Consider the following 140,566-nt stretch of genomic DNA (forward strand, 5'->3'; position numbering starts at 1 on the left):
GGGTATTTGAGAACTGTGACCAGCTCTCCTCAATGGAGTCGGGTTCGGTAAGCGCTGACAACCTGTTGGGGACCTGGACTGCATAGTGTTGGGAATAGATTGGAGAACTGAGTTTGTCATTGTCTGGAGGGTGGGCAGAGTTGACTGAAGGTGTGGAGCAACGGAGCTGCAGGCGTAGGGTTGCGGCAAGGAGACGATGGTCAGTGCGTCCAAGCTCGGCGCTCCTAAACACACGGCAGTCCCATATGATGTTCCAGCGGCCGGAGACCAAGATATGGTCGATGTTTTTTGCCGCTGTACCGGTGTTGGAATACCAGGTGGTGCGATGGAGCTGGCAATGTTCAAACCAGGTGCCGGAGACCCTCAGGTTGTGGGTGGTGCAGAACTCCAGCATCCGTTCGCCGTTGTCATCGGTGATGCCAGAGGAGTGGGGGCCGATGATATGTTCATTTTCGGCCCTCTCCGCGCCGACAGTGGCGTTCATGTCGCCCAGAACCAGGATAACATCATGGCGGGAGACTCGGTACAGGAGGAAGGGAATTCAGAGATCGGTTTCTACATGCTTGAATATAAAACATGTGCAATTAATGACTATGTTGTACTCAACTGTGGAGAAACAGCATTAAACTATTTGTCACCATTTCAGTTATCTGAATTTTTTATGGAGTGGGGCTAAAAGGGACCCTAGTGACAACTTTGTTATTCTGCATGAGTAGCCTCGCCCCCATCATACAAGGACTTAAGCGCCTCTGTTACAATCAGCAGTTATCCGGTTGCAGGTATGCAGTTAGCTAGCTATGCCTACACACCAAAAATGCATTTTTCCTTTGGATAGTCCGCTAGCAAGGTGAGCACTTCACACAGTCAGGTCACAATTAAATACGTAACAGACTGGTGTGGGCCACTTTAGAGTGCCTCGTTATTGTGGCATGAAAAAAATATACTTTTTTCACGGCTTAAACGTATGTTTATGTGTAAGCATAAGAAAGATTCTAGACTAAGTAGGATACATTTTTCTGGCTTTTTTTTTCTCACAAATTTAACGCCTTATTTTATTTACCTGGCAATATTTTTTAATTATTGTCATTTGGCAGGGTTGTTTTATGACATTTATTATCACTTTACAGGGACTTTAACAAAAATATATGCGATGAAAGAAGTAAGTTTGTCAACCAGAGGCAAATTAAAGCACTTGGCTTTACATCTAAACTATGCCGCAAAAATCAGGTCAAGGACAACATAAAAATATACTTAGTATGTTTGCTCTTCTCCGAGCAATCCATCTTATTTGCGATGGGTGTGTTTGCTCAATGAGATAATCTGTACCCATTGACCTGCGCCTGAACTCCAATTCTATTCATACAATACAGGCTTTATAACACACTGAAGCTGTAAACTGTATGAAAAGTGAAGCCGATAACAAAAAAACGAAAAGTGTGTTAAGTGTGTGGAACTGTGCGGTACAATGACTTACAAAAGGTATAAAAGAAAGACCTAATAAAACAGAGGCGTGGTGAATGATGGGTGGCAGGAGGGAATTCACACACTGACCGAGTGACGCAGCAAAGACCACAGCCGCAGTTGAACCAACCATGGCTGTAGGCAGGGGGGGGGGGGGGGGGTTGAGAGGAGAAAACAAGCAGATTTGGCTAATGACAAAAATCTGGATTAAAGCACAGGGGTAGGGCGGACTCTGACATAATCTGACACAGTTTGGTTCCTGTTTAGCGTTTACATACATGTGTAAGCTTTCGTGAATGTGAGCTCCACGCAAATAAAGGACTAATCATAGCAGTGAATTGTGTCTTCATGAGATACACTTTTAATTACCTCAGCACATCCATGCATGTGAAAGCTTTGCAGTGCAGCGTGGGAGAAGCGAGACAGGAATGTACAATGATGACGCGACGAAGGCAAAGAGACCGGCCATCATGGGGCCCCAATCTGAAATCATGTGCAGCCAATCAGTTACAGTCCAAGCGTCATCCCCACAAAGATGCTTTGATGTGAGCAAGACTTTCAAATTTGCCTCCGCAGGGTCACAAGGCTGCGGCAGCTTTGATCTGAGGCAAGAGACAGCTACAGCAAAAAAACAAGATAATTAAACTGCTTGTCACAGTAATCTTCACTTCATTTCTTAGCATTTCTCTTGGCTGCGCTGCTTCAGGCACATGTATGAGGATGTTCGATTGTTTTTGGCCAATCAGATGACAGCCTCTGTGTGGTGCATGTCAATCTATCTGCCCAGGGCCTTTACAATCATTATCAGCCGGGTTTGCATGGAGTCACGTACCATTCGGAATCACAGGGATGAGTATATTCCTTTTGCAAATCCAAACAAACGTCATGTAAATAGTTCAGTCGGAATAGCCATACTCTGTCTGGATGTAAATCCATAGTGACATCATCATTTACACACTTGAAAATGGCAGCATCCTATCTGAGCTCGTCGGCTTGTTTTAAATTACTTGAGCTGTTGCTTTAGTAAAAAGGTCAAAACAATTGCTACTGCTGTGCGAAAGAGATCAATGAACTCCATCTTGTCAATCACATGATGTTGCCATTGAGCTGTAAAATGGTTCTGATTAATGTACCGTAGTGGCACACGTAAATGGAAGATCGGAATACATCACGTCACATGTAAACAGTTGACCAGAGATCTTCAGTCAGAATGATTTCAATCGGAATGACAAAAAAATAAAAAAAATCTACACGTAAACCCGGCTAATGATTCTGTTAAAGTATCTTTTGAGTATCCAGGGAAGAGCTATATAAATTTGACTCATTAATTAGTAGTAGTAGTAGTAGAAGTAACAATTTCACTTATACAATACAACAGTGGGACTGTTTCTTTAACCAATCATACAGTGGAACCTCGGAATTTGAACGTCTCAGAACTCGTACAAATCAGACTTCAACCCTAAAATCTGAGTTTAAAAAAATGCCTCGTAGTTTCAACTCATTTTCGGAGTTCGAACACCACTCGGTAGCCGAGTGAAGCCGAGCAAAGTCGAGCAATGCCGAATGCTCACGTTGCGGCTGCTCATTTGCAGTCGGATCGTGAATACTCCCGGTCCATACTCCATACTCGCGAGTGCATTTGGATTTTTCCACAACAATTTTCTCCGCCATGGGCCCAAAGAAAGACAACAGTGCTACGAACCACAGTGGAATTAGGAAAGAGATTATCGCGTCATTGTAACTACCGTGACTACTTCTGTAAATACTAGCACGAGGACCCCACTTAGCTGTGCAACAACGTGCCTGACGTTAAACAACGCACGCAAGGACCGCTTAGTAGTCTAACAATATGCCCAATGTAAAATACACAAACTCAGCACTGAACTAAAGCAAGCATTAACATTGAATTTATCATCGAACGAAAAAGGTATGGTTTTATTGTTTAAATACTGTACAGCAGGAGTGGCCAAGTTTGGTCCTCGAGAGCCACTACCCAGCCTGTTTTCCATGTTTCTCTCCACTAACACACCTAATTCATGATCAGGATCGTTATCAGGCTTCTGCAAAGCTTGCTGGTGAGCTGATCATTAGATTCAGCTGCGCTGAAGGAGGGAGACATGGAAAACTTGTTACCGCAAACATTGACTAGCAAAACACATCTGTAGTTATCTGAACACATTAATCGTCATCTCTGGTGAGTATGACGTATTTTATTTATTTTTGTCATATTCCTGTCAGGTTATTAGATAAATATTGCTACTGACCACTCCGGATGATGTACGTGGCTTAGTAAAGTATTAATGACTTCTATGCAACCCAAATAATCGCTACAATTGCAACGTGATCACTTGGCTATCCCTTGAGTCAAGGATGGTCTCCAGTTAATTCCAAGTATCTCTTTGGAGACCCCTGTGTATGACTTTGATTAATGTGGGGCTCTTGTTGCACACCATCTTGACAGCCCTTTAATCGGATCCAATGACTGGAGAGGCCAGATCATTAGGATTGAAGAATTTGCCTGACTCCACAGTCATTGGGTCGCTTCCATCAGATTCTCCGTTGACGCCTTCTTTGATGGCAGTCTGTGGCACTATTTTGAGTCAGTTCTGTGCGGTGCCCATCCAACACTACACAAGAGATAAACCTCAAGACTGGAGCCGCTTTTTTCTATGGTGAGTCATCCCTAAACTGAGAGTTAAGGGTTTACACGGTTTGATTTATGGAGTCATCCCAGATCCAGATAGTGCAACACGATAGTGGTGCTATTAATAGGTTGATTAAGTCACTGAAAGCGTAGGTACAAAATGCAAGCCCTGCCACTGCTACAACACAAATTGCACTGAGTTTTGGCCTGTAGATCTGATTTGCCTGTAATCCTGATAACAATATTAATATTAGGATAACATGACTCCTGCAGTGGGCCCAAGTGTTGGGTGGGGTTGGGGGGGGGGGGGATTCTTGCTCTCCTGGGGATGGGAGCACTTCAGCGGAGCTGGACGACCACTCTGAGTCTGAGTATAGGTCGTTTCCTCCTGGCCAGGCGACCCCAGGATGGGCATGTGGGCCCACACGTTCCTCTTGGATGGATGGGACAATGTCATTGTGCCTGCACTGCAACTCTGCACATTGACTAAAATGCATGTGTGACAGTTTCGTTCACTAGTAAATCTTCATAGAAGCATGCCTATGGGATTAAGTTACTTGGGAGATTGTGTGGGGTGGAGAACTGTCTTCTCATTTGCACTTGTCCTATTCCATTCGGCCCCGTCCTATTTCCTCCTCATTGTGTTCCTTCCTTGCAGTGTGTAGCATTGCTTTCTCAGTCCATGTATAGATAAAATCCAACTCTTATGTAACATTTTTGTTTTCATTGTTATACTGTTAGAGTTATGTGTATTTTTTTGGGTCTGTGTGTTTTCTTTTTCTCTCTGTCTGTCCCCTTCTCAAACATTGTTTGGTCTGGCAGCTTTTTCAATATATTCCTTCACAACGCAAATAATCACAAAGGGAGTAGCAAAATTCAAGCACCTGAACATGATAGGTTTAAAATAAAAAAAACATGATGAGGGTTACTTTTCAACTCACGCACTGGCCATAACATAACTTACCACAAATATAATAGTGCTCGGTTTTTATTGACATAGTCGCACATGAACAGTAGGGGAGTGCCCAAAAAATTGATTCTCATAAGAATCGTGAGTCTCATTTAGTACAATTCAGAATCGATTTTAAATGCCCCAAAATCGATTTTATTTAAATTATTTTATACTGTCTTCCCTTTGTTTGTGTGTGCCTTTATTAGGAGAGCTGTTCATGTTGTACCCGATTTGGCCACTTAGGGGCAGTGTGGTTCCACGCGGTCTGATACACTGTTAAGTTGTAGCCAAATTAGAGAGTAGAAGGAAAAAGTCACGATCAAGTTATTCTAATAAAAGTTTGTTTGTTTTCAGCGTGGAGACGTTCTTTTGAGGGATCTGGGACCGCTCCAATGTGATCTTATCGTTAAAGGCGGGACATTCAGTACAATACTTCAAGCTGATTGGACAAAGCGCAACTTGTGCACGTCTACCAAACTTTTGTTTTGAGCAATCACTGCAACGGATGAAATTGTTGTTGTCGTCGTCATAAAAGCACGAACAACAAGCACGAACAACACCTATGCACAAAGCATCTCTCGGTGTTCTTCATTCAACTAGGCAACTTTAAGTAATTCTTTTCATCACAGCCGCATATCCCGCCCCCAAACACTTTGTGATTGGCCCATTGGTGAAAATCAGTGGGCTTGGATCATATCATATCAAATCAAAACAGCCGGAGCAAGGATTTGAACCGCCTGGTATCGGTATCGGGCCGATGCCAGGCACATTCCATGGTATCGGTACTCGTGACGGGTATCGATACTGGTATTGGCCACCGCTTCGACCATGTTAGGTATATTTGTTTCTTACGGCTTTAGCGCTTCTTATTTATCCCGCCCCCAAACACAATACCACTTTGTGATTGGTGCATTGGTGAAAATCAGCGGGCTTGGATCATAACATATCAAATCAAAACAGCCAGAGCAAGGATTTGAACCCAGAACCTCTCAACTTTTAGGCCCACTCCAAATGTCTACTGTGTATTGGATCACAATGGATTAGGGATGGGCGACTACAGATACCAGGTATCAGTATTGGGACGATACCAGGCACATTCCATGGTATCGGTACTCGTGAAGGGTATCGATACTGGTATTGGCCCCCGCTCTTGTGGCCATTTTTCGGTCAGGAACTGTCAGAAAGACTGAACGAAAGTTTTGTTCCGTCTCGTTCGTTTCCTGTGTCTCCTTATGAGGCAACACTTGTTCATTTCATTACTTCCGGCAGCGCCATTTCGGTGTGAGTTACTGAGAATAAGTAAGAACGTTTTTTGTGAGTAATATCACCTATATCTGTGGTTCAGTGAATACGTTTACATGCAGGCAAAAACCCTCGCTTAAATACATTGATTTCTCCGCAGCGTTTTCACGTTTTATTGTGCCTCTATGGCGAAAATGCCACAGTTTGTGACACGTTAACCTTTCATGCAAAACAGACGCGACATTACTCGTAATGCTTAAACAATGTTTATCTCCAGCTTGCAGTGTTCAACAATACACGTTCGTGTAGGAACATTAGATGACACACACATAGTTCCGCTTTATCCAAACGAAGTAAGTCCGTGCTTCCGGCGTGTACCGACAAGAACCGCACTTCTGGAGCGAGAAGGAAACCGACTACTTTATTTAGCGTGGTGAGTGACATGAATACAATGTATTTTATTGACCGTTTAAAGCTAGAAGCGGAAATGACGTCTATTTCTGCCAAGATGGTGTCCATCCTTCACCCCCTTACATTGACTTATACTAAACTAACTCTGTCAACTTGCACATGTAAACGTGTTATTCCAAGTGTTCCAGAAACTCGAATTCTGACAATATCCCGAACATTGCCTGCATGTAAACGTAGTCAGTGTGTGTTATATATGTTTGTAGCCCACCCTTACTTCGCCGTGTTTAATTGCCTCGTTTACGTTTGCCGCCCGCTTAATTGCCTCGTTAATGTCATCGCTCTGCAGTGCTAAAAATAGAATGCTGCCGTTTACGGCCCTTGTAAACGCTAATTATAGCTCTTATACATACTACATTCTATTTGTAAAGTGGCTTTTTCGTTTCCCTTTGGGTTTTATGCATACTAATTCCTGCATATTGATTCCTTCTGTTTCAAACCACACACAAGTGACACATTAAATTTGAAGGAAATTTGCTATAGTTGGGATATATATATGTCTTTTTTTTATAATTATTATCTGTCATTGTTTTGTGAGATTTTATGTATCAAAAGTACTAATGGCATCGGCACTTGGTATCGGTATTGGTGAGTACTGAAGATTTAAGTATCGATGTCGGTCTTCAAACGTGTTACTGAACATCCCTACATTAGATGTTTGTAGTTGATCTTTTTTAATGTAGATCTGTTTGTTGTTAGATGACTTATGATGTTAAAAACTCATTCATGTTTGTTTTTTTATGTATGTCACCATCCTCCCTCATCTGCTCTATCCCCTTGTTATGCAGCTGCTGGCCCCCTCCCAAAGCTATTCCAGCTCTAAGCTCTTCTTCTTCTTGTCTCCTGTTCAACCTTACTTGCTCATCGGGCAACAAAATATCTGCCTTGCTAAAGCCCCTCCACCCGCCCTCCTCCTTTTCTTTCTCTCTCTCTCTCTCTCTCTCTCCTCCCTTCCCCTGCTGTCGAACCAATCTGCACAGCGGTTACATAAGCGTTAAGGTCAAAGTGTCACTGCTGTTGTCAAGGGAGACGTAGAACAGAGGGGCTTTAGAGGAGGTGTGAGTGCAGGGCGAGAGGAAGGGGAACGCGGCGAATGGTTAAACGGAAAAAAACGGCAGCATGGGCTTGAGCAGCGGCGATTGGTAAAAATGTTGGAGGACAAAAATGTGACAAATTACATGAGGAGTGAAAGGATAAAAAGGATTACTAAATGTGTGTGCCTGCTGCCATGCATGTGTCACTATGTGTGTGTGAGAGGAAAGAGAGAGAGCAAGAGAGAGAGAAGCCATGACTGCCGCTGCTCTACTAACCTAGTTTGAGTAATCTCTGCCTTCATGCTGTTTTGTAACACTGCTGCCAGAACATTGCATCATAAACTCCCCTCCACACAGACACCACACCGGCCCCCCACTACATCGCCATCATTGCCCACCTCCTCATCACCACAGGGGACCGACTGTCTTACTTACGCACAAGTTTATAACAGCATAGCATTGGAATTCAATGTGCCTGATTGCAATAGAAAAAAACACAAAACAAAGAAATCCTCATTACAGCATGTGTTTTGGACGACTGCTATGCAAAATGCTACAGTGTACCATTAATTGAAAACATCATGGCGCATTCAGAAATGAAGCAAAACAGGAACCAAGTGGAATCGAACTGCACAAGGTCACTGGGTGTAAACTCTGAAACTTCTCCATAGAGAATACATAGACATTCTGTGAGCAATTATTGGGGAAAACCCACATTCTCTGACCTTCCTTTGCTGACAGATTTCATTTGTGTAAAATAGCTGCAATAAACATTGTTGAATTGTATATGTTACACATATTCGGAAGTTTGCCTTTGTTGCGGAAGTACCAACGGTAATACAGTGTCTGTTCAATATTCTCGACATTGTACCACCGCAGGCAGTCATCCCGCAGTTAGCAAAGTATAAAGTACTCTCCTAATCCAGAGCAGATGTAAATATACTCACTGGCTGTATTAAACATCCACTCTTCAATAATCTGCTACAAATATAATATTGTTCAGTTTTGATTGACAGTGTCAGGGAGGTGTATATACTCTTATGTTTATTGTTTTTATCAAGTTTTCACTGGCAGCACTACAACATCATAAAAGATTTGTTTAGACATTTTCTACTGCCTTTCTTTTACGTTATTAAATACGTTATACGGATCCCTCCGGGTCTGAAATAAAGAATACAGTACACGAGCGAGTTATTCCATCTGACTTTTGAGAAAGAGGCGGGGAAAACCTTGGACTGTTTGCCGCTAACAACTCGTCTACTGTGCCATCTTGAGAAAATATGAAAATGTTATTTTTGGTACAGTTACAGTATGTTTAATTGGCATTAGGATAATGAGAGGGTCCTGAGCCCACGTCAAATTGAAAACCCTTGCATTAGAATGTCAAATGTGGCCAAAGGTGGGTAGAAACAAGCTGCATTTGCTTAGTTTTATTTATTAATTTATTTTTTACTTTTGGGATAAACTGCATCAGTCAGAGTAGTCTTGGTTTCAGTTTAAGCTTGATTATATATTTTTTAATATTTTTTCTTCTTCTATTTTGACTAGTCAGAGAGACTTGTGTCAAATGACTGTTTCACAAACATTAGTACGAATAATGTTTGACTCCACTAAACAGTCAGTCAGTCTCTTGGCCTCATACAGTCTGCATGCTATCCCACACAGAACTACTTTGTGTTGTGTAAAGTGACAGAAATCAATATTATAGATAGACTCCAGCTCAACCATGAGCGAGTGAGTATAAACGCTGTAGGAAATTGATGGACTGTGAAAAAGAACAGCTATGCCATGTGCTGATTTGTGTCTGCCTAAAAATGCCAACATTTCAGCTTACAAGAGCTCCACTTCAAACTACAAAAACGTCCACGGGGATGTCTCGGTCTGCATATCGCGGCCGTCGGAAGTCAAGATTTTGGTAATTTTTTCAAAAAGTCTATACTATTGGTCATTCCACTTGCATTGGTATTATTTTTTATGAATTATTAACCAATCTTAAGTGTTGAAAATGGGTTACTCTCTTTGAGGATGTAATGTTAATGATTTAACAAACGTGCTATTTTGGGGGTCTCCTGAAAAGTGACTATTTTCGTGGTTGGTCCCATGCCAACAATATGCAAAATGTAAAGCTAACCAGCAGGTCAACTACAGCACCTAAATGCAAATTGCAGTCCGGCTCACCCACTCAGACCCGTTAGAGCTATATGTTTATTCCTTACTGGAGAAAAAGCATTTCAAAAGGACAGGAAGAAAAACAAAAGAAAAAGAAAGCCAATATATATATATATATATATATATATATATATATATATATATATATATATATATATATATATATTAGGGTTGTTAGAAAAAATTACAGCGCGCAATTCTCGAATCGATTTTTAAACATAAATTTTTTATGGGAATATTCAACAGAACGTCTTACTTAGGGTTAGGATTCACACATTAAGCATGGAAGAATGTTATATTAATGGAACATTAAGCCTTAATATTTTATTTCAGTGCTGTTCAAACATGAAACAGACTGCAACCTGTTAAATGCAGTGGCTCAGTTACAAGCCTGAATTTTCAGATAAATAAATAAATTTTCATACAAATCTTACAGTGTAAATGTACAAGTTTACTGATTTGTATTTTCTAAATTTTAGTGAAAAAAAAATCGCAATAATCAATTTATAGATTCGTATTGGGATTACTCGCTATCGAATCGAATCGTGACCTACGAATCGTGATACGAATCGAATCGCCAGGTACTAGGCAATTCACACCCCTAATCACCAGGCAGCAATTACTAGTAATTATATAGTAATATATAATTTTATTATATTGAACTTCAAAAGGTGACTTTTGAAGATATATATATATATATATATATATATATATATATATATATATATATATATATATTTATATATATATATATATATATATATATATTTATATATATATATATATATATATATATTAGGGGTTCCGTCTTCAATTCCGCTTATCCTGGGTCGGGTCGCGGGGGAAGCAGCTTTAGCAGGGAAGCCCAGACTTCCCTCTCCCCAGCCACTTCAGCCAGCTCCTCCGACGGGATCCTAAGGCATTCCCAGGCCAGTCGAGAGACGTAGTCTCTCCAGAGTGTCCTGGGTCGTCCCTGGGGCCTCCCGCCGGTAGGACATGCCCGGAACACCTCCCCAGGGAGGCGTCCAGGAGGCATCCGAACCAGATGCCCGAGCCACCGCAACTGGTTCCTCTCAACGCGGAGGAGAAGCGGCTCGACGCTGAGTCCCTCCCGGATGACCGAGCTTCTCACCCTATCTCTAAGGGAGAGCCCGGCCACCCTGCGGAGGAAACTCATTCGACCCACAGCTCGTGACCATAGGTGAGGGCAGGAACGTAGATCGACCGGTAAATCGAAAGCTTTGCCTTTTGGCTCAGCTCCTTCTTCACCACAATGGACCGATACAGTGTCCGCATCACTGCAGACGCTGCACCGATCCGCCTGTCGATCTCCCGCTCTAACCTACCCTCACTCGTGAACAAGACCCCAAGATACTTGAACTCCTCCACTTGGGGCAGGATCTCATCCCCAACCCGGAGAGGGCACTCCACCCTTTTCCGACTGAGGACCATGGTCTTGGATTTGGAGGTGCGGATCTTCATCCCAACCGCTTCACACTCGGCTACGAACCGCTCCAGTGAGAGCTGGAGATCACAGCTTGAAGAAGCCAACAGCACCTCATCATCTGCAAAAAGCAAAGATGCAATGTTGAGGCCACCAAACCGGACCCCCTCAACGCTTCGGCTACGCCTAGAAATTCTGTCCATAAAAGTTATGAACAGAATCGGTGACAAAGGGCAACCTTGGCGGAGTACAACTCTCACAGAAAACTAATTCGACTTACTGCCGGCAATGCGGACCAAACTCTGACATCGGTCGTACAGGGACCGAATAGCCCGTATAAGGGGGCTCGGTACCCTATACTCCCGAAGCACCCCCCACAGGACTCCCCGAGGGACACGGTCAAACGCCTTCTCCAAGTCCACAAAGCACATGTGGACTCGTTGGGCGAACCATCACGCACACTCGAGGACCCTGCTGAGGGTGTAGAGCTGGTCCACTGTTCCACGGCCGGGATGAAAACCACACTTCCCGACGGACCCTCCTCTCCAGCACCCCTGAATAGACCTTAACTGGGAGGCTGAGGAGTGTGATCCCTCTAAAGTTGGAACACACCCTCCGGTCCCCCTTCTTAAAAAGGGGAACCGCCACGCCGGTCTGCCAATTCAGAGGCACTGTCCCTGATGTCCACGCGATGTTGTAGAGACGTGTCAACCACGACAGCTCCACAACATCCAGAGCCTTTAGGAACTCCGGGCGGATCAACCACCCCCGAGGCCCCGCCACCGAGAAGCTTTCCAACCACCTCAGTGACTTCGATCCCAGAGATAGGGGAGCCCACCTCAGAGTCCCCAGACCCTGCTTCCTCAAAGGAAGGCGTGTCGGTGGAATTGAGGAGGTCTTCGAAGTATTCTCCCCACCGATTCACGACGTCCCGAGTCGAGGTCAACAGCACCCCATCTCCACTATAGACAGTGTTAATGGCGCACTGCTTTCCTACCCTGAGACGCCGGATGGTGGACCAGAATTTCCTCGAAGCCGTCCGGATGTCGTTTTCCATGGCCTCATCGAACTCCTCCCATGCCCGAGTTTTTGCCTCAGCGACCGCCGAAGCCGCATTCCGCTTGGCCAGCCGGTACCCGTCAGCAGCCTCCGGAGTCCCACAGGCCAAAATGGCCCAATAGGACTCCTTCTTCAGCTTGACGGCATCCCTTACCGCTGGTATCCACCAGCGGGTTCGAGGATTGTCGCCACGACAGGCACCAACCACCTTACAACCACAGCTCAGATCGGCCGCCTCAACAATGGAAGCGCGGAACATGGTCCACTCGGACTCAATGTCCCCCGCCTCCCCCGGGAAAAGGGAGAAGTTCTGCCGGAGGTTGGTGTTGAAACTCTTTCTGACAGGGGATTCTGCCAGACGTTCCCAGCAGGCCCTCACAATATGTTTGGGTCTGCCTGGTCGGACCAGCATCTTACCCCGCCTTCGGAGCCAACACACCACCAGGTGATGATCAGTTGACAGCTCCGCCCCTCTCTTAACCCGAGTGTCCAACACATACGGCCGCAAATCCGATGACACGACTACAAAGTCGATCATCGAACTGCGGCCTAGGGTGTCCTGGTGCCAAGTGCACATATGGACACCCTTGTGCTTGAACATAGTGTTCGTTATGGTCAGTCCGTGGCGAGCACAGAAGTCCAATAACAAAACACCGCTCGGGTTTTGATCGGGGGAGGGGGGCATTCCTCCCAATCACGCCCCTCCAGGTCTCACTGCCATTACCCACGTGAGCGTTGAAGTCCCCCAGCAGAACGAGGGAGTCCCCAGGGGGAGCGCTCTCCAGCACACCCTCCAAGGACTCCAGAAAGGGTGGGTACTCTGAGCTGCTGTTCGGTGCATAAGCACAAACAACAGTCAGGACCCGTCCTCCCACCCGAAGGTGGAGGGAGGCTACCCTCTCATTCACCGGGGTAAACCCCAACGTACAGGTGCCTAGCCGGGGGGCAATGAGTATGCCCACACCTGCTCTGCGCCTCTCCCCGCGGGCAACTCCAGAGTGGAAGAGGGTCCAGCCCCTCTCGAGAAGATTGGTACCAGAACACAAGCCATGTGTGGAGGCGAGTCCGACTATATCTAGTCTGAACTTCTCAGCCTCGCACACCAGCTCGGGCTCCTTCCCTGTCAGAGAGGTGACATTCCATGTCCCCAGAGCTAGCTTCAGTAGCTGGGGGTCGGACCGCCAAGGCACCCGCCTTTGGCTGCCACGCAACTCACTGCGCACCCGACCCCTTTGGCCCCTTCCACCGGTGGTGAGCCCATGGGAAGGGGGACCCACGTTGCCTTTTCGGGCTGTGCCCGGCCGGGCCCCATGGGTATAGGCCCGGCCACCAGACGCTCGCCTTCGAGCCCCACCTCCAGGCCTAGCTCCAGAGGGGGGCCCCGGTGACCCGCGCCCGGGCAAGGGAAACGAAGAGCCAAAGTTTGTGTTCATCATTGGGGTCATTTTAGCCATGCTTTGTCTGGTCCCTCACCTAGGACCTGTTTGCCATGGGTGGCCCTACCAGGATCATGAAGCCCCGGACAACATAGCTCCTAGGCTCATTGGGACACGCAAACCCCTCCACCACAATAAGGTGATGACTCACGGAGGGGTATTTTAGGGGTGTTAGAAAAAATCGATTCCGCAATAAATCCCGATATTACAGCGCGCAATTCTCGAATCGATTCGGCCGCATATCGAATCGATTCGAGAATTGCGCGCTGTAATATCGCTGTAATATAATGTTAATGATTTAACAAACGTGCTATTTTGGGGGTCTCCTGAAAAGTGACTATTTTCCAGGTTGGTCCCATGCCAACAATATGCAAAATGTAAAGCTAACCAGCAGGTAAACTACAGCACCTAAATGCAAATTGCAGTCCGGCTCACCCACTCAGACCCGTTAGAGCTATATGTTTATTCCTTACTGGAGAAAAAGCATTTCAAAAGGACAGGAAGAAAAACAAAAGAAAAAGAAAGCCAATATATATATATATATATAAATATATATATATATATATATATATATATATATATATATATATATATATATATATATATATATATTAGGGTTGTTAGAAAAAATTACAGCGCGCAATTCTCAAATCAATTTTTAAACATCAATTTTTTATGTTTATATTCAACAAAACGTCTTACTTAGGGTTAGGATTCACACATTAAGCATGGAAGAATATTATATTAATGGAACATTAAGCCTTAATATTTTATTTCAGTGCTGTTCAAACATGAAACAGACTGCAACCTGTTTGTTAAATGCAGTGGCTCAGTTGTAAGCCTGAATTTTCAGAGAAATAATTACATTTGCATACAAATCTTTTGTGTTGTGTCACGTGTTAAGGTTATTTATTATTATTATTATTATTACTACTTTAAAGTGAAATTGTTGGGCAATATTTAAATTTGCCATATTCCTATTTTAGACTTTTATCTACTTATAAATGTCGATTCTCTTTTTTCTTTTCTTTTCTTTTGAAATGAATCAGAGGTTAACTAATCAGTTGCTTATTTAAGTAGTGTAACTTCTTAAGTAATTATTAGAAGGACTACTTTTTTTCTACTTAAGTTTATATATTCCAAAGGGGCGGTACTTCACTTTGATTTGAATACTATTCGCACCAAGTTGACTTGATTATATTACAGCAATAGATGCAAATAAAAACATCATAACACAGCTATAAATAACGTTCAGCGACTCTTAAATAATAGTGCAGCACGCTTATCTAATCACGTCTTCTAACGTGGACGTGACGGGATGCCTTTTGCGCATCCCCCCACGCCTTCTCTAACTACCACTGCCACCTTAAGCTCGTTCCCGCACGCGCGCGCCCTCGCCGCTGCTGCTCGAGGAGCTTGTGGTGGTGAGATCATGTGAGAGAGTCCACGCTTGGCGAAAGTAGGTTAGCAGGATAGACTGAGAGGAAGGCGCTGACTGTTTGGACCACCGTGTGCACCGTGGGGACTATTCTCGCCAAACACCACGCCATTCGCAAGGGCGTTTAGGATGCAATCCAAAGCGACTTTCTTCGCTCTTTTCTTTCGCTCGGACTTCACCGAACGATAGAGGACACTTGGGGCGTTTTTTTCCCCCTCCCTTCCTTTTCGTCTTTCCTCGTTACGACATTATTATTTACATAGGCACTTCTTTCTGTCAGTCACCTGCAGCGCAGCCAAATGTAGCCGAGCTTCCTTCTCTTCGACCGGTTAAGAAGAAGAAGACGTCAAAATGAGAGGTAAGTGCATAAAAGTTAAAGTCGTATCGTGGCGTGTTTGCGGTAAACTTGGCGGCACGTTGTAACCGTCAAGGAAGGAGCGCATTGAATGGTTTGCCTGCTGCCACATGTGCGCGCACAGAGACCCTCGGAGTGCGCCTGTTTTGCTACCAAGTGCGCATTAAGTCCCCCCGTGACTGGATTATGGCTCAAGACTGCAGTGCTGACCTTACTTTTACATTTACTTGCAGTGGGGTTTGAACGGTTTATAATGAATGAAATGAGATTAATTAAAACCATAAAATATCTGACTTTTTAAATATTAAACTATACACTGATTGATTGATCAATTAAGTACATGTAATTTTTGACTGATAATAATAATGTCAAACCTGTATAAATTATAATTTATATGACATCTAACACTTGGGAGACCATCTGTGCACTTTGGTTTGGTATCCATGTTTGTGTTATGCAATAGGAAGAGAGGAGGGGCGTGAGACGAGCTTGTTGTTAACCAAAGCTCCAATTATGTAACCAAGATGTTTATATTTCTATACTTTAATTCTGCCAATTCCATAGAACACCGCACATTAGTTCATCCTCTATCGATTTTTTTAAAATGAGTATGTCACATGTATCTGCTTATGGTTACGTATATGAAAATGAAAACTGTTAAGACCATTATTATTAATAAAATAAAATAAAAATATGAGACTTGAGATTTATTATGCCATTTTATCTGGCTGACTGTGGTGTCGTCGAACTGGAATGGCCTTGCCAGCATGGCCTGCCGTTTGGCTGTACACTGACCCAGTTATGTCACCCAACGTTACACAGCATGTGCAGCAGAGGGAGGGGGGCGGCTGAGGGAAGCGCCTGCCTGACTGCCTGCAGGCCATGTGCAAAAAAGCACACCGACACTTGCCCTTGCACTTCAACTTGACTCCTCACAACCGCCACTGCGGAATGAATTTGAACTTGACCGGGCATAGGCCAGTCAGTGCAGCCTATGATTAACATCTGTACATTCCAGCTGTCAGTAACATCCACACAATGGCTTACAATGATAGATAGATACTTTATTTAGAAATGCGGTTAGTGAGTTTGAGTTAGTGTTGGTATGTATGCAATATTAGCATTTATTTTGGATAATGTAATTTGATAATCAAAATGATCTAATTGCCATACATTCACATCATCTTATGTCCGGTGCGAGAATGAGACATTCGACAGCACAGCAGAGTTCAGTGAAACCCTGCATATTCACCAAATCATGTATTTTGCCATCGGACCTATCCCCAGTTAGTCGCTAAAAGAAAACCTCCCCTATTTGTGTTTTTTTTTTGTGTGTGTGCATTTTCTGAAACACCCTAAAAAGCCACAACATGGGACAGCCGTGGCAAAGCGATTAAGTGGGGTTCAAGGCCATCCCTGGATACACAGCTGTGGTGTCTTTGAGCAAGACATTGATACCCCACTTGCGTAAAGAGGAGAAAGTCAACCCACAAGTTTTCTTTACATTAATATGTTGTATGCACCCCCACTTCTGATTATTATTGCATTTAGGTAATAGGAATAAAGCAGCAAAATCCACTCAATTATATGCAGCTCAGGAGGCGACCATTTTTCCACTGGCTGTTGACTGAAAATAACATCACAGTTGCTCGGGGCTCAGATAATGACAAGTCACAGCTCACCTGTTTTCTGCGTTTGGTCATGTGATGTTCACAAGCTGAGCCATGATTGGTTATTAGCTGAAACCTGAGTAACTGTGATGTCATGTTCATTCGAACGAATGTGGCAAAATGGCTGTCCCTGGAGATAAAACTTCCCCTTTAAGTAGCCCCCTGCTCCATGTGTACATGACAAAAAACAAAACAAGATTTCATTTAATTTTCAAGATGCCACCAAAGGCCTGTATAAATCAGAATTTGTGTCAAGGAAGTATGTTGAAGTGGTATTTCTCAACTGAAACATGCTTAATACGTATGCTGGGGAGGAGCTCAATTTAGACTGGATTGTTAATGGCAGTTATGGAGAGTCATTTCCGCATTTTTTTTTCCCAAAATCAAATAATCTGTAAGCCATTTATTTTAAAGTTGATGGAAAATAAGTTTGAAATATACTGAACTTATTTAGTCTGTGGTATAGTTATGGTTTATACTATTTCTATATGCAGTTATGAACATTATGGGGGTGGAGGGGCTCAATTACTCTTTTTTTTTTTTTGCTTTAGGTGGCAGAGCTCAGTCCTCCACAAATAGCAGGGGATTACAGTATACTTTACAGTAGTTGTTTTTTGTCAGGAGGCATGTGGAATACAGAAAATGAGGGCTGGGTTCTAGGGAGAAGCAGAGGGCCCCTGGTGGTGGGAAGTTCCCCATTTTGGTGCAGGATATGCAACTGTAAACAAACTGTAGCCCTTACTTAGAACATTGTGCTGAAAATGTAGGTTAGTCACTCAATCTGTTTGAACATGTACAGTACATGGCTGCTATATCACAATTATTTTAGTCTAAATTATTGAGGCCAGCGTTAGCATGCTAACATAAGATTGCAGGCTTTGCCAGATGGCACATTTGGTTTCTAGATGTATTTTAAAGTGCAGCATGTATTGATTACATGTGGAAAGGTACAGCATCATATCAGAGAAGGCCTTTAAAATTCTTTGCTCGGTTCTAACCCCTTTCAGCTTCAGTGCTATTTTTAAATGTACTTAAAAGCTCTATATTGCATGGAAAGGTCTAGTTAATTCAAAAATGAATATTCTGGGTTTTCTCAACAGAGATGCACACAACATGGCTTGATGTAATATAATTGTGACGGCTTGCAATACGACTGCATGTGCCTGCACCATCATTTTGCACCCTGCTGTGAGACATGATGCAATCAGCATTGCTGAACGCCATGGAATGAAACCCCATGCTGGCATCCCTTCCAATTAGCAAGTCACAGCAATGCATACTTGGCTCATTTGCTCTCAAAGTGTATGCATAAATAGACAGAGGGTTAACTTACAACACACCAAGCAATGGTATGAAGATTAGTGTTTCGTTAGTTAATTAATTAATTAACAAATTTAAAAAACGCAGAAGACTGGCTTCCACCAAGTGTTGCCGAAGGGCATCAAGCTGTGCTCATAATATTATGACGTGCTAACAAGAACAATTTGTGTCGAAATTGGCTGCGCAAGATTTGACATCATGTGACCGTACATGCAAGGGGGAGCATGTGGAGGGTCAGAATACATTTTTCATTCTCCGACATGTTACTGACACACTACCTGTTTGACACGCTGGCCTACGGGCACTTGTTGTGCAATTATTGGTAGTCTGTTCCACATTAGTTACCTAAAAGAAAATGTCGGAAGAATAAAGTCCCTTTTCTCTGCTTCACTCTTCACCATCCTAAAGTGAAATGGCCTTTTTAACAGATGATAACAAGGTCAGACATTTAACTGTCTGAGAAACACTTGAGCTGTTAAAATGTTTCTTCAGTTTTTTTTGTTTGTTTTTTAACCAGGCTTGTCTGTGAAAAAAAAAAAAAAGACAAGCCTTTATAGATTGGTTTGAATGTAGCAGTTCTCTTTACAACAAAAGGTCAGACAGGTCAACTATGATAATCAGATTGTATAGTAAATGTTGCCTTAACACAGGGGTTCTCAAATGGGGGTATGTGTACCCCTGGTGGTACGTGAAGGCACTCCAGGGGCTACGTGAGATTTTAAAATATATTTAAACAGTATATGTAAATATTTCTAAAAAAATATAAGTTCATAAAATGAATTTTATATTCAGTAGACTATTCAATTTCAGTGTCCTAAAAGCCCAGCATTTCCCCCATACCAGAATGGTTGTTGTCATATGCCACCAGAAATCACCTGTCAATCACTTGAAAACTTTATTTAACATTCAGTTAACTATTTTTGGGGGAGAACAGAGCTTTACTATGATCCCAAAAGACGCATTTTTTTTGTTGATAATAATTTGTATGTGCACAAATCTTTATTTATACTACATGTTTTATTTTATTTTTTCATTTTTTTTAGTTATATCATTTTATTTGAAAATGGTTCAAGAGACCCAATAAATACAAATAGAGTTCCAAAGTTTAATAAATCAAGCAATGATGGCACAGCACTCTAATTTATTTTTATTTTATTTATTTATTTATTTTTCTTCAATCAGAAATGCTTTGCGCTGGTTAGGCGGCACTTGGCTGAAAAAATATTTCACTAGGGCTACGTCACTGAAAAAAGGTTGAGAATCACTGCCGTAACACATGTCTAGTTTCCTGTGCCTTTGCAAAGTGATGGAAGAATGAATGTCAGCATTCCTTTTCATCTACATGCTCGCACTGGAGTTCTACAGTATAGACTGTGATACCATCTTTGGTCAAGAGATTAGAGACTTGCATTGCAACATTGAGAGTGGGTGACCGTATGGACATCTATACTGTATTTCTGGCTCTTAGCACTGGATAAGAATAGACGTGGCTGTAGCGAAGCTCACGATCAAAGACAAGCTGGCATTCAGGTTCCTACTTTATCCTTACTGTAGCTTGATCATATTAAATGGGTGTGTCAGTAATAAAACATGATATGCTTATGTGTGTATTTCAAGGAAAAACTGGTAGGTGCCGTTTTTCCCGTATCATTGTTATTACTTGTAGTGTTTAATTTGACTGTTATGCAACAGCATTTTTCTGACGCAAGCCTTACGGAAAGATTTTTAGAGAGCTCCACCTTAAAACTGGTCTGTGGAGCGCTGTGATGTGCCTGTTTCCCTCCTCCCTCTCCTTGCAGTGGGAAAGTGTGTCAGTGGGACAGAATGGGCTGACAGGCGAGAGCGGCCATGACAGTTGACTCGGCCAATAGCAAGCAGGTTGCCGTCAGTGCCCAGCCAGTGGGATAGCGAGAATCCGGCGGGGGCGGGCCGTCGAAATGTTGCTAGAGTGAGCCGGCTGAATGAGTGTTGCGAGGAATGCTCACAGACGAGGGTTATATAATCGAGAGATGGGGACGGCAGGGGGAGGAGAGCCTCAGAAAGAGGTGGAGGGTATTTTTTTTTTCCATTGCATGCCTGCAGCTGCCCTGATCAGTTGGAGTACAGTATTTTAGTCAACAGCTTTAGAGCTGAGCAGGCAACCAAGTGCGTATACGTGGTGGAAAATTTGTCTTTAAAAGGTAGTCTAAGAAGTGGTTACATGACATTACATTACTCAATAAATGTGGATCGGACAAACTTGAGAGTTGAAAAACAGATGGCAACATATTGTATGATATTGTTGTTTAGCCTCTGAAACAGAAAGACTCTTTGTTCATCTCCGTGTGCAACGGTCATGTGATCCCCTTATCTGTTTGTGCAATCTGTTCCTTCGTGGGGGCCTCATGCACAGTGCAGACAAACACAGTTGAAGGCAAGATGGCTTCTCTTGTCTTAGTATTTCTGCGTGCAAACTTGACGGCTCCTTTATTCACAAGAGCTTTAGATTTGTGTAGGACCAAAGGTAGGATTTTATAGATTGTTGAAAGCACTTTGCACTGTGTATCAGTTGGAGGTGAAATATATATGACCATTTAATAAGATAAGGCCACAGCTCGCCGTTTCTAGGTCAGCGGAAGACACAATGGATATTATTTTGGTCAAGATTTATCACTGAAGAGAACAAGGCAGCTCTGTACGGATGAAGTGAGCTAAAAGACAGGCAAAGTTCACAACCGCTATCATAAAGCAATAGAAAAGCTGCTTATCTGAGTGCATAAAAAACATTGCGTTGGAGCTAATCACAGAAGTGCGATTCAGAAAGGTTGATAAAACAAATAAGAGCAAGTGTCGTAAAGAAAGACCTTGTTTTTTGTTGAAATCTGATTAAAGTCTCTCACGAGCGTTGCAGTGTATCTATAAATTTAAATTATGAGGAAAAACACAACTTGGACAATCAATGCACTCTGAATCAGAAACACAGACACCAGGTTATAATGTGTACGTGTTGTAGGTTTGGCTAAAGAATTTCAGTATTGGCAGCAATTCTCCCAAAAAAAACGTCTGTTTTCTAAACACAAGACCATTTTGTTCTAACCTGCTCAATTTTGGTTTTGGTCCTGCAGCTCAAATCGAGGTCATCCCCTGCAAAATCTGTGGGGACAAGTCCTCGGGGATCCACTATGGGGTCATCACCTGTGAAGGCTGCAAGGTAAGAAGGAACACAAGAGATGCGTCAATGTACTTGTTTGATCTCAAATGTGCAGGTGTCAATCGGATCTCATCTCTTTTAGGGGTTCTTCCGTCGCAGCCAGCAAAACAACGCCATGTACTCTTGCTCGCGCCAGAGGAACTGTTTGATTGACCGAACGAACCGTAACCGCTGCCAGCACTGTCGTCTACAGAAGTGTCTGGCGTTGGGCATGAGCAGAGATGGTAAACGCAACAGAGCTCACGCTCCTTTCGCACATGTCCTATATTCTTTTCATGATTACCCACTGTGGCGCAATCAAACTGTATCACAACTGTGAGGCTTTTAGTGAGACTTAAATAACAAAGTTGAGCAGATGTGCCTCTGCTACGGAGCCAAGCCACACATTCCTCTAAATTGAAGGTGATACCATGAGAATCTTAAGCCCTCGGTGCTAATGATCCACTTCAGCTGTTGGTAGATGCGTCCTACTCTTTTTTTGAGATGCTATAGATTGTCATTGGGTAAACTCGATATCAAACCTGGAACATACAGTTCTACTTGGAGGTTAAGGTGGCAGATGGAGTCACGGTCAAAAGATGTAGAGAACCAAAATCACATTAACTAGACAGTCAATAAATACACTGATCTCCAAACTGTGTCCGCCTCTGTTACACTAAGACGGGGATCCCTTTTTAAATTGCTTCCCACTGAGACATTGCTGATTTATCTATTACATCACATCAACAAAAAAAAAGGTCCCTAGTACAAAACTGTTATCATGCAGATGCAGCAGACCAATAAAATGGATGACTTCACTGCAACAGATTATACAGTATGTGCTGTAACGCGTTTACTGGATGTCACATGTTGTCCTCCTCGAGGTATGATTCCACATTATTTACGGTTCTAAAGCTGAGTGGAGCTGGACTTTAAAAATAAAAATGTGCCAGCTTTACAAATTAGGTGACATGACTTGAACAAAAGTCTGTTTCTCATATGTTTGTTCATGTGTTTGTCTCCATATTTTTCCAGCTGTTTTAGAGCATTTTGACGAATCTTTCAAGATTGTATTCTGCAACAGTGTAAGCACTGAACTTACCAAAAGTTCTTTTTTGATTTTGTGATACCTCAAACTATAAAACAATGAAAATAAAATGACTGAGAAAGGGCTTTTTATGGCAAAATAATTTATTTACAGATATACAACTGTGAAATGCTTGAGTGGCATCAGTGGCTTTTTGTTACGTGCCGTTCATCATTCATTCCATGTGCTGCATCATCTATTCTCACGCACAGCACTTTGTATGTCAAAATTTGTAGTTTAATCATCATTAATAAACACAAAACTCACAATACTGTGCCAAGACAAAAGTAGTGTTGTGTCTGTTAGTCATCACAGTGGTTTACGAATAGGAATTTCACAAACAAGCTAGGAGATAACCTCTTCCACATTTACCAATAGAAAAACATCCATCCACCCATACTTGAAAAATATACAGTATGCTGGCAGTAAACTGTTGAATTCCAGTTGACAAATGTAAAGATAGTGGATGTGTTAAATCAAAGGGGAAGTCAACGTTAAATATTTCTTGACATATTTTATATGTGACCTGACTAGTCTAAACATGACATTCTGATTAATATTACATTTGTGGAATATGAGTTAGGCAGCAAAATCCAGCTGTTTGTATCCATCTCGGGGGGGCATTTTACCTCTTGCTGTCGACTGAAGATGACATCACAATGCTGGCTCAGGCAATGACCAATCACAGCTCACCTGTTTTCTGAAGCTGAGCTGTAATTAGTTGTTACCTGAGATCTGAGCAACTTTGATGTCATTTTCACTCAACAGCGAGTGGCAAAATGGTCGCCTTGTGATATTGATAACAACTGCTGGATTTGATTGCTTAACTCATGTTCCACTAACACAATATTAACCAGAATACCGTATTTAGACTCGTGGGGCTGCATAGAACATCCCCTTTAAATACATGAGGTTGCATGATCCAATGACTAAGATGACATTTCTCTCAACAGCGGTGAAGTTTGGTCGTATGTCCAAAAAGCAGCGTGATAGCCTGTACGCTGAAGTGCAGAAGCATCAGAAATCCCAGGAGTGTGTGGGCTCCGAAGATGGGGTCTCTACTACGCTATCCTTACCCAGGGAGGACGGTGCGTGCGGCGGTAGCGAAGAGGACGGCGAGGGAGGTTTGAGCCGTTCCTACAGCACCGGGGGCTCCAGCTCCACCCTCAGCGACCTCGATGACATTGCAGCACTTCCCGACCTATTTGACCTTCCGCTGACCCCCGAGGAGGCCAGCGAGTACTGCAGCCTGGAGCTAATGGGCGGAAGCGGAGGGACCAGCACAGGAAACACCTCCAACTCATCATCCGCTTCTTCCTCTTCATCATCCCTGTCCAATCAGAATTCTCCGCAGCAGTCAATGATGGATGGGTCAGACAGCAATGGCATTCAACTCCTGCACACTCATCCACTGCTTGGAGACACACATGCACTGCTGGACCAGTTGCCTGATGACTGCTCAATAACAGACCTTGGTGAGTTGTGGCCACACCAAAACACCACGATTCTCACTGAAATACCTTGATATTTAAAAATGTTAATTTTACTGAAAATTTACTAGGGGTGGACCAAGCCAAAGTGCTTTTAGTTGACTATTACTAACAAAATAACTAAAACTAAAATTCAAAAAACATTTTCATTAATGAAATAAAATGTTAAAAAAACGAAAATGCTTTAAAAAAATTTTTTAACTAACTGAAACTACATTTTCCATTTACAATACGAACTAAAATGAACTATAATTATAGTGAAAATGTCCTTAGTTTTCATCTTTGGTAATTAATTTAATACATGAGCCTGTGGGGTTGATTTTAAATGTGATTTAAGTATATTTATTTCAATATTTATTTATTTTTTACATCTTTATTTTTTAGATAAAACATTATTTAAATGAATTAATGATTTTGAAACAAAATGAATAATTTAATATTTAAAAAAAGAGTCAAATTTTTAAGTTGTCAGAAAGACACGATTGGTAGATGAAAAAGTCTATTAAAAAAAGGGCCTAAAAATGTCCAAAAGGATCAGGAAAAGCAGAAAATTATCAGAAAATTCTATGAAATTGCCAAAAATGTCAGAGATCTCAATTAAAAAAAAGTCAGAAAAGAAATGCCAAAAAAGTCAGAAAATGTTTTGTTGTTTTAAAGAAAATAAAATGTTAAAAATGTAACTACAAAATGTCCAAAAACAAAAGAAGAAAAATTACCAAAAATTTCCATAAAATTGTCAAAAGAAAAATCTGAAAATTGATTCCAAAAAAGGGAGAAAAAAAATCCAAAAGTAGAAAATGAAAGGTAGAAAATTTTAATCTCAAAGTATTGGATGCTGCATTTTTTTTTCTGTTATGGTGCAACTCTAATTAGCTTGTAGGCCCTTACACATTCGGCTAACACTAACAGTTCCTTCATCATAATGTTCAAATGTTTTGCGGCTCCAGACATATTTTTTGTTTTTTTATTTGGCCAAAAATGGCTCTTTTGATAGTAAAGGTTGCTGACCCCTGGTCTAAGTCAAACTTCTGCACCTGTCAACAGGTATTTTGTCCCACACACTCAGGTTTGAAGGCTGCTTCTGACTTTGTGTCAGCTCCTAAAAGGAAGGAATTTCTCAACTGAATTCCCTGATATTAAGTCTAGTGTTTGGACAAGTAGTTCACTTGAAAACAGTCAGAAGTTTTGTTCTAGCCATTCTTGGTTGTTTCTTCGGCTGTGACCAAGCTTTCTGACACTACGCAGCTCCAGAATGTTCTGATAGTCTTGACAGATATAGCAAAGCAGTGCCAGAACAGAACCGAGCATCCATGTTTCATAGTCGTGTCAGTGTTCTTTGTAAACGGAATGACTGCGACTGTAAACAGACCTGATGTGACTCAAGTTTTGGCTCATCTGCCTCAGGACATTCACCTTTGTGGCTTGTCAATATTCATTCTGGCTATTGTGGGTAGTTCTTTCTTTAACAGAGCACTTCTTTGTCACATGTTATCCTTGAGTAAAGCTCTTCTGCTTTTATTTTGAAGGCCTGGCATTACCAGCTACACAATGTTTTGTCATGTTGCCATAAGTTATGACTACAAGCTTGCTTTATGGATTATGCCTTAACCTCTGATTAAACCCCCAACACAATACGACAAAGTGCAAGCACCAAACTCTAGATACACTTAAGAACAACAGACGAGAACAAAAGCGGGTGTCAGGAAGACGTCGCAAATACATTTGACATGCACGCATTACAAGATTAAAAGTAAGTTGTTCACTGTACTGTATTTTTAAGGGTAAACATTTTTTTTGAAGATGTTTGTAAGTGTTTAAAATGACATTAAAGTGTTTTGGGCTCATAATTGGAGGTATACGTATATGGTTCTAAGTAAACTAAACTAATATAATAACTAATATGCTGCCCAGGCTCAGTCCTTACGTTGCGCAAATAGCTGGGGTCCACTATACTTTGGTCACTTTTTAGGTTATTTCAGTGACCATTGTGGGTTTTTTCTTTCTTTAGGGAGTTATGCCGGTAACCAAAGTAGTTTGAAGTACATTGTGGTTTAGTATCCAAATTGTTGGTCTGATGCCAAGCCAAGAAACAATCAAATATAATTTATTTCCCAGAGTACGCAGTGTACTATTGGATACATCTCAAAGATAATAATGCTCAGTTTTAATTGACAATGTCAGAAAGGTATTCAATTAATGTTGTATTTGTTTTATTCAGCCTTTATCGAGCCAGGTTAATTGCATTGAGTTCAAATACCTTTTTTAAAAGGGAGACGTGGCCAATAAAAACAGTAAACTATTGATAAAATTAACAATGAAGCCTTCACATTTAGGACACCAGGTAGACCGGAGTTTTGAACACCCCCAATGTAACAAGGGATTAAAAATGAATTTTAGATCTTTTTAATCCAATATAAAGTGCAAAAATAGCCAAATCAGTTTGTGCTTTGAAATTGCACAGCATCCATAGATGCAATTTTATGTTTTCTTATTAAAAAAAAAAAACGTACATTGGTCCGATCACCAACAACTAACTCCATCACTGGAAAACACAAACCCCTCATGGCTCACGTACTAGGAGTTGTCAAACACAAGTGTATGGCAATGTAATCAGCATAGAAATGAAAAGTTGTGTTTGTAAAATGTCAAGATTTTTCAGATTACTATGTAAATTAAAATTAACGATTATTTATGTAGTGAATAATGTTGGATATATACACCTTCAAAGAACAATGGCCTCGGTCCTGCTTGTGATATCATTTGCAAAACACCCAACTGCTTGTTGGGGAAAAATAATCATTAACTGAAAGACTAGGAAACCAGATAAAGTAGATTGGTAACCACCAGTGACGCGAGGTCACACTGCCATGACTTTTGGATAGGTAAACAGAATCATGTTGTCGACTTGTGAAAAGCTAAACTGGTGTTCAAATGTTTTGAGTGATGAATATGCTTCTATGCTTTTTATGTTTTTGTCATACAGAGCGAATCACTCAATGTATTGTGAAGTCTCACTTGGAGACGTGTCAGTACAGTGCTGAGGACATGAAGAGATTCACCTGGGTACAATACACACCTGAGGAAACGCGTGCTTTTCAGAACAAGGTACATATTATCGCCCTGTGTGCATTTTTTTTGATGTCATGTGAGAATACAATAACAGCTCAGGAGCAGACTTAACTGTTAATGAGGTGTCCGATAACTACATTTGAGTGATTTTTTTCCTTGTGTTTATCAGTCAGCTGAGTGGATGTGGCAACAGTGTGCACACCACATTACAAATGCCATCCAGTATGTGGTGGAGTTTGCCAAACGAATTGCTGGATTTATGGACCTTTGCCAGAATGACCAGATTATTTTGCTGAAAGCAGGTCAGTGTCCAGTCCACAATTGGTATATTTAGACATCATAGGTCACGGAGTTCTACCCGAGTAAACATGAGTCTTAAACTTGCTAACTTGAGTTCCTTCTTGTTCTTTCTCTCCAATCTTCTCTTCCTTCATTTCAACTCATTTTCTTCATATATATAAAAAAACATGTATCTGACAATGTATTTACTTTTTTGTAAATTGAACTCTTTAAAACATGCATTTGTTTAAATGGTTCAAATTGTCACATATATGATGTATATTAATCTGAATCCAAATTGACATTTGTCTCTGTGTTTATGTTGGAGCATTTTGGAACCCCCTCCTATCTCCCTCCTCGTGCATTTCTCCACATTTTTGCCCCTATGGCTACCCTTTCAGGATGCCTGGAGGTCCTGCTGATTCGTATGTGCCGGGCTTTCAACGTCAACAACAGCACCATTTTCTTCAACGGAAAATTTGCCTCGCCTCAGTTTTTCAAAGCGCTTGGTGAGCATCACATTGGAATGCCTTTATTCAAAAAGACAGCTAACCAATAGTAAATCCAAATGTTGTTTTCATTCTATGCTTTTATTAAACATTTTTATTCTAAATAGCTGATCATGTATCCATCAAGATACAACAGTAGCAAATGGAGTAACATACAGCAGATGGCATCATTCACACAGAAACAGGACGACGACCTTAAATATGTACCACAGGTTATAAATATAAAACAGGTGCATTTTTAAAAAGGAACACAATAATTAGCTCACATGTACCAATTAGGTCATGTACTATAGGTCAACAGGATTTCAGTCACAAATAAACCATCTCTAAATTGTTATTGTTCAAACAAGGCATCTATCTGGGCATAACTCCCTCATGTAGAACTGATCCACAAGTGACTCAACACTGCCTCCTCTGGTTAAAAATAAATAAATATGACTCTTGGCTTCCCTATACGTCATTGTTACCTCAAGAAGCAGTGATCCTTGTCTCTCATAATGTCTAAAATTATTGTACAGTGGTGCTTTTTTATTTAGATTACATGAACGCTATTACTATGATTATAAAGTGGAGGCCTTCTTCAAAACTTAAATGAGCCCTTTGACACATCATTAAGTAATGCAATGACTTTTATAATGTGTTTATTCAGGTTGTGATGACCTTATCAGTGCCGTATTTGAACTGGGCAAAGGACTCTGCCGCCTCCAGCTGTCTGATGAAGAGATGGCTTTGTTTAGCGCGGCCGTTCTTCTCTCCCCTGGTGACTATTTCTCCTCTACTTTATACATTTTCTGCCATTATTATTATTATCTTCAGACACAGAATTATAGCATTATATACTGTACTATCCCCTTGCACAGTCACGGTAACTAATCAAAATTTTATTCTTGGGGGGGGGGGGGGGTATTGTGGGACATATCACCAGAGAGTCGCTGAAAAACACACCTACAAATGTGTGTTTTTTGTGCTTTTTCTTAACTCATTCACAGCCATAAATCCATTAAAAAAAGGATTATAAAAAATTCGGGGCATCAGGCGATCGTATTAAATCGCATGACTTCACTAGTTAACTCACGATTAATCACAAATTTTATATCTGTTCTTAATGTACAATAAAAAAAATTATAGGTTTTCATACTCTTGTTAACAAAAGTGGAAAAAATTTTAAACTAATCAAATTAATCTTAGGTCATTTATTTTTTTGGGAGTAAATTTTAAGGTGAGTTTGGATGAAATTATATTTACTCATTCACTGCCATTGACGGCAAAAATTAATTTGAACTATTTCTATTAGTTTAACATGTTTTTCCACTTTTGTTAACAAGAGTATGAAAACCTAGAATTATTATTATTTTTTTATATATAGATATAAAATGTGTGATTAATCGTGAGTTAACTATTGAAATCATGCGATTAATTACAATTTAAAAAATGTAATCGCCTGACGCGACTTCAAGATTATTAAAAATTTGGGGCGTCAGGCAATTAATTTTTTTTAATCGTAATTAATCGCATGACTTCACTAGTTAACTCACAATTAATCACAAATTTTATATGTTCTAAATGTACAATTAAAAAATATAGGTTTTCATACTCTTGTTAACAAAAGTATAATGATACAGCGAAATAAATGACACAATTTCTGCTGTTTTGCCAGCTCAAGTCTGATTTAAATAATTTTCTTGAATTTTGCTTTTAAACATTTTTTTCAGCAAGTGACTTGCATCTTTTAAGGACATTATCAAAATTATTCCACAAATTGACACCTCTTCCAGAAACACACCTTTGCTTAATTTTTGTTCTTGTTTTGATTTTTTTGTAGACACTTGTTATAAGGACTCTCTCTAATTTCAAATTTAATTTCTCCAGTGAAATGAATGGAAATGCCATAAATCCATTTGAGCCACCCCCAAAAAATGCTATGTGTTTTTAATGAGAAAATATATTTTTTATATTATTCTTTATAAAAACAACACGATAACATGAAATATAATTAAAAAGAAGCAGTTTTTGTCACACTTTCTCTTGCAATACACATTGTGCTGCTCATTCTGGTGTGCGCGTCTTGGCCACTTGAGGGCAGTATAATGTAAAAATATGAGTTGCTGTACTGGAAGCTCAGATCCCCTCTGGGGTTCCAGTATGGCTGGATTGGTAGTCGTTCTTCCCAAGCGATAAAGATAACCGAAACCTCACAAGTCACAATTTGATACAATTCCATGTTTTCATAAATCTATACTATTCGTCAGTCCACATGTGTCGGTTGTTATTTTTACAAATTATCGACCAATCTTAAGAGTTGAAAATGATTTACTCTCCTTGGCGATGCAATTTTAATGGTTTAATGGGGGTACAAGGTTTCATTCCAAAGCCAGCGATATGATTGTGAGTCCTATTGTTCTTTATTTATCTCAAATCAGCCGATTGACAGCTCAAATCTTGAAAACTCATAAGTTGGGTTGGGTCACTCATATCTCAAGGCATCACTGTAAAGACAATGACTTTAAACATTTTGGGAGGGGAATCAATTTCTCGTACGTTACTGCTCACTCTATATTTCCGCGGGGGATTACTGTATTCAATAAACTGACTTGCTGGCTCAGCAAAAATTACATAATGACACTTTCACCTAATGTGCCATTACTGTGATTTTGCTAGATCGGCCCTGGCTGATGGATGGCCAAAAGGTTCAGAAGCTTCAGGAGAAAGTTTACCTGGCTCTGCAGCACAGTCTTCTCAAGAATGCTTCTGAGGAGAAACTGGACAAGGTAAAAATGAAGATGCTTCATGAGCAAATGCTTACATCAAGAGAAAAGGGGCTCACCGTATCTCTTTAATTCTCCACAGATGCTGTCCAAACTACCTATCATGAAATCTATTTGTAACCTCCACATTGACAAACTGGAGTTTTTCCGTTTAGTCCACCCAGAGACCGCTTACAGTTTCCCTCCGCTGTACCGCGAGGTGTTTGGAACCGACATGTCCCTGCCCGACTCCACCAACAGCTAGACAGATGGACAGACTGACAGAAAGACTGACTGACTGACCGAGAGATGGAGGGAGTATTTTTCGAGGAAGGGAAAAGGAGAGACAGAGCAGGAAAAATAATGTTGACGTTCAACAACCAGCAGTTCTAAGACAATCCAGGATTTAAAATACTCCGTCTCCCGTGATTCCAAAGTAGCCCTCCACTTTCCGAGCAGGCAAAGCACCTTACACTACAGACCATGCACGCTCATGCTCCTCTGCGTATCGTAGCAGCACCAACCAGCAGATGCATGAGGCAGATACAAAGTTTGTGTAACGTCTGATCCGCTGCGGATCGCCCAACCTGTAATGAATGTACCTCATCGACAAGCACCAGTGCACAAGCAAGGACTCAAAAAATGAATGTGTAACCCTGTCACGCTCAGACAGTTTTATACACGATCATAGAAATAAGATTGATCTTTCGTAATCAGTATGGTATGTGTGTGTGCATATTCATACACCACCCTATTCATGTACTGACACTTAGGGACCAAGATCACAAGTCGTTTTCTAGAAAACACACAACGTCACCTCCTCGAGCCGCTTCTCTCACAACATTTCGCCTGTGTTCGGTGCTGCCTTGAGTCGGCTCTTGAGAAACCTCAGCCCCACGCGTCCCTTTTCCTTGGAAATGCCACTTCGAGACAGGGCAAGATGAAATGATCTTTAATTTATATACACATTTATATACAAATATTTTAAATAAGAATGTAAATAGATGACTATGTGAGACTGCGGAGAGTGTTAAGAATGTGTGAGATTAGTTCAGAACGAAAGGAGAGAAAAGTGAGATGTACACAAAAGGAAGCTGATATTTGGACTCTGGACTATTTTCCTCTCTATATAGTACTCTCAGGTTTCCATGACAACCACCACCACCACACCTCCCCCCAATGACAGCAAACCCACTACGGTGGGTGAACAGATGAACAGACACTTGTTGTTGATGCAAACAGGGGCAGTCCATGCGACGGAGGAAACAAATTGCCTTTGTTTGGCATTTAACCTGAGCGCGGGCTGCTGAAGGCTCCGCCCTTGCCAGAAAAGAGAGAAGAGGACGACAAACGGGACTCGCAAGGAAAAGATCAAGCAAGGCAAACTTTTGGAACTTTCTAAGAGGGGATACACAAGTGTCGTCTCCCAGCTGTTTCTAACCAGCAGTCAAGTGTAGTATAATTCCATCACTTGTGTTGTCGCACTTGTTCAGGTCCCGATGGTCCACGATTTGTATCATAACCCCTTGCTTGCTGGTTGGAGCAACTGTATTATTTGTACAATTGTTGTTCCTCTTCCCCCTTTTAGTCCCAAAGCCAACACTTGTTTGAATAAAAAAAGCACTTACAGTCCCCAGTTTCTTACTGGACACTCGTCTAATGCCAGACAGAGCCTACCAGCTGCCCCCCTGAGATGGGCCTCAAAGCCAGTAAGACATTTTTTTTGACCTTTTTGTTTTTCTGTCCCTCAACGTTTCACTTGAACAAAAACTTGCACAAGTTGTTTTAGCATTGAGGTGAACATGTCTTACTTGGGGGCTGTGAAGTTGTTGGGCCTGCCGCCTGCCACTCAGGGAGCTCGCTGTGGTCTCTTGTCCCTTTTTATGACCAGCCTTGTACTCCTCACGCCTTTGCACCCCACAACCATAATCACTGTGGACGTAAGTTCTATTTTTGTGAATGTTGCTCACAAACTGTCCGGACCCCCTTCCCGTCCTAATATTGTAACTTTTAAATTTATGAACATTTACATAGGAATACAAACAAATTCGTTTAAAGACAGATTTCATTCTTGGGGTTTAATGTTTGTTTTTTTCCTTTTGCTGTGATCTTCACTTAGGTATTTGTCTCTTATCACTTGATTTACAGGTCTCCAATTTTGGTCTTTTAAAGTCAATAATCTTTTTATTATTTTTTTGGGCAAATGATTGGGAAAGTCCAAAAAAGAAAGACTTGTCTCCCTTTTCTTTCCTTGTAAGAAAAAAATGTGCAAGAGATATATTACTAGTTCAAGACTAAGTGAGTCACACAGCCTGATATATATTGTTGTCCATTGGGATACATTACATGTGGTTTTAAGAATGTAATAAATGGTTTCTTCTTTAAAAATGCCTGTCGAGTCATTTCAATTTTAAAGAGATCCGTGATTCCCGACCACTGCACTGAGAGATTATCAGGTGTAAATTGTGATTTATTGACTGCAAATAGTGTATCTTGTTTATCTTTAAATGCCAGCAACATATACATGACAATAGATGACAGATGGTAAACTGTTTACATCAGTGGTGTCCAACATATGGCCCGCGGGCCGGATCAGACCCGCAAAGGGGTTTAATGAGACAATTTTGTAAAGTAAAAAAATTAATAGATTTTTTTAATGTTGGACCAAATAATTAGCCGGCCACAATCAAAACATAAATTCGTAATTTCACAAGCAGTCCTCAGATAATAAATGCAACTTGTATATGGAATCGTCCTGGAGGTCATTATTTTACACACAACCTAAAGTCCCGGTTAGTTTAAATTGTTTGTTTTTGTTTTTTTAATCATAGACCGACATAAACGTGTTAAATACGACACAAATTCAATTACTGGTGACACAAATTCAATTACTGGTGACACAAATTCAATTACTGGTAACACAAATACATATGACAAGGATTAACGTCCTTATAACTTCATCAACTAACTGCGCCACACAATGCATTATTTTTTGGAACTATATGATTACAGTTGAGCACCATAATTTAGGGCTGGCCCACAAATAGTGAAAATCCGCGTATAATTGACAAAAATTGTTTTTAAGTTATATACCATTATTTTACCAATCCGGCCAACTTGGTAATATATTTTCCTCTATGCGGCCCCTGAGCTAATATGAGTTTTACACCCCTGGTGTACAGTATCCACTTGTCACCAATCGTACAAAATAAGTTAAAAGTTTCACTAAGCAGTATACTTAATCTAAAGTTACACTAAAATATATCGTCTTAAAGCATTTCTGTATCAATTTTTACAGAAATAAAATTTTACGTCAACGTGACCTCCCGTGGGGGAAAAAACAATAGCAACAACTTATTTTTATTGAAAAACTGCAGTTAGTTTGTTTTATACCGCCAGTTGGGACAGTTATGACATGCGGGCTATACGTTTTACAAATTGTGAGTAAATTGAGATGAGATCAATATTTCAGTATACTATACACTTTTTGACATTTTGGTTTAGTGGCTTGCTGTGATATTTTTATAAATACATTTCTCTCAAACAATGAGTGATATTAAGCTTTTGGGTGTAATTTGAAGATAAACCTAAAATTAGCTATTAACACCTTAACTTAATCTGACCTGATGACCAGTTTAAACTTCTGAATGCACATGTACAGTACAGTACAACTGTTCAATGTCACAACTTTCTGTTTCTTCTCTAAAGAACTAAACAGCAAACTAAAGAACAGAGGTTTGATCCATGAATGGACAAATACATTACATGGCATACACCAGGTTTAATTAGAAATGGCATTTAAACAGTCCTGTAATATTTTGACATCACGAGACCAGAGTAACACCACAGAACAGTGAAGGCAGCAAATGCAGCAAAGATAGGTTACTGAAAGAGTCATTGAAAGGCATAGACGTGGGCATCCTTGGAAATTTGCATGGATTTGTGAATTTTGTTATTTGGATTCATGTTAGAGCAAGTTTATTCAACATTAGGTCACATATATGCATTTTACAAAATTATAGGTCAAATTAAGTTAATCAATCAAGGTTAAAGTGCATTATATAGTTTCACCCGAAAGTCGAATACATAACTTTCAGTGAGCTGTCTAACTATAGATTCGGATTTAAAATATTTATTGTCATTGTCACAAAGGAACAACGAAACTTCGATTGGAGCATCCATACAGTTGGTAAAGTGCAAAATCCCAGAAAATGAATACCCATAAAATTAATTATTTATCCATAAGATAGGCACCAAGTTGATTATATGAATACACTAGCACTTTCTATTGCTACAGAAACTGTCCAAAACTATTACTGGTAGTGTAAATCAACATATCAATTGTTCATTTATTAGACTTACGGTAGGCCTACTCACACATTATCCTATTTTTATTTTATTTTTTTTACTATTTACAACCATATATGCACTTATTTTAACCACTTGGTTTATCGTCAAAAACATAAGGTTGTGATTTTGCGGGGAAAAAAACAAGTGTCTTTTGAGTAGTGAAAGAATGAAAGTCATTTTAGATGGTTGAAAAACGAACCTGGGAGCGCGTCAGCAGTTGACCCACTTCTTCGACGGCCCTGGAGCCTCCCACAACAAGCCGGAGCCAGGAAGCTGCGGTCGCCAAGGAACTGAAGGAAGTTTTTTAAGTTCCACATCTGCCATCCAAAATTTGAAGACGTGGTACTCGCTTGTCTGCTCGCTAGTGCTTGCTAGAGCGCTCACCACAACTTCTGCGTTTGCCGCTTCATAAACATTTTCTCCCTGTTGAGGTCCAGCGGACAAAAGAGACTTGCACGATGTCCGTCGCTGGGATTAAGAAGCAATTTTACAAAGCCAGCCAGGTAAGAGCGCGATGATTTTTCTAATTTAGCCGCTAGCTAGCTAGCTAGCTTGTTGGCACGTTTAAAAAAAAAAAAAGACAATTAAGTTTACGTTAGCCCCAAGCTAGCTGGTTGAGTAAATAGCGTCAAATATGTTACGACAAACTCGTGATAAAACGTGTTTACATGTGTATAGTCACAAACAGCATGTTGGCTAAAGGGCGTAAAGTGGTGTTGGAACGAAAACAAACTTTTAAGGTATTAAAGGTCATAAAAAAAACAACTCCAAGTTGACTTAGTGCTTACGTGCAATTTATTATTATTATTATTTTTTTTTTACTATTGTGCATTTCCAGTCATTTTTAACGTTTTCTGAAAACTAGAAACAATTTAACAAACATTAAGAGTCCAATTGACTCCATTCACCCTTGATTTTAGTTGAGTGAGAATCTTGACATTAATAACAAAAACACAACTTTTTGCAAGCACATGAGAATTTTTACAGATATTGTAAGAGTAAATGAAACAGGGTTTTAGGCAATTACTGTATGTTTTTGGCTAATGTTATGTGAAATTATGTTGTAGGCTGATAATATACAAAATAGAAATTAATGTCATTGTCTTTTAATCATAAATCATGATCAATTCTATCAGATTTGTGGTGATACAGGCTTAATCTGAGGACGTATGCTAAAGAGATTTAGCAGAATACTTAGCCATCTGGCCAACATTCTTCTAAAGTAGACCAGTGATAATTGGTATTTAGCATTTAGGAGGAAAAAAACTTAATGTGAACGATCACTATTTTATCTGCTTTTCACTGTGGAAAAAAATGCCTCACTAAATCATAACTCCTTTAAACTCATCACAACCGAATCAGAAAGATGACCAGATTTTAACCCGTTGTCAGGCAAATGCCTTTAACAAAATAAGATGGCTTTCTGTTTCCCCATAAGAAATACGAAGCGCAACTAAAAACAACATAACTGGCAAAACCGGTATGCTTTGAAGGCGCTTGTTTTGCAAGTCACTGCTACAGCCCAACATGTGATTGGCGGGCACGCTCAACTTGATGGGAGTGTCAATCCTGCATGACGACAACTGGAATCTTAGTTATGTCAATAACCCGCCCATACCAGTTTCACAGTCCAGTGGGCATAGACGTCATAAGCTTGACAACTCAGAAATAAAAGCAGGCTAAGGCCAAATGATTAGGGATGTCACCAATCCCCATCACATTTTCTGCTATTAGTTGTCATAAGAAGCTAACCACTTGTTTTGCTGTGATTAAAATTTTGTCACAATGTTGCAGATGTAACAGGCAATCAAAAATGCCATCTCCGATCAAGTGGGCTTTCACAACAAAAATAAAGATTCCCGGATAGAAAGCAGGATCCCGCCAGCTGCTGTCATGCCATACCAGTACAGTATATTGTGTTTAACAATAATACTTTACTGTATAGGTGTATATGTAACTGGGGATGAAAAAAACAAAGCAACAATGCAGTAAGTACTGTATTTGTAGCACCTAAGCTAATTAAGCTAGTCACTACGGCAATGAGAAAAATTAAGAAACTACCCTTGTTTCTTCAGTTTCCTGTTTATTTTAAATTCCTAGTGCAACTAAAGGTACATGTGTTTGACCCAATATGTTGACAACAAAAACATCTCATAAAAGTGTTGAATTTAAGAGCTTTCCAAAAGTTTTCTCAATAATCGCCAAAGGCCACTTCACAAATTCTTACATAAATACCTCAGGCATTGTACTGCCAAAAAACTGTGCTTTATAAGCATTCACTGTTTCATTTTGTCTCGTAGTCACTTATATACTTAAGTGGCACCAGACATTAAAAGGATACTTGAGTCATTGAGCCATTTTCAGCATTTTTACCTGTTTTCTAGGTTTGGTCTGAGAGCTGAGCCATAATTGGTCGTTACTTATTTCCTCAGCACAGATGATGTTATCTTCAGTCGACAGCAAGTGGCAAAATTAGTTTTAAAGTTTTTAATTGTTCATGAAAAATAATGAAGCACATTAAGTATAGACAAAATATTATCTTCTTACTGTTGAAAATGGCTCAATGAGTCAAGTATCCCTTTAAGATGAACAAGACATTGGCCTAACTGTACATCACTTGTAAAACAAAACAAACAAACAAAAAAGCTATTCACTGTTGATAATTAAATTAATAAATAAAATAAAGAAGTAAAACATTTGACTTAAAGGGATACTTTACTTTTTTTTTTTTTTTTACAGCATTGAAGAGTTTATATTTCTTATGTAATCATTTTGAAACGTGAATTTCCATGCACATTTATTGACTTCAAAATGATTTTAATAAATGTACTGTTCCATAATTATCAAACATATGACAGGACAACACACAACCAGAATTAGTATAGAGTTGCCTCTAGTGTTGATCCTGAAATGAATAGGCCGCATCGTTTGAAAGCAACGGGACCAAATAGGCCTTAAGAGCAATATGTTGAGCATGGTATGTTTTCAGGCACAAAAGGTAAAAAACAAGCCAGCTGTCACAACAATTGTTCACAACGTGCACTACGGCAACACGCCGCCAAACACTAAAGGCCTACTTTAAAATAACAAAGCCCAATCAATAATGACATGAACATCAAGGCTTTGTTAGGCTTTTATTTTGAAATTGGCCTTGCAGTGTTCCAGAAGTGTTCCACCACATTGCACAGGATGAACAGACATTGGGACGGCTAGCCTGACGTCCATCTTTTCGACTGAAATTACCAAATTAATTCAATCATCAATAAATAAGATACACGAACAGTAATTGTGACTGTGGTCCTCCCGTGTCTACCATGGACTTCTTAAAACATGCATCCGTGATAGAGCCTATCCCAGCTGGTTTCGGGCAGTAGGCGGGGGACACCCTGAACTGGTTGCCAGCCAATCACAGGGCTCACAGTGACGAACAACCATTTACACTCACAATCACACCTATGGACAATTTGGAGCATTCAATTTACCTGCCTGCATGTCTTTGGAAAGTGGGAGGAAACCGGAGTACCCGGAGAAAACCCACGCAAGCACGGGGAGAACATGCAAACTCCACCCAGGAAGGTCAAAGCCCGGACTCGATCTCACGTCCTCTGCACTGGGAGGCGGACGTACAAACCAGTCACCCACCGTGCCCCCCATTTGTATAATATAATTATTTGTATTTAAAATTTATATAACAATTTATTTATCTTATTTATTAGGAAGGGCATCCGACGTAAAACTTTAGCCAAAAATATGCAAATCAAATATATGACTTCCTTACCGGATCGGTCGAGTCCCGGGTTGACAACGACCGCCATCGGTGCTGTTGACCTATAGGGTGCCGGTGGAAACTGGATTACTGTTGGTCGAAGAAGGAGAGGAGGAAGGTGTGTTTGTAGGTAGAAAGAGAAGAGAACACCAAGAGTCTAGAGTAGGGACTTTGAATGTTGGAACGATGACAGGAAAAGGTAGAGAGCTGGTTGACGTGATGCAGAGGAGGAAGGTGGACATACTATGTGTTGACGAGACCAGGTGGAAAGGGAGCAAAGCTAGAAGTTTAGGAGCAGGGTACAAGTTGTTCTTGGTGTAGATAGGAAGATCAATGGAGTAGGCGTTATCGTGAAGGAGGAGTTTGTTAGGAACGTCTTGGAGGTAAAAAGAGTGTCAGATAGTGGTTAGCCTGAAGCTAGGAATCGAAGGTGTGCTGATCAAGGTTCATAGTGGGTATGCGCCACAGGTAGGATGTGAGCTGGAGGAGAAGGAAAACCTTTGGTTGGATCTTGATGAAATGATGGAGAGCATCCCTAGAAGTGAGAGAGTTGTCATTGGACACGTTAGTGCAGTAAACTGAGGTGATGAGGAGGTCATGGGCAAGTTTGGTATCCAGGAGAGGAACGCAGAAGGACAGATGGTGGTTGACTTTGCAAAAAGAATGAAAATGGCTGTCGTAAATACTTTCTCCCAGAAGAGGCAGGAACATAGGGTGACCTACAAGAGTGGAGGTAGGAGTACACAGGTAGACTACGTCTTGTGTAGACGGTGTAATCAGCAGGAGATCAGCAATTGCATAATAGGATAGGGATGGAAGTGTGTTGACAGATGCCAGTAGTGTGATGGGAAGATGGAAAGAGTACTTTGAAGAGTTGATGAATGAGGAAAATGAGAGAGGACGAAGTGTAGAAGAGGTGACTGTTGTGGACCAGGAAGTAGCAAAGATTAGTAAGGATGAAGTGAGAAGGGCATTGAAGAGGATGAAGTGTGGAAAGGCCCTTTGTCCTGATGATATAACTGTTGAGCTATGGAAGTGTCTAGGAGAAGTAGCAGTAGAATTTCTGACTTTCAACAGGATCTTAGATAGTGAGAAGATGCCTGAGGAATAGAGGAGAAGTGTTGGTGCCCATTTTTAAGAACAAGGGAGACGTGCAGATTTGTGGCAACTACAGAGGAATAAAGCTAATGAGCCACATAATGAAACTATGGGAAATAGTAGTTGAAGCTAGACTGAGGACAGAGGTGAACATTTGTGAGCAGCAGTATGGTTTCATGCCAAAAAAAGAGTCCCACAGATGCAGTATTTGCTTTGAGGATGTTGATAGAGAAGTACAGAGAAGGTCAGAAGGAGCTGCATTGTGTCTTTGTAGATCTGGAGAAAGCTTATGACATGGTGCCCAGAGAGTGGTGAGGTGTGCTGTAGGCGTGACGGAGGAGTTCAAAGTGGAGCTGGGACTACATTAGGGATCAGCTCTGAGCCCCTTCTTGTTCGCTATAGTAATGGACAGGATGGCAGACAAGGTTAGACAGGAATCTCCATGGACTATGATGTTTGCAGATGACATTGTGATCTGTAGTGAGAGCAGGGAACAAGTGGAGGAGAAGCTAGAGGCGTGGAGGTTTGCCCTGGAAAGGAGGGGAATGAAGGTTAGCCGTAGCAAGACGGAGTATCTGTGTGTGAATGGGAGGGACCCACGTGGAAGAGTAAGGTTACAGGGAGAAGAGATCAAGAAGGTGGAGGAGTTTAAGTATTTAGGGTCAACAGTCCAGAGCAATGGAGTGTGGAAAAGAAGTGAAGAAGCGTGTGCAGGCAGGCTGGAACAGGTGGAGAAAAGTGTCAGGAAAAGAAAGGAGGCAGAACTGGAGGTGGCAGAGATGAAAATGCTGAGGTTCTCTTTGGGAGTGACCAGGATGGATAGAATCAGGAATGAGTACATCTGAGGGACAGCACATGTTAGAGGCTTTGGAGATCAAGTCAGAGAGGCCAGACTGAGATGGTTTGGACATTTCCAGAGGAGAGATAGTGAGTATATTGGCAGAAGGATGCTGAGTTTCCAAATGCCAGACAGAAGGAGGAAGACCAAAGAGGAGGTTTATGGGTGTAGTTAAAGAGGACATGAAGGTAGAAGGATGCAGTGGACAGGGTTAGATTCGCTGTGGCGACCCTTGAAGGGAACAGCCGAAAGGAAAAGAAGAATGATTATTATTATTCTACATAATCTATATGTTATTATTTATTAGATGATAGATTTTTATTAATATAAACAAATGTGTAGAGGGAGGATAGTTGAGTGTTAGTCGCCTCATATGACACATTATCTGATTTTTGTAGTGAATGCTCCTTTCATCTTTTTATTTGTATTCCCTTCCTACATATTGTTGAGCCATATACTATTAAATGGCCAGGAGACAGATGTACTCCCGCTACATAGAAAGTTGCATTGTCTGTTCAACTGTTATTTTCATATTTCACACAAAAATATACCCCAAAAACTCTGTATTACTATTACTACCATTATTACTACTACTGATGATGATGATGATGGTATGGTAATAATAATCATATAATTTATGATATATTTATTTAAAAATAAGTCAAATTGCTACATCGATAAAAGAAAAAAATCGCCAATAAAAAAAGACAATCAGTTGGATGAATTTATGGATTCTTTTTTTTCCATATTTTGTCTCGTAAGATTTGCTGATGCTGTGCGTGAAGTGTTTTTGTGAAATTTAGAAGTGGATTTGTTGCTGTGAAATTGTTTGTTGAACTCTTAAGATGAAGAGCATATTTCAGAGTATGGGTACAGTTTTGTTCCTTTGTGTTTTCAGATGGTGAGTGAGAAGGTTGGCGGTGCAGAGGGAACTAAGCTGGATGAAGACTTCAAGGACCTTGAAAGGGTATCACAATCATTTCAAGATGAACGAGAACCTAGATTTTTGCACATGTGCATAATTAAGTGGCTATCCCTTCCAAACCTGTGCCTCCAGAGAGCAGATATTACCAGCAAAGCAGTGGTTGAAGTCCTCACCAAAACAACAGAGTACCTCCAGCCTAACCCGGCCTACAGAGCCAAACTGTCCATGCTCAACACGGTGTCCAAATTCCGTGGGCAGCTGAACAGTCCTGGCTACCCGCAGTGCGAAGGCCTGTTAGGAGAGTGCATGGTCAAATACGGAGGGGACATGGGCCACCAAAGCAACTTTGGTAAAGAAATAATAAAAATAAAAAGTTGATTATTTTGAATAGATTTTTTTTTATTACTTTTAGGAGAAAATGATTGATGATTTTGTATTGATAAAACCAGGTACTGTTTTTAGCACCTTGTCAATTAGGGTTCCAAACATGTCTGGCTTGATGATAGCACAAGGCGTCACTGTGACCCATACTTTACAAAGCTGCATTTGGTACTTGTTTCCTCCAGGGGGTGCTCTCGTGGTTATGGGAGAATCAATGAATAAATTGTCAGCCATCAAGGACAGTCTGGACATTGATGTAAAGCTGAATTTTATTGACCCGCTGCAAGGAGTCTTTGAGAAGGACATCAAAGATATTCAGGTACAAGCACAGTAACTATTTTAATAATCAATTAATCATTTAGAGACCTTGTTTAATATGAGTAGTCAGAATTTCAGCCTCTAAGGCTTAGAGGCTGAAACTGAGGCTGAGGTGGGCATCGAGGGCCGGAATCCTGCAAGTTTTGCATGTTGCCCTTCTCCAACACAGCTGATATATGATCAGCTCATCAGCAAGCTCCGCATAAGTCTGATAACGATCCTGTTGATTGGAATCAGCTTGTATTGGAAGTGAGAAACCTCCAAAACCTGCAGGACTCCGGCCCTCGAGGACCGAGATTGCCCACCTCTGCAGTCTAAGCAGTAAATACTGTTTGATTTCATTAGTCCTTCATGAATGCAGGCTGATTGTCTTTGTGTTTGATCAAAATAAGACATTTGCACACATCTGCTTTTACTTTGGGAGACGATTGACATTTTTGCCTGTTTTCTGGCAGATGTTATGAAATAGAACTGAATCATAATCAATTTGTACATTTTCTGCATTGTAAAATTGAAATAATGTCCTGTTTATGTATAAATTGATGGAAATTAAAACATGTTTTTCTCCATCTCAGAGATCAATTTATCGAAAAAGTAATAAATGGATTAAGCGATTATTAAAATAATTATTTGCCGCCCCAAAACACAGGAATAGGTAAGCCAGTGCATGTGAAAGCGACACATTGCAGTCTTGTATCTGTACAGGCATAAAAAATCAATTGATGACTACGCTTGTCACGATACCAAAATTCTGCCTTTAATACCATACCTGCACAACGTACCTTGATACCGATACAATGTCACAGAAACACCTCAAACATAGGTAAAAACAGTGATATCATAGATGACAAAACGTAGAAATTTAAATTTATTCAGACCAACTAATATAGGACGATGGATTATTTTTGTAACCATTTTTTTTTCATGCCCTTTTATTCTGTAGTATAGTCTGAAGCAGGCACACTTGGCCTATATTTTTCCAAACTGCACAGAAGTACTGGCTTTAAAATACAGCACATGGTGTTGTCTCATTTTTCTACCATTTTAATCCTTTTACTGTATCAGCACCATGTGAAGAAGATGGAGGGCCGCCGCCTGGACTACGACTATAAAAAGAAACGTCAGGGTAAAATTCCAGATGAGGAGATCAGGCAGGCCTTGGAGAAGTTCCATGAGTCCAAAAACTCTGCTGAGGGTTCCATGTACAACCTATTGGAGACTGACGTGAGTGGGCAGTTGACTAAATGATGGTTGTATATTTGTTTTACACAAAAAATGCTGTTATTTATAGTAGGTTGACTCTTGTTTATTTTAATCAGGTGAGGCTAACTGTTGCTTAAAGATGTATTAACATAGTTACAAAAAGTCCAGATGACCATTCAGATATCATTAATGTAAGTATTTTTTTGTGTACTGTACAGAAGAAATATATTTGATAAAGCTAAGTACCATTCAGTTAATACACTCACAAGACGCAACATTAGATACAGTACATCTGATTTCAGATCAAGAGCGATATCAAAAATTCTGCTTTTGCAAAGATAATTATGCTAAAAAATTTTGGGGGGGCGATAATGTGACTGAACTTCCTTGATCAATTATGGAGAAATTTAACTATCAAACAATTATTTATTCAAATAACATTTTGAATGGGATGAGAGAGTCTGAATGAGTTTTAATTATGTTTTGGTTCCAACATTGTGTAGAATAGATTTTGCTTCCTAGAGGAGTTCCCCCACAGCTGTCATGTACAGCGGAACCTCGGGTTTCGAGCGATCTGGTTTATGAGCAAATCGTGTAATGCGCAAAATTTAAAAACAACCTTGATTTACCATCTGTTGTCATCTTGGCATAGACACGCGGAAGGATTTGTGTTTTTTCTCGTCACTCATTGACAAGTAGGCTGTTGGATTGTTGTGGTTTTTGTACTTAGACCTCACACCTGCTCCTAAGAAACAGAAAACTGCTAGTGATAGTTTCAGGAAGCTCTTTCCTTGGCTTGGGGAAGAACTTGTTGTGCTTCTTCTTGCACTACCCCATGCACTTGGTATATGCCAGCTGATGTGTCAAATACGGTCTGCTTTTTCATTTTGTTTCGTTTTTGACTTTGAACGGGCAACATTGTGAGCTTATCTATCCTGCTTTGCTGCTTTTTTTCAGTTCAGATTTAAGATGGTTGGATTTTGACATATTATCAACAAATAAAGAATACTTTGTCTTTCTTTTTGTTGTTCTGTAGGTGGAGCAGGTGAGCCAGCTGGCAGCTTTTGTCGAATCCATGCTGCAGTACCACAGAAGTGCCACAGAGATTCTGCAAGAGCTTTCTGCTGAAATGACAAAAAGGTCAGCTCAGTGACTATTTGTGGAGCTTGATGTGTTGAGTTGATTTTTAACTTCTTCTTTTTTTTTTGTATGTTAAGTGCTATATAAGAGACTATTATATAGACGTATATATTATATAGACGCAGAAACGATTGATATTTTTAAGAGGTGGCTCAAGGCACACTTTTTTAGTTTTTAACTGTTTTTATTTTGTTGTCTTTTAGTTTTGGTTCCTGAGTGCCTTTCCTCCCATGGTTTCTCTGTGCCCCGCCGCGTGTGTGTGTTGGGGGGGTCTTTTTATTGTATTATGGATATTTTAATTGTTCAGCACCTTGAGTTGCATTTTAATGCATGAAAGGTGCTATATAAATAAGGTTTGATTTGATATAAATTAAGTTTGATTGATAACGTTTTAATAGTCTTCATTTTTAGTGATTTATATTATCTATACATTTTTCTGCTATTTAAACTGCTGTTAAGTTTATTTAGTGTGTAAAAAAGTGTACATGAATGATAAATAACTAATATTAAAATAATTATTGTTTATGTTTACACAGAGTTGAAGAAAGTCAATCCCAACCAAGGCAAGTGTACAGACCCAAACCCAGGCAAAGTTTTGACTATGGAGATACTGAGGAGTCCAACGGCAGTTACACACCAACTGCAACAAGCCCTCCAGCTTACTCTCCAGGTACATGTTCTCGTATAAAGTGTTTCCCTACATCACGGTTCATCACAAAGGGTTTTTTACAGTATACATATATGTTTAGTTTAGTTTATGCTTGACACATCCATGTTCTCTCTCCCACAGTCACAATGCACTTTCCAGCCATGTATTTAATGCCAGTAAAACACACTCACACAGAAGCTGCTGTCTACCACAACCTACACTATGCTTGCAAGTTTACAGTATGTTTTAGACTGTTTTGATAAGTGTAAATGTGTTCAAAGTTTGTGGGGGAGGTAAAAAAGTATTGTGTGATTACACTCATTTGCGAGGCATACTCCTAGAGGGCATTTGTTTTGTATGACTGATGTGCCTTTCCCTTTGCAACATGAACAATATCCAGGTCCGTCTTTCCCGAGGACTTCCATCAAGAACAGAGCGCGTGAGTGAGCCAAAAGATGAGAAAGCCTCGTTCATTCATTGTGCGCCCTCATTTGCACATTGCAAGGCAGAAAAGTGTTTGCTCGTTGAAGGGTGCTGTTTGGTGCCCTGCATTCAATCTCTGTGGGCGACACAACACGATGGGGCTTGTCAAATGGGGACCAATTAGGCTGCACGGACATAATGTAGACTCTTTAGGAAACCACCTAACTCATTCTTGGTTTTCAAGACTTACAAATTCTTCTTTTTTGTCGGATTGTATGTATCTTTACTAGAAACTGTTTTTTCCTCATCAAAACCTCCAGCAAGAGAAAAAAAAAAAGGCCTTCTATAAAATGAAGCAGCTGCTTTTACCTAGCTTCTCCAGATCCAAATTTAGCATAACAAATTTAAACCTGATCTGATGAGTACTGACAGTAACACGTGTCTGAACTTGTTAAATTGAATTGCTGCCAGTATGCACCAGATCCAGATGAAATTTAGTTTCACATTACAACTGATCCTGCAGAGCCAGTTCCCAGCCAATGAAGGTCTCATTTTAACTTCCAAATGTAAATTTAGACTTAATTTGCTTCCAAGCAAAGCCTGTAAACACCCTTGATGGAGGTAACAATAGTGCTTTGTATATCGTCGCTGTCAAACAGAATCCTTACATGTCCAAAACAACTACTTTCTAGGAAATTAAAAAAAGAACTCCATCTTGCTTCAGTTATAAAACACTGCATTGTTCAAGTTGTTTTTTAGATTGCTGTCATATGCTGTGCTGTTGCACGCTAACATCAACACAACACCCCAAAATTCCGCTGTGCTTGAACAGTGCCAGCTGTCCACATCAAAGTCTGCGCTCATGTCAATCCCCCAACTAGATTAAAAAAATATAAAATAAAATTAATACTTCACAGAAACAAACAACTGTGGTTCCATCATCTTCCAAACACATATTCAAAGGTTTTAAGAGCCACGAGTGATGCAACAAATAAAACCATGTGGCGAAAACACATCTGTATGTAAATGTGCCTTCTAAACTGAAGCATTACAGCAATCAATTTTTAACTATTTTCACTCTATTGTTTAAATAACATCCAGACTTTAAATCTTGAAGCAACATAATGCTGTGCGGCTCCCGCAGTGGACAAGTTTCAAAGCACCTTTTTTTAAGACAGTTAATAGATTTGTTCTCAAGCTATTTTGCTAATAACAGATGATATGGGGCCAGATCAATCTTTTTTTTCTTCTTCTTTTTTTTTATGAAATTGACCAGATTTGGACATACAAGGTTTCCGCCCGACAGCGACGATATGCAACATGTAGGTGCAGGTGTCAAACTTCAAACAGTTTTACCTACAGCATTGTAGGCTTTAACATCTAAGGCTTCTATTCCAGACTGCGACACTCCTGGTGGAAACATGCCACTCACGCACAGCTTCTAATGAAATCTCCTCCAAGTCGATACTAATCACATTAGGCACAAATCTGTCAAGGTGTTCCTCAGCCTGACATTGTTCCTCTTCGTCTCATTTCAGCGGCCGAGCCTTGCTGTAAAGCGCTCTACGACTTTGACCCCGAGAACGAGCACGAGCTGGGCTTCCGCGAGGGGGACACCATCATCATGGTCAGTTACATTGATGAGAACTGGTTTGAGGGGAAGCTTCGTGGCAAGACGGGATATTTCCCCAACAACTACGTTGAAGTGATCGTTCCACTGTCACACTGAGTGCAATGCGGCTGAATCAAACTGGGAATGTAAGGAGGAGGAATTATTCACTCAAGCAACATATTTGTGGGAAAACTCAACATCTCATTATGAGGGCCTATTTTGTTATCCCCTGGAATTTGGTCGGAAAGCATTGTGTACATTTTCAGATGTTTTTTTTTCTTCTGTTTTTTTCTCAAAATAAGGACCAAAAGGCTTTAAGTTAGAAAACCAATGTAATGTTTGGGTGCACTTACAGCACTTCCAAGCCTCAAACCCGCAATGCACCTGTGCACCTTTTTCACTACTCCGTTATAACTTGATTTTTTTTTTTCAGGAAGCTTCCCCAACACTAATAAGTGCACCTACTTTATTTGAATTCTCACAAGTTTATTTGAGGCCGTTTTTGTTATTAATATAACAAGTCATTCCCCCTTGCTGGCATTGTCATGGAGGTCTGCCTTTTTTAGACAATACGTTACTGCCATCTAGTGTTGTTCCTGTTCATGGTTTGAACTATTCTCATCACATGTTGACTAAACTTAGTGTATCCCTTTTTTTGAGCCTAGGCATGTATCGAAGGCCAAAACTTGATCTCTGATCTAAATCTTTTACTTATTTAGAAAGAACATTTTTGCAGAATGCAATTTGCAGAAATCCTGTTTATCCTATTTAATAAAAATCCTGCAGATATAGCTCCTTCACAAAATGAACATACAACGAAATAATAATGGATACATGGGGCCAGTTTAGTGTTAAATTGTTCTATCATTGTGTTGCTGGTATGGATACTGGTAGATGGAAAACAATTTTATTAAATGAAAACAATTCTCATCTATTAGATGGTATTGGACAGTTGTTGACGTTCACTATATATCTAGACTGCATAATCCAAACAAAACTGATGTTAAGAAACAAAAGAACATGGCAGATCATGTGTAAAGCATTTTAAAGAGAAGTCAACCCGGGAAAAAAATCTTAACAATAATGTTCTATGCACCCCACTAATCATTCACAGCATTCTGTTTAATATTGTGTTTGTGGAATATGAATTGAGCAGCAAAATCTGCCTGTTTTTATCCATCTCAGGGGGCGGCCATTTTGCACAACAGTTGCTCGGGGCTCTGTTAACAACCAATCACGGCTAAGCTTCAGAAAACAAGTGAGCCGTGATTGCTTGTTACTTGAGCTCTGAGCTACTGAAAATAACATAACTGAAAATTTCAGTCGACAGCAAAATGGCCGCCGCTGAGATGGATAAAAAAAATTGCTGGAATTTTGCCACTTAACTCGTATTCAACAAACACTAGTTTGGCTACATATAAGATTATTGTCAAGAATATTTCTGGGTAAACTTCACCTCTGAATGCGTCAATTGTACGGTTCATCACAGCTCTTGTATTGTGTCATGTTTGCACTCCTGTTCCTCCTTCTCTGAGTGGATGCCTAACAGCTTCCGTTTAACAAAAAGGAAGTGCAACATAATGCCGCAAAACGTAAACTTTTCCAAAGAAAGGAAGAGCTTTGCACATTTTTTTTGTCTAATGCATCCCAACCATGGCTGATATTTGAGATGGATGGTAAAAGTGTCATACCAAAGCCATTAGCATGCAGCTCCTGAATTTCCTCAGGCTCGATTGATGCTGCTGGCAGTGTCGCTTACAATGTTTTCTGGGCGCAGAGCCAACTGTTTGTCAGTGAATCGTCAAGATGCTGGACACGCTACAGCCTTTCTGTATTTTAACATTTAACTAGAAGCATGGAAATTGCCTTGATGTGTATTGGGTCAAACGCTGCGCCAGACCTGACTGATAATGCATCCTCCATCTTTTTTTCTCACTAATTTAAGCAAGTCCGGTACACAATAGCTGTTTTCACTTCCAGTTATAAGAAGGCTATCAACTGCAATGGTCGTTCAATTCCCCAAAATGCCGAATTTTTCCTGTCGGCGCTGATACACTTGTTACTGCCCTGCTCAACTCAGCCATCACTATTTTGAGCCTTGAGTGGAAAAGACAGGTCTTTTCAGGAGGAAAGACACACAGCAGTGGATTATGCCCTCCCCCGCTCGTCTTTATTCACCACCTGCCCCCGGTGCCCTGCCCCCTCTCTCATTATCTGCCCCCATCCCAATCCCATGGTGCCTTTTGGAGCTCTGGAATAATCTCGCTGTAGCTGTATATGCATCTAAAAAAAAATAATTTTGCATTCATCCCTGTGCTATTCGTCTTATTTTGGAGGCTTGGTGGCGGGGGTTGTCTGTGCGGAGGAATGACTACATGGTTCAGGTGTGTGTTTACATGCCTCATTACACTAAATCAAAGGAGTTGAGGAGGAGGAGTTTAAGGCTCAGATTGGAAAATGTTAACGATGAATAATGTCATGGAACAAAGGACTTCAGTGTTTGTGTGCTGCTTGATCAAGGCCCTTAAAAAATGCACCGTTAATGAAGGAAGTGTTAAAGTTGTGTGTGAAAATGTAGCCACTTGCATGCGTCCTTATCACTATCTGTCTTAAATGTATTCATTTGCTGACTGTGACACATCAGGAGACTAAAAGAGGGATTATCCAGGATTATCTTGAGGATATGTGGATTACCTCTTTATGATGTTTGATTTTTGTTTATTTTATGTATTATATGTAAAGGGGAGGAGGCTGTCTATTTGCTTATTCAAATAAATGTTGTCATACTGCTACCTGTTTCTTGTTTCAAGTCTTACATCATCTTGTCAGTTGTCCCACAGTCTAAGGTATGAGTATGTCACATTTGATTAGTTAAAGCAGCATAGGAATTTGCATGTTATCCGGGTACTGAATCTTCCTTCCACATTGCCGAAAACATGCTTAAAGACGCTAATTTAATCACTGATTTCTGTAGTCTTTCATGGAAGAAAATAAGAAATATGACAATGACCGAACCGGTAACATAATCAGTTTCAAAAAGGTTGACAAGAACATCAATCACCCCCCCCCCCCTTTTTTTATCACTATATTTAAAAAAAAAAAAAAAAAAAAAACTCTTCTGTAAAACACTTTAATGCATAAATAAAAATTATTTGATTAACCAATTGAATAATCGAGTCAAAAAAACAACAACAATCAATCGTGACAGCACTAGTGAATAGGAAGGTTACTCCAGCACTGCCATGTCTTCTCAGGCAGGAAGTGCTGGATGCTCAGGGTATTGTGAGCAGGAGTGTTGTCATAGTGAAACAGCCGTGAGTTGTTTTGCCACAACTATCATCTCTTCTAACGCACTGAATGAAGCAAACGTTGCAGGATTATTATTTTTTGTGTGGACGAGTTGGTTGGGCATCTGGACCAAACTGTTTTGTGATGCCAGTCCTGGCAGTTTCCAGGATGTACCCCGCCTCTCGCACATAGTCAGCTGGGATTGGATTGCCTGTGATTTTAATGAGGGCTAATGTAGGACTCCAGACATACTGACTTTTTTTTTGTTGTTTAAATTTTAGGGCTACAAGTAGAATATTTAAGGATGCACACTGTTAATCGACTTGCAAAGTAAATATTCACTCTACTCATTTTCATTAAATTACTAATGAATGAGCTGAAGTGTCAGCAACAAAAAATAGTGACTAGTACTAACTAAAGTAATTTAATTTAAAAAAAATCACAGACACGAGTAGGTGAAAAAAAAATATTTATCTCAAATTTTCATAGAAAGATTCCACCATTTAGGGGCAGTCTGGACCCCTGTAAAAATATAGAAATGGAATGCTGAGACAAATAAATCATGCACTAATCTTCCCATTTTCTATATACTATATTATTAATTCTGTCTTCTATATACAGTTGTAGGTTGTCCACAAGACATATTTCCCTCAACCAATGTATAATCAGCACACATAGTGCCCCACACCCCCCTTCCTCATTTGTGTGACCTCCCACCAGACACAGCATGCTCCACCAGCCAGCTGTTGGCTTATTGCCACAGCACCATCTCATCGGGAGAAGGCGTGTCCCTTGCCCGGATTGCTCTGCGCGCCCCTTTGTCCTCTGGTGGTGCTCAGCCAGCGACAGTCATGGCGGCTGCACCCGTCAGGCAGCGCCCCGGACCGGGGGGGACCCGCGCGCAGCTCCCGCCCTGTTACTACGAAGGCTATCTGGAGAAGCGAGGACCCAAAGAAAAGGCACGTATGCTCGGCCGGGTTTCGTGCCGGTGTTTCCCCATTGAGCTGTCAACTTCCTTATCATGCGGGAATGGGCGAGGCGAGTGAACGTTAACCTGCAGGGATTTTCCTTTTGTTTCTTGTCTTGCCACCTCAGTTATGGCGTGCCTTCAGATCCGCTATTCAAGAAAACATCTGCTTAATTGTCTTCTGAATTCATTAAGTGCCGGGCGTTTTGTTGAATGGATCACACATCCGGTGTGCTGTCTTGGAGAATGTTGTAGCCATAGCAACAGACTGCTCACTGATGTGTGTGTTTATACTATCATTTAAGTTACATTGAAGTATTGAAGGAAGCATTTCTGAGCACGACGCTACCTATCCATCTATCCATGGTGGGGACACAAGGGGGGGATACCACACGCTCAGGGTCCCCCAGGCTCTCATTAAGATGTTTTTACTGCAGGCCAGTGCTTGTCATTTGAGACAGGCTCAGGTGCAGGCTAATGCAGTGGTCCTCTGACAGCAGCTGCTGCCCACCCACCATTGGTCTCATTGGCAGAAAATTAGATGGATGAAGAAAAAACACTAAACAGATGTTACACGTCTATTTTTCTTTGTTGCAGGCACCCAGGCGTCTGTGGACATGTCTGTGTGGGAATGCCTTGTATTTCTTCAATAATTCTAAGGACACTCATGTAAGTATGATGCAGTGGGTCAAGTCTCTTTGAGATTGAAACGTTATGTATGATTTTTGCATGTGCTGCATTGCAGTATGTAGAGAAGCTGGACCTCGGCGGGTTTGTGTCCCTGAAGGATGACTGCAGCCGAGACAGAAATTTGGAAGCAGCCAGACTCCTCTTGCGCATGAAGGACGGAGAAAGCAGAATAACGGTAATGTCCCTTAGCTTCCACACACGTATGCGCTCGACACACCCGTGGAATAGAGTGGACCTTGTAAAAACACAATGTTACAGTGGTGTCTTGACATAAAAGTTTAATGTTTCGTAACCACGCTGGGAACTCAAAACATTAGCATATTAAATCATCTTTACTTCGTTTAAATGAATGGGAATGCCATTTAATTGTTCCAGCCGACACACTAACAAAAACATTTAACGTGTAATAAAAATAGCACTATATGAAAAAACATGCAATTATCCATAATTAAATAGAATCTAAAGCGCTTAAGAGTTTCTGCCACAATTTTTGCTTGAATTCAATGTACACTCTGCTGCTTCTTTTGGTGTGCGTTCATTAATTGGCCCCACCTTAGTGTAATACAGTCATACAAATATACATGAAGGTGGTCGCTTGTCAGTAAACCGCAGTAACCTTAGTTGTTCTTCGCAGAGGATAAAGAATAAAATGTTGGCATGTACCTCCTAAATCGGCACTTTTCAGAAAACCCTGAAAATGGCTCATTTGTTCGACCATAAAGAGAGCAAGTCGTTTTCAACACTTTACACTGGTCAATCATTTGTAAAAAAATAAAATAACACCCACACGTGTGGGCTGACAGATTGTATAGATTTTGAAAAAAAATATGAAATTCACCAAATTGTGAGATAGGAGTTTGCCAGCGATATGAGTTCCGTAGGTCTATTGTTATATTATCTGTGTTGATCCACAGTTTACGTTATAAATAGCCGTTGCTATACTGCCAGCCATTTTACAAAATTTCCAATACCCATATGATATATACAGGTACACCAAATCTGCCAAATGACAGTATGGGGTAGATGCCACAGACTTTCGACTTCCGGGTTTAACACATCAGCACCGTTTCCGGCTACTACTGGCCGCGTTCCAACACTCGCACCCCCATTTCTCCCACGGGCACTCAAACTGTGTTTATTTCGTATCAAATGGGGCAATGATGTCACCTACTGGTGGTTGTGCATCAGTAAAGTGGTTTCCAAGTTTGAAATTTACAGTGGAGCAGAATCAGATTCAGAAAAAATTGACTTGTCATTGACAAGTATACTTTTTAAGGGCAGTGAATGAGTTAAAGGATGCTGATTTTGTCCATAGCATTTAGCCTTGTTTGTTAGCATTGAGCTAAATGGACTAAGGCACACGTATATGGTTGTTTTAAAGACGCATGAAATGATTTTTGTTTCATGTTAATTTGACAATAAACTTTAACTGGATTTGCTAATCCAGTATCCATCTCGAAAGCTTATTGAAGGAAATAATCAGCCACATCATGTGTTGAAAAGTGCAGCTGACGAGTTACTTGTATTTTAAGGTTGCAATTGTTGTATTAACTTCATGCAACTGTCAAAGGAGTAAAAAGAAAAGTTGTATTCTGTACGACACAACTAATATGAATAAGAACTACGCATCATTTAAAGATACCTGAAAGGTACTTGAGAGGGAGCAGGAACTTGGCCATTGCAGATTTGCTGACAAAAAATGTTCTTATTTGATTTGTTTAAATTTAAATGGACCTTTCTTGGGGTGTTACATATTGAAAGTCACTGTATGTTTTTTTCCCAGGCGCCCAACCTGGAATCACGGGAGCTGTGGAAGGGTTTCCTCTACTCTGTGATCGATGTAAACATCCGTTTTTCCATTTGACTATTTTTGTACAAGTCCCTCTGTAACATGTTTTCCCCTCCGTTATTTTATAGCTGAATGTACCATCGAGCCTAACGTTGCTGCCGGGCCAGCTCCAGATGCTGAAGGAGGTCGTGGACAAAGAAAGGTCCAGGCGGAGAAGTCGCACCCCTACACGAGCACCTCCTTCGCCTCTCTCTGTCCCTTTAGTGGGAGAGATCCCACCGTAGGTTTTCCCCATTTACATTACCATCACACTACTGTAGCATCTGTGAAGATTGAATGTGTGTGTGACTCAGGTTAAGGTCCCTGGACAAAAAAAAGAAAAGAAAATGAGAATCCCTGATCAAAAGTTTTGTCTGGTGTGTGTGTGTATGGTGTCGCTGTGTTTTCGCAGGTGTTTTCGCCCAGTGTCACGAACCGAGGCCGAAGTCCTCCTAGAGAGACACCCAGATTGTGGCAACATGTTGCTGCGTCCCGGAAGAGATGGATGCTCATTGGCTGTCACCACGCGACAGGACCTCAACGGGTAAACTGCACAAACATTAAAAGGGAAGTCAACCCCCAAAAATTATTGACAATAATATGTTCTATGCAGCCCCACTAGTCTAAATACGGTATTCTGGTTAATATTGCGTTAGTGGAATATGAATAAAGCAGCAAAATCCAGCAATTATGAAGAAATCAGGGGAGCTGTGATTGGTTATTGCCTGAGCCCTGAGCAACTGTGATGTCATCTTCAGTGGACAGCAAATTGGCAAAATGGCCGCCCCCGAGATGGATTAAAAAAAAATGGATTTTGCTTCATAACTCATATTCCACAAATGTGATATTAATCAGAATGTAGCGAGGCCACATATCATATATTATTGTCAAGAAATGTTGAAGGTTGACTTCCCATTTAACGATGAATTGAAACGTCTCAGCCCTTCAGATTTGTTTGTTTGTGCTCCATTCAGGTCAGTGTTCAGACATTATCGAGTAACACAGAGGGACCAGGGTGGCTATGTGATTGATGTGGAAAATCCAGTAAGTTAATTTCAATTGTGCAGTCCTTGCTGTAGGTCAGTCAGTGGTACTCATAGAAAAGATCAGGTAACGATCAATCAGGGCTCACCTGTTTTCTGGGTTTGGTCATGTGACGCTTGCAGCTCAGCCCTTGAGTACGAGAACCACTAATATCGATATATTGCATCCATCTTGTCGAGAAACTGAAGTTTTCCTTTCATTGCTGTAGATTCCCTGTGCAACACTTCATGATGTCATTAATGCCCTCGTGGACAAGACAGCTGGAACTCTTCAACCGTTTCTCCTAGAAGAACCTTATGAGGAGAATATTAGTGAGTTGGGGGGGGGGAGGGTTGCCTTGTGGTTCATTTTTTTCCTCTGGGTACCGTTATGGAATATTTTTGTGTCCTCAGCATATGTTTCTGCCAATGACGAGAATGGCGAAAGGATCCTACACACCGCCCCCACAAGCCCTCTGCCAAAAGCTCCTGCACTTCCCCCCAAGCAAGGTTTGTCTCAAAGCACTTCTCAGCAAGTATCCAATCATTTTATTTCTTATTTGAACTACAGTCGGTGCAGATCGTTGGCCCAGCAGCCCCCTGCCCCGCTCCCCTGCTCCGGACCGCCGCATCCTGACCTCGTCAGTGCCTGCCTCGCCCACCAACCCCATGAGACGACTCATCCTGTCACCTTCCCCTCTTGCACAGTGTAAGTGCTGCAGTCAGGTGGGATGCCTCAAAATATGAGTTTAAGTTGTTCCGTTGTTCCCTTCGCCACGTAGACGACGTTCGTTAGCTTGTCAAATGAGTTTCCCACTATCTGTTAGCTTTAAGCTAGCGGATTTAAAGGTAAGGTTATGTGTCATCTCTGCGATAACTTTGAAACTGTTGACTGTAATTTGCTATCCTGACAACTCTCAATGCTTCTGGGGAAATTTTCTTGTGACGATTGTGGCTTTCTCTTGCCTTTTCACTTCTCTCACAAAAGGCCAGCAACAATTTTGGCTGATTCCGACAGATTCTTTGTTGTTCTGGTGAACGCAGTCATTCCAAATCACGTCATTTGAGCATGTCTTGTTTGCCTCGAACGCTTTGAGGTCAGAACCGACACAATCCGGGATGATTCCGATTTCCCACATTCCTCGAACGCAGCATTTTTTTCCTCGGTCTAACGACGCTCTCCTCTCATTGAAATGCAAACAAACAAACACATTTTTATTTGTTAGCACCTTTCATCCTTGAAAAAGCAACACAATGTGCTTCACATAAATAAATAAAAAGCGAACAAACACAATGAAGATCAAAAACACAAACACCCCCGTTAGTAGTCTGTGGATTCCTGGAATACCCTACACCAAAGTAGGAGGAGTTAAAAGATCATTACGTTTAAACCATTGGACTTTGGATCATTTTTATTTGATTTGTGAGGATTATTTAGATTTGAAAATGTGATCAAATGTTGTTTGACTACTATAACAATATGCCTGGTTTGTATGCTAGTCACAGGCAAAAGCAATACACGCCATGGAAATAAAGCGCTGCATTGTGGAAATAGCAGAAATACACGGAAGTTCGGAATTGTCGATATCTGGCACAGTGTCTGAATGCTGAAAAGAAATGTATTTCTCACTCCTCTTGCAGCTCTCAACGAGGAGCTCAAAGTGAAGCTGGAGAAGAGACGAGCCAGTCAGGAGTGAAGAAGGTGCCAAACGCTTTCCCATCGCAGCTACGTATTCATCCTGTGCCTTGTAGGTGGAACACAAAAGGCTGCGTATCGTCGTCGCAGGTGTTGATGTCGAACTTTTGTTAAGATCGAGACCGGTGTGGGCACACTTGATACTTGAACCGCACAAAGTACTGTTTACTATCCCTGAGCACAAAACTTTTCCTCACAATGATGGCCTCGAGAAGTCCAACTAAAAATCTGACAAAATAGGGACAGCCAACTGAGCCTGGTGCTGGGTTTTTTTCTGAGCAAGCTGTTTTTGTGCTCAACTACTGGAGCTGCTAAAGGACATTTTTAACAAAACACAGCATTGATTAGAAAGATCAGTGCAACAACCTGTGAGAACAGGAACTTTAGTCTAGTGGTGTGGCCCTTTTTAAAATGACAGCAAAACACAAAAGATCTGTGTGGCCTTTAATTAATCACACAAAATAATTGGGCTGCGTCCCGTCCCGTCCCCTCACTGTGTCTGTGACTGAAAAGCGTCTCTATATGTTTTTGTTAGATGTCAAGGGCATTAAACTATTTTTTGCATGGGAGCAATTTGTCCCTGCAAAACTTTTTTCTACTACAAGTTGTTCAAGTGTTTAAAATGAAATTGACTGCGCTACAGCAACAGAAGAGTGAGGAAAATATAAATGATAATTGATTAATGATTCCAACTACTTTTTTTTCTTCTTCTTTTGTGTACTTTGAATTGCCTTGACAACTTTCTAACTTGTCCATATTAAACATCTTGGGTAACAGTTTTTATATAGTCGATACTTTATTTTACATTTCCCCTCAACATAACCAAACAGATGCTTCCTGTTACAGGTCAAGCCTGGCCCTTTAAGAGTAGTATGATGGCAAAGCAACAACAACAACAACAAAGAGCAATGATGATGATGAAGATGACATGTTTACTCCTGAGCTATCAGGGCGAAAAAAGAAACATATAGGGTAACAGTTTTTATATATATTATTTATATCTGATCTTCTATTATGTGTTAATCTTACAAAATTCGGGAACAAAATGCAACCTTAATTTGTTTCCCTCGAGTTTGTTTTAGCTTCACTCGAAATACACTCTTCTTCTTTGGCCGCTGCTGCTTAAGTGACGTAGTAGAAGAACATTTCACAGCAGAAGAAGAGTGCCTTTGAGTGTCAAGCAAAACAAGCTCAAGGGAAACAAACTAAGGTGGTATTTTGTTTTCCGACTTGTGCAAAATAAACACACAATGACAGGTCAGATAAAGACTCGATTTCTGTTTTTCAATGTCCAATTTTAAATGAGAAACAGAAACGGTTTGTTCCCGTTCAATGGAGACAGTAAGTAATACTGCCTCCCCGTGGACGGCGGAGGAACGGGCCTTAGACACATGTGAATACCTTGAGAGAGAGAGAGGGCGTGCGTGCGAGCGAAAATATCTTGCTTCAGCGTGATGTTTGTCTAAAAAATAAATGCGCGTGTGCAACGATCCACAAACGCACTTTCGACAACTTGCAAGCAAAAGGCATGGAAAATGCACGCACAAAATAAAAAAGACGTTTTTGTGAATCTGAAAAACACGTGAAAATCACAAATTAATTTGTGTGAATATTTTTTAGACAAATCTCTCTCCATAGTGGCGCGGTGCCACACTGCGGATTGTTCCACTGTTCAGTCTCTGTACCAGGTTAAGACTCTGGACAGGGGAAGAGGATTTAACATTGCCATCGACAGATCCGGGGAACAAACGAAGCAACGATAAAGTCAACAATTTGTGGATTATAACATAATCCACAAATTGACCTGACATATAATTATTCATTTTTATTTTTAGGTCCCTTGTTCTTCTGTGAATGGAACGTTTATTTTATGTAAACATAAAACATTTGATAACATCGCAAACATTTTTGTGTAATCTGTTACAAAACAAGTTTGTACTTTCTCCTTCAACTAGCGAGCAAAGGACAAATATGCCAATGCTTTGTTTGCCGTGTACGGTCGAAGGGAGCTGACATCTGAGAGCATCACTGCGCACGCGCTACGCGTCAGTTTGTCGAAGCCAAAGGATCGAGGCATACTAATTAAGTGGACTGACGTCCGTTATTCGCATTCAAATGGCTTTCAACTGTCATATCTCGTCCAATATTGGATAAATAAATATAATCCAACAGCCCGTCGAGGGGAACGGACGATACTTTAACATGCGCATTGTTGTTGGAGCCGGCATTTATTTGCCTGTGCACGATTTGTTTTAGTATGATGCTTTTATTGATCCTATATTTAAATGCAGCGTAACATGTCTACATTAAATATCTGTTTAAATATAGTCACAAAAATGCTTTGTCAGAGGTGAGAAAGGTTAATCATTTGCATTAAAGAGGAAATTTAGAGATGTTCCCCATCGGCCTGTTGGAAATAATTGGCAACAATATTTTGTGGCAGCATCAAATGTGACCACTTTGGCTTCTAAAATGGTTCTTGGGACAAGTTATCAAATAATAAAATAGCCTACTACTTGTGTACTCAAGTATTTTTTCAGGTGAAGGATAGGCTACTTCTATACTTGTCTTAATACTTCACCATTTCTGTGTTTTAGTTCTGGCAGTGATGTTTAAGGCCATCAAGGGCAAACAAAAGTGGATTTAAAAAAAAATTCGAGTTGAGCCACGGAAACATCAAAGTTGACAAAACAACTTGCCTGTTTTCCATGTCTCCCTCCATCAACACACCTGATTGAAGAACAAGATCGTTATCAGGCTTTTATGGAGCTTGCTGATTAGCTGATCAGTTGAGTCGCGCTGTGTTTGAGGAGGGAGACATGGAAAACAGGCAGGACAGAGGCTCTCGAGGACCAGGGTTCCCTAACCCTGCCCTAGATGAAAGTTTCCTGACACTCCAATCACTGAGGACGAGTAGAAGTGGGAGTTTCACAGCCAGCATCAACAATTTACTCCAATGGGATGTCAAGAGAGTAAATTTCGATGTATGGGTTTTTGGTGAGTTTGATGTTGCACAAACAGCTCGTATGACTTTATTAGCCATTGAAGCCTTTTTGAGCATTTCCAAAAATAGAAACAGCCACAGTTTGATTTTTTTTGCGTGTGTGCATATTTTTAACATAAATTTGATAACATTTATTCCAGAAAGTGTTGCAGCCGTGCCCAGCTACCATTGAGTTGCTACGTTGTGATGATGTCACGGCAATCATGGAAGTTGTCTTCCAGAACATTTGGCATTTTGGCTTCAAGTCCAAGATAATATTTTTGTTGTTATGCCAAATTCTCAAAATCTATATTTACTGTAAAAATATTTTTACTTTGTAAACATTTTTTTTTTTTTAATCGGTTTTACTTTTGTACTTGGTTACATTTCAGTTTTTTTTATTTATTAAGTAAACACATTCAACAATAATTTTATTTTTGGACAGAGTCTTTTGAATATGCATAAACTTGAGAAATACGTTTGTCACTTGTGCTTTTGTCAGTTGAGTACCAGGTGGATGGGATGTGACGTCATCAAGGGCGGCTACGTCGGATTAGTATATCCGGACAAATGGGCTCCAGGTGGAGCAGTGGTACTAGTGATGGGTCGATGAGGCGTCAGGAAACGGTTTGACACAATGACACTTTGTGTTAATATTGTGTCACTGAATACTGACACCTGCTGGACCTTAAATATCACTACAGGTAACCGAGGTGACTTTTTTTCCCCTTCTTCTTATAAACTTTATTCGAACAATAAACAGTACACAAAATATGTGAGAAAATTGAATACAAACAAATCAAACACAGAACACGCCAGGGAGTTTAAAAGCATATAGAAGCGAAACAAAATATAATCATTAATATAACAAAAAGAAAAAAAAATAAGAGTGCAAACAAAGTCACATGAATAAATGATAACGTTTACAGCATTTATATGTTTTCACAGCTTTTGGATACATACAAGTAGATAATGATGAAAAATACCTTTTTATGGATATAAAAAAAAACTCAATGAAGAATGGTTTCTTATGCATAAATTTGTAAACATTTTGCTAGAAGACTAATAAGGTTTATCACATAAAACTGTGCATGTCCTATTGTATTAATTTCTTCATTTAAATAAAAAATGTTTGGATGGATAGATACGGTGAAAAACAAGAGGAGTCATAATTCAGAATTGTCTAAGGAAGGAAGTTTGGTTTTAAAAATGAAAAACCTAACAACTAACTACATTAACTCTTTGACCGCCATAAACGTTATATAACGTTTAGTAAAAACCTACGGAGGGGCGCCGAGGACGTTAAAAGACGTTCACTATGTTTTTTTGTCTTTTTTTTTGGAAACGGGTGGAGGAAAGCCTTGGGCAGCTGTGCTGAAAGTATCAAGCAGATCTAGTTAGTATAATGACTCGTTTTGGCCCCTAGATGGCAGCGATGACTCTCTTTGGACAAGATTGGGTGGGCCGCCCACCGTGGGCGTCAGTAGAAGACGTGAGGCGGAGCTAGAGTGTTGAGGGGACAATGGCTGATGATGCAACAATGGCTGATGAAGCAACAATGGCGACCGGTTGCAAGCAGCTCACGCTTGAGCATTTTTTTCAAAGACGGAAAGCATTGATTAATACTAAAAAGCGCATTGATGTCGACGATGATGATGATGGTGACTTCGAGCTTGACGCCAAAGTTGGAAGCCTTGACGCGACCGTTATGATCACGTAGTAAGCCTCACCGGCTAGCGAGGCTAACGCCGGAAAACGCGGAGCACAACCGAATACAGACGGACGATGAAGAGTAGTCGAAAAGCATCGATCAATGCATTGATGATGATGACTCCCGAGGTTGACGCCGAAGTTGGAAGCGTTGACGCCAAAGTTGGAAGCATTGACGCGGCCGCTATGAATACGTAGTAAGCCTCACCGGCTAGCGAGGCTAACGCCAGAAAACGCGGAGCATAACCGAACACAGGCGGACGATCGGACGATGGAGAGTACCCCGAGTCCAATGCATATTCATCAGAGGAGCGGGTACAGTCTGATCACGGAGAAGACACTGGTTCTGGACTACGATGCCACCATGAATGGAGTGGATAAGATGGATCAGAACATCTACCACCCGGTAGGAACTGAAGGACATGAGGAAGCCACACGTAACACCACCGTAACGTAACCGTAACATGATCCTGATAGTAGACGTGATGTTCAACACACACTGCAGTATATACTTGCTATTCCCCGGAAAAAACGTCCGGCAAGAAAGTGCACGCGAAGGGGCAATCGCAGTGAAACTAATCTGTTGTGCAAATCATGTTGCGTCTCCTTGCACGCAGGGGAGTGTTTCACAAAAAGAAAAACTGTCGTTGAAACATCCACATATTTGTAAATAGCACCACAGTTGCACACATTTGTAAATAGTTTGCCAAATTGTTGTCAAATTGTTACACTGTTGAATGTAAATAAACGTATTTTGCTATCAAAAAACACTTTTTCATTCTTGGTGGTAGTGTTTTATAGAAGTAAAGCACTATTTAGGTGTTTGTGGCATCATTCATGGACAAAAAGAAGTGTCAAATTCACTAGAATGCATGAAATAATATCGTTTCACTAAAAGCTTGATTTCTCCGTATTTTGGTCCAAAACAGGCGAAATTGGGTCAAACTAACCATTTTCTATTGTTGATTACTAAAGAACGGAATAAGGTAGAAACAAACTTTTTTTTTCTGATGAAAGAATGAATGAAAGTCCAATCTTTCATTTGGTAGTACGTGTGTTTCCCTAGTCCAAACAGAACATTTTCTGTGGACCTTGAAAGATCAGTCAAAATGCTTAAATCGGCTGGCACCCACATATCCTCTTTTCTGAAAACGTCTGGCAGTCAAAGAGTTAATGAAACACATGGTATAAACAATTTAGTTAATAAAGTAACAATTTGATAAAATGCATTTTTCCAACAAGTCGAGCCCGTGATGAGTTTCTACCTCACCTTCACACGTGTTGTATTTATTTAATTATTTACTGCCATATTTGTATATATTTTTCTTTAAGATTGTGTGTAAATAAAAAAATTAAAATACATGGAGATTAAAGTCTCGTAGTGGGGATTCGAACCCAACCTCGATTAAGCGCAAGCAATCTGAGGCGCTTTCGTCGCCGCTCTTATTATTGAGCTAAACAGCGGCGGCACTTTGTACGTTGAATCACTTTATATAATGTGTATGGAAAGTGAAACCAAAATGGCAAATCAAAAGATTTTACCGTAATTTGATTCTACCGTGTAAAACAATCTTTTTTGCTTCTCCTTTCGGAATCCCTTTAACACTGACTTGAAGGGAATTATTGAGCCTCAAAATGTGTGAATCATTAGAGACGCGACCCGCTAACAGACGCGCTTTGGCACTTCCTTATAAAGCTCGACATCTGGTAACAGGGAGCGATGAGTGACACAGCGGCTGTGTCGGTCACGTGGTTTTCACAAAACGCTACACGCACCGACACGGGTGTTCCTCTACAAACTTGACACACGCATCGATGCATCGGTGTTGCCGGACCCATCATTACGTGATACCGTCACTTGGCTACGATGCAGTTTTGGCGTGGGTTCGCTTCCCCGCCTGGGAGACCAAGTTTGTATGTGTGCGTGTTTGTATGTGCGCGTGTTTGTGAGAGTGCAAAAAAAAAAAAGAAGTATCAGGACAAATCAGTGGAGTCTACTGGTCATTTAATTCCGTACGTCTTATAAGTGGCGAATAACTAATATCATACTTGCTACTTTATCTGAGAAAAGTTCCACTTTATATTCTTGTGAAATTACCACCTGAACCTAACACAACCCATGTGTAAAACACGGGTCACTAACGATGCCTGTCGGCCATTTTGCCCCTTAAGGGCCACATGAGTGGCCCGCAGCCTTCTAAAAATAGCTCACCTGTGATGTAATTAAGTGAACATTTGAAAATGTGAGCTCTGCGAGACATGAATATGATCACATACATGAATTAATAACTAATAACTAGCACTGTCAAACGGTTAAAATTTTTTAACTACTTAATCACACAATTTTGTGCAATTAATCGTACATCTTCTAGTGTCTACACAGCTTGTAAACAAATATTTACTTGAGTAAAAACTTGGAATTAAACATCAAAAAATAAAACTTTAAAAATGAGGGTTGCAAGCCGGGTTTAAAGTTTTGTTTTATATCTACTGAGGGCCGCTAGAAAATGAACGGCGGGCCGTAAATGGCCCCCGGCCGTAGTTTGGACAACTGTGGAGTAAACTAACCAATTTACATTTTCAAGGTAACCGTGATAACACTGGTGTACGCTTGAGAAATACTTTGGACCACCTCTGCTTCTGTCAGTTGAGCGCAGGAGCGATAAAGTGGAAATGGTCTGCGACGTCGTCGAGGGCGGCTACGTCAGACCGTAATCCGGACAAAAAAAATGGCGTCGCCTGATCAAAAGTTTAGCACTTGTGACAAATGGGCATGTGAGGATCACTGGCCTGAAGAAAAGTGACAGTGGGCTGGATGAGGCCAGCAAGACCACCACCTTTAAAGACTTGAAGAAGATCACAGTCCGGGTTTTTGCTTCAGGGGCGATTCTCGGGTCAGATGTTTAGGGGTGCTGAACTCCTGGCCAGGCAAATAAACTGGTGTCCCTTCCCCAGAGGGAAGTTGTTTTTTTAAATTCACTAGTTAAATTCTGACCCTAATATACTTACCTTGAAAACGTCTACAATTACCTACAGGTGCCACACGATGGCACTAAAGCACTACATTTCTAAAAGTTGAGGCTTTGTTGTCATTTCTGGTATTTAGAAATCACATGACAAGTTTTTCAGTGAATAATGCAGGCCAGGTTCCCCCAAAATCCGCAACAAACCGGTTTAGTCAGTTGCACCCAATCCACAATGTGGAGAGGCAGCCATTTTGTAGTGCTGGAATGGAATGTAGCGAGCACAGCGTGAGCTCAATGTATCACACATTGCATCTGGAATGCAATTATCCCATGATGCATTGCACCGTAGAAAATGATTTTCCACTTACTGGCTCTTGTTTGAATTTCAGAGGCAATTTGCGGAGTCTATGATACACAACCCTGCCAACACGCCCATGTGGATCCTATCTGGGCTGCCCAACTGGGTCCCAGTTAATTTTGGCCAGGGATTTCATGGTGGCCCCAATGTGGGCATGCCCAGATGGTTTCAAGGTGGGTCTCATATGGGCCCTAGCTAAATTTCACATGGGCTCAAGGTGGGCCTCATATGGACCCTAGCTAAAACCCACATGGCAACCCAGCTTTCTCCCATCTGGGGCCCACTGGGCTGATTATGGTATTCCTTATTCCTGTACCCACCTCAAATGAGCCTGAAGTCCTTGTTGAGGTGGCAAAATGTTGCTAAGCGGCAGACTTCCTTTAATTGGCTCGAAGGGGGAGGAGTTTTCCCATATGTTTTCGGAATGCTGTGCAGCACTTTCATCTAGGTTTGAATGTTAATCTTGTGCTATCAAACTTGTATGAAATGGCCTATTAATGGTCCTACTAATGGATATTAAGTTAAAATATAGATTTTTTTTGTGCATTTTTTTTTTCAAAAAGAAAATCTTACTTGATTGTAAAGAAATATATGCCAGGAAGATATTGTGCCAAATTTTAATAATTTGGAGTGAAGCCCAGCCACAGCCCACTTATTGCCCATTTTTAGCTGCGCCCATCTACTGCCCATGCCCAGCCAAAGCCCAACTAGACCCATATGGCCCCCAACTGTATGTGTTTGCTGGGAAATTTCTTGATGATAGCGTAACAAACGTTCATTTTACAAAATACTGTTTAAACTTGACTATACAAATAACATTTTACTTTTGTGCTTGAGTTTAATGAGAGGCTGAATGTTACTTAAACACGTCCAATCAGTACTTTTCCACCAGTAGAATGTGAATTTCTACTTGTGGAAAATTTTAGTCTTACTTTTGCCACCTCTGCTTGTTTTTCTGTCAGTTGAGTACAAGGGCACCGAGGGCCAAAAGCTCCAATTGGCACTCACAGATGAGAAAAATACTTTCAGTTTGATACACGAGAACTATGGCGTTGTCGCTGCTTCAAAGTACACCATAATCGGTACCACCCTGACGATCAAGAACCTGAATGTCGGCGACATTGGGAAGCACACGGTAACCTACAAGATAGGAAAAGACAAAAAAACACTGGACTATTTTGATATCCAGGTTATTGGTGAGTTTGATGTTGCAGGAAATGAAACTCGTCATCCAATCAGTACTTCACTTTTGACCTTTTTGAGTATGTGTACACTTGAGAAATACTTTTTGGCACCTCTGTCAGTTGAGTGCAGGAGCAGCAAGGCCCAAGTGTTCTGCGACGTCCTCGAGGAAGACCACGTCAGATTAATATCCGGAGAAAGGAGCGGTGTGGTCCGAACATACAGTAATGCACCGATTCCAATTGACAACATGAGGATCAGTGAGGCCTGTACTGGGCCAATAAGACCACCAGCTATGAATTCTCCAAGATCACGGTCCGTGTTTTTGGTAGGTTTGCTGTTGCAGGAAAATCTGATTGCAGGGGGGGCGTGGGTGACCTGAAGGATTTTTTTCTCTCTCTCTTTATAATTGCATATTCACTACAGTCGGTAGCAGGATAAAATAAAGATAAGGCAGTCTTTTTTTTTTTTACTCAACATATAATAACTATTAATGTATTTTTTTTTATGTTTTCTCAATTAACAACTTATAAATCACAACCTATTTAGTGACCCCGCCCCTCAATTGCATCACTTCCTGTTTCCCACAGCGCAGCCCGACAATGTCAATTTGTTTGTCTTTTTTTTTTAAGAAAAAAAAGGTCTAATCGGACAGTAAACTTTTTAAGCTATTAAATACCGACAAGGCTTGCTTCGTCTTCACCCTCCGCAATGTCCTTCCAAACTCTTCAATTTCCTTACAATTAATCAAAAACAAAGTTTAATTTAATAAATCTACATTTGTGAATACATTGTTTTGCCATTATTATTAAAGTATTGATCCGACAATGTCAAATAGCTCTCTCGTTTGTTTTTTTGTTTTACTTTTTTCCAGAAACATAACAGTTGTACATTTGAACCAATCAGTGCTCAGCAACTACCCGTGCTGAACACGTGTCAGTCTGTTAGCCAATTGAGCGTGGTGGTTCGCTGTGCAGGCACGCATGCGCAAATCGACGTAACTCGTCATACCCTGACACGAAGCCGGCGGACCGGAACTTGGAATACGAATAAATAATAAATATCGGTGGAAACTGATTACGCTACAAAAGCACATTGGAACGATTATAAAGCACTTTATTAGACTTGTTATTGTTCACACTTGTGTATGTCAATCTGACGTTAGTAGCTGCCAGATTGTATCGGGGTCGTCTAACGAACACGTTAAGCTACATGATTGGCTGGAAATGATCCAGTTGACGTCAAATATTGGAAAGAAAATATTAAAGATGTAATTTAAACAACAAAATATACGGACTGAAATTGTAAAAACGTAAATAAACCTAAGAATATAAACGCAAGATATATTGACTAAATAATAAAATCGATTGAATAAATTATAAACACATAAATTAGGTGCCTGAGATGTGACAAATATTGTCAGTTTAGAATTCTAATTGTTCCTATTATCATTAAGAAGAATATTTTTGTGATGTATTGTGATTTGTGAACAGCTAAAAAAAGAAACCAAACCAAAGGGAATCGAAAAGTGAAGGCGCTTAAATATTTTTTATTATTTCTTCAATCTTAAAGTATCCTGCTTTTATATTCTTAGGTGTATTCACGTTTTTACAATTTTAGTCCATACATTTTGTTATTTCAAGGACATTTGATTTAGTTCCAATGTTTTACCGTAAATTTTTTCATACAACTTTATTGAACAATTTTAAACGGAAAATTTCCAGCCAATCATGTAGCGTGACATCATCTGTAGGGAACCCCGATACAATCTAGCAGCCCGACACCGGTCAATTTTATTTTTACCGGAACTGCGTTCCGGACAATTCCGGCCCACTTTCACCCCTGGTTATACATTAGTATTTTTGTTTACTTATGTTGGACAGTAATAACCCTTGTAAGCCACTGACATAGGCAGTTTGAACATTAATATACTCATGCACTTAACAGTTGGCACCGAATTCATTTGTATACATGAGTCTTCGTCAACGAACAAAAATTATTTTGTCAACACACATTTTTCACCGGACTAAAACTAGACTAGACAAAAAAAAAAAACATTAATAAGACTTAAATCAGTATGCATTTTTGTCGACTAATGAAGACGAAACGAAAATGTACTTACTAAAAACTGAAAATTTTATGATTTTGTAAAATCTTGTCTCTGCTTAATATCACTGTGACACTCATGTGACACACCCTTGACAGTTTTTATTGACTAAAACTAGATGTAAAAAAATGTTTTCTTGGACTAAAATGCTAGATTTATAGTCGATTAAAAAGAGACTAAATAAGAGGGAAGAGGTATGATTATGATAAAAACAAGCGATTGAAACTGGACTAAAGCGAATACCATTAACACGAGTATAGCACAACGGTCACTAGAGGTCAGTGCAATGCAGCAAATGAACAGGCCACCAGCCTAAATTGCCAACTGCTCGAATGTATGTCACCGACAGAAAACGAGAAAAAAAGATTGGAAAAGCTGCTTGTGCTTTCCGTGGTTGTTTTGTCTTCATGAATGGGAAGATGATCTTTCCAGACAAACTGGGTCCGCATCACTAAATATGGTTTAATCCGGAGCTAAATCTTATTTTTGTGTTTATTTTCATTACGGAAACACATTCTGGTAAATCAGATGTCAATTCTGGAAAACAAAATGGGATAATTTATCTTATTTTAGTCATGGTACTAATATTCACTCAGATGGGGTCTTGATTTTCATACACAAATATCAAGGAAATGTTCTATGGTAGATGGCTTGTATAGTTAATTAAGACATTTGCAACATATAAAGAGTTAATTATCATGCTCTTAATACCATAATAATATCTAATTATTTTTTTAATTAAGAATTTTAGTTTTAAATAACCCACAGAGTATGTTTTGCACTGGAAATAAAAGATCCACACAACCAACTTTTTGTTTTTCATTTAAATGTATTCAAATACACATGGCAGTAATTCAAATTCTTCTTAAAGCATCAACGATAACTGCTGTTTTCAAATGCACACTTGTGTCTCTTAACAACCGCATTACTAGAAAATCTTTTCGCGCACACATTACAACTGAATGTTTTCTTTTCGGTGTGTTCTTGCGTGGTTTATTAAACTTGACTTTACAGGGAAGCTTTTACCACAAACTGTGCAGCCAAAATCTTCCTCCTCACAGTGTGTTCTTTTGTGCTTTGCTAAATTTGTCCTAACAGAGAAGCTTTTGCCACAAACGGAGCAGGTAAAAGGTTTCTCTCCAGTGTGGATTCGGGTGTGATCCGTTAAGCTTGTACTTACAGAGAATCTCTTGCCACAAACTGAGCAGGCAAAAGGTTTCTCACCAGTGTGTTTTCTTGCGTGTCTTGTTAAATGTGACTTCACAGAGAAGCTTTCACCACAAACTGAGCACAGAAAAGGTTTTTCTCCAGTGTGTGTTCTTGTGTGCTGGGTTAAATTGGACTTCTCGGAATAGCTTTTGCCGCACACTTTGCAGGCAAAAGGTTTTTCTCCAGTGTGCGTTCTCGTGTGTCTTGTTAAATGTCCATTTTCGGTAAATCTTTTACCACACACCGAGCAGGTGTAAGGTTTCTCCCCTGTGTGCGTTCTCGTGTGTTTTATCAAAGTGCCTTTCTCAGTGAATCTTTTACCACAAACTGAGCAGGCAAAAGGTTTCTCTCCAGTGTGCACTCTCGTGTGAACGTTCAAACCCTGCTTTGAGCTAAATGCTTTGCCACACTGAGAACATTTCCTGCATTTGCCATCTGCGTGACCTGCCATATCACCTTCGGACTGTTCATCATCATCATCATCAGGAGAGTGTTGTAACGCTTGGTCATCATTATCGGATAGTGGAGCTAAGAGGCCATCTTGTAGCGATGGTCCCCTGTGATCTACAAGACCCGTTGTCATCTGTTGACTTGAGCTACTGCTTCCAGGCTCCGCCCCTCCGTTGTCCTCACTCTCACCCTCGTCTTCACTCTTTAAAAGGACAAAGGTCAATGGCAATTTGGTGATATCGTCCTCCTCCTCCTCCATTTTGATGTGAAGGAGCTCTTCCTCCTCTTCTTCTTCCTGTTTAATATGAGAGGACTCAGGCTCCCGTTGCTCAAGACCAAGGTAGTTTTCACTGACGTCTGCAGGACACAAGAAGACAAACACATTTGGTTTGTGTCGGTGCCAGCTGTGTGGTACATACGTGCAGTATAAGACGGATATTCTGTCACATCACTGACGGACGCCCTGTTTCCCGACGACTGAAAGAAACACCCACCGCTTGTGTGTGTGGGGGATGAATACAGACGGGTTGCTTCAGTGGACTTCACTGACTATATATGGAAATGTTTTGGGCTTCCTGTACAGCTGGTGGAGCTAAGGGGTCAGAAAGTAGCTCTGAATAGGAAAGACATTTTACAGAAAAGTTCTTGTGAGCTAAGTTTTACATTTCTACTGTTATTTTTATTCTGTGTATGTTGTTTATGTTTGACGTGATTAAAAAAGGGGTCTTTCATAAGTTTAAGTGTGTTTTAATTTGTGTAAATGTATGAGAGTGGGGAAACTATTTCATTTGGCATGAAGTGTTTAGCAGAATAGCCTGGAAAACTCCTAAACGCATTTTCCTCAAACAATTTCACCTGGCCATGTCTATCCTGAGTAATAAGGATTATTCCATCGAAATACAAACACGCGGATATTTATAACGAGTCGTGTACTAAACAAGTGAAGAAGTGTACAAACCTGCCTTGTGTAGCACACCTAAAGGCAACTTGCGAACATCGCTCTGCAGCTGAAGATGTTGCTCGTTCTCTTCTTTAATTCCACAAAGTGCCTCCGCGTAGTTTGCTGTCGTTCTTGTACACATTTTAACACGATAATAGCAACGCTTTCCGACTGGATTTCAGTTTAGGGACGTGTCGTTTACAAACGAGGCTCTTTTGTTAGAACCTCGCGAGCTAAGAGCTAAGCTAGCCAGACCGAGAAGCTTTAACGTGCACCGAGACGAGTTTATCCACAGACGCAGATTTATTAAAAAAAAGAAGAAGAAGATGTTTTAGTCCATTAAAGTAGTGATAGGCGTGCCGCGTCGAGGATTTGGTCCGTTCAGTGTACGGCCAGGGGAGGTAGTGGCGTTCATTAGCAAAGGAAAAAACGTTCACGGAAGTGTGAATTTGTGCAGCGGAAGTTGCTAGCAATGAAAACAACGAAGAAAATAAAATAGTTGAGGTTTGCTTGGTTTTACCCCCATTTGAATGTTTTCTCTCTCTCAATTCATATAAATTAAGAACGGCAGGTGATATTTCATGAATCTGCATGTGTGTAAAACGTTTTTAGCAATAATCATCAGGGTGTTATATATTTTTCTTTTTTTTGTTATAGGACTATATGCACAAATCACACGTTGATGTGATGTAAAACTCTTAGCCTAAATCTTTAACCCACTGAAAAAGAACAGGAGTCGCTCTTTACTTTAACACTATGTCTATCAGACATAGTAATTTTAACGGCTCGAGCTCTGGTTATGATGTAATTGCTTAAAATTATTATTACACGTAAATACAAGCCGTTTGAGTAGCTACTTTTTTTATTTTATTTTATGTATATGTAAATTATGTATTGTAGCTCCTCTCCCGGGACTGCTGGAGTCCACACAGGTGTTGATCTTTAGATGGAACCTGCCAACTAACTGTTCATAACTTGTTGATTTTCCTTTTTTATTTTTATGATACGTTATTGGATAAGAATATATAAGTTATTCTTATTCTCCTTTTAAACATGTAAATAATGACAATGATGAATTATTTTCTTCACATTTTTATTTTAACTTCAACTTATATTTTGTAATGTGCTAATATGTTCAATAAATCAACCAGCCAACAGCAACTCTCTGGTCTGTAGCCTTCTTTTCGTCCAAGTCTTCTCCTCTTCGTCGACGGGATCCGACGATCTCTGCCTCGTCAATATTTTGAAGCAGATATACCGCCTCTATTTTTTTTTTTTAATGTTTAGTTTTTATGTCAGCCCATGGTGACATTTCTCTTAATGCCTTGCTGAAAAGTGGTTGCTTTGGAAAACCGACAGCGTTGTCAGCGGTGCAAGAATGACGCATATACATATTTTCATGTTTTTTAATACAATAAAATGGCAGCATATGAATAAGATACACACAGGCACATGACAAGTCAAAAAGCCAGAAAGGCAGAAACATTAGATAATTTCCTAAACAGAGTAAACAACACATTAAAGTTTAAGATTCAAAATACAGCTCTGTTGTTAACAAACGGCGCCCCTGTGTGGTCGACAACTACAGTTATCCCTGCGAATGTTAACAAGTTACAAGAAACTGTGTCCGGTGGTCATCATAAAGAAGAAAAAAACAAGGCAGAGTTATAACCTTTTGGGGGCAAACTCCTGTCCTGCAGGTTTTGGATGTTTCCCTGCTCCAATCGCTATCTGGCTTACGCAGAACTTGCTGATGAGCTCCAGGTGTGTTGGAGCAGGGAAACATCCCAAACCTGCAGGACTTTGGCCCAAGGACCGAGTTTGCCCACCACTATCGTACGCGCTTTGGCCTGTCGTGTCTCACGATGGCCAGTTTGCGAGATTGGACCTTGGCGTGCAGCTGAGAAGAAGAAAAAAAAGAACAGAGAAGTTCTTAAAAGTTTTTGAGCCGCCAAGAGCAGCTAAGGGGAAAATTGACAGAACAAAAGAGAGAGAGAGAGAGAAGAGCGGATGGGACGAGTGCATTTTAAAAGAGAACAAGAACATATTGTAATCCCCCCCCCCCCCTACATTTATTTTGAATATGCATAGTGAATATGAATACAGCATAAGAAAATTCTGAAAAGAATAGGTACAAACAAACTTTAAACCTAAAAATAGGGAGTAAAAAAACAAACACAGCAAAAACAGTGTTAGAAGCAATCAAGACCTCTTTGTCTTAGTGGAATTGCAAATTTGGAAAACAGCTGATAATCGCTAAAATAGTATTGTCTTATCTTTTCAACATCGTCATGAAATTAAAGTTGATTCAAAATGACATTATAAATGACCCCATTGTGGGACTTAAAAAAGCTATCTAAGGCTACGTTCACACTGCAGGGCGAGATGCCCAATTCAAATTTTTGTTTTTGATGTGACTCTCATGCGCAAAGAGCACACGTCGAGTGACGTACACCCAAAACAACGTCACGTTGTAGTGTTCACGGAAGTAACCCGACTCGACGCAACGTTTTACCGCCAGCCAAGCGACATTTATCAGTGTCATATGCAAATTCAGCTATGCCAACGCGCGCTACTGATTGGTGGGCTGGTGGACTCCTTTTCGCGGACGTTTTAGGAGTTGGATTACATACATTATGCAAATTAAGATGTGCGAACGCCCGCTCCCGATTGGCGGACTCCTCGTTGGCTGCTGTCCACGGCTTCAGTCAGTGTTTACAAACAGAGCAGAAACCCGTCAAACTCATTTTTTTCCATCTCACAACGCCAGAGTAGTGAGGTTGGAAGAGGTAGAAATATTTTGGGGACTCCTCGATATCTTCATTTCATTGACGATGACGTCGCGTCATCACCGTTCGTGATGAACCGTCTGCAGGGCCCAATTTCTACTATCGCCACACATGTCAACTTTATGCTTCACGTTTCAAGTGTGATTAAATTAAAGACAAATAAAAATTTAACACTGTTACTCAAAACAGCTTTGTATATATTCACAGACGTCAGTCGTCTCCCTTCCAAGCACTCTCTCCCGCCCGAGCGCATATCGAAAGAGGCCCAGGTCTCATGTGAAAAAAAATCGGAATTGTACCGTTCACACTGCATGAAAAAATCTGATATTTGTGAGAAAAAAAATCAGAATTGAGCTGCAGTGTGACCAGTCCATCAAAAGATCGGAGTTAACAAAAAATCTGAATTGGGCATCAAGTGTGAACGTAGCCTTAATGACATCTTACCACAACGAATCAGTTTCTTCAAATTCTTCTTCAAGCTAATTGTGTCTGCTCTTCTCATCTGTACACTTGTGCTGCTTAACGTAAGCATGGCTAGAAAATCTTTTAGCACACACACTGCAACTGAACGCGTTCTTTTCGGTGTGTGTTCTTTTGTGCGTTGCTAAATTTGTCCTGACAGAGAAGCTTTTACCACAAACTGAACAGCTAAAAGGTTTCTCTCCTGTGTGTGTTCTTGTGTGGTCTGTTAAGGTTCCCTTTACAGAGAATCTTTTGCCACAGACCGAGCAAGCAAAAGGTTTTTCTCCTGTGTGTGTTCTTGTGTGTCTTGTTAAATCTGCCTTCACAGAGAAGCTTCGACCGCAAACTGAGCATGTAAAAGGTTTCTCTCCAGTGTGTGTTCTTCTGTGTTGTATTAAATCGGACTTGACAGGGTAGCTTTTGCCACATACTGTGCAGGCAAAGGCTTTTTCTCCCGTGTGTACGAGTTTGTGTCTTTTTAAATGTCCATTTGCAGCAAATCTTTTGCCACAAACTGAGCAAGTAAACGGTTTCTCCCCCGTGTGTGTTCTTGTGTGTTTTATCAAAGTGCTTTGATCAATGAATCTTTTACTACAAAATGAGCAGGCATAGGGTTTCTCTCTAGTATGTACTCTCATGTGAACTTTCAAACTGAACTTTGAGCTTAACGTTTTCCCACACAGAGAACATGTGTGAAATGGCATACCACCTTCAGACTCTTCATCGTCCTCCTCATCATCATCATCATCATCAGTGTCAGGTGAGTCCAATAATATGTCGTCATTATCTGCTTGAGATTGTCCACAGTGGTCTCCATCATCTTCCGCTTTCATGTGTTGATTTGAGCTGCTGCTAGGAGGCTCCGCCCCTCTGTTGTCCCCGCTCTCACCTCCATCTTCACTCTTTAAAGGGACAAAAGTCAATGGCAAATCATCTTCTTCCTCCTTTTTAATGTGAATGGGCTTTTCTACTTCTTCCTCCTTAACATGAGAGCAATCGGGCCTCTGTTGCTCAAGACGCAGAGAGTTTTCACTGACGCCTGCAGGACACAAGAAGACAAACCCTTTTGGTCACTAACCAGAATGAATTTCAACACGCATTTGGCAGATTGGAACTATACAAACTTATAAAATGTAAACAAATACATCCTCAAATTGCTCCAATGTTACAATGATCAAAATGATGGTCACATTGCAGCTTATTTTGAAAGACATAATGGGATGAGTGGAGGTGAAAATTGTGCATATTAGGGCGGGGTTTAAAATATCAATATAACAATATTGAATTGATATTGCTTTTCATAGCCCGATATCGATTCATAAAACCATGTATCGGTTCTTTTTATACGGCTTTTTCCGGTAAATTAATGTGTCCGAGGTTGTTCAAAACCTTGTGTGAGCGTATATGTATATATATGTGTGTGCGTGTATAAATATATATATATCTATATATATATATATATATTAAGGGTGTGAATTGCTTAGTACCTGGCGATTCGATTCGTATCACGATTCATAGGTCATGATTCGATTAATCCCGATACAAATCTATAAATTAATTATTGCGATTTTTTTTTTTACTCTAATTTAAAAAATACTAATTTGTAAACTTGTACATGTACACTAAGATTTGTATGAAAATGTATTTATTTATCTGAAAATTCAGGCTTATAACTGAGCCACTGCATTTAACAAACAGGTTGCAGTCTGTTTCATGTTTGAACAGCACTGAAATAAAATATTAAGTCTTAATGTCCCATTAATATAACATTCTTCCATGCTTAATGTGTGAATCCTAACCCTCAGTAAGACGTTTTGTTGAATATTCCCATAAAAATTGATGTTTAAAAATTGATTCGGCTGCATATCGAATCGTTTCAAGAATATCGCAATATATTGCCGAACACCCCTAATATATATATATATATATATATATATATATATATATATATATATATATATATATATATATATATATATATTCACATACATACACACACACACACACACATATATATATATATGGCTAACTTGGCACATGACATGATGGCAAAAGTTCGCTTTGCATTCGGTGTCTCCATAGCATGGGAGGGGCTTGCTAATAAATACTAGCTACGCTAATAAAAGTGCTGTCGCAAAACACCCAAACAAAGTAATACAGTTCAAGTATATTAGTTATAAATATTTATTATAAGAACCTTTACCTTTAGTCCAATTGGCGGAAGACAATACGGTTGTAAAATACAATTACGTAAAGTACAGGTCAAAAGTTTAGACACATCTCATTCATTGTGTCAATTGCTTTATTCTCATTACTATTTATATGGTAGATTCTCACTGAAGGCATCAGAACTAAGAATGAACACATGTGGAGTTATGTACTTTAAAAAAGGTGAAAAAACTGAAAAAATGTATTAGATTCTAGTTTCTTCAAAATAGCCACCCTTTGCTCCGATTACTGCTTTGCACACTCTTGGCATTCTCACCTCTGGGAACTCCTTCAATGCCGTTGGAAAACCATTTCAGGTGACTAGCCTTGAAGCTCATTGATCGAGTTGTTTACTAAATAAATAGTGAGTGAAGAAGTGTACAAACCTGCTCTATGCAGCACAACTCGAGGCTCCTTGCAGACATCGCTCCGCAGCTGAAGATGTTGCTTGTCCTCTTCTTTTATTCCACAGAGTGCCTCCGCGGACTTTGCTGTCGTTCTTGAACACATTTAAACACGATAATCCCAACACTCTCCCACTGGGTTTCTGTTTAGCGACTTGTCGTTTACAAACGAGTCCCTCTTTTTAGTTAGCGCCCAGCGAGCTGAAAGCTAAACTAACTAGGCCGACAAGCTTAAACGTGCACTGAGACGAGTTTTTTCCCCAGACACTTAGATTTAAAAAAAAAAAGTTTGCGTCCAGTAAAGTCGTTCTGTATCGAGGATTTATTCGGTTCGGTAATCGGACATATTGACGAAAGTACGAAACTGTGCATCCGACGATGCTGGCAAAAGGGGAAGGGTGTTGTCGGAAGTACGGTACCCCTTCCGTCCCAAGCCAAACTGCTCTATTGGTTCTGCGCATGCGTGACCGGAAATACAGTTTACAATTTACGGCACTCACTTATTTACAGTATTTGACATATCGTTTTGAAAATACCATCCATCTTTTTTTGCATGGTGATTTCTTCACATTATTTTAGTTTTTTTATATCCTGTTTTAGTGGGTTTTATGAGCTGAAAGCCCAAATAATGTAAAAATAAACATACTTGAAATCACTTAAATCGTGGGCCCTGAATCTTTAATCTATGAAAGTTTGACTTTTTGAATGGAATTACAGAAATTACTCAACTTTTTGAGGATATTCCAATTTTTTTTACGAGCACCTGTATATGATCACAAATGTGAGTGTTTAAAAAAAAGAAGGGTGGGGGCTAATTTAATTGCCTTTTCTACTCCACACTGTCCGCAGCCCCCACAAGGTAATATTTGTGCTACGGTGATCGCAAGAGTGATTTAATCAGAAGTGTGTAATTTTTCATCAACAAATATTTGCACTCCAGTGCAGACAATTATTATTATTTTTTTTACAATGTATCTCGGAGATCTGAAACCAAAAGGCCATGATATAAATAATGGCAGTATTTTTTGCAGATGTCAGCGGTCGGCTGGCTGAAAGGAAAACATTGAGTCTCCACCCAGAAACGTCCGAGGCAGGCCAAAACAAAACCTTTGGACCATACTTTTACTTTAAAAAAAAAAGAGAGAGATGTTGCTTGTATGTACAACCAAATCAAACTACAACATATCCAAACGCACAGACAGAATGCTACATCCATCCATCCATCCATCCATTTTCTTAACCGCTTGTCCTCATAAGGGTCGCGGGGAGGTGCTGGAGCCTATCCCAACTGGCTTCGGACAGTAGGCAGGGTACACCCTCAACATGTTGCCAGAGAATGCTGCATACTTTTTGTAAAAAGGCCCATGGATGGGTTAAAGAGCCTCAACTCTTGGGGAGAAATCAAAGCTGAGAGTGGACAGTTGCCCATAAAGACTCGGCAGACTTTTGATATTATGTCCTGGGAAATTAGAAATTGGTGCGTTTTTTTTCTTCTTCTTCTGCGTTTTGGTTTATGCATCCCAGGCAGTGTCTGGATTTTATTGTATTTATTTTTTACTATTTTTGTAATTTTGTAGACTTTAATCCACTTTTCCACCCCAATTTCAAAACAAAACAAGTGTTTATATCATATTGGTATTATTGTTATTTTTATTTCATTGCAATATGTTTATAAATGTGTAAAGAAATTAAAAAAAAATCTTCACATTCAAATGTTTGAGAGGGTTGGATAATGTTTGAAAAACAATGTATTGATTTAGATCTAATTATTCATTTGGTTAATGTTAACATCAAGAGATGTATTTATATCCAATGGTAAAATGAGCATGGCATTAAATCTAATTAAAAGTTCCAAAAACACGTGATGGGAATTGTCATCCTGGAACTACATCAAGGTAAGGATCACAGGTTAGATGTGGTCCCTTTTTTAGACAACCTGATATAACATTACATTTGGAAAACTTTAATTTCCTTTCATATTGGTTTGTTGTAAATAATATCTAACAGACATCTATACGACGTGTAATGGGGGGTTTAAATTGGGTATAAAAGTGAACGTCTAGCAAACGTTTAAATTTAGACGTCTATTAGCGGTTATTTAAACGTCTAAGATTAGACGAGGCGTATGCAATTGGTATAAAAATAAACTTCTAGAAAACGTGTAGCGGTTATTTAAACCTCCAAGAATAGACGAGGGGTCTAGACGTAGACGTCTAAAAAAAAAAAAAAACACTTTCATTTTTATACCATTTTGTCAGGTTTACCTGCAGACATTTGTAGAAATCATCACTCAACAAAAGTAGGCAAAGACACCGAAGGTTTTGTTGCTAGCAAGAGAACAAGGTACGGAGGCTTGGTCTTTATTGAACGCAGCAAAAGCCCAGCCCAGCCCATACAGGGTGTGGCTAATCATTATCAGAGGTGTTTACACCAGTCATATGTTATTCTAAGGCAAGGCATTTTTGCTTAGTCATCTGTTCAGTTATCAACCCTTGGTAGCCGTCGTCATGCGTCAGTCGTGGATCTGATAAGCGTCTCCTGGGCCTCACTCAGACGTCGAAGTACCATTTAGACGTCTATTAAACGTCTTTTAGACCAAAACATTTTGGGTGGGATATGCCTAAACGTCCCGTTTAACACAATTATTTATTGAAACGATATGAACCTATGAACCGCAGATTAAACGTTTAACATTTGTGAAGCAGGAACAAGTGTAAGTGAATGAACTTGAACCACTGATCTGAATATATGACTGGATAGCCGATAGGCCAAGACTTTTGAAGCCGCGAGGCCGCCATATTGCTCCTCCCCCAAAAATTTCTCGGCATACTATCCTATACATTTACAGGATCAAAATTGGAGAACATTTGAGACAGTACTTAGTAGAAACAGCATGATTTATGATGTTTTAAACTTGTTAAACTTAAACAAGACGACTTCAGACATTTTACAACTTGCCTTAAATAAATGATTAAAAACAAAAAACGGGGATTGATAATGGATGCCAGAAAAAGACAAAAAAAAGATAATGGCTGCCGAGCCGGTTTCCGGATTCTGACAAAGTAGACAAATTATGCGCTAAGGAACCACATTTTATATTTTTAAAGCAGTGTTCCAGCACAAATGTGTAAATTCATTGAGGCACTGTATCTCATGCTGAATATGCATAATGTCGGCATATTTCTATATCTTGTAATTGTTCATGTTGTAAATAAAAAAACAACTGAAAATATTACAACTCCAATATCAAAGTGTTACTTTTTTAAATCTCCTTCCCATTTATTTATAAATATTAGTGCCTTATAACGCTAAGCTATATTTTAAAACAAGATGGGCCAATATGAAACAAATTAGAAATATTCAACATTCAACCACGGGGTATCCCGGGGCATCCCTTTGGATTTGCTTTTCTGAAGCGTATATAGACTAATCTTTTTTTTTTGGTTTATTCCAGTAGAATTTTGTAACGGCCGAGTCCAGCGACTGAACCAGTTAGACGTAAGTTTGAATGGAATCATTGTCATTCTGTAATAGGTAGTAGTGTTGAATTAGTCCAGTTAATAGAATAATCTGATATATGTGAGAATTTAGTTATTAAGTTAAATACTTCCCCTAACGAGATAGCAGTTTCTTCTAAATAAAGTAAAATATCATCGGCATATAGATTAATTTTGTGCTCTGTTACCCCGGAGTGAATTCCTCGGATCCTTCTATCCTGGTGTATAGCTAATGCAAGCGGCTCAATAAATATTTTAAATAATAAAGGCGACAGTGGGCATCCCTGTCTTGTGCCTCTCTGTAGAGTAAAACTCTGAGATATAATCCAATTAGTAGTAACTGAGCTTTAGGAGAATCATATAATACTGACACCCAGTGAATAAATGACTTTCCAAAGGCAAATGTATTTATAACAGCAAAGAGGAAGGACCAGTTAACTTTGTCGAAGGCTTTTTCTGCATCCAACGATATAATAACTGCCTTATTTTTAATCATGCCGCTGTGACGTGCTAATAAGGTTAAAGAGCCTCCTGGTATTGTTAGTAGAATGACAACTTTTAATGAAGCCTGTTTGATCGCTGTGAGGGATTGTCGAGATTACTGGTTCTAGTCTCGACGCGAAGGCTTTATAGCGTTAAATGATGTCAGTATTAATTAGAGATATCGGACGGTAATTTGACGGAAGGCTGGGGGTCTTTTTCTGGCTTTAATAAAAGTTTTAATGTTGCTTTATTCATGTGTGGACATATGTAACCATTAGTTTTAATTTATGTTACTATGCTTAAGAATAATGGAGCAAGCATTGATCAAAAGTGCTTAAAAAATATGGCCGGATAACCATCCGGGCCAGGTGCTCTGCCATTAGGCATACTATCTAGAGCACTGTACAGCTCATTTATAGTCAGTGGCGCATCTAAAATATCTTTATGTTCAGTAAATAACTGAGGCATATTTAAGCTACTGAGGAATGCCTCAATATGCTCAGGGTTAGGCTCGTTGCCCCTACGAGCTCAGAGACGATTTACACGGTGAAAAGAGATATTTACCGTCTCCTGAGGAATTTTTAACGATGTCATAATAATTTTTTTGATCTCAGCCTCTGGATTCTCAGAGGTGTTTTCGGATATGCCTGAGAATATTAAATTCTCCCGCATGCTACGGGATTGGACATCCAGAACTGTTTCTTTTAGCGTTTCATTCTCCTTTTTAATCATTTCCAACTCGGCTGAAACAGCCGCAGGTGAAGAACGTAACTCGATATTATCACGTTGGAGGTCACTTACCTGTTGGCCGACGAATTCCAATCTCACCTTTAATTCCTTGACGTCCTCGCAAATGAGGCAGGGGCAGTTTTTTGTTTATGGAGTCCAGCATACTGACCGAGACGTCCGTAGTAGCTAGATCATCCGTCTCCGTCGCTGAGTCATTTTTTCTTACTTTGGAAAGTAAACAATAAGTATTTAAATTAGTAAAGTACACAAAGCATCAATTCTTATTCTGCCAATCACATGAATAGGGTGTCTATAAGTCTTGAGTTAGATTTCTTTAATTTCCTAGTTTCCTGAAGGCACCGTCATTGGGGGAGGTTCCAAAGCACTTTTGTGTAGCTGTCACTCATGATTCTACGCCCTGCTCATTTCTTACCACACCCCCATGTAAAATTCCGGTCAAAAGTCTGAAACTCAAAAAAAGAAAATAAACAAAAAGATCTGAAAAAATAAAAAAATCTTTAACTGAAAAAAAAAAGACCTCAAATGTCAAAATATATATAGGAAGCAAAAAATGAAAGTAATTTATTCAAAAGAATTATCCAAATTAATTTTGACCTGAAAATGCTTTCCACACACTTATTTTTATTTTGAATACAATTTAATATTTTTTATATTAGTCATTTTTTCTCCTCTTGGAAGGTTTCTCGTACGTAGGATCCTCCCTCCATCGCGTAGCTGTAAAAGTATCCGTCGATGAAACGTTCGAGGTCCTCCACTCTGGGTGGTACTCCAAATCTGCCGTATGAAAGAGAGAAGAGAAAAGCCAAGTGATATGGTGGTTAAATTCGGATTTGGTTTAGCAAAATAGAGCTAGTTCTATCTTAGCAGCAGGGCGCCGCCATGTTGGGTATTCCCGGTCTTGTTGCAGGTCTCGCGATAGTCACAGCATCTCGCGATCTCTATTGCTACTACCTCCTCCCTACACTCCCTTCTCATGCACACAATGCGCACATGACGTCACATCCACAGACAGAGGGTGGGAAATTTGAAGCTGAATGCAGTCTGAAAACTATTAGCCAGATGCTAATTAGAAGATGTTTCAGTCATTAAAAAAAAAAAAAAAATCAATTAAAAGGCTATTGCAAATACATTTTTGGGCAAATTCTTACAGTAAGCAGCTCTAATTAATTTTTTTAAATTTGTGTTTTCTTTAACTATAACCTCGTTCCAAATTAAACCATGTTTCTACAAGCTTGCCCAACTGATGCAGATTTTTACAATGATTGCGCGTGTGCTTTTAATTTTGTTTACAATAATGTTACAGGCAGAGATAAAATAATTCACATCTCACTTTATTGACATGTTTGATATCACTTTAAAAAAACACACACACCATCAATTCAACATAATTGTTCTTTTACGGTTATAAAATTGACTTGGCATCTAAAAATCATCATAAAATTCAACTTCGTATTTTATGCAAAACTGACAATTTTGCATCTGACCATAAAGTGTCAGTTTCTTGGGGAAAAAAAAGCTTCAATGACCATTTTTGATTTGACCAGAGCACTTGTGTTTTTGAGCCTGCTGTTTACTGGAGAATGTTTTAGCACAAATTGCACAAGGAAAAGGTTTCTCTCCAGTGTGTGTTCTTTTGTGCGTTTTCAAATTACCGCTTTGAGAGAATCTTTGGCCACAAACCGAGCAGGCAAAAGCTCTTTCTCCACTATGTGTAATTGAGTGTCTTGTTAAATAAGCCTTTAGATGGAATCGTTTACCACAAATTGAGCAGGCATAATGTTTTTCTCCAGTGTGCGTTTTTTTGTGCCTTTGTAAACTTGATTTTCCAGGAAAGCTTTTGTCACAATCTGAGCAGGAAAATGGTTTCTCTCCAGTGTGTGTTCTTGCGTGACTTATCAAAACTATTTTCACAGCGAATCTTTTACCACAAACTGAGCAGATGAAAGGTTTTTCTCCAGTGTGTCGTCTTGTGTGACTTTTTAAATGTCTCTTTGCGTGGAATGTTTCACCGCAAACTGAGCAGATGAAAGGTTTTTCTCCAGTGTGTGTTCTCATGTGAGTGTTCAAATACCACTTTGTTTTGAAAATTTTCCCACACTGAGAACATTCAAAGCCTTGACGTTCATTGTCGTAGTCGTCATCATCGTCGTCGTCAGTGTTTGTAAAGTCTGACGTGTCATCACGATGCGCTTGCGATGGTCCACAGAGGTCTGCATCGCCTTCTGTTGTAAAGTGTTGACTTGATCTGCTGCTGGAAGGCTCCGCCCCTCCATTCTCTTCACTCTCACCCTTTTCATCATCTTCACTCTTGAAAGTGACAAAGGTCAATGACTTGATATTCTCCTCTTCCACTTTTTTGATGGGAAAAGGCTTTTCCTCCTCCTCCTCTTTAATTTGAGGGAAATCTGCCTCCTGCTGCCAAGGACTGAGATATTTTTCAGCGACATCTGCAGGACAAGAAGACAAACGCATTTAGTTTGGTTCATACTGTGATTTTGACATTTTGTAAATACTGTTTCTACAGTGGTGACTTGACTAACGAGATTATTGATCTATGTTCCATGACCAAAACTTCTACCTCAAATTATGTGTTATTGAAATCAAGCTGCAACCTCTTTTTCTTTCATCCTTCTGCTGTAGCTCTCTGTGACTTTGGAAAGTAAACAATGAGTATTTAAAGTAGTAAAGTACACAAAGCATCAATTCTTATTCTGCCAATCACATGAATATGGTGTCTATAAGTCTTGAGTTAGATTTCTTTCATTTCCTAGTTTCCTGAAGGCACCGTCATTGGGGGAGGTTCCAAAGCACTTTTGTGTAGCTGTCACTCATGATTCTACGCCCTGCTCATTTGTTACCACACCCCCATGTAAAATTCCGGTCAAAAGTCTGAAACTCAAAAAAAGAAAAAATAATAATAAGAAAAAATGAAACAAAAACGATCTGAAAGTGAAAAAATTGACTGAAAAAAACAAGACCTCAAATGTCAAAATATATATAGGAAGCAAAAAACGAAAGTAATTTATTCAAAAGAATGATCCAAATTAATTTTGACCTGAAAATGCTTTTTACACTTTTTATTTTTTTTAATTTTTTTATTATTTTGCAAAATTCAAGATTTCAGTTTAAAGTTTTACTTATTTATTTTTTTCCAAGTACAAAACTTTTGACCCTAATTGAACTCCATAGTTGGCCCTCTCTGCGACTCTTGAATTTAGGACTATCCTCCTCGCCAACTGGAAAGTTCAGTAATCAAGCATCAACTCGAGCTTTTACGCCTGTTTCAGCTGTTTGTTTGTTTTTTAAACAAACTGCAGTTGTAGTTTTGTTCTCACTTGACTTATTGCAAACACATGCCATGACATCACAATATCTGGTTTGTCTTGTTTTTTTTTTAAAGAAAAAGAAATCCTGCTCTCTCTCTGGGTAATGTTCTGAGTAAGGAAATCAACTAATTCAGGACAAATTTTCTACTGAAACAAATTTTTTTTGGGGGGGGGGGTATCCAGCCTCAGGTTACAATAGTCATGACCTTCTTTCTAGACATACAGCAATACTGAAATAAGCACATTTAAAATGAACCCTGAAAGTTAATATGTATATTGACAAATAAAAACAAAGGGCATTTATGCAGTTAGTTTGAGAAACGCAAGTTTTGCGCTCTTGATGAGTTTTTTGTACTTTCAAACAGCATTTTGTTTTTTTATTTTAGTTTTGTTAATTTTTGTTAGCAATATAATATATATAACCCTAAACTAAAACATGTTTCTACATAGTTCACCTCAAGAATGTTGGCCCATCGAGCTGCAAATAGTTAAGTGAAGCAGTAAGTTTTTTTTTTTTTTTTTTTGCAGTGACTTCACGAAATGATACTTCATTTATATGGTGCTTTCCATCTGCAAGGTTACAGGCAAAGAGACAAAATAATTTACACCTTACTTTATTGACATCTGGAATAACAAAATTGATACACAATGTATATCAATATCGCGACAACGTAATGGTTCTGATAAAATTGAGTTAGCCTCTAGAAATTATAACATTTAACTTGGTATTTTGTACAAAACTAACAATATTGCAGCTAACCAAAAAGTGTCAGTTTCTTCAGCTTTTTTTAATAAATTTTTTTAAAGCTTCACTTTTACTCTAACCAGAGCACTTGTGTTTCTTAACCTGCTGTTTACTCGAGAATCTTTTAGCACAAATTGTTCAGGAAAAAGGTTTCTCTCCAGTGTGTGTTCTCTTGTGCGTTTTCAAATGACCGCTTTGAGAATCTTTGGCCACAAACAGAGCAGGCAAAAGCTCTTTCTCCACTGTGTGTAATTGAGTGTCTTGTTAAACCTTGCTTCAAATGAAATCTTTTACCACAAATTGAGCAAGCATAAAGTTTTTCGACACTGTGTATTTGTTTGTGCTACAGTAAATAACCGCTGACGGTAAAGCATTTGCCACAATCTGAGCAGGAAAAAGGTTTCTCTCCAGCGTGTATTCTCATATGAATGTTTAAATACCACTTTGTTTTGAACTTCCCCCCCATACTGATAACATTCAAAGCCTACGCGTTCATTGTCGTCATCCTTTTTGTCCTCCTCATCATAATAATAGTCATGATCATTCTTGTCATCACCATCATCAGCAGTGTTTGTAACGTCTGACGTGTCATCACGACGCGCTTGTGGTGGTCCACAGAGTTCTGCATCATCACCTGTTGCCAAGTGTTGACTTGACTTGCTGCTTGGAGGCTCCGCCCCTTTGTTCTCTTCACTCTCACCCTTATCTCTCTGCTCCACGTTTTTGATGCAAAAGGGCTTTTCCGCCTCTGTGATACAAGGTTGCTCCTCCTCCTCCTCCTCCTTTTTAATTTGAGGGAAATCTGGCTCTTGTTGACAAGGATGAAGATATTTCTCATCGGCGTCTACAGGACAAGAAGATAAACACATTTAGTTTGGTTAATACTAGAGATGGGATTTTTTTTCCATATTATGCTTTTTTTTTTCTTTCAGTTTTCTAAATAGTCTATGCAAATGGGACTCAGCATATTTTTCAAGTCATCGACTGTAGGGAGAATAATTTGAATGTTTTCAAACAAACCTTTCCATGACATTTTACCCCCAAAATAAAATGTAATTCAAATATTTTTTTCCCGTTTTTTTTTAATCACTATTCCAACTTCTGTTATGTCTGCTTTGTAGACAGACGTGTGCAACATTGCTCTGTTTCTAACTTTCACAAAATCCTTCCTGAACAACGCTTACGTTAAAAGCACGCCCGATTAATCGGTCACCGATTATTGCCCTTCAAACATCTGCCGAAACAATCGTCAAATGGCCAATTATTTCCTCCTTAATACGTTATTATCAAAGAAAACCGAAGTTTCAGACGCTGTGAAAGTACCCTAAATGCATAATTTTGTTTGCGTAGCATTAGCAACTAGCAAGTGTGGATAGCGCATGTTATTCTGTTGTCCCCCAAGCGTCCTGTAAGCTGTTTAATGACACCCCAGTTGGAGTTCACTGCAAAACTAAACACATGACAACAAGAATTACATCCACTGTACATTTAAATACAAAAAATGCTTCGTTTTTAAAACTTCGCTAGCCTACCGCTAAAGCTAAAAGCGAAGGGAGGATCCCATTCAAAATGCTGACAGGAAGTTAGCATCGACTTTTGAGTGTTTTTCCTTCAAATAATGAGTATTCACACACAAATGCTGTGGGAACACATACGCACGGGTAAGATAAGACTACGCAAAGGAACAAATTCTTCCCAATGTGCGAAAAACAAGTTATTTTAATAGAATTAAATCGTAGCTTTCTTTTGTACTCACTTTAAGTGTGTTCATTATGGATGCACGGCACCACACTGGTGTATGGAAGGTGCGAATGTTCGGTGCTGGTTGGAGGGGCCGTAGGCGCACACTGGCAGACACGCTTCCGTCAGCCTGTCCCAGGGCAGCTGTGACTACTTGAGTATTTTACTCCACTATATTGGGCAGCACTAGAGTCGTTACCCGCCGCCCCATTCATACATTAAATTTAACGTATTTTCACGCAAGTTCTCCGCTTGACTGTGTGGGAGCATTTCCGCGGACACATTACTTGTATATACAGGAAATGCGGCCCTGGTTGAAGACTGGCAGGCATGATTAGATCCCCAAAAGAGTGAACTAAAAGATGACGTCTTGGTTGCACTGTTGTTCCGAGCTCAAAAAGTTTGTTTATGTTATGATTTGAATTTAAAACACATGAGCCAGAGAGGATGGAGCAAAAAAATAAATCAATCAAGATATAACATTAATAAAAAGTAGAAATAATACCATAAATGAATATGACAAATCAAGTGACAAGCAAAGTTATTTACAATGAACAACATAAAGAACAAAATTAAGCAGTAATACAGAGAACAGATGATAAGTAATTGTATTAGTTATTAGTTATTTTGGTTCCTTGTGCAGTTTTTCAAGAACGTGCATGCGCATGTAGCGCGATAAATTCGATCCCAACTTTTTTTTATTAAAAAAAAAAATTACAATTGGAAGAGGACTTGTGAACGACAATGAAGAAAATAGATTGGGACTCGGGAGCAAACTCAATGTAGACCAGCGATAGGCAAGTTCGGTCCTAAAGGGCCGCAGTCCTGCATGTTTTCGGTGTCTCCTTCCTCCAAACCCAGGTGTTTCAAATCAACATGTCGTCATTACGTTCTGCAGGAGCGCCTCAGCTGTGTTCGAGGAGAGAGACATCAAAAACATGCGTCTCTCTAGGACCGAACTTGCCTATCCCTGATGTAGACTGTAGCCAACGCGGTACATAATGTTTGCTAGTGCTACAGGTTGGCCACAAGATTTTGCATTTTTATCGTTACCCATCCATCTTCCACCTATTGGTAAATCGAGAGCTTTGCCTATCGGCTCAGCTCCTTCTTCACCACAAGGGACCGATACAAAGTCCGCATTGGAGCCCGGCCGGGCTCCGCCCGAAGAGGCAACGTGGGTCCCCCCTTCCCATGGGCTCACCGCCGGTGGGAGGGGCTAAAGGGGTCGGGTGCGTAGTGGGATGGGCGGCAGCCAAGGGACGGGGACCGATCCCCGGCTACAGAAGCTGGCTCTTGGGACATGGAATGTCACCTCTCTGGCGGGGAAGGAGCCCAGGCTGGTGTGTGAGGCTGAGAAGTTCCATGTGTTCAGGTGTGGGCATACTTATTGCTTTTTCTTTCTTTTAAAGAGCTGAGTATTGTTCATTCGGTCATTTTACCGATTTGACATGTCATCCTCATTGCTCTTTTTTGGTTTACATTATTTTGTATGGGGGCGAGTAGGTGTATGTGCGTGTGTGTGTATTCATTAGTTCACCAAAAACCTATTAAAAAAAATCCCATACCGTTCACCTAAACCGAACACCGCCGTCAGGAGATTTTTAATTTTTAATTTACACACAATCTTTAAAAAAAATAAAATAATACAAATATGGCAGTAAAAAGGTAGAAACTAATTACAGACTCTACTTGTTGGAAAAATGCACTTGATCAAATTGTTACTTTATTAACTAAATTGTTTACACCATGTGTTTCATTAATGTAGTTAGTTGTTAGGTTTTTCATTGTTCAAACCAAACTTCCACGCATTGGATTAGACAATTCTGAATTATGAATCCTCATGTTTTTTCACTGTATCTATCCATCCAAACATTTTGATTTTAAATGAAGAAATGAATACAATTGAACATGCACAGTTTTATGTGATAAACCTTATTAGTCTTCTAGCAAAATGTTTACAAATGTATGCATAAGAAGCCATCTGTCATTGAGTTTTTTATATCCATAAAAAAAAAAAATCCCATCATTATCTACTTGTATGTATCCAAAAGCTGTGAAAACATACAATTGCTGTAGACAATATCATTTATTTATGTGACTTTGTTTGCACTATCGTATTTTTTTTCTTTTTGTTATATTGATGATTTTATTTTGTTTAGCTTCTATATGCTTTTAGCCTCTCTGGCGTGTTCGGTGTTTGATTTGTTTGCATTCAATTTTCTCACATATTTTGTGTACTGTTTATTGTTCGAATTAAGTTTATAAGGCGGGGGAAAAAAAGTCACCTCGGTTACCTGTCGTGATATTTAAGCCTTTATTTACACCCTTTTCCAATTTATATCTGTCATTTTAGAATTACAGGAAAACTTTCCGCTAGGCACAATTTTGTTATTTTCTTGTATAATCTGTCGTATAGGTTTATTACTACAGTTTGTGTGTGCCCATTGCAAGATGGCCGGGGCGTTTCAACACGAGATGAAACACGCCGTGAAAATAAAGCTTTGAATTGTGGAAATAGCAGAAACACAGCCTCGTATAAGTACACTAAATTCTTAACAGTTACAAGTTCTGCCGGTATAAAGAAGAATGATTTATCTCGAGGTAGGTGAGCGTTTAGAGCAACCGTAACAAGCGTAGACGTTCACCATTGTTGTGATCGAGGATTAGGCGACTTTTTTCTTCTTCTTTTTGGCCTCTTTTCTAACTCACTCATTTGCGTTGACAGCTTGTCCTCTTTTTTTTAATGCCTTTATTAACATCAATTTAACACAACTTTACATTCTGAAATAGCAGCCTGTCCTCCAGCAAAGTCTGCACACAAAGGTGACGTCACACGAGAGGGTCTATTGTTCATGTAAAATGTTAGTACTGTATTGTTAATAAATTAATTAATAACTCGCAGACGCATCAAGCATAAACCAAGTTTAAAATACCTGCTTTGCTCGCAACACGAGGCTCGTTGCAACCAGCGTCCAGCAGCTGATGTTGTTGCTCGTTCTCTTCTTTTATTCCACAAACTTCCTCCACGTACTCGGCTGTCGTTCTTGCAAACATTTTCACAGAGTAAGCCCAACAAGTTGCTATCTGATATGTTGCTAACAAACGCGCCTCTGTTAGCGGCTAGCAAAATGAGCTGAGCTCAGCTAAACTAAGCTAAGTCAGGAAGTTTCCATAAGCATTGAGACGTGTTTGTACACAAGCGAGGGTTAAAAAAAAGAAGATCTTTACATTCTTCAAAGTAAGGACAGTCGTACTATTTTGGGGGTTCAGTCTGTTCTGAAATATTAAGCGACGCGTGTGTTTGATTATGCCGAAAAACCAATTGCACGGAAGTAAAAATGAAAACAACTGGGAAGGTGCGTTCGGAACTATCCTCTGAGCGCGCTCTACTCCACTTCGAGGAACTCAGAGTATGTGACGAAGCGCCTCTGACTGTCCGCCACTTCGCGACTGGGGCGCGCTACCGTCTAGCTTTCACAAACTGCTCACCTGCCGCCTGGACTCATTCTTTTTTCCCGTTGTTGGTGCCCAGGGTGCACACTCGACGCCGACGCACGACGCATGACGCATGACACGCACCGCAAACGCTCACCTGCATTCTGCGGGGTCGTTGGCCAATGCACACTGGACCAAACCGAGGCACTTCCTGATTCCCACTTAAATAGCGCTTTTTGCCGCGCTTCAAGTGTCACATGACTATGGACTATACCACAAAAATAGTTTGGTTTGTTCTTTTTTTTGAGAGATTAAGTTACGGATTGTGAATGGAGGATTTTTGTTATGGTTAATATATGTTGCAGATATTATTTATTTACATGCTTTAGTTATTTTTGGCTACTTTTTGGTATTATACCCTATGATTGGCTAAATGGTTTGCCCGGAGGGAGGGGCTGGGGGTATTTCATCAAAATCAAAAATAATTTGTAGGGAAGTGCTCAGCCAAGTGGGATGGTGAGTGACTGGCACATATATAATATCATTAAAAAAAATAAAAAATGATTAATTTGTCTTCATATAAACAAAATCAGTCAAGATAGACAATCATAACAACATTTGCCCAAACCCTGTAAACCCAGAAAACAGACAAATAAAAAAAATACTGTGCTACCTAAATCGCAGAGTTCAGGGGTAGGCAACCCTGGTCCTAGAGAGCCGCAGTCCTGTGTGTTTTAGATGTCTCCCTCCTCCAACATAGGTGAGGATTCTTATGGGGCTTCTCCGGAGTTGATCATTTGAATTACCTGTGTTGGAGGAGGGAGGTATATAGAACAAGTTTTTCTTCCTCCCACTCTTTTTCAGGCTAGGTTTTGTTGAGTATTGTCTGAAATTGATAAATTGTTGATTTTGATTGCTGCCTGAAATAAATGAACAATCAACATGCAGGACTGCAACTCTCTAGGACCAGGGTTGTCTATACTCTTGGCCTAGTTGAATCTGACTAGAAAAAAAACAATTTTCTTGGTGGAAGGTCTAGCCTCCCTCAGCATCAATCCATGGTTGATGACATAATCAACTAGCGTTGCACAAATTTTATTTGACAAATCTGGTCCTCTTCTCCTTTGAGAATATTCTCTTCCTATTTCAGGTCTTCCTCAACCTGTATCTCCTGCTTACCCTCCACGGATTCTTGCTCTCACCCTCACTTCTCACGGATTCTCACACAGGTGAACCTGCTGCATTTTTGTAATGTTGAAAACTGATCGGTTTGTCAACAATAAAGCAATTGTGTCGAAACAGCTAATGTGTGTGTGTTTAATCAACTGGCTCATGCCCAGGGTTATAATAGTTTTGGAATTTTCATTTTCGTTCGTTTTGAGTTTAAAAAAAACATTTTTTTTTATTAATGTAGTTAGTTTTAATTAGTTTTCAGTTTGGCTCCTTTTTTTAATTTTTTTAATGCTTAAATTTTAGTTTGGTTTTAGTTCGTTTCAGTATTAGTTGTCCTTTTTTTTATGTGCATTACTTGTGCGCAATATTTAATAAACACTATAGTAAAATGGAAAAAAAGTAACACATTTCTTAAGTAGCGTTGCATTTCGGCTAAGTTAAATGAAAAAGCAGGTAATCGAGCCATTGCTGCCAAGTCAAGCACGCAAAATTGTCGCCTAGGAGCGACGTCATCTGAAGATGCTATTGGCTGCTCCTAGATGACGTTACTTCTGTGCGACACACTTTCGAAGGTCCTTATTAGCTTATTAATACAAAAGTAAATATAGTTAAAATCACATTTAAAAACACCCCAAAAGGCTCATGTATTAGATTAATTACCAAAGACTAAAACCAAATACTTTTTTGCTATAATTATAATTATAGTTTTGTAAACATAAAATGTAGTTTCAGTTATTTTCGTTTTTTAAAAAGCATTTTCGTTTTTATTTTATTTCTAGTTTTAATTTTATTGTTAGTTTTTGTTAACTAAAATAACCTTGGTGTGGTGATTTGTCAGTCAGTGCTTCGGAATCGCAAGGAAGTGACATTATGACATACTTCTTTGTCTAATGTATAAAAGTGTGTTCAGTGTTTCGCAAATTATTGTGTGAATTCTGAAAAAAATGTGAGGTTGACTTCATAGTGGTGAAAATCTTGTCCAATGTTTTGCTCCTTTAGTGTAAGCCTGTAAGGCGTTGATAATTATGTAATTATTTAGTTTTTAGTGTTTATGCAATCGTAAAAACTGTAAGAGGCAAAGATGAAAACGAAGACCATTTCTGCTATTAGTTTATTTAATTTATATCATTAGCTAAATGTTTTTCCAATTTTAGTTTTCATTAACTATAACCTTGTTCCAAACTAAAACATGTTTCTACATAGTTCACCTTACCTTAAGAGTCTTAAGCAGATTGTAACAGTGACTGCACTTGTGCTGTAAATGTTGTATACAAAAATTGTTACAAGCAGAGACAAAAATAACTTACTTTATTATCTTACTTTGAAATAATAATTTAAAAAATCAACATCACTACAATATAATGGTTCTTCTGTCATTGATCAAATTGACTTAACATCTAAAAATCATCCTAAAATTCAATTAGGTGTTTTATGCAAATTTTGCATCTGACCACTAAGTGTCCGTTTCTTGAGATTTATTTTAAAGCCTCAACGACCACTTTTAATCTAACCAGAACACTTGTGTTTATGAACCTGCTGTTTAGTAGAGAATGTTTTAGCACAAATTGTGCAGGAAAAAGGTTTCTCTCCACTGTGTGTTCTTTTGTGCGTTTTCAAATTACCGCTTTGAGAGAATCTTTGGCCACAAACAGAGCAGGCGAAAGGTTTTTCTCCACTGTGTGTAGTTGCGTGTCTTGTTAAATGTGACTTTGTAATGAATCGTTTACCACAAATTAAGCAGGCATAATGTTTTTCTCCAGTGTGGGTTATTGTGTGTTTTCGTAAACTTGTTTTCTGAGAAAAGCTTTTGCCACAATCTGAGCAGGAAAAAGGTTTCTCTCCGGTGTGTGTTCTTGTGTGAATTACGAGAACTACCTTTTCAGAGAATGTTTTACCACAAACTGAGCAGACAAAAGGCTTTTCTCCAGTGTGTGTTCTCGTGTGACATTTTAAATTTATCTTTGAGGAGAATGTTTTACCACAAACTGAGCAGATGAAAAGTTTTTCTCCAGTGTGTGTTCTTGCGTGACGTTTTAAACCTGTCTTCGAGGATAATGTTTTACCACAAACTGAGCACATGAAAGGTTTTTCTCCAGTGTGTATTCTCATGTGAATGTTCAAAAACCACTTTGTTTTGAATTTCCCCCCACACTGATAACATTCAAAGCCTTCGCGTTCATTGTCGCTATCATCATCATCGTCAGTGTCTGTAAAGTCAGACGTGTCATCACGATGCGCTTGCGATGGTCCACAGAGGTCTGCATCGCCTTCTGTTGTCAAGTGTTGACTTGAGCCTGCAGGCTCCGCCCCTCTGTTCTCTTTACTCTCATCCCTGTCATCATCTTCACTCTTGAAAGTGACAAATGTCAGCAATGACTTGTTGATTTTCTCCTCCTCGACTTTTTTGATAGGAAAGGGCTCTTCCGCCTCCTCCTTTTTAATTTGAGGGAAATCTGCTTCCTGCTGCCAAGGATTGAAATATTTTTCATCGACATCTGCAGGAAAAGAAGACAAACGCATTTTGTTTGATTCAGTCAAAACTGTGACTGATATTGGTTGTCTATTACTGTTTCTTCTATGCTGTTTCTACAAACTTGTAACTCAAAAATATTCACAATTTAAATCAAGCTCCCCCAATTAAATTAAATTAAATGTTAGAAAAGTGTCCCAGCCACTACGAAAATGTTACATGCTATTAGCAACAACAAAAAAATCAATGTATTGTAAAATATACAGAGCTGGGCACTCCCGTTAATCTACCAAAAAGCTACTCAGTTATTATGACTTTGTACTTATAAATATCTGGGTGGGCATTTGGGAAACTCATGAAATTCCCAATGGCCTCAACCAAATTTCAGGTAATCTCTTTTAATATCCATTTATATTATGCATAGTACAGTATAGCACTGCGGGTCTCTAGAAAGTTTGGGAGATTTTCGACAAATCTCTCCCCAAGGATTTTGGAATGACCTTCCGTTAAATATTAGGCAACCTCCCTCTCTACCCACTCTTAAAACACATCTTTGTTCTTTGCCGTTTGACTCATCATTGTTTCAATGTTTTATGGTGCCTGCTGTATTTTATTATTAATTTATTTATTTTATTTACTTACCTACTTGTGTTATTTTATTGACTTATTCATTTACCCACTTAAGATAATTATTAATGTATTTGGTGTTATTTTTGTTTTACCCGTCTCTATTCCATGACTCATTTTTACTTCATGTACAGCACTTTGTATGAAATGAAATTCCGAGTTGAGTAGTTTTTGGTCTGTGAGACAAAGTGACGTCAGAACCACAGTTGTGATTTTGCCGATCGTCAAGTGCACAATTGAGTGAGCTCTGTTTATTTATTAGGAAAGGCAACTGTGTTCGGCTGTCAGGTGTGCAAATCATCACATCGATTAGACTGCCTTTAAAAAGTAGTTCGATGACTCTAACTGCAGCCGGGGTAAAATAATAATTCAATAGCACCGCATTGGCCCCAAAAATACGCCTGCACACCAGGCATCTGCCCTGTATGCCAGATGGCCAGTCTAGCCCTGGATGGAGTCAGATAGCTGCGTCTGAATTGACAGTGTGTGCCAGTGCAGGAGAACCAGGCCAATGGTGGCCAGGCATTAAGTCTTACCTGGAAGGTGTGCTGCTTGCACAGTAGGGATAGACCAGGTCGATTATTGGCGCCAATATTGGGCATTTTGATAAATATCTGTATTGACCTTTAAAAAAAAAATCTGACGGCCAATAAAAAGTACAACTAAAACCATTTTAATCTAAGGGAACTATTTAAGGAAATTTTCAGTTCACTTTATAAGAGATGCTGCTGACCCTGGGAACCTTCTGAATGTTTTTTTTTTGTTCAACATTAAAACAAAGAAATGGTAACTTCACTATTTTTCATGTCCAATAAATACCTTTAAAAATACATTTTGCCATTTGCTGTCGACTGAAGATGACATGATATGTGCTGAGGAAACAGGTAACGACCAATTACCTGTTTTCTGGGGTTGGTCATGTGACATTAGCAAATTGAGCCATGATTGGTCGCTACCTGCTTGGTTCATCAGTCCTCATGCCAAAAGTTAGCTAATCTAATCAGTGTATGCAGGGGGAACCAGCCAATTAGAGGCAAAGGAGCGTAGGCTATGGCTGCACGTCGTGTATCTGAGGGGGGATTTAGAAGTAAAGTATGCCCTTGTGAACTATGGACTATATGCCACGGAGGAGGCACGTCCCAGTACTTGCGCTTCCGCCTTTGTGCCGCTCGGTTACGCGTTCCCTTCGACGGGTGCGAGGCTATTAGCGTGTAGTGGCTGTCTCAGTGTCCGAAGCATTTCAGATAGCCGAGACGCCCTCCCGCCGATGAGCGGGAGCGCGCGGTTCGGGGGCGAAGGGAGTGTTGGAGCGCGGCCAGCAGTGGCCGGAAACGGCGCTGATGTGTAAAACCCGGAAGTCGGAAATCCGTGGCATCTACCCCATTGTGGAAAGTTTCACGCTTGTATCACCTCGTGAGCAATTCTTGTGTAATATAGCACCGATTACCTAGACTAATATTGTTAATAAAGAAAACTAAAATTTGCGGACGCGTCGAGCATAAACCAAGATTAAAAGATGCACATACATACCTGCTTTGTGCGGCACAACACGAGACTCGTTGCAACCAGCGTCCAGCAGTTGATGTTGTTGCTCGTTCTCCTCTTTTATTCCACAAACTTTCTCCACGCACTCGACTGTCGTTCTTGCAAACATTTGCACACGATAAACCCAACAAGTTGCTATCTGTTGGCGGCTAGCGAATCCAGCTAAGCTAAATCGAAAAGTTTCAACGAGCACCGAGAAGTTTATCCACGAGCAAGGATTTAATAAATGTTGTAGTCCTTTAAAGTATAGACCGGCGTTGAGAGTTCAGTCTGTTCAGTACTAATTCGCGCAGAAACACTTATTAGCGGCGCGTGTGTACTGTGATTACGCCAAGAAACCATTGGCACGGAAGTAGAAATTAAAACAACTGGTAAGGTGCGTTCGGAACTATACGCCGAGTACGCTCTACTCCACTTCGAGGAACTCAAGAGGCCAGCACGTCAGGCAGGAGTCAGGACGAATGTAAGTACAAGCAACTAGTATGAGCAAACTGTCGGACGACAGACAAACAATGTCATTCATCACACGTATACCGTGAATAGAAACAGCATCGGAATCTTTATTGGCCAAGTATGTAAACTGACACACAGTTGTCCCCGGTGGTTTGGGCCACACTTGATTGTGATGAACATTTGCACTTATATAATATTATTTTAAAATTTATGTCAGCTCACCCCTGAAAAATTCTTTTTATTCTACACATCTCTTAATGTCATCCCCTTTGATAAATTGACTTAACATCTCAAAATCATCCTAAATTTAAATTAAGTGTTTTATGCAAATTTTACATCTGACCACTGTCCAAAAATTGTTTTAAGCCACTTTTAATCTAACCAGAACACTTGTGTTTCTGAACCTGCTGTTTGCTAGAGAATGTTTTAGCACAAGTTGTGCAGGAAAAAGGTTTCTCTCCGGTGTGTGTTCTTTTGTGCGTTTTCAAATTACCACTTTGAGAGAATCTTTGGCCACAAATAGAGCAGGTAAAAGCTCTTTCTCCACTGTGTGTAGTTGAGTGTCTTGTTAAATGAAACTTTGAATTGAATTTTTTACCACAAATTAAGCAGGCATAATGTTTTTCTCCAGTGTGGGTTATTTTGTGTTTTCGTAAACTTGATTTCTGAGAAAAGCTTTTGCCACAATCTGAGCAGGAAAAAGGTTTCTCTCCTGTGTGTATTCTTGTGTGATTTACCAGAACTGCCTTTACAGGGAATCTTTTACCACAAAATGAACAGACGAAAGGCTTTTCTCCAGTGTGTGTTCTTGTGTGACATTTTAAAAGTATCTTTGTGGAGAATGTTTTATCACAAAATGAACAGATGAAAGGTTTTTCTCCAGTGTGTGTTCTTATGTGATTGCTCAAATAGCACTTTGATTTAAAATGTTTCCCACACTGAGAACATTTAAAGCCTTCATGTTCACTGTTGTCGCCATTGTCATCGTCGTCGTCTTCATCATCGTCATCATCGTCGTCATCATCATCATCATAATAATAGTCATGATCATTCTTGTCACTATCACCACCACCACCATCATCATCATCATCAGTGTCTGTAAAGTCTGACGTGTCATCACGATGCGCTTGCGATGGTCCACAGAGGTCTGCATCACCTTCTGTTGTCAAGTGTTGACTTGAGGTGCCGCCGGGAGGCTCCGCCCCTGCGTTCTCTTCGCTCTCATCCTTGTCATCATCTTCACTCTTGAAAGTGACAAATGTCAGTAATGACTTGTTTATATTTTCTTCTTCCACTTTTTCGATGGGAAAGGGCTCTTCCTCCTCCTCCTTTTTAATTTGAGGGAAATCTGCCTCCTGCTGCCAAGGACTGAAATATTTCTCACCTATGGCTGCAGGACAAGGCAAACACATTTAGTTTGGTTCAGTCAAATTTCATGCTGTGACTTTGATATTGGGTGTGTACTGTGTCTACTATGCTGTTTTCAATCGGGGTGAGACAGTCCCTCTCATTCCGTGTACTTTTGCGAGTCTTCATTTCATAAAGCTTTCGCCAAATATGTGGAGACACGCTGAAAAGTGGGCATCATAATCGACGGAAATTGACGATTGACGGAAGTGCCTAGAATTAAGACGAAACTGTAAATTAACGACTTTGATGATGTAAACACAAACTGCTATTAGCAGGCAGCACTTAGAAACACACAAACACCTCTGATTTAAGTCTCACGCCAAGAAGACTGGGTCAATAGTTGACAGCCCTGGTGGGTAGAACCGTAGAACTGTGCCAAATGCAGTTTCCTTGGCATTTCGGTGGTTTATAGAGCCCCCCCCCCCCTTCCTGCAAAAAAATTAATAATAATTATAATAATCTCTCTGCGTAGTGACCTTTATGTCAGGGAGTTCCGGCAATAAATTGTAGCCACTTTTACCTCTTGCTCACATACAAATCTTTATTTGAAAACAAAGAAGGCTTCTTCGGAACCGGGGGCTTACTTGGAATCACCGACAGAGCAGAGAATTCGTCCTCTTTGAAGCTTGTTTGCAGGTTACAGTTGCTGCTGTAGTTGTGGTCGTTAGCTAAGAAGCTAACGTTAGCCTCTTCGCTGGAGTCACTCGGGCGTTTCAGACCGGACTTTCTAGGCATTTTGATGATCTTCGTTTATTCTTCTACCACAGGTTTTGTGTCATCTAATTCGGTTAAATTCTGACCAAGAATTTTTCGAGAACAAGTGTCAATTTGTGCATTAATTCACGTTCGAACCCGAGAGCTCGAGAGAGTGCGACTATTCACTCCGCCATCTTGGCGGAACCTCCGATTTGTAAACAACTAGGGTGCGTTCGGAACTATGCACCGATCGCGTTCTGCTCCACTACAAGGAACGCAGAGGCCGATAAACAACCTCATCCGTCACACGTTTATCGTGAATAGAACCTGAATCAGAGTTTTTATCGACCAACACACAGATTTCGTCTCCGATAGTTTGAGGCACAGTGAAGCAACAAGCAACTGTTAACTAGCTTTTATGCTGGGGTGTGGCTTTCATCCATGTTAGGTAAGTTTATGTTGCCGTCATTATTATGACTCCATGTCCACACCTGGAATCAGTTTGATGCACACCTCAAAACTGCTTGTTTTCTCCGCCTTGGTATGTATTTTAATGTCCTTACTTAGCCACCACCCAATTAGCTTTAAGTAGCTTCTATAGGGTGTCTCTTATGATTGTATGTTTAGGTTGCTCTTATGATGATGAATATACAACTGTAATATTTTGACGTGAATAAATTGAAAATGAATACCCAAATAAATACATTTCAATTTAACACCAAAAGCTCATGATTATATTAACAAAGACGAAAACAAAGGACATTTCTGCTATTATTATTTTTTAAACATAAGATGTAGTTTCAGTAAAAGTCTTTGTTTTTAAAACCGCATTTTTCACTTTATATCATTAGCAAAAATATTTTTCCAATGTTAGTTTTTGTCAACTATATAACCTCGTTTCAAACTATAAAGCGTGTTTGTACATAGTTCATGTCAAAAAAGCCGGCCCATCTGAAAATATTATTTTTGAACAAAATGTTCACAAACGACACAACACTACTCATGTGAAGCAGTAGGTTTTTACAGGGACTGCGCTTGTGATTTCAATGTTTACAAAAATTGTTACAGCCAAAGAGATAAAATATTTTACATTTTATTTTATTGACATGTTTTGTGTGTGTGTGTGTGGGGGGGGGGGGGGGGATATCACAGCAACATAATGGTTCTTCTGTCACTGATAACATTGACTTGGCATCTAAAAACCAATCCTAAAATTAATTTTGTTATTTTATGCAAAATTCAGACTGACCACAATGTGCCAGTTTCTTCTGATTTTTTTATAGCTTCAATGACCACTTTTGATTTGACCAGAGCATTTGTGTTTCTGAACCTGCTGTTTACTAGAGAATCTTTTAGCACAAATTGCGCAAGGAAAAGGTTTCTCTCCAGTGTGTGTTCTTTTGTGTGTTTTCAAATTACAGCTCTGAGAGAATCTTTGGCCACAAACAGAGCAAGCAAAAGCTTTTTCTCCACTGTGTGTAGTTGAGTGTCTTGTTATATGTGCCTTTATATAGAATCTTTTACCGCAAATTGAGCAGGCATAAGGTTTTTCTCCAGTGTGTATTTGTTTGTGCCTTTGTAAACTTCCGTTTATGGTAAAGCTTTTTCCACAGTCTGAGCAGGAAAAGGGTTTCTCCCCGGTGTGTGTCCTTGCGTGACTTATTAGAATTGAATTTAAAGCAAATCTTTCACCACAAACTGAGCAGATGAAAGGCTTTTCTCCAGTGTGTCGTCTTGTGTGATTTTTTAAATGTGTCTTTGCATGGAACGTTTCACCGCAGACTGAGCAGGCGAAAGGTTTTTCCCCAGTGTGTATTCTCATGTGAGTGTTCAAATACCACTTTGATTTGAATCTTTTCCCACACTGAGAACATTCAAAGCCTTCACGTTCATCATCGTTGGAGTCATCATCATCGTCGTCCTCTTCATCATCATCATCATAATTATCATGATCATTCTTGTCACTATCACCACCACCATCATCATCATCATCATCAGTGTCAGTAGGGTCTGACATGTCGTCATGATGCGCTTGTGATGGTCCACAGAGGTCTGCATCACCTTCTGTGTTCAAGTATTGAGTGGAGCTGTCACCTGGAGGCTCCGCCCCTCCGTTCTCGTCACTCTCACCCTGGTCATCATCTTCACTCTTTCTCTCAAGGACAATGGTCAATAATGACTCACTGATATTCTCCTCCTTCACTTTTTCGATGGGAAAGGGTTCTTCTTCCTCCTCTTTAATTTGAGGGAAATCTGCCTCCTGCTGCCAAGGACGGAGATATTTTTCACCGATGTCTGCAGGACAAGAAGACAAACGCATTTAGTTTGGTTTATGCTGTGACTTTGACATTGTTTGTGTATTATTGTTTGTATAGTGGTGCCTTGACTAATGAGATTAAATTAAAACTATTCATAAATGATGCTAGAAATGTGTTCAAGCCACTGAAAATGTGTTTACATGCTATTGGCAAATACAAATTCAGTGTTGTAGAATATAAATATTAATTAAAACAATTGTAAAGAAATTAACGGGCTTCATGCTGCATACACACACCTTGGTACACGCCCACTTCCTGGTTTTACACAAGCAAGACTGTCGTGATTTGGGTTTTTGTTGATTAGATTTTAGTTGGCATGTTTCCTTTTTCTCTGTGATGATCTGTGTTTTGTTACGTTTTCCTTGTGTCTCCCTTTGTGTCATCAAGTCTTATCACGTCCCCTTGTGTTATAGCCAATCAGTTCCCTCAGCTACATGTCTTGTCCATGTGTCTGTCGTGTAATTAGTGAGTATGACAGTGTATTATTTTCCTGTTTTCTTTCAGTCTAAGTCGGTCCATTGTCATCATGTCTTGTCATTTTCAGCCAGGTTAAGTCTCATTTTAGGTATCACGTTGATTTTTGTTTTCATTTTTTCCATATTCCAAACAATGTAATGGTTGACATTTGTTGCGGTAGGCATTCATTTTAAAACACCCAAAATTATATTCTTATGGTATCATCAAACTTTTTTTCTTTTCTTTTTTTTACAGACAACAAAATGTCTTGTATATTTCCATATATTAATCAATTATTTAACACTCCAGTAATTTTTTTCCCGGTAAATATGAGCATTTTCGCTCAATAGCTTGCAAGTCATGTGACCTACCCCGGCCCAGACGCCTTTCTTTTCTCTCATTCTTTTACTTTTTTATTTCAACCCTTTCAATTAACTTAATATTGTAAATAGGCTACCCCCATAAGATTGCGGGATAGGCCGCATTAAATCAAATAGATATTGATTCCATTCACGGAAACATATTTTACATTCAATAACACATCTTTACGTAGAGAGGCGGCTAGCTTCACCGCAGCAGCCGATGAGCCCAGAGTGTCGGGTCGCTAAAGTTACATTACGTAGAACCTCCACACGTTAGTTTCGCGTGGCTTCACGTGGGAACGCATACTCCCATTTATTTACCATAAAGCGTAAAAGACGTACATACTTGCTTTGTGTGGCACAGCACGAGGTTCCTGGCAAACAGCGTCCAGCAATTGTTGTTCGCGTTCCTCTTTTATTCCACAAACGTCCACCACGTACTCGGCTGTTATTATTCCACACATTTTCACACGATAAACCCAACAAGTTGCTATCTGATATGTCTGGTAGCGGCTAGCTAGCGAGCTGAGCTAACCTTAAGCTAAGCTAAGCCAAGTCGAGAAGCTTCAACGAGCACCGAGACAATTTTAACCACAAACTAAGATTTCATAAATGATGTCTTAGCCCTTTCAAGTAGAAACAGACGCACTAGGTTGGGCATTCAGACAGTTTAATATTGATTCGCGAATAAATAGTTATGGTTATGTAAAGGAAAAAAGGGCACGGAAGTAGATATGAAAACAATTGGTAGGGTATGTTCGGAACTAACTCTGAGCGCTCTCTGCTCCACTTCGAGGAACGCAGAGGCCAGCACGTCAGGCAGGACAAATGGAAACTGCACATAGTGTACAAGCAAATGAGCAAGATGGCTGACAGCAGATAAACAACCTCATTCATCACACGTGCACCGTGAATAGAAACAGAATCAGAATCTTTATTAGCCAAGTAACAACAAGCAGCTGTTAAGTAGCTTCTTTGGGGCGTCTCTTCCACATGTGGTTGATTGTATGTTCAGGTTGGCCTCATGATGAATATGAGTCTGTAATATTTTGACATGTAAATAAATAGAAATTGAAACCCGAAATAAATATATTTAAAATAAACCCAGAAAGCTCATGATTATTGACAGACTACCCAATCTATCGCCAGTTTTAAGCGGACAAAGACGAAAACGAAGGACATTTCTGCTATTAGCTTTGTAAACGTAGGATGTAGTTTCAGTTAGTCTTTGTTTTTTAAACAGCATTTTTTAATAAATATAATCAGCTAAACTGTTTTTTTCCCTTCAATTTTAGTTAACCATAAAATGTTTCCAAACTAAAACGTGTTTCTACTTAGTTCACCTCAAAAAAGCCGGCCCATCTGCAAATAACTTTTCTGAAGCAGTAGTTTTTACAGGGACTGCGCTTGTGCTTTTAAAGTTGTTTACAGAAATTGTTACATCAAAAGAGACAAAATACTTTACATTTTACTTTATTGACATGTTTGGGGGAGGGGGGTATCACTACAACAAAATAGTTATTCTGTCAAATTAAGAAAATTATCCTAAAATTCAATTTGGTATTTTATGCAAAATTCAGAATGTTACATTTGACCACAGTGTCAGTTTCTTGAGATAAAAAAAAAAAAAAGCTTCAACGACCACTTCTACTCCGACCAGAACACTTGTGTTTCTGAACCTGCTGTTTACTAGAGAATGTTTTAGCACAAATTGTGCAGGAAAAAGGTTTCTCTCCAGTGTGTGTTCTTTTGTGCATTTTCAAATTGCCGCTTTGAGAGAAACTTTGACCACAAACAGAGCAGGCAAAAGGTTTTTCTCCACTGTGTGTAGTTGCGTGTCTAGTTAAATGTGACTTTATATAAAATCGTTTACCACAAATTGAGCAGGCATGAGGTTTTTCTCCAGTATGTATTTGTTTGTGCCTTTGTAAACTTCCGTTTATGGCAAAGCTTTTTCCACAGTCTGAGCAGGAAAAGGGTTTTTCCCCGGTGTGTGTTCTTGCGTGATCTACTAAAATTGCCTTCAAAGCAAATCTTTTGCCACAAACTGAGCAGACAAAAGGCTTTTCTCCAGTGTGTGTAATTGTGTGATTGTTTAAATGTGCCTTTGTGGAGAATGTTTTACCACAAACTGAGCAGACGAAAGGTTTTTCTCCAGTGTGTGTTCTTGCGTGATTGTTTAAATGTGACTTTGTGGAAAATGTTTTACCACAAACTGAGCACATGAAAGGTTTTTCTCCAGTGTGTATTCTCATATGAATCTTAAAATACCACTTTGTTTTGAATTTCCCCCCACACTGATAACATTCAAAGCCTACGCGTTCATTGTCGCTATCATCATCATCGTCGTCGTCGTCAGTGTTTGTAAAGTCTGACGTGTCGTCACGATGCGCTTGCGATGGTCCACAGAGGTCTGCATCACCTTTTGTTGTTAAACGTTGACTTGAGCTGCCGCTGGGAGGCTCCGCCCCTCCGTTGTCTTCACTCTTGAAAGTAACAAATGTCAATAATGACTTGTTGATATTCTCCTCTTCCACTTTTTGGATGGGAAATGGCTCTTCCTCCTCCTCCTCCTCCTCCTTTTTAATTTGAGGGAAATCTGCCTCCTGCTGCCAAGGACGGAGATCTTTTTCACTGACATCTGCAGGACAAGACAAACGCATTTAGTTTGGTTCAGTCTGATTTCATACTGTGACGCCCAATTCACACTGACTGCGGACCGGACGCGGTGCGTTTTCATACGGCCGGCGCGAGGAATAGAAAGCATTTGAGTCTGCGTGTAAATTCACACCAGCTGCAGTGCGCTGCGGAAGGTATTTCCGCAAGCGTTCAATTTTTTTCCGGACGCCGCATGCGGATTTTCATGAAGCTGAAGAAATTACGCGAGCCGGACAGGAAGTCGAGCGTCGACATCAAGGTAGATATTTCAAAATAAAACAGTTTGCAAACTCATTTTTGGGGGAGGGAAGCTCGCTAACTACAAAGCATGACATGAGTTGGACATTTAAGACAAAAAGACGAGCTCAGAATAAATGAAACATGACAAAATTGCTTTAAACACAAAACTTACTTACCCCTGGAAGAAGTCCCAGAAATAATGTCCAAAAGCATATCGAGGTGACAACAGGCAAGTGTGGCTATTGTTTACCAAGAGGACTTTATATACACCAGAGGTGGGCAATCTCGGTCCTCGAGGGTCGGAGTCCTGCAGGTTTTGGAGGTTTCTCACTTCCAACGCAAGCTGATTCCAATCAACAGGATCGTTATCAGGCTTAAGCAGAGCTTGCTGATGAGCTGATCATATATCAGCTGTGTTGGAGAAGGGCAACATGCAAAAACTGCAGGACTTCGGCCCTCGATGCCCACCTCGGTTGTTATGGCGTGAACACAACTCTCCAGCGTGAACCTCCGTGATCTTGTGGTCTGGCGGGTGCAGATTTCCAGACACGGACAGCTCACGCGGTGTGAATTTCAGGCCGTGCGGATGCCGTACGGAAAACGCACCGCGTCGGTTCTGCAGTCGGTGTGAATTGGGTGTGACTTTAGCATTGTGTTTATTACTGTTTCTTCAGTGGTGCCTTGACTAACCAGATTAAACTCAAAGGACTTGTAATTGAAATCAAGCTCCCCCAATTAAAGAAATTGAAACACTAGATATGTGTATATTGAATTGATTTGAGAATTGCGCACTGGAATATCGCGATATATTGCCGAATCGATTTTTTTTTTTAACACCCCTAGTATATGGCAAGACAACAGGTTTATTTCCTGTTGCAGATGTTCTGACAACCTCAAGTTTATTCTGGTTTATGTAGCTTACACTGTGTGTATATTTTGATTAGTTGTGTTGACCTCTTTTTGAAGATTAAACTTGATATTTTTAATCAAATGATCTAAATTCAATTCAGCCTTTCCTTTTCCTGATCCTTTTTTTTCTCAATTAAAAGAAACAAATTAAAAATAATTGTCGATGACGACTAATATTAAAAACTTAAACCGTGATACATTTTTCAGTCATATCGCCCAGCTCTATGTTGCGGTCTATTTAAATAATTGATTAAATCGCCTCTAAACTTCGTATCGAACCGTTCTACTCCGAAAAAACATTGTTTTTCAATCGAATCACAACCTGTGTATCGAGATGTCTCGAATCTGTCTAATGCCAGAGATTCCCACAATTAGTGCCATGTTGGCTGGTTGACATACACCTCAGTTTTTTTTTAACATCACACTTTTGAATATTTTTTTTACTATAAATATTTGTATTTTCGCTCAATAGCTTGCAAGTCATGTGACCTATTGACCCCCAAATCAGTGCTGGATCATAGTAGTGCCATGTTGGCTGGTTGACATACGCCTTTCATGTTTTTCAATTTAACGGCAACCCCCCACAACAAAACAAAAACAAAAAAACAACCTGATTTTAACTAAAAATGGCATAGAGTTTCTCGCCTGTTTCACACTCAACACTACCCTAGTTTTCAAATAAATCAAACTAGGATCTGTTATATCCGTGTTTTCTTCTTCGTTTCTTATTGATGTGCTAAACTGTGGTACCGGGATGGGGTACAGATTACTAAACTGGGGGTACAGATAAGCAAAAAAAATAATAATATTCATACCCTGGCACAAGAGGGGTTCCGTACCTTTTATATGACCATCACTGTTTATTTATTTATGACGGAATGCATACGCCACTTACTATAAAGCTAAAAAGGTGTAGGCTCCATACCTGCTTTGTGTGGCCCAACACGAGGCTCATTGCAAACAGCGGCCAGCAGTTGTTGACGCTCGCTTTCCTCTTTCCTTCCGCAAACCTCCCCCACGTACTCGGCTGTCGTTCTTGCAAACATTTTCACACGATAAAATCAACAAGTTGCTATCTGATATGTTGCTAACAAACGCGCCTCTGTTAGCTGCTAGCGAATGTAGCTAAAATAAGATAAAACGAGAAGTTTCAACAAGCACCGAGACAATTGTATCCACAAGCGACTATTTCACAAATGATGTCCTAGTCCTTTGAAGTAGAAACAGACGTACTAGGTTGGGCACTCAGACAGTTTAGTATGGACTGTGGTTATGCAAAAAAAAAAAAGTATAACGGAAATAGATACCAAAACAACTGGTGGGGTGCGTTCGGAACTATCCTTCGAGCGCGCTCTGCTCCCCGAGCGCACCCCGCTCCACTTCGAGGAACTCATTACAAACAGTTGAACAACCTCATTCATCACACGTGCACCGTGAATAGAAACAGAATTGGAATCTTTATTAGCCAAGTAACAACAAGCAACTGTTAAGTAGCTTCTATGCGGTGTCTCTTCCACATGTGATTGTATGTTCATGTTGCCCTCATGATGAATAAGCAACTGTAATATTTTGACGTGAATAAATTGAAAACCAAAATAAATGTATTTAAATGGAACCCCGAAAGCTCATGATTACGATATTGACAGACTACCCAATCTAGTGCCAGTTTTAAGCGGACAAAGACGAAAACGAAGGACATTCCTGCTATTAGTTTTGTAAACCCAAGATGAAGTTTCAATTAGTCTTAGTTTTTTTTAAACAGCATGTTTGTTTGTTTTATATCATCAGCAAAAACAGCCAGAGACAAAATACTTTACATTTGACTTTATTTACTTTTTTTTTTTTTTTCATCACTACAATATAATAGTTATTTTTCTGTCGCTGTTAACTTTTGTTTGTTGATGCTTATAGGTTCATAGGCGTATAGGTTGTTTCCTCGTGTAAAGCACATTGAGTTGCCTAGTGTATGCAATGTGCTATATAGGCCTACAAATAAACTTGCCTTGCTGATAAAATTTACTTGGTATCTAAAAATCATCCTACAATTTAATTTGGATTTTATGCACAATTCAGAATTTTACATCTGACCACAAAGTGTCAGTTTCTTAATTCTTGATTTTTTTTAAAGCTTCAATGATCACTATTAATTTGACCAGAGCACTTGTGTTTCTGAACTTGCTGTTTACTTGAGAATGTTTTAGCACAAACTGTGCAGGAAAAAGGTTTCTCCCCAGTGTGTGTTCTTTTGTGTGTTTTCAAATTGCCGCTTTGAGAAAATCTTTGGCCACAAACAGAGCAAGCAAAAGCTTTTTCTCCACTGTGTGTAGTTGCGTGTCTTGTTAAACTTGCCTTTACATGGAATCTTTTACCACAAATGAAGCAGGCATAACATTTTTCTCCAGTGTGGGTTTTTTTGTGATTTTGTAATGTTGAGGTTTGAGAAAAACTTTTGCCACAATCTGAGCAGGAAAACGGTTTCTCTCCAGTGTGTGTTCTTGCGTGACTTACTAAAATGGCCTTAAAAGCAAAACTTTCACCACAAACTGTGCAGACAAAAGGCTTTTCTCCAGTGTGTGTTATTGTATGACTTTTTAAATGTGACTTTCTGGAGAATGTTTTACCACAAACTGAGCAGCTGAAAGGTTTTTCTCCAGTGTGTGTTTTTGCGTGATTTTTTAAAGTTGTCTTTGCACTGAACGTTTTACCACAAACTGAGCACATGAAAGGTTTTTCTCCAGTGTGTATTCTCTTGTGAATGTTCAAATACCACTTTGTTTTAAATTCCCCCCCACACTGATAACATTCAAAGCCTTCGCGTTCATTGTTGCTATCATCATCATCGTCAGTGTCTGTAAAGTCTGATGTGTCATCACGATGCGCTTGCGATGGTCCACAGAGGTCTGCATCACCTTTTGTTGTCAAGTGTTGACTTGAGCTGCCGCTGGGAGGCTCCGCCCCTCCGTTGTCTTCACTCTTGAAAGTAACAAATGTCAATAATGACTTGTTGATATTCTCCTCTTCCACTTTTTGGATGGGAAATGGCTTTTCCTCCTCCTCCTCCTCCTCCTTTTTAATTTGAGGGAAATCTGCCTCCTGCTGCCAAGGACGGAGATCTTTTTCACCGACATCTGCAGGACAAGACAAACGCATTTAGTTTGGTTCAGTCTGATTTCATACTGTGACGCCCAATTTACACTGACTGCGGAACGGACGCGAGGAATAGAATGCATTCGAGTCTGCGTGTCAATTCACACCAGCCACAGTGCTGCGGCGATGCGGAAGTTTTCGGCAAGCGTTCAATTTTTTCATAAACTTCCGTTTATGGTAAAGCTTTTTCCACAGTCGGAGCAGGAAAAAGGTTTCTCCAGTGTGTCGTCTTGTGTGATTTTTTTAAATGTGTCTTTGCATGGAATGTTTCACCGCAGACTGAGCAGGCGAAAGGTTTTTCCCCAGTGTGTCTTCTCATGTGAGTGTTCAAATACCACTTTGATTTTAATCTTTTCCCACACTGAGAACATTCAAAGCCTTCACGTTCATCATCGTTCGAGTCATCATCATCATCATCATCGTTGTCCTCTTCATCATCATCATAATTATCATGATCATTCTTGTCACTATCACCACCACCATCATCATCATCATCATCAGCGTCAGTCGGGTCTGACGTGTCGTGATGATGCGCTTGTGATGGTCCACAGAGGTCTGCATCACCTTCTGTGTTCAAGAATTGAGTTGAGCTGTCACCTGGAGGCTCCGCCCCTCCGTTCTCGTCACTCTCACCCTTGTCATCATCTTCACTCTGTCCTCAAGGACAATGGTCAATAATGACTCACTGATATTCTCCTCCTTCACTTTTTCGATGGGAAAGGGTTCTTCTTCCTCCTCTTTAATTTGAGGGAAATCTGCCTCCTGCTGCCAAGGACGGAGATATTTTTCACCGACGTCTGCAGGACAAGAAGACAAACACCATTTAGTTTGTTTGTTGAACATATAAACCAGCAACAGAAATACTGCAATTAAAATAAAAAGATTTAAAAGAAAAGTCATTTTTTACATACATGGTCATCATGAAGCACAGCTTACATGTTCAAAAGGGAGTAGGAAGAAGTAAAAAACGCTTTGAGTCCAACCCCTTACAACACCCCCACCCCAACCCCCACAAACTTACACATAAAAAACTGCACTTATACGTGCACAGATATGCCAACAGCATTGTGCATTTAGTTGATAAGCTAACATTTTTACAGATATATAAATCAGCACAAAGGCTTACACGTCACATATATTTTTAATTGCATTCTATTTTCTACATTTGTACTGACTTATACCTGATTTAAATTTTGTTGTTGTACTTTGTTTTTATGCATCCGTTTATTTAAACAAAACCAGTGATTCACACCTTTTCAGGTCACTTCCAAAATTATTCCACAAATTTACACCTATAATTGTACACACGCCGTTACTTAATATTTGTTCTTGTTTTGAATTTTTTTATGGACACTTTTAAGTATTTTGGAGACACAGCAAATATTGTTTATAGTCCACAATTGTCAAAAATTCTTGGAAAAACTTTTTAATGATAGGCTTGATAAATTCATAACAAAGCACAAATTATTAAACGATAGTCAGTATGGTTTTAGGGAAAATCATTTCACTGGACAAGCTTTGACCGAATCCATGGAAATCATTACCGATGTGATTGATCAAAAACTATACTCTATCGGAATTTTCCTTGATCCAAAAAAAGCATTTGATACAGTAAATCATGAAATATTATTTTAAAAATGAGAGAGAATCCGAATTAGAGGTGTAACTTTAGACTGAATACGAAGCTATTTATCTAAAATATATCAATATGTGACAATCGGAGGAGGCATGTCAAATAGACTCAAAGTCACATTTGGTGTACCCCAGGGCTCAGTTTTGGGTCCTAAATTGTTTATACTATACATAAATGACATATGCAAGTTCTCTAGTGTTTTAAAAATGGTACTCTTTGCTGATGATACAAATGTTTTCTGTGCAGGTGAGGATTTAAACAAGCTGGCCCAAAGTGTAAACGAAAAATTGTACAAGCTGCAACAATGGTTTGATGCAAACACTGAATCTTAACAAGTCAAAATTGATGTTATTTGGTTTAAAAAACAATAACAACAAAAAAGGACTTAAAGAAACTATAAACATTCAAGTCAGCAATGTGAATATTGAACGTGTTAGAGAACACAAGGTATTGGGAATAATAATTGATGACTTGCTAACATGGAATATTCAATAAGTAAACTAAAAAAAACTAGCTAGAAGTATATCTATTCTATTTAGAGCTCAAAATATGTTAAATCAGAGGGCCCTTCAAATTATTTATTGTGCGCTGATCCTGCCTTACTTGACCTATTGTGCTTAAATTGGGGGGGGGGGGGGGGGTGCCTATATAAGCCTACATCCCTTGATGGTACTCCAGAAAAAAAGCAGTAAGAATCGTACACAATGCTCCTTACAATGCACATACACATGAATTATTTATTAATTCTAAATTATTTAAATTATATGATTTAATAAACTTTAGGACTGTGCAGACAATGTATAAAGCGTCAAACCCCCCCCCCCCCCCGCAACAATGTTTTTCGCTGCGCTCATGCTCGCTACTTTCTTCTTCGTCTAAACTTGCTAAAGGAGCCTCCCTTGAATACATTGATTTCTCCACTGCGTTTTCACATTATTTTGTGTCTCTACGGCGAAAACGCCACAGTTTGTGCCTATAAACACATACAGTAAATACAAGTATATAAGTCCGTGCTTCTTTCGTGTAACCCACAGGAAATACTCGGGCCGTTGTCAACAAACATGACGCTTGCAGCAAATAATTATAGGAAGTTAAAAGCGGAAATGACGTTATTTACGTAATTACGTTGTCCGCGCGTCGCGGTCCAAATGGGTTATTCCAGTCGAGCACAAATGAGCATGTAAACGGGAGTAATTATTACCGCCACACATGTAAACGTGTTACCTTGATTGTTACAGAAACCGGAATTCTGACCTTAACCCGAATATTGACTGCATGTAAACGTAGTCAATGATGGCACAGCACACTGTTCTCTCAGGGATGTGATTTGACCAAAGTGAAATTATCTGAAAATTTAGCCGGGGGTCTGGGGGCCGCGGGCACTCAGCTCGGTCCAGAGCTCATGGGTTTTCCGTGTTTTTAAGTACTTTCAATGCACTCAGATGACAAAGAAATAGACAAAACAACAGCATAAATTTTCAATGTATATTGAACTATCCCATAAAAAATTGCAGTTTTAGTCAACTCAAAATCAGTCACATTCAAAAACATTGGACTGCCTTTGCTTTTAAAAACTATGACTGAGAATATCATCATATATATTTACCATGCAATAAATCATTTAATCAATCATTCTTAATTTAATACATAATGCATAACAAAAACATAAAATACCTCATGCAGCAAGCTCTGGTAAAAACACAATTATGCATTCGTCGAATGCATGATTGACTAAGATCATCTCTGTAACTGCATACATCAAGACAGTCAACATATTGAAACCTGAAAAGTGCTAACATGCAGCATTCATTTGAGTTTGTATCAATGATTAACCATGTTAAATATTTATGGCCATTTTTATTACGTTATAATATTTTCGAAAATTTGATTTCGATTAATTTGAAAAGTTTACCACCCACCTCAAAATTCACGACTCTATCAGCAACTGGTACAGGTTGTTGGGGTGGATCACGTCTCTCTATTACCGCTTCTGATTGTGATGTCAATAAGGGATGGAGGCCGTAAAGTTTTGGAGTTTTCGTTTGGGCACCGAAACTTCCAGCGATGGAATAATTTGTTGTTCTTGACTGGAGTTCTTTCACGTGTTTTTTGCTCTTTGCGTGACTTTCAAGAGCTTTGAAACCTCTCCCACCATAGTCAATGGTATCACGGCACCAAATGCAAATCGCTTTCGCGGCACGATCGATCTTCCGAATAAAGTCACTGAACAAATTCGTCACAGTCTTCTTTCCAACATTTGTAGATATATCCTTCTCTAACCAGTCCCATCGAAACTTGTTTTTTACGATCTTGTCAATTTCCTTAACTCGCGGAGCATCTTTGCGTTCGATCACGGACATCTTTCTTTAAACACCCGGCAAAAACGTCTGAGAAATGAACAATGGCATACTCCTATGCCTTTATAACAAGCGCGTTTATTGGTCAACACGGAGACTTCAGCCAATCGCAAGATCAGTTTCATTTCAGTTACGGAAACACTAAAATGGAATGCTGTCGAGAGACAAAATCGGATTTTTTACCACTTAAAAAATTGTAACATTTTATTTTTTGAGATAAAAAAAGCGGAATTCCGCGAATTAGCGGAAAAATCACATCCCTGTTCTCTGTTTCCCTTTCTCTCCAACCAAAAATGCTTTGTGCTTTTAGGGAGTAGTTAGCTGAAAAACGATTTCTTAGGGGGCACATCAATGAAAAAAGGTTGAGAACCTCTGTTCTAGGTCATGTGACCTATTGACCCCACATCAGTGCTGCATCATATTGCAATGTGGCTGGTTGACATACTTCTGTCATTTTTTTCCATTTCAACACCCCACTCTTTTTCTCCCCAGGGTTTTCGCTAATACCTTGGTAGGTCATGTGACCTATTTACCTCAAATCAGTTCTAGATCATAGCTCCATGTTGGGTAATTGACATACGCCTCTTTTTTCCACATTTTAACCGTTTCCTCATTTTTAAACAACTTAATATCGTACAGCTCGACGTTACATAGCCCGATATACTGTACACGCCTCTTAGCCAAAGTGTAAAATGGTCCTGTAATAAACGGATAATTTTTTTAACTTCTAATTATAATAACTTATTTCACCTTAATGAAAGGAGAAGCGGCTCGGGGGCAGAGAGAAGCGTTTACGCACAATCACGCACGACGAACCTCCGCAATTGAACCTTTCTAATGAAAACTTTCGAGCTTCGTGAGGCTTCCTATGGCCATCACTGTTATACAATTATAACGGGAATGCATATACGCCATTATTTACCATGAAGCGTAAAAGATGTAGCCTACATACCTGCTTTTTGTGGCACAACACGAGTCTCCTTGCAGCCGTCCAGCAGTTGATGTTGTTGCTCGTTCTCCTCTTTTATTCCACAAACTTGGTCCACGTACTCGACTGTGGTTCTTGCAAACATGTTCACTCGATAAACCCAACAAGTTGCTATCTGATATGTTGCTATCAAACGCGCATGTTAGCGGCTAGCGAACTTAGCTAAGCTAAGTCGAGAAGTTTCAACCAGCACCGAGACAATTTTATCCACAAGCGAGGATTTCATAAAATATGTCTTAGTTCTTTGAAGTAGAAACAGACGTACTAGGTTGGGCATTCAGTCCGTTCAGTACGGATTCGCGAATACATATTTAACAGCGCGTGTGTACTGTTGTTATGCAGGAAAAAAAAGGGCACGGAAGTAGCTAAGAAAACAATTGGTAGGGTACGTTCGGAACTAAAACCCGAGCGCGCTCTGTTCCACTTCAAGGAACGCAGAGGCCAGCACGTCAGACATGACAAATGGAAACTACAAGCAAGTATGAGCAAGACGCCTGACGGCAGTTTAACAAACTCATACATCAGATGTGTGACTAGAAACAGAAACAGAATCTGCCAAGTATGTAAAACACACAGAATTGTCTCCAATAGTTTGAGCGACACTGTGTGTAGCAACAAGCAACTTCTTATAGGGTGTCACTCTCACATGCGATTGTATGTTCGGGTTGCCCTCATGATGATGAATATGCAACTGTAATATTTTGACGAAAATACATTGAAATTGAATACTGAAATAAATACATAAAAAGAACCCTGGAAGCTCACGATTTATGATAATGACAAAGACTGCCCAATCTATCCCCAGTTTTAAGAGGACAAAGATGAAAATGAAGGACATTTCTGCTATTGGTTTTGTAAACGCAAGATGGAGTTTCAGTTAGTCTGTTTTTTAAACAGCATATTTGTTTTAATTTTATATCATCAGCAACAATGCAATTTTTGTTTTCGTTAACTATAACCTACCTCATTCCGAACTAAAACATGTTTCTCAAGAAAGCTGGCCCATCTGCAAATCGCTTATGTGAAGCAGTAGTTTTTACAGTGTGCTTTTAATGTTGTTTACAAAAATTGTTACAGGCAAAAAAACTAAATAATTGAAGTGTTCCATCGTTTTCTTCTGGGGTTAAGTTCCAAAAAATACCCCCAATAAATGAAATCCGCTAAGTAGCTTTATGTTTTACATTTATTATGTTTTAAGGCTGTAAAACCCCTAACCACAGTTTATACACTTTTCTCATCGAGGCATTTACATTTGATCACATTTCTCTCTTGTGTAAGCATTCTCAATGTTCAAACCTTCATAAATTTGATACAATAGGTACATTACTGTAAAAAAAAAAAAATGCAAAATTGCACACACAAAATCTGCGGTACAGCGAGGCCGCGAAAAGTGAACCGCGTTATAACGACGCAACACTGTACTTGATCTGATTGCATGTTTGAAATCACATCACATCACATAATGGTTCTTCTGTCACTAAAAATTGACTTAGCATCTAAAAAGCATCCTAAAATTCTAATTTGTATTTTATGCACAATTCAGACTTTTGCATCTGACCACTAAGTGTCCGTTTCTTGATTATTATTTTTTTTTTTTTTAAGCCTCAACGACCATTTCTACTCTGACCAGAGCATTTGTGTTTCTGGACCTGCTGTTTACTTGAGAATGTTTTAGCACAAATTGTGCAGGAAAAAGGTTTCTCTCCGGTGTGTGTTCTTTTGTGCGTTTTCAAATTACCACTTTGAGAGAATCTTTGGCCACAAACAGAGCAGGCAAAAGGTTTTTCTCCACTGTGTGTAGTTGCGTGTCTTGTTAAATCTGACTTCGTATTAAATTTTTTACCACAAATGAAGCAGGCATAACGTCTTTCTCCAGTGTGGGTTTTTTTGTGATTTCGTAAAGTTGCGCTTTGAGAAAAGCGTTTGCCACAGTCTGAGCAGGAAAAAGGTTTCTCTCCGGTGTGTATTCTTGCGTGACTTACTAAAATGGCTTTAAAAGCAAATCTTTCACCACAAACTGAGCAGACAAAAGGTTTCTCTCCAGTGTGTGTTATTGAGTGATTGTTTAAATGTGCCTTTGTGGAGAATGTTTTACCACAAACTGAGCAGACGAAAGGTTTTTCTCCAGTGTGTGTTCTTGCATGATTTTTTAAATGTGCCTTTGTGGATAATGTTTTACCACAAACTGAGCAGATTAATGGTTTTTCTCCAGTGTGTATTCTCATATGAATCTTAAAATACCACTTTGTTTTGAATTTCCCCCCACACTGATAACATTCAAAGCCTACGCGTTCATTGTCGCTATCATCATCATCGTCGTCGTCGTCAGTGTTTGTAAAGTCTGACGTGTCGTCACGATGCGCTTGCGATGGTCCACAGAGGTCTGCATCACCTTTTGTTGTTAAGCGTTGACTTGATCTGCTGCCGGGAGGCTCCGCCCCTCCGTTCTCTTCACTCTCACCCTTTTCATCATCTTCACTCTTGAAAGTGACAAATGTCAGTAATGACTTGTTTATATTTTCTTCTTCCACTTTTTCGATGGGAAAGGGCTCTTCCTCCTCCTCCTTTTTAATTTGAGGGAAATCTGCCTCCTTCTGCCAAGGACTGAGATATTTTTCACCAACATCTGCAGGACAAGACAAACACATTTAGTTTGGTTCAGTCTGATTTCATACTGTGACTTTGACATTGTGTATTACCGTTTCTTCCGTGGTGCCTTGACTAACGAGATTAAACACAAATTATTCATAATTTTGAAAATACCGCAAGAATCTAATTTTGGGTGTTTTATGATTGACGTCTACAGCAACAAATGTCAACTATTAGATTGTTTTGAATATCGCTTCCAAACTTCATTCAATCATATCAAACCGTTCTCCGAAAAAACACATCGTTTTTCAAATCGAATCACAACCTGTGTATCGAATTGGTGTCATGCCAGAGATTTCCACAATTAGTGCCATGTTGGCTGGTTGACATACACCTTATTTTTTACTATAAAAGCATTTTTGCTCAACAGCTTCTAGGTCCGATTTTTAAATACATTTAAAAAGTCGCATTTATGCAAAAATCTTTTAACCTGAATGGTTGGACCCAAGCTGTCATATGCCACCTCGCATCCCCTGTCAATTACCTTAATGATTTCTTTTCAGAGCAGATCTTTTTTCCCCCAACCTTTATTTAACAAGATAAAAAAAACATTGAGCTCAAGATCTCTATTTCAAGGGTGACCTGGCCAAGAGAGCTTTACTACGATCGCAAAAGAGGACACTTAATGGTGATAATAAATTTTCCGTGCACAAATCTTCATTTGTAATTAAGTAGGGTTTTTTTTTTGTATCTTTTGATTCCCAAATAGCTCAAGAGAGACCACTTTACACCATTTTACCTAACCCTAAATCTGAAGTTCCAAAGTTCAATATAAATTAGACAATGATGGCACAGCACTCTGTTCTGTCTCTCACTCACGCTTTGTGCATTTCGGGGGTACTTAGCTCGAGAGAAAAACAAAAACACTGTTCTTGGTCATGTGGCCTTCCATCCATCCATTTTCTGATCCGCTTAGTCCTCACAAGGTTCTCAGGGGGCTGGTGCCTATCCCAGCTGGCTTCAGGTAGTAGGCAGGGTACACACAGACGAACAAGCATTCACACTCACAATCACACCTAGGGACAATTTAGAGTGTTCAATTAACCTACCATGCATGTCTTTGGAATGTGGCAGGAAACCGGAGTACCCCGAGAAAACCCACGGAGGCACGGGGAGAACATGCAAACTCCACCCAGGAAGGCCGGAGCCTGGACTCGATCTCATGTCCTTTGCACTGGGAGGCGGTCGTGCTAACCAGTCATTCACCATGCCGCCTGTCATGTGACCTATTGACCCCAGTGTTGTATCATCGTGCCATGTTGGCTGATTGACATATGTCTTTCATTGTTTTTATTTCAACACCCCACTCATTTTTTTTAATAAACATTAGCATTTTCGCTAATAGTTTGTAGGTTGTGTGACCTATTTACCCCAAAACAGTGCTAGATCATAGCTTCATGTTGGCTGGTTGACATACACATCTTTTTCCCCATTTCAACCGTTTCCTCATTTTCAAATATCTTAATGTTGTACATATCAACGTTATAGCTCAAAACCAGGTCAATGAACCTTTACCCCACAAGAGTGCAGGATGGGTGTCACCGATATACTGTGCACACCCCTTATCCAAAGCGTAAAATTGTCTTGTAATAAATGGAGACATCTTTTACTTTTAATTATAATAACTTCTTTCACCTTAATGAAAGGAGAAGCGGCTAGGCGAGCTGACAGAGAGAAGCGTTTACGCACAATCACGCACGACGAACCTCCGCAATTGAACCTTTCTAATGAAAACTTTCGAGCTTCATAAAGGCTTTCTATGGCCATCACTGTTATACAATTATAACGGGAATGCATATACGCCAATATTTACCATGAAGCGTAAAAGGCGTAGCCTACATACCTGCTTTTTGTGGCACAACACGAGTCTCCTTGCAGCCGTCCAGCAGTTGATGGTGTTGCTCGTTCTCCTCTTTTATTCCACAAACTTGGTCCACGTACTCGGCTGTGGTTCTTGCAAACATGTTCACTCGATAAACCCAACAAGTTTTCTGATATGTTGCACAAACGCGTCTGTTAGCGGCTAGCGAACTTAGCTAAGCTAAGTCGAGAAGTTTCAACCAGTACCGAGACAATTTTATCCACAAGCGAGGATTTCATAAATGATGTCTTAGTTCTTTGAAGTAGAAACAGACGTACTAGGTTGGGCATTCAGTCCGTTCAGTACTGATTCGCGAGTGAATATTTAGCAGCGCGTGTGTACTGTTGTTATGCAAAGAAAAAAAGGGCACGGAAGTAGCTAAGAAAACAATTGACAGGGTGCGTTCGGAACTAAAACCCGAGCGCGCTCTGTTCCACTTCGAGGAACGCAGAGGCCAGCAGTCAGGACAAATGGAAACGACAAGCAAGTATGAGCAAGACGCCTGACGGCAGTTTAACAAACTCATACATCAGATGTGCGAATAGAAACAGAAACAGAATCTGTCAAGTATGTAAAAACACAGACTTGTCTCCAATAGTTTGAGCGACACTGTGTGTAGCAACAAGCAACTTCTTATGGGGTTTCATTCTGACATGTGATTGTATGTTCAGGTTCCCCCTATGATGATGAATATGCAACTGTAATATTTTGACGTGAATAAATTGAAATTTAATACGATTTCAAATTGTGAAATAAATGGATGTATGTTTTGATATTTTTAGATCCAGTCAATAAATAATGTGAGCATGTGTCAATGTGAAAATAAGAGTGAAAAACATTTGATGGCTCATAATTCAGAATTGTCTTAATTCAATGCATGGAAGTTTGGTTTCAAAAAAGAAAAAAAAATGAAAAAAAATGTACTTCATAAATTAAACACATGGTGTAAACAAATCGGTGTTAATACAATAAGTGCATAAATGCAATTTATGACGTTTACAATGTAGCTACCAAGGATCAAACCTGTGCCCAAAACAGGTAACAGAGTATTAAACACTTAGCTCAATGCACGTCGTACTTGAAAGGGAGAGCATCACCTTCTAGAAGGTATGGAGAGTGACATGCTCAGGAAAAGGTAAGGCAAATAAAAATGTAAAGTTCCAAAGTTCTGTCATCATTAGGGCAGAAGAAACAGTTATCCTCCTCAATGCCAGCTCATGGAGGTGGCATCATCAGGGAACGGCTGTTGGAGACTGGTGGACCTCAAACGGAATGGCCTGCACTTTCTCCAGTCCTGAATCCTATTTGAAAAGCTGTGGGATCAGCCAAGTTGCTGTGTAGAGGCTGGAAACTCTGCATCCCAGAACCTCAATGACCTCGATGAGGGCTGCCCTTCAAGAAGAGTGGGATGGCGTAGCAGACGTAGCAGACGTAGCAGACAATGAGTTGACTTGTGAACAGCATGGGACTTCGTTGTCAAGCTGTAATTGATGCTCAAGGGCACGTGACGAGTTATTGAGACGTTGACATTTTTCGTTGTGGTGTACCCACCATTGTTAACTTTTCTTTCAATAAATTATTTGAGATAAGGAAATCAGCAGTGCATGCTTCTACTTAAATGCCCTACTTTCATGATATATCACTGTAGCATGAACGTTCGACAATTTCCATCAATTTCACCCGAAAGCCAAATATCCCTAACTTTTTGTGAGCAGTGTATATAAAATGACTGCATAAGAGACATCACAGTGATACTCGGCAATGTTACTTCACTGCTTCATCATCTAAACAAAGTCTTATATCATAGTGGTCATAGCGGTTTCCAGTTAACTCCTATACGCCATTTCCTTCTTAAAGTCACATTCACAGAAGAGAAAACACATGATGAACATTTGAAATGGATTCTACAGTATGTTGAACTCTCTGGAACCAGGCTGCAGTATGCGCAGAGTGACAATATGCTTGACAGCTCTTCGAAACCAGGGGTAGAACAAGGCGTATATCAAGGGGTTCAGACACGAGTTGAGATAGTACAAGTACAGAGTGTATACTGAAAGCAGCTCATAGTGTGGAGAATCACGTGCGAGAGACACACAGTAATATGGAGAGAAGCAAATGATGAATATGAGAACGAGAACGCCAAGAGTCTTGGCGGCCTTCAGCTCGGATTTCTTTGCTCTGAAAGGGAGAGAGTGTTGAAGTGTGCCATGCGTCGCATGAGAGCGCATGGCTCGCGCCTGAGACACAGCAACCACAAACACTTTTGTGTACAGAATGACAATGATGCTGAGCGGAAGGGCGAAAGTCACCACCAGATCAACGACTCCTGTATTGAAATTAAAATTCACAACACACTTCCCATAGCAGGAATTGTACTTTGCTGGACGCATTATCTCATCATAATAAATGATGCCACTGTAAAAAAGCGATGAAAACCAACACAGACAAATACAAAGTCGAACTCTTTTCACAGTGACTTTGGTGTAATAAAGCAGAGGATCACAAATAGCCACGTATCGATCAACTGATATCAGCACCATGTTTCCCACCGATGCGGACGTCACTGTTAAAATTGTATACGAAAACAGTGAACACAGAATATCACCAAGAAACCAACATGATACCACCATGTAAATTTCTAACGGTACTATCTGGAAGCCCACCAGATAGTCGGCGACAGCGAGAGAGAGGAGCAGGAGGTTGGTTGGAGTGTGGAGCTGCCTAGACACACGCACACACACACACACACAAGTTTGTTTTACTATCTTTGTGGGGCCATCTTATTGACATAATATATTTCCTAGCCCTTTCCCCTAACCCCAACCATCAAAAACGATTGCCTACCCCTATTCCTTACCCTAACCTCAACCATAACCCAATTCAAACCTAAACTCTAAAACCAAGTATTGACCCTCAAAAAGAGGTTTAAACTTGTGGGGCCCAGCAAAATGGCCCCACATGGACGGGGACGCCCCACAACTCTGTGAAATCCCGAAATGTTGCCCCCCCCACACACACACACTAACCAACAAGCTGTGAAAAAAACAACAACATCTGTAAGCAGAATACATAATTTGACATAAAATAGTACTCGAATCAAGTCACAATGCACACAGTTTGTTTCCTTGAGAGAAATGAGACAATATTAACAGCTTGAGATCAACTCTGCAAAACCGGTCAAACACATAAGGGTTAGTTCTAGGGTTAGTGTTAGAGTACACCGAGAAAAAGAACACATGCCTGAAATGAGAGATTGAGATGATGACGAGCAGGTTGAGCACCACAGTGAGGACGGCAATGACGGACAACGGGACAAAGTCAACAACAGCTTGAGATGAGGGCTTCCTGCAGGAGATGTTGGGCAGCTGTGGAAAGCAGAGATCTGATTGGTCCTTGATGTCCATGGAGAAACCAAACCGGAGGTCAGGCAGTCTTCTGCCTAAAACTCTCTGTTGTCCATCTCATTTATGTCTTTCTAGTACCTCCCCCAAGCAAATCTGATTGGGTCAAAATTGTCCAAGTATGATGTCATGAATAGCACTATGCCACTACTATCAATAGTAATTTAAATACATATTAAATATAACATCCTATTCCCTATGAGGACAAGCGCATTGCATTGTCTTTAAAAAAAATGTTTTCGCTCATGCCAGCGAGTGAGATTCGGGCCAATGTTGATGCTTGACTGTCATTTTATCCGGGTCGCTTCCTTTTTTCCTCTTTTTTTGCCACCTCAGACAAAACTTGTCAGTTGTTTTGCAGCTTCTTCCAGGAAAGCAGTAATCGTGCGTCGACATTCAAATTGACTTCCATCTTTGTAACAAACGAGGAAAGGGGGAAGTGACGTATGCCATAAAGCATTCAGCACATTTGGAGTTTTTTTGTGTGGCAGTGTTCCTAGTTTCATTTTACAAACCTATTAAATAATTATTTTTTTAATTAAATGGAATGGACTGCTATTTAAATACTGCTTTTTTTTTTAGTTATTACAAGTGCTACTACTAAAAGTCCTACTATTATACTAACTCCTAAAACTTTAAGAAACATGCACATTTACGCACACACATTTGATTTTAACTTGTTTGTATTATTGAAACATTAATTTCTTAATGCCAGTAAAAAATGAAACAGACCCCCTCAGGTCATGGCAAAGGTACCATTCAACTAGTTTTAAGTCGATGTTTCATCAGAAGAGTTATGAAAATATTTTATTAAAGGTTGAAAAATTCCTTAGTGCTACTTTAATTCATACATGTGATCTAACAAAGGTTATGTGCAAAAGCTAACAATGTTTGCTGTTCATATGACTATGAAGAAAATGATTTGATTGTGTTGTTTGAAAACACAAAACTCTTGTGGGTCCACCAGACCCATGAACATTGGCTGAGTAACAGAAATTAGAACACCACACAAGGTTTAAATTCAGTTGAGTTACACAAACAAAAGCCCGCAAGGAGGCCCATTTAGGGTTCGGGTTTACGATTACGGTTAATGGTTACGGTTAAAGGCAGGCATTAGGAGTAAGGATCCAGCCACATGAGGTTGGATTACACGGGTTAGAGTCTAAAAAGGATTAGAATTAAGATGATTATGGTCCTACTGGATTTCCTGGTTTTAGGTTTGGGGGTTAGGGTGCAAGAGTCCCACTGGATGTCCTGTGGTTTGGGTGTTACAGGGTTAACAGTCCAACTGGACTGAGGTTCAAGTTTGATTGTTAAGGGATTAAGGGTCACACTTTACTGTCAAGAGACGTGTTGCCCATAAAGCAGTTTTTTTTCTAAATTAGGTACACATCTTTTAAAAACCCAAATAAGACCCTTGGGGTATCCCTTTTCTAACCTGAATATTTGGTCACATAAACACGATCGGGCCGGGGTACCTCCTTTGAGCGGAACGTAGGTGTTTTTTGTTCTGCGCATGCTCTATCCGCAAGTATTATTTTTCTCCAAGAACAACTTGTATGTGCAGGCGGCCATCTTACATTGCCAGTCGCTGAACCAGCTTAACTGGAGACGGAGAAAATGCTACATGGCAACGCAGCAGAGAACCACACGTTTGAATCGAGGAGGAAACGACTTTATTAGTGTGGTGAGCGACATGAATATACGTTCATTTATTTTATTGACGGTAGAAAGTTAAAAGCGGAAATAACTTCTATTTGCGTAATACAAATGACGTTTTCCGTGCGTCTCGGTTTAGATCAAGATAATATGTGAGTAACTCCATCTGCTCATGCATGTAAACTGGTTTTCGCCAGTGTTTCAGAAACCAGAATTTTGACCTTAATCACAATATTGACTGCATTTAAACAGAGTCTCTCTTTAATAAACCCACAATAAAGTCTCAAGAATATATTTCCAAAAAGACACAGGAAGTCTAGCAGCTTGATACAAAATGGCCACTTTTGGGTCATTCTTACCATTTAGATGTTCCTTTCGTCCGATTGTTACCAAATTTGAACCACAATCTGTGACTCTAAATTGGGCTTTTGTCATATACTGTGCAGGGGAAGCATGGCAGCAAAGTTAGAAAAAAAAATCAAAGATGCTTTTTTTATGGATTATGTTCCATTCATGGCAAAAAAATAAAAAATTAATAATCACGCAGGGCTCTATAAAATGAATAAATTGAACCAGATTCAAGTATTGTGAGTTGAGCGGTTTCTAAGGAAAAGTATCTCAGGATGGGAAAACATCCTGTGGACAGTTTATTCATTGAATGGCAAAATTGTTGTAAGCTATTCAAATGTATCCGTTGTTGATCTTTGCCTTTGTTGAAGTTGACTAAAGCGCCTCGTATGTCCCAGGAGGACGTCCTCACAGGCTACAACGATCTTATGTTTTTGTTGTCGCGTCACACCTTGGCCCATTAGCGTGTAATGATGACAGCGGCTTGCAATTAGAGGTGTGAAAACAACACAACAACACATGAGGCAATGTTTGTGTTTCTCCGAGCTTGTTTTTCAACAGGACTGACAAATTGACCTTGCAATTACTTCTGGGAATAAGATCATACGAATGACATATGATATCATTACTGTCATTAAATATTGTTTACTCCCATGCTCCTCTAGCAACGCTATTAAGTATTTGTGGGTGATGTATTCCCTTCCTACTACCTCGAGCATGAAGTTATTATGGTGGTTATCTGGTGTGGTCCTGCCTGAGGTGACCCAGGTTAAGAGGGTCGAGCCACAATCGAGCATGCTAGCCAGCAGGCTTGCTAACCCGGGTGAAACGTTTTGTTACACAGCTTGAGTTGGCATCCATTAGAGATCCACATTGCTCAGACTCAGTAGGATTAAGCGTGGGTTGATTGGTCATGTCTGTAGAGTGAGTCGCAAAGGTGAAATTATCATGCCACTAATTTATTGTGATGACTCCTGAAAAGGGAAAGTTGCTTTTCTTAGGAAAAGGTGGAATAAAATGAGTCTTGTTTTTTTCCCTAACCACAGCAACCTGGTAACCCATTTCTTGGTAGCTTGAACTGATCAATATGGGTAGTTTTTACTCATTGTTGGATCAAAATTTTGAGTGTCAAATTCATAAAATAATATAAATAACCCAGCATTGGCTCTGTCTCTCCTCCCAGTGGTAGGTTATTAACTATTTCACCTAATTCGGGTTATTTTTGACCCAGCAGCTTTAAGAATGAGCCAAACTGTAAACATTAACCCGGAGCCAAACCACTACCCAAAACCCAACTCTGGGTTCCTTCTGGTGCATGACCTGCATGACCACCCTCTAGTGGATGGACTCTATAATTAAAGTTGCCACTTATCCGTTTTCCACGGATTTGTTCTCTTTTTTTACCAGCTGTCCTGGGAAAATAAAAACCTCCCCCGGGACACAATTTGTCCCAATTTTTTAGGAAGAATCGAATCAAAATCTAATTTGATTTCCTTAATTCTGTAGTTTGAAAATGCCCCTGTGCTACTGTGAAACGGCGGTGCCGGCGGTGGCACAGTTCCGTAGGTGCACTTTGGATTACCGTAACTCTGGCACAGTTTGTGCTATCTGAAAAATTCCATTGGTGACTGAAAGCTAAGTTCTTGCGCCTTACAGAAAAAGTAACGTAATTACGGTATTTTCAGTTCTCCTCTCAGGGAAGTGAGTCTCAACGAAAGAGTGCAAAGAGAAACAGCGGGATTTTCAGACATTTCAATTTGAACAAAAAATGTTAACAAGAAGGTATTTATATCGACACTTGTATCACATGGTGGCTTTTTATAGAACTTTATCTGTGACTTTGTAGCACGTACGTAATTGTAGGTGACGTTTTTCTAGAATAGTTATACGGTGCCACGTCGCGTTTGTATCACGTTGCTTTTTAGAACATATGCCTTGTTTGTAGTTTACAGTGTGTGTGACTAGCTGAATATTCCACTTTGTTTTGTGATGAGGGACATACATTGCACTACAGTCTCCCTCTCTCTCTCGCTCTCTCTGACTGAGGGGGAAAAAATCTCAGTTTTGATATACTTTTGATACTTTATTGGCTTACAGCAAATAAACCGCATCCTATAGTTGCTGACCAGCTTTTTGCATGACTCGGCTGATATTTTGTCAGGGCAAATCGTTACTGTGATATAAAATAACCTATATCGTGATGGAAGATATTTTCCATATCGCCCAGCACTGCTGAAGACTCTTACTAGTGCCCTCGGCGTCCACTGAAAAGCATGTGAGGATTGGATGAAGAGAAATGGATTAAGTGGGGGATGCAATCTCAGACAGGCTGAAAAACAAATGGCTGCCTGAGATTGCATCCCCTTGTATCTCTAGTCAGGAGTAGGGATGGGAATCCAAAACTGGTTCTTGTTGAGAACCGGCTACCAGTGTTTCAATTCGTTGGCATTGTTTGCCGTTTTTCCTAACGATTCCCTTATCGGTTCCGTGTGGGACGATGACCTCACAACGCGCGCATCATTTCCGTGCACGTCGAGCAACAAACATGGCGCCAAGCTTGAGTGTTTGTTGACATCTTCCAAGAATAGCTAACAAAAGGCCAACTTGCAATATTTGCAAATTGGATATTTCCTCTAAGGGAGGAAACGCTATCACTACGCAAACACATTTGCACACACAGCATGCTATTAACGTCTGTCGTGCTTGTGAGCGCTCCGGGGTCCGTGAGGGATCAACCCAGCAGCAATGGCCACCAGCAATGCAAGCGTTCTCTCCTATCAACACTCCAGGTACTGGTAGTAACTATATTAGCGCCCGTTTGCTTTTATGTGAAACGTGCCGTTTAGTAACTGTTAATGTTAAAGCCCGTATCTCACTAAACGGCGCTGGCTTGCGAAGGTAAATGCCGCGGCCCGCGATTATTGTATTTTTCTCCATTTGGGTTAATTCAAGGTTGCAAAACGTGCAAAGACATACAGAACAAATCACGACATAAAAGCAACACTCACTACATTCTGAATCTGCTCACGAGAGTCACACACCAGTCTAACTCAATAATCTAGGTTTATTTTCAAATCTTTTTTTCTTTTCCTTTTTTTCTGGGGAACCCTTTGAGTCCTCAAATGTGGACCTCTTAAAACTTCACTGTTGGGTTTGTAAGGCCATGTTACCTTTAAACATGTCTCTTGTTTACAGATACAACTAAGACATAAAAAAGTGGATGCTTATCTTTGTTTATTGTTTATTCATCTTATTTTTCCAAAAATAGAATTAATAAGAGAATCGTTATGCAGAATTGAATCGTTATGCAGAATCGAATCGTTACGCAGAATCGAATCGTTATGCAGAATCGAATCGTTACGCAGAATCGAAAACGGAATCTGAATCGTAAAAATCTTATCAATTCCCATCCCTAGTCAGGATGGTCATAAAGCCACAAAACTCACCCTGAATAATCTTAATAGTCCCCTCGGTTTCTACTGAAAATGGTACATTATTCTATATAGCACTTTTCCACTTTACATGTTTGACTACTCATTAACCTGCTGATGTCGCAGCATTAAGAGCAACTGGGGGTCAACATTCGAGATGCTACATTTCACTCTCTTTGGTAAAAGCATCACAGGATTCGACTCCAATGCTTCCCATCTCACAAAAAAAAGCTTTCCAATCTTAAACTTCAGGATTTATATATATATATTTTTATATATATATATATATATATATATATATATATATATATATATATATATATATATATCTCAGAGCGGCTTCTTCCTCTGACTCGCATGGAACTTCTAGAAAGTTCCCTCTTTCGAGCGAATGAAAGATGATGCAATTTAATGTGCGAGGCGTTCACAGCAAATAGGAAAAACCAGTATCAATCGGAAGACATCACGTTAAATGAAAAATAAAGATACACAAAATAAAAGTCATGTCAAACCTTCGGTTACACAACCACACAACCACTGAACCACAACGCGCCATGAAAAACATGAGGATTGGACAAACAAAAATAGATTTTTGCTATCTCAGGCAGGATGAAAAAAATGGTTGCCTGAGATTGTATCCCAATGTATCTCTGATCAGGAGGGCCATAAAGCCAAAAAAGTCACCCTTTATACTCATACTTGTACCATCCATATATGATGAAAAGCACATGAGGATTGGACAAACAGAAATTGTTGGCGCAGCCATGCCATAGGACTTGGAAGTGCCGGCTGCCTGAGATTGCATCCCCATGTAACTCTGGTAAGGAGGGTCACAGAGCCACAAAACTCGCCCTGAATACTCTTACTAGTTCTCTCGGTGTCCACTGAAAATCATGTTTGGATTGGGCAAACAGAAAAGGATTTGCGGTGATACAATCTCAGGCAGGGTGATCAAAATGGCTGCCTGAGATTGCATCCCCATGTACCTCTGGTAAGGAGAGTCATAGAGCCACAAAATTCACCCTTTATACTCATACTCGTACCATCTATATATGATGAAAAGCACATGAGGATTGGACAAACAGAAATTGTTGGCGCAGCCATGCCATAGGACTTGGAAATGCCGGCTGCCTGAGATTGCAACCCCATGTAACTCTGGTAAGGAGGGTCACAGAGCCACAAAACTCACCCTGAATACTGTTAGAGGATAAGCTTTTTCCTCCGCGTGTTAATTTCGGGTAGTGAGAATGTTGGTTATCTGAATACAGGCTGGAGACAATGAACAGTTCCTTCAAAGCTTTTATTTCTACAGAATATTCCGGGCACAAGTGAGTTACAGACAATGGCTGTAGCTTCTCACAAGTATGAAGTTACAGAGAACTTACAACATTCTTATACTATCTTGAAGGGCGGTACCACAAAGTTTCCAGTAAACAGTTCAACAAAGTTAACCGGACGTGCGATAACATTCAAGGACACTATTCAGACACAGAACAAAGCTCTTTTGAGGAATAGAGGAAGTTATGCAGTCCTGACTACACCTGGCAGAGATAGCGATATCACTCAAGGCGAGGATATATCCGCAGAACAAAGCTCTACTGAGGAAATGAGGAAATTAAAACAGTTATGACTAAATCTGGGCAGAAGACACACTTCAATACTCTTACTAGTTCTCTCGGTGTCCACTGAAAATCATGTGTGGATTGGGCAAACAGAAAATGATTTGCGGTGATACAATCTCAGGCAGGCTGATCAAAACGGCTGCCTGAGATTGCATCCCCATGTACCTCTGGTAAGGGGTCATAGAGCCACAAACCTCACGCTGCATACTCTTACGAGTCCGCTCTGTAGCTTGAACTCATGAGTGTGGGTAGTTTTTACCCATATTACTTTTGGATCAAAATTTTGACGTAACGTGACAAATCCTCAATCCAATGCACGGGAAGATTCCGCAATGATTCCAAATGTTAAGATTCTGAAAATAGCCTAATCTTAAAATTAACTCTTAATTTGAAGTGCACATGCAGCCAGCAGAAGGATGCCAGAAAAGTTATGTGCAACCTTTTTGTTCTTCCAGTTCCAGTTTAGAGGTGAGCACCAGCTCTATGGAACATCTGGAGACATTTGAGGGAGGACTGGCTGACTCCAAAGTAAAATATATGATCGTATAACAACAAAAAAGAAGAAAAAAAACATTAAACATTAAAACATTTTAGACCATATTTAATAGGATGTTATATTTAATATGTATTCAAATTACTATTGAGAGTAGTGTCTGGGGCATGGTGCTAATCATGACATCATACTTGGACAATTTTGACCCAATCAGATTTGTTTGGGGGAGGTACTAGAAAGACATAAATGAGATAGACAACAGAGAGTTTTAGGCAGAAGACTGCCTGACCTCCGGTTTGGTTTCTCCATGGACATCAAGGACCAATCAGATCTCTGCTTTCCACAGCTGCCCAACATCTCCTGCAGGAAGCCCTCATCTCAAGCTGTTGTTGACTTTGTCCCGTTGTCCGTCATTGCCGTCCTCACTGTGGTGCTCAACCTGCTCGTCATCATCTCAATCTCTCATTTCAGGCATGTGTTCTTTTTCTCGGTGTACTCTAACACTAACCCTAGAACTAACCCTTATGTGTTTGACCGGTTTTGCAGAGTTGATCTCAAGCTGTTAATATTGTCTCATTTCTCTCAAGGAAACAAACTGTGTGCATTGTGACTTGATTCGAGTACTATTTTATGTCAAATTATGTATTCTGCTTACAGATGTTGTTGTTTTTTTCACAGCTTGTTGGTTAGTGTGTGTGTGTGGGGGGGCAACATTTCGGGATTTCACAGAGTTGTGGGGCGTCCCCGTCCATGTGGGGCCATTTTGCTGGGCCCCACAAGTTTAAACCTCTTTTTGAGGGTTAATAGTTGGTTTTAGAGTTTAGGTTTGAATTGGGTTATGGTTGAGGTTAGGGTAAGGAATAGGGGTAGGCAATCGTTTTTGATGGTTGGGGTTAGGGGAAAGGGCTAAGAAATATATTATGTCAATAAGATGGCCCCACAAAGATAGTAAAACAAACTTGTGTGTGTGTGTGTGTGCGTGTGTCTAGGCAGCTCCACACTCCAACCAACCTCCTGCTCCTCTCTCTCGCTGTCGCCGACTATCTGGTGGGCTTCCAGATAGTACCGTTAGAAATTTACATGGTGGTATCATGTTGGTTTCTTGGTGATATTCTGTGTTCACTGTTTTCGTATACAATTTTAACAGTGACGTCCGCATCGGTGGGAAACATGGTGCTGATATCAGTTGATCGATATGTGGCTATTTGTGATCCTCTGCTTTATTACACCAAAGTCACTGTGAAAAGAGTTCGACTTTGTATTTGTCTGTGTTGGTTTTCATCGTTTTTTTACAGTGGCATCATTTATTATGATGAGATAATGCGTCCAGCAAAGTACAATTCCTGCTATGGGAAGTGTGTTGTGAATTTGAATTTCAATACAGGAGTCGTTGATCTGGTGGTGACTTTCGCCCTTCCGCTCAGCATCATTGTCATTCTGTACACAAAAGTGTTTGTGGTTGCTGTGTCTCAGGCGCGAGCCATGCGCTCTCATGCGACGCATGGCACACTTCAACACTCTCTCCCTTTCAGAGCAAAGAAATCCGAGTTGAAGGCCGCCAGGACTCTTGGCGTTCTCGTTCTCATATTCATCATTTGCTTCTCTCCATATTACTGTGTGTCTCTCGCACGTGATTCTCCACACTATGAGCTGCTTTCAGTATACACTCTGTACTTGTACGATCTCAACTCGTGTCTGAACCCCTTGATATACGCCTTGTTCTACCCCTGGTTTCGAAGAGCTGTCAAGCATATTGTCACTCTGCGCATACTGCAGCCTGGCTCCAGAGAGTTCAACATACTGTAGAATCCATTTCAAACATTGAACTTGAAAAAAAAGATTGTGTTTTCTTCTATGAATGTGACTTCCATCTATCCATCCATTTTCCAAACCGCTTACTCCTCACAAGGGTCGCAGTGGGTGCTGAAGCCTATTCTAGCTGTCTCCGGGCAGGAGGCGGGGTACACCCTAAATTGGTTGCCAGCCAAACTCAGGGCACACATAGACGAACAACCATTCGTACTCACAATCACTCTTAGTGACAATTTAGATTGTTCAATTTCTTTGCCACACATGTTTGTGGAATGCGGGAGGAAATTGGAGTAGCTGGAGAAAACCCACAACATGCAAACTCCACCCAGGAGCCTGGAATCAAACTCACGACCTCTGCTCTGCGAGGTGGACATGCTAACCAGTCATCCACTGTGCCACCCCTGAATGGGATTTTATGAAAGAAACTGATTACAGGAAACGTGATTTACTGTCATGAATATTGTCAAGTTGCCTTGTTAAAGGTGCACACTATTACGACTACTACTCACTATAGTGTCATATGTTGTTTAGATGAAGCAATGTGTCACTGTGATCATGTGTTTGTTGTGCAGTCATAATTGTTTGAATAATAATCAAGTCGTTTTGCTAAATGCTTCACTGAGAGGCCGCAGAATGAACTGTACTTCCTGGTTAAGTGGCTCTTTTTTCACTCACACAATTTCACTGGTTCATGTTGGTTTAAAAAAAAACATGAATAATAAATGAATAAAATATGTAACTATATCACATTGTTTGTTTTCTATATGTTTTATTTGCTTTTATTTTCACTTTGTTTTACTCTACTTTCTGCTGCCAAATCAGAATTGCAATTGAGAATCTGTTGCCTTACTTGCAAAAATAAAGGCTGAATAAATAAAATGAAAAATGGCAACAAAACGCACCCACGCAGGGGCGTACACCCCCCCCCCCCCCACACACACACACGCATTGAATGCAGGTTACAAATACATGGCACTCTTACACACCTCATGACAATAATAAATGTTCTTTTTGTTATATATGTTTATAGGTTATATGTTATTAACAGCTCATTCGTCATAAAATGACTTTGTTTAATTCATTTGTTTTATTGAAACTAACCAAGAAACCAGTTATTTAAACTCATTAACTTAACTACAGTTTGTTACACATCTTTAACACGAGTACCATTATATAATCATTTATGATTCATTTTGCGGTGAACACCTGCATAGATAAAGGACCGCATGTCACATCTCATTAAATACATTAAGTCACTGTCTATCTGGTTTCATTACAATCAATAAAATAAAATTGCAGCCTGGCTGTTTTGTATAGAACGTCTCCTTTTCTTGCCTCTTTGTCAGCATTGAGGTTGAAGGACTCGATTTAGAAAGTATTTATGTAGAACGGGATGTTAAGAACGATATAAATTCTTACGTCGTCAAGAGGAGTGGTGCGCACCGAGAAATACAAGCGCGAAAGTAGTTGAGTAACGGCGTCAATTAGCCGTAGCTAAGCTAACGCAGGATGGCTGCTTTACGACCGGGCCAGTATGACGGCAGCACCCCATGGAAAACATTTCTGCACAGGTTCGAGAGCTGCGCAGAGGCAAATCATTGGTCGGAAAAGACAATGACAACACAATTGAAATTCTGTTTAGTTGGAGCAGCAGGCGCCATTGTCCGCCGTAACCCGCACTCAGGGAAGTGGGATTATTACCCAGTAAATTCATCCAACACATGCCCTCAATGTCAAACCAAGGCAAAGACTTTAAAAAGAGTGCCACAACTGTCAAGGCCGGGGACATATTAAAAAACAGTGTCCTTCTTCTCGGAAACCCACCAAGGCTTTAATTTTGAGCAGCAACCCGGGTGACAGCCCTGAGCAATTTATGCTTCACCTTAAATCTCAAAACGAGGAAATGTGCATCGCTGTGAATCTTTACGAATTAAAAGTGTGTGCCGTCTTGGACAGTGGGGCCCGAAGAAGCGTACTGCCGCTGCACTATTATAACGGCATCCGTCCTGACGTGAGGCCACCTTTGCAACCGTTGGCTGTCGAAACTCTGGTGGGGGTGGGGCCAGGAGAGGTGCCCGTGTTGGGTGAGGCCCAAATACCCATTGAGCTCAGCAACCGTCAAGTGACCATTGAGTTTGTGGTGGCAGACATATCTGGCAACGAACTGCTGCTAGGGCATCCCTTTCTCGCTGGAGACGAAGCCCACCTTGATTTGATCGCATTGTCCTGTTTGGCGAGGAAGTATCCCACCACCAAGCTGAAGTCCGCCCAAAGTCAAAGGCGGTGAGAGTATCCAGAACTGTTGTTGAACCGGAGCAGGAGTTTATGGTGAAGCGTGATGTAAATTTAGGTGTGGCGACCATAGACAACATGATTTTAAGTCCTACAAAAGGTTTTGTTGAGGAACACAAAGTCCTCGTTGCCCAGCCTAACGAGATCGTCCCCATTCGACTATTCAACCCGGGCAACAAAGCTGTGACTATTAAAGAAGGACCCATTGCCGGGCTCCTACAACCAGCCGAGGTCATGCAACCTCCCAGTGTACACCCAGCCAGTGACACACCCTCTAGCCCACCGGTGGTCCCTCAGCACCTGCAAGAGCTCTTTGCCCAGAGTTCCACGGACCTCACTTACTGTGACCAGCTCCAACTTAAACGTCTACTGGGCACTTATGGACATGTGTTTTCCACAGGGCCCACTGACTTAGGCCGAACCAGTCTTGTCCAGCACGTCATTGTGACTCGTCATGGAGCTCCAGTTAAGCAACCGCCCAGGAGGATGGCGGGAGAAAAGCAGCAACATGCCGACCAGCAGGTCTGCGACTGCGGAGCGGTGTTGCCCGACATAGCCATAGCAACTGTGCGTCACCCATTGTTATGGTGCGTAAAAAGGATGGGACGTACCGTCTTTGCATCGACTACAGAGCCCTTAACGACCGTACCATAACTGATGCGTATTCGCTGCCCTGTATCCAGGATACACTGGACACACTCTCTAATGCCAAATGGTTCCGTATGCTAGACCTTGCTTCGGGCTACTGGCAAGTAGAGTTGACCCCAAGAGCACGCAAAGCCGCTGCCTTTTGTACGAGGACAGGCCTCTGCAACGCTCCGGCCACGTTCCAAAGGTTGATAGACCGTGTGCTGGCTGGCATGCAGTGAGAGACCTGCTTGGTCTATTTAGACAATGTCATTGTACTGGCCAAGGACGTGGCTGAGATGCTTCAGCGGTTGAGTAAGGTGTTTGACAGGCAAGCTAACTTGAAACTGAAACCGGCTAAATGTTGCCTCTTCCGACGCCAAGTTGCGTACCTTGGCCACATAGTATCTGAGCACGGTGTGGCCACTGACCCCAGCAAAGTCCAGAAAGTTCAGACGTGGCCCACCCCGACATCGATCCAGGAGGTCAGACGATTCATTGGTCTGGCCTCGTAAACTACAGTCGTTTTGTAAAAGACTTTGCATTGATTGCTGAACCCCTGCACAATTTGACAAAGAAAAATACTCGCTTCCGGTGGCACACCGAACACCAAGCAGCTTTCAATGTACTCAAGTGTCGCCTCACCTCAACGCCCATCCTTGGCTATCCCCTTGACTGTGATGAGATGATTTTGGACACTGATGCAACTGATGCAAGTGATGCTGGTCTCAGGGCTGTACTGCAGCAGGGTGTCGAGCGTGTGCTGGCTTATGGCAGTCGCAAGTTGGCTAAAACTGAACAAAATTACTGCACCACAAGACGTGAACTACTAGCCATTGTGGATTTCACATCCCATTTCCGCCAATATTTCATGGGACAACGTTTCAAGGTGCACACAGACCACAGCAGCCTACGGCGGCTAACAAGGGTGAGAAAACCAGAGGGGCAGCTGGCTCGACGGCTCGAGAAGCTTGCTGAATACGATTTTGAGATCGTCCACCGTCCTGGTCGTGTGCACTCCAATGCAGATTGCCTCTCCAGAAGGCCCTGGCGCCAGTTCTGCACATGTTAAATGCAAGAGCCATTTTCGCACTCAAAGAGTGTCACCCATCAGGGGATCCAGTGTGAATTGGACTCTGAGTGCCGTTCCCCTTTGTTGAGTCCAGTGGGGGTAGAGGATCGACCCACCTCCATAGTGTTGGGTATAGTGGGGGTTAGTCAGAGCACCCCTACACCCAACACCAATACTTTAGATGAAGACACGAACACTAATGTACACATAGTAAAAATGAAAAAATATATATATGCGACTGATACCCCTGATACTGCGCCTTTGTTTCCTGGCTGGACCATGGGAGAGCTGAGCCAAGCTCAGGACGCAGATGCTGACATTGCACCCATACGCGCCAGGATGAGGGCCAGCAGCTTGGACTACAGTTGCGCCATGCAGCCCAGCCGGTAAAACGTACTGGTCTCAATGGAAACTACTCTACTTCAGAGATTAGGTTCTGGTTCGTCGCTTTTACTGCCTAGACGACAACCAATTATACCCACAAATTCTGCTGCCACGCAAGCTACAACCCAAAGTGATGAAACAGATGCACGACGGAGCCGTTGGGTGGACATTTTGGTGTAGAGCGGACTGTGGCCAGACTACAAACACGATACTACTGGTACCACATGAGAGAGGATGTCGCCCTGTGGTGTCGGACCTGTACCAGTTGTGCGTCTAGGGCCCGCCCACTCTAAAGACCGCAAACTCCAATGGGAACTGTAAGAGTGGGAGCCCCAATGGAGCGCATTGCCTTTGACATTATGGGACCACTTAATGAGACTGAGCGCGGAAACCGGTACGTGCTTGTGATTCAAGACTATTTCACGAAATAGATGCAGGCGTTTCCAATCACTGATGAGCGAGCCGTGACTGTCGCTGAAGTTGTCGCATCCGAGTGGGTGTGCCGTTACGGGATACCTCACGCACTGCACAGCGACCAAGGACGCAATTTTGAATCTGAGGTATTGCAAGGAATGTGCAGCTTGTTTGGTATCGATAAGACTCACACTACACCATTCAAACGGCCAGGTTGAACGTATCAACGCCACACTTCAAAAGATCCTGGCCACCTCCGCAGACCGTTGTCATTAGGACTGGGACCTCATGGTCCCTTACGCCATCATGGCCTACAGGATGACCAAGCACAGTGGCACCGGATTCACGCCCAACTTCATGATGTTTGGCCGAGAAGTGAGCGAACCAGTGGACCATGTTGCAGGGTTGCCTCCCGACCCGGAGAAACAACCATCGGGTCCAGAGTACGTACAACAGATGCGCGAACGGCTGGAGCTAGCCCATACAATCTCCGAGAAGCTCTGGGTGAGTCGGTTACACGCACAGAGAGACAATATGACAAAAACTGCTGTCACACCCAGTACAAGATTTGAGATCCTGTGTGGTATCTTGTGAAAGGTACTCGCCAAGTCAAGAACAGAGTGAAGAAGTTCCTCCCGTCATATGAAGGGCCGTTCTTTGTCCTGGGACAATCGGACGACCAAGTGTATTGCATCCAGAAGAACCCAAGATCCAAAGTGAAAGTGGCTCACCATGATCAGCTCAAGCATTACCGCTGTCGCGAGCCCGTGGACAACACCTGGGTTCTGGATCAAGCCTCAAGATGGACACCCACAGAGGTTCTGCCGCCAGCTGTAGTGGATGGCCCAGCAGACAGTGATTTAGGGTTGTGTAGTTTGTTCTCGACTGCGCTTGATGATGGTCCTAGCATCATCACCCCGTCTGCATCTGACCCCGCTCCAGGCGTGCTCATGCCACCCACCCCTTTCCATGTTGATTAATGAGGATGGTGGGGGGGCGGTGGGTGAGTCACACCAGTGGGGTCCGCAGGTTCAACGACCGACACGCCAACGTAGGTCGCCCAATCGTTATGGTACCTGGGTCACCTAGGTAACGTAAAAGGACATTTGATTGTTCCAGGTAGTTTTATTCAAGGCCTTGGGTTAATTTTGCAACTTTTCTAGTGTTTTGTCATTACAGCATATGTTGTTACAGAGCTACAATTTCATGGTTTTGCTACTTTGTAAAAAAAAAAAAAAAAAATCACTGTCAGTACTGTCTACACATTTGATGATACACACTGTAATTTGCTATATGTGCCTTATTCCTAGATTTTGCTGGCGTTAACGCCTAGCACCTTTTGTTGATTACCAGAGTGTAATTTAGTTTCTTCCCTTAGGGCACTATAGTCATTGTAAATGAGTATGTGTCGTGTGCTTGAGCCTCATATTGTCACTAAGCTATTTTCCGTTTTACCTTACTGTGCCTAAGGTATTGTTAACACAATTTTCCTTGTGATAGCCAATCTTACTGATGATGTGGTTTAATTTGTGCATTACTGTGCTGGAGTGGTATTATTCCATTACCATCCAGTGGGGGTCGTGTTGCGGTTGCTTGTGTGCGAGTGAGTGCGAATGCATGTGCGAGAAGAGAGGGAGAGAAGGGTGCAAAATGCGAGAGTGGAGATCGATTAGGGTACGCGATGGAGGAGATAAAAAGTGTATAAAACATCATAACAAAGTAAGACTGCAGTGCGACTCTCTGTGTCCCGGTGATTCCTTTACGACGACGTGCAGCGGGAGTTACCACCGGGAGCGACTCCGGCCCTGGAGGGAAACTAAACTAATGGTGTGATAGTTATTTGAGAACCTGCTTTTAGCCCCTATTGACCCACTCAGTGAAGAAAGATCCTACCCGTCCGTGTCCTTCCTTGGTCCGACTCCCAGTAAAGCGCACACATTCAGCCAAATATTAAGCACTTAAATAAACTTCAGCGTGTCCCCCATTAGACTGCATTCGTTTTCAATAAAAAGTTGGTAGCAGGCTACTAGCCGGCCTACCCATAATGCACTGCGCTGCTGAGGTGCACACTTTGTTTATAAAAGGAGAGAGAAATGGCTGAAAGCAATCAATCAGCAGCCGGCCCCCGTCTTGGCTCCACAGAAGCCAGTCACTGGTCTTCGTCGGCCTAAAGTTCAAGCAACCGCTCAGCTGCTGCAGCCCCTGGTAGGGATGATAAACCGGTTCTTGTTGAGAACCGGGTCCCAGTGTTTCAATTCCTTGGCATCGTTTGCCATTTTTGCTAACGATTCCCTTATCAGTTCCGTGTGGGGACGATGACGTCAGCACGCACGCGACATTTCCGTGCGCGACGAGCAACAAACACGGCGCCACGCTCGAAAGTTTGTTGACATCTTCCATGAAAAGCTAACAACAGGGCAACTTGCAATATTTGCAAATTGGATATTTCGTTTAATGGAGGAAATACTACCACGATGCAAGAGCATTTGCACACACAGTATGCGATGAGTGACTGTCGTGTTTGTGAGCACTCCGGAGTCCGGAGGGATCAACACAGCAGCAGTGGCCGCCAGAAATGCAAGCGTTCAGGTACTGATATTAACTATATTAGCGCCAGTTTGCCTTTATGTGAAACGTGCCGTTAGTTACTAACTGCTAATGTTAAAGCCCATGTCTCACTGAACGGCGCCGGCTTGCGAGGGTAAACGCCGCGAGTGTTTTCATCAGGGTTCATTCAAGGTTGCAAAAGGTGCAAAGTTATACAGAACAAACCATGACTTCCAAACATTCTGATTCTGCTCATAGGCAACTCACAGGAGTCACATACCAGTCTACTTCTGAGGAAGGAGGAGTTTTTGAGTGCTCATTTCATGGAGTTTAAAAAAAGTTACAAAATAATCTAGATTGTATTTTGTAAATTTCTACAGAAGATAGGGGAAGGGCTGGGGAGGCGGGGGACGTTGAGTCCGAGTGGACCATGTTCCGCGCTTCCATTGTTGAAGCGGCCGATCGGAGCTGTGGCAGTAAGGTGGTTGGTGCCTGTCGGGGCGGCAATCCTCGAACCCGCTTGTGGACACCAGCGGTAAGGGATGCCGTCAAGCTGAAGAAGAAGTCCTATTGGGCCTTTTTGGCCTGTGGGACACCGGAGGCTGCTGACAGGTACCGGCTGGCCAAGCGGAATGCGACTTCGGCGGTCGCTGAGGCAAAAACTCGGACATTGGAGGAGTTCGGTGAGGCCATGGAGAACGACTTCCGGACGGCTTTGAGGAAATTCTGGTCCACCATCCTGCATCTCAGGAGAGGAAAGCAGTGCGCCATTAACACTGTGTAGAGTGGAGATGGGGTGCTGTTGACCTCGACTCGGGACGTTGTGAGTCGGTGGGGAGAATACTACGAAGACCTCCTCAATTTCACCGACACGCCTTCCTTTGAGGAAGCAGGGTCTGGGGACTCTGAGGTGGCCCCCCCTATCTCTAGGGTCGAAGTCACTGAAGTGGTTGGAAAGCTTCTCGGTGGCAGGGCCTCGGGGGTGGATGAGGTTCGCCCGGAGTTCCTAAAGGCTCTGGATGTTGTGGGGCTGTCGTGGTTGACACGTCTCTACAACATCACGTGGACATCAGGGACAGTGCCTCTGGATTGGCAGACCTGGGTGGTGGTTCCCCTTTTTAAGAAAGGGGATTGGAGGGTGTGTTCCAACTTTAGAGGGATCACACTCCTCAGCCTCCCAGGTAAGGTCTATTCGGGGGTGCTGAAGAGGAGGGTCCGTCGGGAAGTTGAATCTCGGATTCAGGAGGAGCAGTGTGGTTTTCACCGATTCTGTTCATAACTTTTATGGACAGAATTTCTAGGCGCAGCCGGAGTGTTGAGGAGGTCCGGTTTGGTGGCCTCAACATTGCATCTCTACTTTTTGCAGATGATGTGGTGCTGTTGGCTTCTTGTGTGAAGCGGTTGGGATGAGGATCAGCACCTCCAAATCCGAGACCATGGTCCTCAGTCGGAAAAGGTTGGAGTGCCCTCTCTGGGTCGGGGATGAGATCCTGCCCCAAGTGGAGGAGTTCAAGTATCTTGGGGTCTTGTTC

General features: G+C 40.5%; 13 protein-coding genes, 1 long non-coding RNA gene and 1 pseudogene across 23 annotated transcripts; 4 read left to right on the plus strand and 11 right to left on the minus strand.

Annotated features, from left to right (window-relative positions):
- Positions 1-376: 376 nt before the first annotated feature.
- On the minus strand, positions 377-21,870 carry LOC147180985 (uncharacterized). The gene is made up of 3 exons (XR_015094835.1): positions 21,769-21,870; positions 1,831-1,944; positions 377-562 (listed from the first exon to the last, which is right to left on the minus strand). It is a non-coding gene; the product is annotated as an uncharacterized LOC147180985 (long non-coding RNA).
- LOC147180986 (nuclear receptor ROR-beta-like) lies at positions 15,269-33,421 on the plus strand. The gene is made up of 10 exons (XM_086076030.1): positions 15,269-15,705; positions 21,797-21,882; positions 21,965-22,106; positions 23,902-24,423; positions 27,422-27,543; positions 27,677-27,809; positions 28,188-28,295; positions 28,945-29,055; positions 30,954-31,063; positions 31,143-33,421. The coding sequence occupies exons 1-10, from the start codon at positions 15,699-15,701 to the stop codon at positions 31,302-31,304; spliced, it is 1,503 nt and encodes a 500-aa protein (XP_085932156.1). The 5' UTR covers positions 15,269-15,698; the 3' UTR covers positions 31,305-33,421.
- A 2,186-nt stretch (positions 33,422-35,607) lies between these two features.
- LOC147180987 (endophilin-A2-like) lies at positions 35,608-50,534 on the plus strand. 2 transcript variants are annotated; one of them, XM_086082086.1, is made up of 9 exons: positions 35,608-35,892; positions 41,990-42,058; positions 42,149-42,365; positions 42,583-42,716; positions 43,781-43,939; positions 44,955-45,058; positions 45,595-45,728; positions 46,108-46,146; positions 47,669-50,534. In XM_086082086.1, exons 1-9 carry the CDS (start codon positions 35,848-35,850, stop codon positions 47,857-47,859), a joined length of 1,092 nt encoding a protein of 363 aa, XP_085938212.1. In that variant the 5' UTR covers positions 35,608-35,847; the 3' UTR covers positions 47,860-50,534. The 2 variants fall into 2 exon arrangements, with proteins under 2 accessions (XP_085938212.1, XP_085938221.1); XM_086082095.1 differs by lacking the exon at positions 46,108-46,146 and having other exon boundaries at positions 35,609-35,892.
- A 1,206-nt stretch (positions 50,535-51,740) lies between these two features.
- stap2a (signal transducing adaptor family member 2a) lies at positions 51,741-58,012 on the plus strand. Its single transcript, XM_086081033.1, has 11 exons — positions 51,741-51,989; positions 52,595-52,666; positions 52,743-52,862; positions 54,471-54,527; positions 54,605-54,756; positions 54,928-55,059; positions 55,490-55,559; positions 55,768-55,870; positions 55,952-56,047; positions 56,109-56,246; positions 57,179-58,012. Exons 1-11 carry the CDS (start codon positions 51,882-51,884, stop codon positions 57,232-57,234), a joined length of 1,104 nt encoding a protein of 367 aa, XP_085937159.1. The 5' UTR covers positions 51,741-51,881; the 3' UTR covers positions 57,235-58,012.
- An 11,453-nt stretch (positions 58,013-69,465) lies between these two features.
- LOC147180989 (uncharacterized) lies at positions 69,466-71,580 on the minus strand (annotated as a pseudogene). The gene is made up of 2 exons (XR_015094847.1): positions 71,157-71,580; positions 69,466-70,555 (listed from the first exon to the last, which is right to left on the minus strand). The product of XR_015094847.1 is annotated as an uncharacterized LOC147180989 (transcript).
- Positions 71,581-72,528: 948 nt separating this feature from the next.
- On the minus strand, positions 72,529-79,438 carry LOC147180990 (uncharacterized). The gene is made up of 3 exons (XM_086076121.1): positions 79,266-79,438; positions 76,984-77,096; positions 72,529-75,428 (listed from the first exon to the last, which is right to left on the minus strand). The coding sequence occupies exons 1-3, from the start codon at positions 79,286-79,288 to the stop codon at positions 74,407-74,409; spliced, it is 1,158 nt and encodes a 385-aa protein (XP_085932247.1). The 5' UTR covers positions 79,289-79,438; the 3' UTR covers positions 72,529-74,406.
- A 4,650-nt stretch (positions 79,439-84,088) lies between these two features.
- Positions 84,089-91,167, minus strand: LOC147180991 (uncharacterized). Its single transcript, XM_086076294.1, has 5 exons — positions 91,035-91,167; positions 90,479-90,588; positions 86,437-86,646; positions 84,310-84,381; positions 84,089-84,178 (listed from the first exon to the last, which is right to left on the minus strand). The coding sequence occupies exons 1-4, from the start codon at positions 91,106-91,108 to the stop codon at positions 84,332-84,334; spliced, it is 444 nt and encodes a 147-aa protein (XP_085932420.1). The 5' UTR covers positions 91,109-91,167; the 3' UTR covers positions 84,089-84,178; positions 84,310-84,331.
- Positions 91,168-93,444: 2,277 nt separating this feature from the next.
- On the minus strand, positions 93,445-97,148 carry LOC147180992 (uncharacterized). The gene is made up of 2 exons (XM_086076172.1): positions 96,781-97,148; positions 93,445-94,648 (listed from the first exon to the last, which is right to left on the minus strand). The coding sequence occupies exons 1-2, from the start codon at positions 96,902-96,904 to the stop codon at positions 93,660-93,662; spliced, it is 1,113 nt and encodes a 370-aa protein (XP_085932298.1). The 5' UTR covers positions 96,905-97,148; the 3' UTR covers positions 93,445-93,659.
- Positions 97,149-97,347: 199 nt separating this feature from the next.
- Positions 97,348-99,691, minus strand: LOC147180993 (uncharacterized). 2 transcript variants are annotated; one of them, XR_015094841.1, is made up of 4 exons: positions 99,243-99,380; positions 98,959-99,087; positions 98,713-98,868; positions 98,555-98,638 (listed from the first exon to the last, which is right to left on the minus strand). XR_015094841.1 is itself a non-coding variant. In XM_086076107.1 (2 exons), the coding sequence occupies exons 1-2, from the start codon at positions 99,391-99,393 to the stop codon at positions 97,626-97,628; spliced, it is 1,164 nt and encodes a 387-aa protein (XP_085932233.1). In that variant the 5' UTR covers positions 99,394-99,691; the 3' UTR covers positions 97,348-97,625. The 2 variants fall into 2 exon arrangements, 1 of the variants encoding a protein (XP_085932233.1); XM_086076107.1 differs by lacking the exons at positions 98,713-98,868; positions 98,959-99,087 and having other exon boundaries at positions 97,348-98,638; positions 99,243-99,691.
- Positions 99,692-100,365: 674 nt separating this feature from the next.
- LOC147180994 (uncharacterized) lies at positions 100,366-103,319 on the minus strand. Its single transcript, XM_086076159.1, has 2 exons — positions 102,837-103,319; positions 100,366-101,649 (listed from the first exon to the last, which is right to left on the minus strand). Exons 1-2 carry the CDS (start codon positions 102,952-102,954, stop codon positions 100,640-100,642), a joined length of 1,128 nt encoding a protein of 375 aa, XP_085932285.1. The 5' UTR covers positions 102,955-103,319; the 3' UTR covers positions 100,366-100,639.
- Positions 103,320-103,947: 628 nt separating this feature from the next.
- On the minus strand, positions 103,948-107,579 carry LOC147180995 (uncharacterized). The gene is made up of 2 exons (XM_086076147.1): positions 107,223-107,579; positions 103,948-105,131 (listed from the first exon to the last, which is right to left on the minus strand). Exons 1-2 carry the CDS (start codon positions 107,341-107,343, stop codon positions 104,125-104,127), a joined length of 1,128 nt encoding a protein of 375 aa, XP_085932273.1. The 5' UTR covers positions 107,344-107,579; the 3' UTR covers positions 103,948-104,124.
- Positions 107,580-108,106: 527 nt separating this feature from the next.
- LOC147180996 (uncharacterized) lies at positions 108,107-114,778 on the minus strand. The gene is made up of 3 exons (XM_086076093.1): positions 114,387-114,778; positions 110,131-110,241; positions 108,107-109,425 (listed from the first exon to the last, which is right to left on the minus strand). Exons 1-3 carry the CDS (start codon positions 114,505-114,507, stop codon positions 108,428-108,430), a joined length of 1,230 nt encoding a protein of 409 aa, XP_085932219.1. The 5' UTR covers positions 114,508-114,778; the 3' UTR covers positions 108,107-108,427.
- Positions 114,779-115,452: 674 nt separating this feature from the next.
- LOC147180997 (uncharacterized) lies at positions 115,453-119,290 on the minus strand. The gene is made up of 2 exons (XM_086076134.1): positions 118,915-119,290; positions 115,453-117,048 (listed from the first exon to the last, which is right to left on the minus strand). Exons 1-2 carry the CDS (start codon positions 119,033-119,035, stop codon positions 116,027-116,029), a joined length of 1,143 nt encoding a protein of 380 aa, XP_085932260.1. The 5' UTR covers positions 119,036-119,290; the 3' UTR covers positions 115,453-116,026.
- A 1,546-nt stretch (positions 119,291-120,836) lies between these two features.
- Positions 120,837-122,336, minus strand: LOC147180998 (trace amine-associated receptor 13c-like). Of its 4 annotated transcripts, none has more exons than XM_086076223.1 (2): positions 122,256-122,336; positions 120,837-121,649 (listed from the first exon to the last, which is right to left on the minus strand). In XM_086076223.1, exons 1-2 carry the CDS (start codon positions 122,334-122,336, stop codon positions 120,837-120,839), a joined length of 894 nt encoding a protein of 297 aa, XP_085932349.1. The 4 variants fall into 4 exon arrangements, with proteins under 4 accessions (XP_085932349.1, XP_085932340.1, XP_085932330.1 ...); XM_086076214.1 differs by having other exon boundaries at positions 120,837-121,653; positions 122,239-122,336; XM_086076204.1 differs by having other exon boundaries at positions 120,837-121,653; positions 122,173-122,336.
- Positions 122,337-130,193: 7,857 nt separating this feature from the next.
- On the plus strand, positions 130,194-131,692 carry LOC147180999 (trace amine-associated receptor 13c-like). 4 transcript variants are annotated; one of them, XM_086076235.1, is made up of 3 exons: positions 130,194-130,376; positions 130,694-130,710; positions 130,876-131,692. In XM_086076235.1, exons 1-3 carry the CDS (start codon positions 130,194-130,196, stop codon positions 131,690-131,692), a joined length of 1,017 nt encoding a protein of 338 aa, XP_085932361.1. The 4 variants fall into 4 exon arrangements, with proteins under 4 accessions (XP_085932361.1, XP_085932369.1, XP_085932377.1 ...); XM_086076243.1 differs by lacking the exon at positions 130,694-130,710 and having other exon boundaries at positions 130,194-130,357; XM_086076251.1 differs by lacking the exon at positions 130,694-130,710 and having other exon boundaries at positions 130,194-130,291.
- The last annotated feature ends 8,874 nt before the right edge of the window (positions 131,693-140,566 follow it).

The sequence above is a fragment of the Leptonotus elevatus genome, chromosome 1 (assembly GCF_054856555.1).
Source record: "Leptonotus elevatus isolate MCC_2025b chromosome 1, RoL_Lele_1.0, whole genome shotgun sequence".
Lineage (NCBI taxonomy): Eukaryota > Metazoa > Chordata > Actinopteri > Syngnathiformes > Syngnathidae > Leptonotus > Leptonotus elevatus.

What these genes read in the sequence shown, in the direction of transcription:
- LOC147180993 (XM_086076107.1), bottom strand. Translation starts at nt 99,393, where the DNA reads ATGCCTAGAAAGTCCGGTCTGAAACGCCCGAGTGACTCCAGCGAAGAG. An exon ending in TGCTCTGTCGGTGATTCCAA is followed by an intron (nt 98,639 to 99,242) that starts GTAAGCCCCCGG and finishes CTTGTCCTGCAG; the next exon opens with CCATAGGTGAGAAATATTTC.
- LOC147180998 (XM_086076195.1), bottom strand. Translation starts at nt 122,336, where the DNA reads ATGGACATCAAGGACCAATCAGATCTCTGCTTTCCACAGCTGCCCAAC. An exon ending in CATGTGTTCTTTTTCTCGGT is followed by an intron (nt 121,654 to 122,151) that starts GTACTCTAACAC and finishes GCGTGTGTCTAG; the next exon opens with GCAGCTCCACACTCCAACCA.
- LOC147180996 (XM_086076093.1), bottom strand. Translation starts at nt 114,507, where the DNA reads ATGTTTGCAAGAACCACAGTCGAGTACGTGGACCAAGTTTGTGGAATA. An exon ending in TGTTGTGCCACAAAAAGCAG is followed by an intron (nt 110,242 to 114,386) that starts GTATGTAGGCTA and finishes CTTGTCCTGCAG; the next exon opens with ACGTCGGTGAAAAATATCTC. An exon ending in AGTGAAGGAGGAGAATATCA is followed by an intron (nt 109,426 to 110,130) that starts GTGAGTCATTAT and finishes CTTGTCCTGCAG; the next exon opens with ATGTCGGTGAAAAAGATCTC.
- LOC147180992 (XM_086076172.1), bottom strand. Translation starts at nt 96,904, where the DNA reads ATGTTTGCAAGAACGACAGTCGAGTGCGTGGAGAAAGTTTGTGGAATA. An exon ending in TGTTGTGCCGCACAAAGCAG is followed by an intron (nt 94,649 to 96,780) that starts GTATGTATGTGC and finishes CTTTTCCTGCAG; the next exon opens with ATGTCGATGAAAAATATTTC.
- LOC147180994 (XM_086076159.1), bottom strand. Translation starts at nt 102,954, where the DNA reads ATGTGTGGAATAATAACAGCCGAGTACGTGGTGGACGTTTGTGGAATA. An exon ending in TGCTGTGCCACACAAAGCAA is followed by an intron (nt 101,650 to 102,836) that starts GTATGTACGTCT and finishes CTTGTCCTGCAG; the next exon opens with ACATCGGTGAAAAATATCTC.
- LOC147180987 (XM_086082086.1), top strand. Translation starts at nt 35,848, where the DNA reads ATGTCCGTCGCTGGGATTAAGAAGCAATTTTACAAAGCCAGCCAG. An exon ending in ACAACCTATTGGAGACTGAC is followed by an intron (nt 43,940 to 44,954) that starts GTGAGTGGGCAG and finishes GTTGTTCTGTAG; the next exon opens with GTGGAGCAGGTGAGCCAGCT. An exon ending in CCCTCCAGCTTACTCTCCAG is followed by an intron (nt 45,729 to 46,107) that starts GTACATGTTCTC and finishes AACAATATCCAG; the next exon opens with GTCCGTCTTTCCCGAGGACT.
- stap2a (XM_086081033.1), top strand. Translation starts at nt 51,882, where the DNA reads ATGGCGGCTGCACCCGTCAGGCAGCGCCCCGGACCGGGGGGGACCCGC. An exon ending in AGCGAGGACCCAAAGAAAAG is followed by an intron (nt 51,990 to 52,594) that starts GCACGTATGCTC and finishes TCTTTGTTGCAG; the next exon opens with GCACCCAGGCGTCTGTGGAC. An exon ending in ACGGAGAAAGCAGAATAACG is followed by an intron (nt 52,863 to 54,470) that starts GTAATGTCCCTT and finishes TTTTTTTCCCAG; the next exon opens with GCGCCCAACCTGGAATCACG.
- LOC147180991 (XM_086076294.1), bottom strand. Translation starts at nt 91,108, where the DNA reads ATGCGTCGTGCGTCGGCGTCGAGTGTGCACCCTGGGCACCAACAACGG. An exon ending in AGAATGAGTCCAGGCGGCAG is followed by an intron (nt 90,589 to 91,034) that starts GTGAGCAGTTTG and finishes AATGTTTGCAAG; the next exon opens with AACGACAGCCGAGTACGTGG. An exon ending in TCGTGTTGCGAGCAAAGCAG is followed by an intron (nt 86,647 to 90,478) that starts GTATTTTAAACT and finishes CTTGTCCTGTAG; the next exon opens with ACGCCGATGAGAAATATCTT.
- LOC147180995 (XM_086076147.1), bottom strand. Translation starts at nt 107,343, where the DNA reads ATGTTTGCAAGAACGACAGCCGAGTACGTGGGGGAGGTTTGCGGAAGG. An exon ending in TGTTGGGCCACACAAAGCAG is followed by an intron (nt 105,132 to 107,222) that starts GTATGGAGCCTA and finishes CTTGTCCTGCAG; the next exon opens with ATGTCAGTGAAAAAGATCTC.
- LOC147180986 (XM_086076030.1), top strand. An exon ending in GTTGGGCATGAGCAGAGATG is followed by an intron (nt 22,107 to 23,901) that starts GTAAACGCAACA and finishes TTCTCTCAACAG; the next exon opens with CGGTGAAGTTTGGTCGTATG. An exon ending in TCAGTTTTTCAAAGCGCTTG is followed by an intron (nt 28,296 to 28,944) that starts GTGAGCATCACA and finishes GTGTTTATTCAG; the next exon opens with GTTGTGATGACCTTATCAGT.
- LOC147180997 (XM_086076134.1), bottom strand. Translation starts at nt 119,035, where the DNA reads ATGTTTGCAAGAACCACAGCCGAGTACGTGGACCAAGTTTGTGGAATA. An exon ending in TGTTGTGCCACAAAAAGCAG is followed by an intron (nt 117,049 to 118,914) that starts GTATGTAGGCTA and finishes CTTGTCCTGCAG; the next exon opens with ATGTTGGTGAAAAATATCTC.
- LOC147180999 (XM_086076235.1), top strand. Translation starts at nt 130,194, where the DNA reads ATGGACATCAAGGACCAATCAGATCTCTGCTTTCCACAGCTGCCCAAC.
- LOC147180990 (XM_086076121.1), bottom strand. Translation starts at nt 79,288, where the DNA reads ATGATTTCTACAAATGTCTGCAG. An exon ending in ATTTCTACAAATGTCTGCAG is followed by an intron (nt 77,097 to 79,265) that starts GTAAACCTGACA and finishes AATGTGTTCAAG; the next exon opens with AACGACAGCAAAGTCCGCGG. An exon ending in AGTTGTGCTGCATAGAGCAG is followed by an intron (nt 75,429 to 76,983) that starts GTTTGTACACTT and finishes TGTGTCCTGCAG; the next exon opens with GCGTCAGTGAAAACTCTCTG.